This window comes from Acomys minous (genome assembly GCF_964271855.1).
Source record: "Acomys minous genome assembly, chromosome: 5".
NCBI classification, from domain to species: domain Eukaryota; kingdom Metazoa; phylum Chordata; class Mammalia; order Rodentia; family Muridae; genus Acomys; species Acomys minous.
In genome coordinates this window covers 38,199,519-38,336,195 of record NC_140494.1, presented here as the reverse complement: position 1 = coordinate 38,336,195, position 136,677 = coordinate 38,199,519, and the positions used below count along the sequence as shown (strand labels likewise).

Here is a 136,677-nt window from a genome sequence, read left to right as displayed (position 1 = left end):
GTTAAACTGATTTTCAGGATTCGGAACTTTAGGATTGGCAATCTCTAGAGCTCAGAAAGCATAACTCAGTGATACACTTGCCTGGGAGTTTCAAAGAGCCTAGAAAAAGACGGACCTTGACAACCTGGCTAAGGAGGATTCAGAAGGAAGGAAGGGTCTATCTAGTATTTGAGTAATGATCCCGAAACACATGGGAAAAGCATGCTTAAAAATGAAAAATATCAAAAGAAAGATGATCCTAGAATTTGAGTAATGTTCATGTGTGTGAGGCAGGAAAGGACCATGCCTTCGTTCTGTCTATGTTTTAAAAACTAAGTGAGGCTAAATTCAGAGGTAATGGACTGATAAGTTTGGCAGAGAAATTTCAGTGCAGAAAAATAGTAGTAGTCAGGCCATCAAATGCCTCTCACTTACTGCCGGCATAAGCATCTATAGTGAGAAATAGCAAAAAAAAAAAAAAAAAAAAAAAAATCTAAGAAGAAAAATATGAAGATGTGCTGGTGGGCAAGATAAATTTGAATGTGTTGTGTGGCGCTTCCGTTTGAAGTGAAACTTTAATTCACAGAAAGAGACTCTGTAGAGGAATTTTAATTCAGAACATGGCTGCTCTGACAAAAGGTCACATCCAAAGAACTTCTAGGTCTCTATGATCCAGATGGAATACAGGCATGCCTTTAATTCCAGTAGACAGAGCAAAGTGATCTCTGAGTTCAAAGCCAGCCTGGTAGAGAGCAAGTTTCAGGTAAAGAAAAGCTTAGGTACAGGCGTGATGGTGTACACCTTAATCCCAGCACTCAGGAGACAGAGGCATATGGATCTCTTAGTTCAAGTCAGTTCTGTTCAGGTAGTTCACTTGAGTGTGAGTTAAGAGGCAGTGCAGTGGAGCTCAGTTTGTGGTTTCAGAGGCAGTTTTTAACCTGGAGAGTTTTAGAGACAGGTTGAGGAGAGAACAAGCTAGACACAAGTGAAGACAGAACATGCCAGAATATGAGAAGGAGCCAGAAGATTAGAGCAGATTGCTGGAGTTAGTTTGAGGCCAAGCAGAGCAATTCATTCAGAAGCTGAGAGAAGTCAGATTGAATCAGTCAGTTTGGAGTGGAATTTGATCAGGATAGCTGAGTTGAACCCCGCTAGGCAGAGTTCAGAAAGAGAAAGGGTGACCTTATTCAGCGATAAGTCTCAGAAACTGAAAACATTCTAGGCCTAGAATAGATTGCATGGAGACTAGAAGCTTCCAGGACTAGGCCTAGGTTAACAGACAGAGGCAGCAAGCCTCCAAGGTGACAATTGTCACAAATAAATATAAGTTACTTTTATGGGGCTCATTAAGACAGAGGAAATGAGTAACTGATGATAGGCATCCAGAGTTAGTAGATATTTTCAAAATTCAGAGATGTGATCCCTGCCCAGGGTTGTTCATTCAGTAAGGCCTGTAGGAGAAGAGTTTCCTGCATCAGTGGAGCTACCTCCAAGTCTGCACTGCTGCAATGCAGCTATCCTGAGTTCTTACCTAAGTCAGGCATATTACAGCAGCTGCTACTGTGGGTTCCTCATATTCGAATTACAAACAAGACAATTTGAAATCCTAAGTAATTATTGAAAAGCTTGGATCCAAAATGGGAAGCCTAGTTCTCCATACCAAGGCAACAGGAAAGATGCCCTAAGCCTAGACCACATACTTGAAAGACTGTTCTGGCAACAGTGCAAATTCATCTGAAAGGAAAGTCCACATGGGAATACCATTTAAGGAATTCCTTGCTTAAAATCACCCTTCTGGGAAAAGTTTCATGGGGTCTGTTGGAGGATGGTGTGATGTATTTTGATGCTAATTACTGCTAGCTGTCTCTGTGACCCACCTATTGACCAATAAAAGTCCATCACCTGGGCAGGGCAAATGAGATAGGTGTAACTAAGTTTCCTAGCCTGAGAGAGACAGAGAGAATCTTGGGAAGAAGAAGAGAGATGAGAGGAGGAGAGAAAGGAGAAGAAAGCCTCATGGGATAGATGGAAGAGAAGCATGTGGCCGGTGTGCAAGGGAATTTGGCCCAGATGAAGAACATTAACAAATATATGGGATTATGGATGGGAGGTAGCTTGATAGACATTATTAGAAGCAGATGGCACGGGATTGAGGCAGGGGTTCCATACCTGCCCAAGCATGGGATGTAGTTTATGGGATTAATATCTGCCCTGACCCAGGTAAATAAGGCTATCTTAGAATGCAACAGGTCTTGATTGATTGCTAGTGGGTTTTACTGACATAATAGTAATAAGTATAGGCCTGATAATAAACATTATTAGGCGCTATTGATAATTAAAAACAACAAGTGGTGCTCGATGTGGGGCAGGTATCCACACTCTTAAAAATCATATTTTGTCATAGTCTGAAAGGGGGGAATGTCTCCCAGAGAGCGTACATGGGCCAGAGCATTTCACAGGCAGGGCTCCTAGATGCCTGTGGGGCTCAACTCTTATAGAGTAGGGATGGCAGCAGACACGTGGCAGGTTGGAGAGGTGGACCGAAGAGACTCGCAGTCTTCTAAACTGGCCTAGGGAATGGAGTTAACTGCCTAAATATAAAAATAAGAAAATAAAAACTGCTATGGTCCCTCCCAAGATGCCATGGCAGAAGGCTCTTTGATCTTTTTGGGGTTTGTTTTGGTGTTTATGAATTTGTTTGCAATGGGCTCAGTCATAGTCACACTTCTCCTTACCCTCTCTAAAAAGGTTCAGCGGAAAAAAGGCAGAGAGTGGAGAAATGTGAGGCTTAGTTTCTGGCAACTGAAAGGGAAGGAACCAAACTCTTCTCCTTAGAGTTAATAGCAGCTGAAATTCAGAGTTCCTTAGCTGCGAGGTGTTTGTCAGGGCTTTCTGGAAAAGGTCCCAGAGATATCAATAACTAAATTCCAAGGAATAACTGAAGCCTAAATTGGCACAACTGATTCAAGACTTAAAATTTTCTTGTTTCCCTGTTTGATTTTTGCTTGAGGTTTCTGAAGACTTTGACTAGAATTGAGAGGAAATATTTGAGCGGGGCCTTGCTAATACATGCTCTTACTCCCAACACGGTGGACACAAAGACAGGTGGAAGTCCTGAGTTCCAGCCTGGGCTACACAGGTATGACCCCTGCTGATAAGCTAAGTGACTTGCAGAGTCAGCCTAGGATTTAAACTGACAAAACTTTTCCTTAAATTTCCTATGTAAGTTCCTTTTTTCTTTACAATGAGTCATATGTGCTTACTTGTCTAAATGATGGATACATATGTCTTAGGTTTTTGTAAAGACAAGTGATGTAACTGCTCTAAAAAGGTCAGCCAAGCTCCTTAAAAGAGAAAGGCCAATGAGAGATATGGTGTTAAAGGGTAAATTGGCCTAAGAAACATATTTTGTTCGTCAATGTAAGGGCCAAGTTTGGGTGGGGAGGCAAACATGCAAGCTGAGTGCCTTCCATGTCTAGAAGGGGCGAGACAAAAACACCCACAAAGATGTGAAAAGTCAGGTACAAGTTACCTACGATATACATAAACATTAAAATAAAATGAGAGTTTATATAAAGTTTATTTAAAGCTTTTCCTTTGCTCAGGGCAACTGGCTTGTTTCTAAAATAGGAAACATTCTCTCGGGAAACAGGTAGTGGCCTGGCCTATACATCAGGCACCATAGAGCCTAGAAAAGGACATTTGAAACTATGCAATCTTGTTTTGATTTCAGTATGATGATAATTGTGTGTACATCGTTAATGGTGATGTTATATTTCATCTTTGAAAGAGGTCAAAATAAAACAGACCTGAATAAAAGAGAGACTATTAACTTAAGAAAGTCTATGTTTACATGAATTCAAACTACAGAACAACCTGTTAACTTATCTTGCTAATCCCACTACATGGGAATAGCTCTGAGACTGGCTGAGACATGAATGTATATCCATAGCTAAAGCTTCTTGTTGGCTACAGAATCCCCATGATTTATTATTAGATGTCATTCTTCGTATGGCATGAATAAAGATTTACAGGTGTCTTTCTTCTGCTCATACAAAGAACAGAGAACCTGCCTTAATTGTTCTGCGCATCCTGCACACCTAATACATTCATAATTTTAAGACTGTATAATGCTTGTGAGAAATTATATGTTTTCAGAATTAAAGAACTGGATACTGATGCTGGATCAGACCTGACAGGATTCATTCCTCCAACATGCTGAGACGCTGACATCCTGCATCGTTCCTGTTCCAGCCCCAAGTGCTTTGGCTGTGGTTCCTCATCAGAAAAGGACAGCTTCAAAGAAGGCTCCTGATTCCAGTTGGTCCAGCATTTCAGACTGTCCCACACAGGACTTATATTAAGCCTGGAATTTCTCAATATTTAGAGAATGTACCACAAATACTATTCCTAGCTTGTTTAACCATTTTCTTCCAATTTTTTTTGGGGGGGTGGGGCACTACATAGGTATTCTCTGCCCAAATCAGCTTGAGGAAACTTTAAGAGAAAGATGCCCTGTTTCCCTTAAGGGGGATTGGGTAGGTTTTTGGTTGCTTTCTTGGGCTGTAGATGTTTATTGTCATTGGGAGTTTGTTAAAAGTTATTATTGGTCGTATTCAACGAAAAAAATAAGGTTGGACTTAGAGATTCCTCTTTTCCTTTATCTTTCTTTCTTAGGTATACAGATAGGGTTAAGAAAAAAAGAAAAGGGAATATAGAAATATATAGGGATGGTAGGACAAAAGGTAGATTACTGAATCTACTCCTCAACTTAAGCCCTTAATTGATACTCACAAATAAGGTTAATTTTAATTCATTGATATAGAATTTTGTATATTGATACAAAATAAATTTAATTTTGATACCTTGAAACAGATTTCAAATTTAATATTATTCTTCACACATTATATTTCTACTCTAATATGAGGTACTGTACACATACAACTCAATTAATACATGGCTTACTTCCAATGCTCTGATAGTGTTCTTTTTTTTTTTTTTTTTTTTTTTTTTTTTTTTTTTTTTTGGTTTTTCCAGACAGGGTCTCTCTGTGTAGCCTTGGCTGTCCTAGACTCACTTTGTAGACCAGGCTGGCTTCGAACTCACAGCGATCCGCCTGCCTCTGCCTCCCAAGTGCTGGGATTAAAGGCGTGGGCCACCACCGCCCGGCCCTGATAGTGTTCTTGTAGGCTGTTTAGGATAATTAAATAATTCAAGCCAATTGTTGATCAATTCATGGTCATGTCAAGTATAAGAATATAAATGTTAGGTTTAACAGATATGATTCTATAGATAGATATGGTAAAATAGTTAGAAAAGGTCCTCAAAAACCTCAGAGACCTACAAAATATGACATTTTAAAATATTTTTATTATTTTAAGGATTCTTTGACAATAAGACAGGTTAACTCCTGGCAGCACCCAGCCTTCGAGAAAAAAGATGATAAGCATTGAAAAACCTCCTGGTGGAGATGGCTTTGAGTGTGGCAAAACAGTCGCTGGACAAAAATGTCATTTCTCCCACAGACAAAATTCTGCCTAAAATGGGCAGGCTTGGATGCATGCAGAGTTGATGGCCAGACTCTGCCAAGACAGGGTAAGCAAGTCCTCAGTGGTTCCTGCTTCACAAAGATGTCTTCAGTTATACTGGGCCAGAAGGCTGAAGATGATGCTCTAACATTATAGAGTTTTGGGTGATCGGTCAGACAATAAACTGTCTTTGTCATTTTTTCATTTTGGAACCTGTCAACTGCGGGCTCTGCTCCTTAACAATTAGGTTTTAATATGAATTTATTATCAAGAGTATCTTCCTTACAACCCGACTACTCTAAGCAAGAGGGAACGGAGGTTAAAAAGAACAAGAAAAAACCTTCCGGGTCTCAGATCCGCAGGATGAGTCCCTGGCATTTCCAGGCCTGTACCCAGATCCTCTCCCCAATCAAAGCAATCTGCCCCCATAGTCCAAGCCTGCAGTCTCCCCCCCACCCCCCACCCCCTTTCACTCTGCAACTCCTGGTCTCCTCTCTGGTTCTCTCCTCCCAGGGATGGCTGATTTGCAATACAATAGCCTGGCTGTAGTCCCTAGGCCTTTTTCTTATTTCTGGACACAGGACCCAGAATGGCTCCTCTCAGTCCATCACAGTGTATATCTCAGTGGGGTATCCGTGGTGCCTCAAAAAAGCCCTCCAAGACTGCTTTCACCTTGGGCCAAATCATATTCCTTCCACAGTCAACCTGCACTTCCGTTTACTTAAGTAGTTAAATTTAGTCCTTCTCAAGTCTTCTCAAGTTTAGGAGAAGATACTTTTAGCTCTAGATAGATAATTTTAGGTTGATAGATTTGAGCTTTGATAGATATTGTTTTATTTCGGAACTTTAGACTCACCAAGATAACCTCTTCAAGGTTGCCAAATACCTTTTGATTGGACATTATGCATGTAAGTCTTAACTATAGGTTTTTGTAATTTTTCATAATTGTACTTACTGTATATAAGAAGAAATGGCCTTTTTATTTAAACAGAAAAGGGGACCTGTTGGAGGATGGTCTGATGTATTTTTATGCTAATTACTGCTTGCTGTCTCTGTGATCCATCTTTTGACCAATAAAAGTCCATCACCTGGGCAGGGCAAATGAGATAGGTGTGGCTAAGGTTACTAGCCTGAGAGAGACAGAGAGGATCTTGGGAAGAAGAAGAGAGATGAGAGGAGAAGAAGGCCACAATGGGTTAGATGGAAGAGAAGCACATGACCAGTGTGGATGGGGTTTTGGCCCAGATGAAGAACATTAACATGTATATGGGATTGTGGATGGGAGGTAGCTTGACAGACATTATTAGAAGCAGATGGCATGGGATTGAGACATGGATCCCATACCTGCCCCACTATGGGAAGTAGTTTAGGGAATTAATGTCTGTCCTGACCCAGGTTAACTAAGGCTATTTTCAAATATAACAGGTGCCTGTGTCTTGATTGATTGCTAGTGGGTTTTACTGATATAATAGGAAGTATAGGCCTGATAATAAACATTATTAGACCATACAGATAAATAAAGCAACAGGAGTCTTCAAAGAGAAATGGAACTTTGGTCTAGAGGTCAAGCCACATCCAAAGATGGACAGCAGCATTATCCACATGCTGTTGGTTTTGTAGGCACTTAAAATGCAACCCTAAATGAGCCACTGATCTTTAGACCAGCGTTAGATCAAGCTGCTTGATCAAGCAATTTATGTGATATTCAGTGTCTCCCCCAAACTGTTCCTGTGTGGTCACTGCATGCAACAGTGAAGGTTGAATTAGAACCCCACCATGTTGGAAATGCCAGAACCATAGGCTGTCTATCGAGCTCGCCTGCATGTAAGGAAAGGAACTGACCCTAGAGAGAGACCATCTGTGCTCAAGCAAAAGCAATGGAAAGTTAGCATGGGCCGGGTCCTTTGGAGTCCAGACTATTTTATCAGGAAGTTCAGATATTATGCAAGTGAAGCTGTAGGATTTACTCGGCTCTACTGGGTTTCCATCTTAGTCCTAGCTGTCCTCATGCTACATGGCTATGGGCAATTGGCCTATTATCACAGTCCCATTGTATACTGAAGTAGTAATCTTATAAACACTGTAGGATAAGCAATTGTTTGAATTTCGAATTCAAGAGACTGGATTTTAAAAGGCTTGGGACTATTATAATCTATGAAAACATTTGGAGATAGATTATATGCCTTTCCTAGCAAGAGATAAAAATGAAACTGGAGGGTGCTGAGGTAGAAGGTTTTAGTGTAAAGTGAGGTATTTGGGTGTCAAGTTGATCAAAGGTGAAGCTATAATGATTTATCTAAATAGCCAGTTCTATAGTGTTCAGAAAAACTGTGGAAAACAACCTTAGGACCTGTTTCAGAAGAAGTTTCTAGATTGAGTTAAATAATGATGAGCTCGTTTACACATGGACACATCATCCCATTGGCTGAGACAGTAGACTGAACAACAACCACCAATAGGAACTTGAGCAAGCAGCAGTGTTCACCATTCAGCTACCTTGCATTGATGCACAGTCACCTCACACTCATATTTCCAGGCCTTTCCTTCCATTGTGGACATTAAACTGTTAAACAAAATAAACATCCATTCCTCACAGCTTGTCACATGCCTCAGCAAAGCAACAGGGAAGAAATATAGGTGTGGTGATGCTGGCCACTCTCAGGCCTTAGCAGCAGGAGGAGTAAGATGACAGACATGTCATGCCGCCCTGCACAGGGAGACTGACTCGCACTCGGTCTCAAAACAAAGATAGATTATAATTCTGGATAATTCTTCTGCATATGTTGGATTTATTTTCACCCAATCAGTATTTTGTACTGCAGTCTCATGCATTCTAGTTGTGTTCCAAAATGACCACTATTGCGTGTGAAACTATCTCCTGCACGTACTCCAAACTATTATGATGATTCTCTTAGGCGCCATCCCTTTGGTGATAGAAAGAGGTGTGAGGCTTATATTAATTCTGTCACTTTTAGAAGCTATACAAATTTGCCAAGTTACTACAAAACAAAAAACCACAGATACATAGTTTCCTGGCTCCATTTTATTTATTACTAAGGGCCTGTAGGAATGTTCTAATTACCCCTCTTTGTCAGAACACGTGCTCAGTCATTGCAAGGAGAAAAAAAAATAGGAAGGAGAACGTGAGTTTCTTACAGTTATAAAAATGAAACAAATCACCAGGCAGTGGTGCCAAACACCCTCAGTCCCAGCACTTAGGAGTCCAACCTGGTCTACAGGGCAAATTCCAGGACAGTCAGGGCAACACAAAGAAACCCTCTCAAAGGAAGAGAGAAAAAAAGGAAGGTAAGGAAGGAAGGAAGGAAATGTAATGGAAGTGTTGGTTTCTTTAAAAACTTGATTATGTTAGTAAATATGTCTTGTAATCTCAAGTGTGGGGTTTTAGTTTGGGCTTTAGTTTGTCCACAAATGATAATTGCCTCATCTGGTCATGAGCTATTCCAGATGTGGTTAAATTCTGAGGACTCTGAGGGGTCATGGTCTTCTGGGTGGAAGGGGGGAGAAAGAGAGAGACAGAGACAGACAAAGAGAAAGACAGGAGCAGGGGAAGGGGAGAGAGAGGGAAAGGGAGATCAACAGGCCCCAAGTCCCAAATAGCCAGGAGAAGTTGAGTGATCTATGACCCCTCTCCCCACTAACCTTTCTTTCATACTGAGTGTTGGGGTGTCGGAAGGGATTGGGGTGGAGAAGGAAGGTAGAGGTAGTCAATACCTCAAACAAAATAGTTTAAAAAAAACTAGTGTCAAGAAAGGAAGGAAGGAAAAAAGGAAGAAAGAAAAAGGGGCAGGGGGAAGGAACCCATCGAGCAAACGGAAACCCAGTAAGGTCCATCAGAAATCACTCCTTCTGAAATACTATTCTTCACCTGAACTTCTGCTCTAAGGCAATGACAAGTACGTGAGTAAACATTCCTGAGATGAGAGTGCAGGCCTCCTCACTCTACTGCACCAATCTGCCTTCTGTGTTCAATAAGCAAACCTCATATCCTCTTGTCGTATTTCTGATATGTGACTTTCAGAACTGCCACAGAGGAGCAATGTCAGGATCAGAGGATAGAAGAAAATGAACCAGAAAGCTCATGCCTAATGCAGAGAGAATTCTACAGCGGATGATGGGCCAGGAGTCGCTCCACACACTGCTGTTGTACTAGGAATTGTTTCCTGCTTGGGAGAGGAGAGGACGTACTCCCAGACCGAGAGAACACCTGCTGGCAAATGCTGCCCTGGGTTTGTGGTGAATGAGGGAGACGTGAATCAAGTTCTGGGACAGCTCTTATAAAAGTAAATTTCTTATGCAGATTAATGGATGAAAATATAAACAAGGGACCAATGGACAGAGGAAAGATCCTCTGATGGATTCTGGAAGGTCTTCACACGAAAATGTCAGAGGAGGATTTAACTTTGTTCTGCAGTTTTTAAATGTGTATGTCGCTGACCTACCTCCTGACTGTAAGGACTCCAACATTCACAGGAAACTGGTTTTCCAGTCTGATACATGTACGGCTCACAAGGTTTGTCAGCACAAGAGAACACGGAGTATTTATTTACAAGTGTTGTATTATTTACAAATGTTGGGTATGAAGCCAAAGCTCCTTTCATTCTAGGCATGTACTTTACTCCCAAGCAATCTCCCTAGTCTGTTTTGTACTTTTTGCTTGTTGCTTGTTTGTTTTTGAGACAAGGCCTCTATGAATTGCCCAGGCAGCCTTGGATTTGTAATCCTTTCATCTTAAACTGGATGAAAAGCGGGGACATCAACGTTGATTTTTTAAAAAATCATCTTAACATGACAGTGCTCACTTCCACTTTAGCCTCTTGCTTTGTTATTTTAAAAGTACAGTTAAGTGAATGTCAACTTTCCGTGCGGATATCAAGGACTTATAATTAGTGAAGGAGTTTTAAACGTCATTTTGACCAGATAGAACTAAAAAACTGTCCTACCAAAGCCTCAATTGACATTAAAACACGTCCTGTTTTCTTGGGACTTTAAAAGCAACCGAACTCCGAGTGCCGGCCCCAGCGTGATTGTTCCAATCCACCCTCCTCCGCAGACAGTTAGGACACGGAATTCTGGGAAATGTAGTCGCGCTCCATGTGACGTCACAGGCAGCGGTTCTCTGAACCGCACTTCCGCATCCCGTCTGCAGACATTTGTCTTCCCCTAAGTTCGGCGGTGTTGTGTCCTGCTCCTCGCTCTCTCGGATCTCTGACATGGAGGTTGGTCCAGGGAGCAGCGCAGCCTGAGTGACTGTGCGGGGTGGGTGGTCTGGCTTGAGGGGATCGGAGCTGCAGTGGACCAGAAGCCGGGAGAAGCCGACTTGGAGATGCCGTGCTGCTGACCTAAGCTGGGCCACTGAGCCTGGATGCAGATCTGGGGTGGGGAGAGCAGTATGGGGGTGGAGCTGTGAATGAAAGCTTTGTTAGGACGCGGCCGCGTAGGGTTCTGAGGTAGGATAGCTAACTCCGTAGACCAGAACTGTGGAATGGTGGAAGGTTCAATATTGCCCCAGCCAGGGTGGGCCGGCTCACTGCTTCAGCCTGAGGTGGTGTTAGGAGCCCAGGTCCCAGCTTGACTTGGGAAGCGTGTTGGCACTAGCTGACCCACTCGCACTTGGCCGAAGTCCGTTATCTCAAGACCTTTAGATCAAGCGGAGATCTGTACTCTTGGTTTGGGTTGATAGACGTTCCTAGTTTCCAGGGAGGTTGGTGTATGGGATGTTAGTCCCATTTCCTTTGAAATAGATTATTAGATTTCTGGATTGTTCTTTTGAGTGGGAATCCTTCGTAGCCACCTCTGTGATCTGAATCCTCAGCGTTAACATTCCCATGTAGTCAGCATTATGCCCTAAAGGAGAACGTGTGAGTTTTGCATCATTCAAGCAATTACTGACCCCACATTGCAGAGTAAAAGTTACTGGAAAATAATACCTTATCCAATTATGTCATAGATGTCAGAAGTTTGGACTCCTTTTCAGAAACAAGTGATGAGTTGCTGGGAGAGGAGGGGACTTGAATGTCCCCCAGGTACAAGTGACCCTGCACACCAACAAAGCCTTTACATTGCTCTTTAATCGTGAGTTTTTCTGCTATCTCAGGGCACACGACAGTGTCCAAACTCCTTGACAGCTACTCTGTCACTGCCCCTGGATGTGGATCCAGGTTCACTGATGCTCCCTGATCAGCCTTCTGGAAACATTTGCCCCAGTATTTCTACTGTGGCAGAATGTTTAAAGACTCCTCAGCCTGTCTTTTGTACGGTTTCATAGTTCACAATACTTCAGGTCAGATCAAATGTTTGTGTGGCATTAAAGTCTGTTCATAAGAAATGTGAGCTTTAAGCCGACCTCGGTCCAGATGTTTCTGTGGACTGTGTACACTGCCTTGCTCACCAAAAGTAATTTTCTACAATGTAGGCATGGTGCAGGGGTATGCTCTCCTATAATTTAGAGACCCTTCTGGTATGTATAATTCAACAACACACTGGTGATTGGGGAAAAAAAAATGTAGACCAAAACCTACGCCTGTTCTTGGAGCATCCTTGTCATCTCTGCATTGAGAAGGCAGGGAAATAGGAGTTCAAGGTCATCTTCATAGATTTCATAGATTATTCAAGATCAATTTATGCTAAATAAGATTCTGTGTAAAGCTGGACGTGGTGGCGCATACCTTTAATCCCAGCACTTGGGAGGCAGAGGCAGGTGGATTTCTATGAGTTCGAGGCCAGCCTGGTCTACAAGTGAGACCAGGACAATCAGGGCTACACAGAGAAACCCTGTCTCGAAAGACAAAACAGAAACAAAATAACAAAGATTCTATATTTTAAAAAAAAGATAAGTTTTTTTAAACATAGATTATGGATATACTAACTACTTCTGATAGCTTCTGTCATTTGGCTTAACACCAGCCTGACAGAAATCTGTCAAATTGACACTTGCTACTTTCAAAACATATACTTGAGAGAGTCTATTTACTGTATTTGACGTGTAATTTAAAAATCTCCCATGAGCATGCTTTTGTTAAAAGCATTTGGTTTTGGTGATTGCATAATTGTTTGCATTTACTGTGTGAGGTAGGATTTCACTCTTCGCCCTGCTCGACTCTTGCTCCGTATTTGCAGGGATTGTCCATTATTTGTGTGTACTGGTACTGTAGGACCTTGTGGGGTTTTCTTCTGACTTTCCCTGACTTCTTCCCACTTCGCTCCTTAAACATCTAATCCGAGACTTCAGTCGTTTCTCTGGACGCAGCCCCCATGGTTTACATTGCCGATCTGCGCTTAGCCCTTATGCTGCGGGCTCAGCCATGAGTGCGATGCTTCTCTACAATAGCCGGAACAGTTCCAGTTCTACATGTGGGTGACGACAGCCACTTCCTCCACTGGCATTCACATGTGGCACTGACACATCCAGCTGGGAAACCCAACCGCTAAAGTGAGATGTCTTCCTTCTCCTTAGGGAGGAGTCAGCTACTTCATGGTGTTCATTCCTGTCCTTCCCTCTTTAAAAAAAGAAATTATTTATTGTATATGAGCACTTTATCTGCAGAAGAAGGCATCAGATCACATTACAGATGGTTGCGAGCCACCATGTGGTTGCTGGGAATTGAACTCAGGACCTCTGGAAGAGCAGACACGTCTCTTAACCACTGAGCCATCTCTCCAACCCCCATCCTGTCCCTCTCTTTACGGACTTTTGTCAGTGATTTTGTGAGTGACCATCTGTATATAAGATCAGTGTACATAAAATAATATGCATACGAATTCAAGTCCCAACTGTTTACAGGATAGACTGCACTTGATATTTCATTAGGAACATTCAATAACAGTGTGCTGAATATTTTAAACATCAGTCGCACTTAGACATCTGTCATATAGAGTGCGGCATCTGCCATTGACATTAGAAGTAATAGTCTAAATAAATTTACAGTCTGTGTTTCTAATGAAAATGTGACAACGTGGTCTTCCATGTCCTTTTCTGAGTTCCAGTTCCATACTTTGAGTATTGCGAAATGTGTTGGCTAACAACAGAAATGGTTGCTGCACAACAAACTTATGTGGGTCAGTGTCAGTTGGAAGAGAGGCTTGAGAAGATGCTGCATGACACACGTATGTGGGTCAGCATAGGTTGGAAGAGAAACCTGAGGAGACACTGATGAGTGGATGCTCTGGTGGAGTTAGGAGGAGAAAGTTAATGGAACTGTGGCCCAGAACGGTGCCTATAGGTGACCCTAATCAGTGTATATTCCAGATGCCTGGAAAACAAGGTTTTGGATATTGTAAACAGAACAGAAAGTGTTTGACCAGATAAATGTATGAAATCGGTATGAAGACTATGCAGAGTATGTAGCAATTATTACAAAATAATTCATTAAAATGTACACTTCTCATATTTTTTATATTTAATCATAAGCAAACTGTTATCATTGCTCTCATAGACCATTTTGGGAATTCTGTGTGATAAGGAAAAAAAAAAACCCTAAAGAGTAGAAAGTATTGAAATAAAAGAAAATAGCAAGTAGCATCACAAATTGTAATTCTTGGTCTCTGGTTACCAAGGCATAGGTATCATGAGCTCAAAGCCTGTTATAAGATTAAAGCAAATGCACAGATTGTTGTTTTAAAAAACAATATCCCAGTTATTCAATTTTACCAGTGAAGATTCAGGAGCCAGATGCTGGGGTGAAAACCTGTTCGCTCTGAAAAGCAGAGAAAGCATCTAGCTGACATCTCAGAAGGAAAAAGCTCCTTCTCCTTCTCCTTCTCCACTCTGTCTTAAAACCCTTCACACTGAGTGTCCCTCCTTTCTACTTCCTGTGAGTCTCTCTATCCATCTTCCCAACTTCCTCTCACTCTCTATAGTTTTTTTGTTTTTGTTTTTTTTTTCTGTGTTCACTTCCTGTTCCCTGGTTGCTTGCTCCACCTCTTGACCTAGAGTTAACTTTATTTAGCTCTTGTTTACAGAAAGCTCTTGGGTTTAAAGGTTTGTGCTAGGGCTGAGCCATATCACAATAAGAAACAGGTTTTTCCAGTACACAATCTTGGGGTACACAGTGTGCTCAAATTTCATGCAACAACAGATTGTTCCCTGCAAAAAGAAAACATGCAAAAACCGGAAAAGGGAAGTGAGAAAACTTAGAGTGTTGTCTAGTGTATTTTAAATCTTCAAATACTGTTATTACTACACTTGGTAATTTATAATTTCTTAAAATACTTGCTATCCATTTTGTCTGTGAGTTCTTTCTTTACCGTTTACCTCTTGGCTGCTCTATTTCCTATTTCTTGCTGCAGTGGTATTAGCATCACTATTGAACTCTGTACAAATTCAGAAATCTGGATCTCTACCAGAGCTGCTGCATCAGGATCTACATTTTCATTGCATTTCACATTCATGATTGTGCACATTAAGTATTGATAAGTACCTTGTCCCTCACCATCACTTTCTCCTCTAAGAAACATATATATGTGTCATCTATAAAATAACCATAAGATAAATGCATATATTCCTGTGAATGCATTCGTTGCCTTTTAGTCTTTCTTAAAAGTCAAATATCCATATGAGATAATAGGATTCTCCATTCTCTTTCATGAAGATGGGTCAAGGGTGAGATCATGAGACTCTTCATCATCAGAAGACTCTTAGGAATGTTACTCACTGGTGTCTGAAGCATTCTAGCTCTCCTCTTATTATGTGTGAAACTTGGAATTTTATTCACAGCTGCATGCTGATGCTGTTTATTTATTATTGTGAGTTGTTTTTGGTTTGTTTTGGTTTTTGGTTTTGCAAGACAGGCTGTCCTTGACTCGCTTTGTAGACCAGGCTGGCCTCAAACTAACATCTATCCCTGCTTCTGCCTGGGATTAAAGGCATGTGCCACCATGCCCAGCTTATGATTGTGGCTTTAATTGACATGTATACTATTCGTTTATTTTTATTTCAGGAAATGCTGTCATTCAGGGATGTGGCCATTGATTTCTCTGCAGAGGAGTGGGAATGCCTGGACCGTGCTCAGTGGAATTTGTACAGAGATGTGATGCTGGAGAATTACAGCAACCTTGTGTTCCTGGGTGAGGATCACTTCCATAAATGAACTCTTTTTTCACCACCATGTAACTTGCTCCCTTTTTAGAACATCCCGTGGGAATTGGTGCTATCCAACAGTGACTTTTGTATACCTGCCTTTGCTGATATTCGAAGAAATAATTATGTTTCTTCTTATGTTTTCAAAATGGCTTTTATTTTTGCTTTTTGAAATTTGTATCCTTCAAGAGCTGGAGAGATAGCTCAGAGGTTAAGAGCACTGTCCGCTCTTCCAGAGGTCCTGTGTTCAATTCCCAGCAACCACATGGTGGCTCCCAACCATTTATAATGAGATCTGGTGCCCTCCTCTGACAGGCAGGCATACATGCAGGCAGAACACTGTATGTATAATAAATAAATCTTTAAAGAAAAAAAAATGCATCCTTCATTCTAGATATAATTCTATAAACTCAGTGGCATGAAGCATGGGGCACACATGTTAAAGAGAATGTTTGATCCTTCAGCTTTCATATTTACTTTGTAAATGAAGCTAAGGATCTTCACATTATGGATTCCTCCTACATATACTGTATGTGCGTCTCAGGAAACATTTAAGTAACGAGCTTTCTGCAGTTTTGTCTTTTCTTATAAGCTTAATAATGGGAGAGGATGTTCCTTCCCAGGAGAACACACAATCATTGTTGTTCCCTTTCCCCACAAACAGGTCTTGCATCCTGTAAGCCATACCTGGTCACATTTTTGGAGCAGAAACAAGGACCTTCAGATGTGACGAGACCGGCAGCTTCCACCACGCACCCAGGTGGGTAGGACTGAGGGGTCAGAGGACAGAGTGGGGTGTCGGAGAGCCAGCAGAACACCAGGCTTTATCCTGAGCAGTGAGACACAATGTTCTGGTGGAACTCATATTTAACAGCATCTTCTCTTAGGTCCTTTGCTGTCACAGAAGGACACCTGCCAGATGCCGATGATGCTTTGAGTCTCTAAGCTTTTTGCTTCCCCTCCAGTGAGCTCTGCTTGTGTTTACAGGGACTCAGAGTTCATTTTGTTGAGTCTACACTGTACCTGACTTTTTACTGTTTTCTACACCTCTGAAAATTCCCATGTATTTCTCAAGAGCTATAAGCGCAATAACTTTAACATGAATTTCTTCTATGTCACATACATACTTGTTAATTACACACTTCTCATCAAGATATGGGCAATTATGCTGTGTTCTAATTTTTTTTCTGCAACATACCCAGTATCAATTTAAAATGCATTCCCTTTGTGGGTATAACGTCCTACATTAAAAACATATCTAGAAATCATATTTTTAATAGATTATCAGTAGGTCTTCAGAATTTTGTGACCTCAGAATCTTTTTCTAATTTATAGTTCTATTTTCTATGGTACTGTCTTGAATTCTAGGTTACCTTAAATTATTTCTTCACATGCAACCTACATATTTCTGTGGTTAGAATGTCCAATGCTAAGCACTTCATGACAATTTAAGATTTATTTTAAAATGTATGAGTTTTAGTTCTGTGAGCATCATAACTATATTTTCTCTTCAGGGGAAAATAGGAGTCTCACATTTTCATATCTTATATATTTGTTATTCAATTGTCTTATCTAGTGAATGAGTATTCTTACAGATAGGCTAGCTTTATGTTATATTCATTGATAGAAATGTTGCCTTTAACAAAAATCTGTCATAAATGAACTTGAAAGTCTATACCTTTCAGGAACTTATTTCCTTGTTATGGAAATATAACATAAAATACTGTCTTTAGCGCTTGAAATCTATTGTTTATAGATAGTAAACTTGTTATGAAGGAAATCTTTTCAAACTTCCAAAACTTCCAAAATCCTGAGTGCTGGGATTAAAGGCGTGAAGCCACCATGCCTGTCTTAAAACTTAATTCTTAAAATTGTGTAGTCCTACGTCCATATAATTTAAGACAATCCGATATAAAACCCAGATATCCAAGCTTGGCTGTAATTAAATGAGAATGCCTCCCCTGTGGACTCCTGTATTTGAGTACTTGTTTCCCGGTTGATGGTGCAGCCTTCCCACAGGCAGTACATAACTGGGACCAGACCTGCAGAGTTAAATTCCTCCCTGCGCTGTGAGTTTGTTCTCTCTTCATGGTTTGGGTTCACAATGTGAGCCTCAGCATCTGCTCTAGCTGCTGTGCCTGTGTTGCCTTCATCCGATCCTCCATGGTGGACTCATGCTGTTCTGAAACCATAAGCCTAAGTTAACTCTTTCGTCTATAAGTTGCCTTGGTCATGGTGTTTTATCACAGTAACAGAAAAGCGCTCGGTTAGATACTTTATACGTTTGTGCATGTCTGATCAGTTTATCTTGTGGGCTTATTTAGCCTAATCCCTTAACATTTCCATTGTTATTGTTGGTGCTACTTCCTCAGCCACTTACCTTTGGATAATGGCTTCAAGATTTCTATATTCTTTGTTTTCATCTTTCAGTAGAAGTTTATATTGTTTTCATATAAAGTGTTTTGCGAATTTCACTAACGTGAATATCGGCATGGAAATGTATTGCAGTTTCTCATTTGTCTGTAGAAGTGTAAGCACGAGTAATAGTCTCCATATTAAAGATAAGCACTATAAATATATAACGAATGTCACTTGGTTTTATTCGTATCTCAACTTTTACTCACCAGGGGGAAAGCCCTATAAATGCCAAGAATTTGACAAGGCCTTTGATTGCAACTCACTCCTTATTCAACACCGGAGAGTCCATCCTGTGCGGAAACCCTACAAATGTGAAGAATGTGGTAAGGTCTTTAGTGCTCACTCGGCACTTTCTATACACCAGAGGATTCATACAGGAGAGAAGCCCTACAAGTGTGAGGAGTGTGGCAAGGCCTTTAGTACTCGCTCGGCACTCTATATACACAAGAAAATCCACTCTGGAGAGAAGCCCTACAAGTGTGAGGAATGCGCAAAAGCATTCTATTTCCCTTCACTACTTAAGCAACATCAAAGAACTCACTCTGCAGAAAACCTCTGCAAGTGTGAAGAATGTGGCAAAGCGTTTTATTTACCGTCGTTCCTTAAGCAACATCAAAGAATTCATTCTGCGGAAAATCCTTACAGGTGTGAAGAGTGCGGCAAAGCCTTTTCCTACCCGTCCACCCTAAAGCAACATCAAAGGATTCATTCTGGAGAGAAACCGTACCGTTGTGAGGAGTGCGGCAAGGCCTTCCGTAGGTCTACATACTTTCACCAACACCAAAGAATTCACACTGGAGAGAAGCCCTACCAGTGTGAGGAGTGCGGGAAAACATTCTACTATCGCTCAAACCTGAAGGGACATCAAATCATCCACTCTGGAGTGAAGCCCTACAAGTGTGAAGCGTGCGGCAGCACGTTCAGAACCAGCTCAGACCTTTCCAAGCACCAGAGAATCCACGCCGAGGTGAAACTGTACAGTTGCGAGGAGTGCGGGAAAGCCTTTTCCACTCACTCCTACCTCATTCGGCACAAGTTAGGCCACTCTAGAGAGAAACCGTACAAATGTGAAGAGTGTGGCAAAACGTTTTGTTACCCTTCAATCCTGAAGGAGCATCAAAGAATTCATTCTGGAGTGAAGCCCTACAGTTGTGAGATATGCGGCAGCATGTTCAGGACTCGCTCAGAACTTTCTAAGCACCAGAGAATCCACGCCGAAGTGAAACTCTACAATTGTGAGGAGTGCGGGAAAGCCTTTTCCACTCACTCCTACCTCATGCGGCACAGGCTGGGTCACTCTGGAGAGAAACCCTACAAATGTGAAGAGTGTGGAAAATCATATAGCTACCCTTCACTCCTTAAGGAACATCAAAGAATCCATTCTCAGAACCCCTACAAGTGTGAAGTGTGTGGGAAGGTCTTCTGTACCCGCTCAGGACGTTCTAAACACCAGAGGATTCACACCGGAGAGAAACCCTACAAGTGCGAAGAATGTGGCAAGGCTTTTTCTACCCATTCTTACCTTACTCTGCACAAGCTATTCCATACTGGAGAGAAACCGTACAAATGGGAAGAATGCGGCGAGGTATTTTATACTTGCTGAAGACTTACTCAACACCAGTAAATTCACACTGGAGAAAAACCCCACAAATGTAAAGAACGTGTTAAGACACCTCTGACTTTAAACAACAGCATTCATACTGAAGAGAGGCCGTAGTATCTTTATTAACCCGTAAGCCTTTATGAAACACAAGGGACCTCCTGCTGTAGAGAAATCATACAGATGTGAAGAATGTGGGAAAATGTTTTCCCAAACATCACAGTTTAAGAGCAAAGGGCTCATTCTCAAGAGAATTCTGTCAAGTGTGACATAAGTGACAAGGTATTGTGTGCTACCTTGAACTTGCTGTCTAACAGAGTATTTATCCATGAGAAAAACTCTGCAAGTGCGAAGAATTTGGAAACATCCTTTTTATCTCATTCATCCCAGATACTGGTCAGTCTTGACAAAGTTGAGGGGGGAGAGGGGGTGTTGTTTGTTTGTTTTAGGTTAATTGTGGTCAGATCTGTTGATTGAGGGCGGAAGCAAACTGTCTCTGTTGGACTAGGATCCTGGGTTGTATAAAGGAGAATGTGAACTGAGAACAGCCATCCATCCATCTTCCTCTGCTTCCTGACTGTCAAGAACACGTGAGCCGCTGCTTCAGCTCCCGCAGCCTTCGCGTTCACAGCAGGATTTGCAGTGTCATGCACTGAATGAGAAATGTCCCCTGTAGTCTTAGGCATTTAAACACTTGCTCCCTGAGTTGGAGGCACTGTTTGGGAAGTTCAGGAGTAGCTTACTAGAGGTGAACTTTGAGAATAAAAAGCTCCCTCTATGTCTAGTTTGCTCTCTCTGCCTCCTGTTTGCCACTGAGGATGTGAGCTCTCGGCTTCCTGCTTCAGCGGCCCCGCAGTGAGCTGCCATGCCCTCCCTCTGCCATGGACTCTGATCCCTTCTGTACCATAACGTGAAGTAAACTCATTCCTCTATAAGTTGCCTTGGTCATGGTGTTTCATCGCAGCAGAAAAGCAATTAATTAAAACATTGCCATGAACAGTATCAAACTGTTTCTTCTGACAATGCTCATGCGAGGGTATTTTATCACAGCAAGAGGGAAAATAAGGCTGCAAGCCAAAGAATAGTAAGAGTTTGTTATTTAGTGCCATACACTATGCTTTTTTGTTCATAGTTCTGTTCTCCCTTTTGTCCCTGTCTTACCTTATTCTTTTCCAAAACTAGTTCCTTTTCTTTAAATACACATGAACATCACAGATATAGTAACGATGAAAATGTACTTACTATGATATTTTCCTTTTTTCTGTAGAATTTTGTATATTCATTTTGGTACAAATGTAGTGGTAGTACTTATAACACTTTTTTTTTTTGCCGTTTTTTTTCAAAACAGGGTCTCTCTAACCCTGGCTATCCTAGAAGTTGCTCTGTAGACCAGGCTGGCCTCAAATTTATAGAGATGCACCTGCCTCTGCCTCCCAAGTTCTGGGATTAAAGGCATTCACTGCCACCACCCAGCACCTTTTTATAATTTTAATAATTTACTGTCTCTTATCCAGTTCAAATTGATTTTTCTGTAGGATGAAAGACACAGATCTAATTCCATCCTTTCACCCCTGCATATCTAGTTTTACCACCTCTAACTATAGAAAAACGCTATCAGTTCCACTGTGTGGTTTTAACATTTTTGTTTAAACATTTTTAATAGTTTGTTGCCATATTAGTTCAAGTCCCCCTCTTTACATCACATTGGACTCTCTGCCTTTTTTTTCTATGAGTACCTTGCAGCCCTTTTCACTGCGGTTCTGTAGTATAGTTTGAGGTGAATACGATACATCTGACTGTTCTTTCTGTTTACATTGTGTTGTCTGTGATCCTTATTTTATTTTTTCCTAGTTCTATGATGAACGCCATTGAAATTTTGCTATGGATTGCATTGAGTGTGTGGATTGCTATTATCAGTATTGCCATTTTTACAACATGAGCTCCAATCCATGAATATGTGGTATCTGTCTATCATCTACTGTCTTCCTTTGGAAACTCTTTTCAGTCTTTTAAGATTTTGCCAATAGGACTTTCAAACTTGCCAGAATTACATTGTGAGAACCTGTCTTAAAAACAGAGAAGCCGGGTGTGGTGGCGCACGCCTTTAATCCCAGCACTTGGGAGACAGAGGCAGGCAGATGGTTTTGAGTTCAAGGCCAGCCTGGTCTACAAAAGGGAGTCCAGGATAGCCAAGGACTGTTACACAGAGAGACCCTGTCTCAAAAAACCTAAAAAACAAAACAAAACAAAAACAAAAACAAAACCCTAAGCCAAACCAAACTAAAACAAAACAAAACAAAAAACCCTGGAAATCTTTCATCACCTTGGTTAGTGTTAGCGTTATATATATTTTCCTCCTCCTCTTCTTCCACTTCTTTTTTCTCCCATTATGAAGGGGCACTTTTTCCCGATTTAATTCTTAGAATTTCTGTTACTGGTGTATATAAGAGCTAATGACTTTTGCATGTTCATATTGTAAGCTGATATTTTACTCAAAGTATCAGATTCGTAAGTTTTTAGTGGTATAATTCAGGTCTTTTAAATAAAGAATCGTGTCATCTGGATCTAGGGATAGTTTAACTTCAGACTAGATTTTTGTACTTTTGTTTTCTCTATAGTGTAGTTTACACTTTTGTAGTTTACAATTAGAGCACAGGATTCAATAAGTATCAAGATAGGTAACCCTTGTCTCATTAAGATTTTATAAGAGGCCAGGAGCACTCAGGAGGCAGAGGCAGAAGGATCTCTGAGTTGCGAGGCCAACCTGGTCTATGAAGAGAGTTTTAGGACAGCCAGGGCTGTTAAACAAAGAAACCTTGGAGAGGAGGAGAAGATTATACAGGAAATGTTTTATTTAAATAATGAAAATTTTCTCTTCTTACTAAAGGTCGGCTCTCATTTTGTCATCCACTGACTTTAGTAGTAGTAGTAGTTGTTGTTGTTTTTTCCTCAAGGTGTTTTTCATTTCATCAGGTGCCTTTTCTACATCCACTAAAATGCTCATGTGACTTGTCTTTATGCTTATTAATATGCTGCATTATATATTGATTTGTATATGTTGAATCAACCATAGGAAATAAACCAAATTAGTTGTGATGTCTAATAAGTGAAAGTATATTTAAGAAGTTTTTAGGTTTGGGGGCTATTTTTTGCAGGGGTATCTAAACATTCATTATGAATAATATGGTATGATATTGGTGTGAGTGAATGTGAGTGTGTATGTGTGTGTGTGTATGTGTGTCTGATTTTGTTATGATTATACTGGCTCCTTGGAATTAGCTTAGTTGTGTCCTTCGGTTTCTAATTTGTGAAAGATTTTGAATAGTGTCATTAGATCTCGAAAGCTTGGTAGAATTTTTACAGTACCTGGCTCTGGACTTTACTTCACGATCAGACTTTTAATTACTGCTTCAGGCTTCTATTGTTACAGGACTGATTAGGATGTTTATATCTTCTGGCTTTTTGTTCACTCTGTTATAAATATTTAGAAGTGTATTCATTTCTTCTAACATTTTGAAGTTGTCTCCTACTTATTTAAGTCTCAGACCCCTACCTCCCTTTCCTTTCTTCCTTCTTTCCTTCCTTCCTTTCTCCCTTCATTCTTCCTTTCCCATCATCACCCCTCTGTCTCTCTGGTGGTTTCACTAGGAGTTGGTGAATCTTGTCTGTCTTATTAAATAACCCACTATTTATTTAGTTCTGTGTATTCAAGTCTCTGGTTCATGAATTTAGTCCTCATTTTTATTTTTTTAGTATAGATTGTTTATATTTCATGTCAACGTCTGTATTTTGGTTTGGCTTCCTTTCTCCAGCTTTGATGTGCATCATTAGATTATTTGAGACTTCTCTGATATTTCAGTTAAGAATCTTAGTATGGCTGGGCACAGTGGTATACTCTTGTAATCCCAGTATTCAGGGAGGCAGAGGCAGGCAGGTCTCTGTGAGTTCAAGGCCAGCCTGGTTTACAAAATGAATCCAAAACAACCAAGGCTACACATAGGAACCCTGTCTTGAAGAAAGAAAAATGTTAGTGTAACCTTTCTTTCTAGGGCTGCCTTCCTTTTGGGTTTATTCACTGAGTCACTGTTCATTTAGAGATATATAGTAACCAGTTAGCTGTCCCCTTTCTGAGGATAGTTTTTCTATTTCTACTTTTAGCACAATGTGCTCTGATAGAATATATAGGATTATTTTCTCTTTTCATAAATGCTTTGTGCCCTGTAATTTGGTTTGTTTTAGAGACAGTTCCTTGTGCCCCTAGCAGAATACATCTTCATTGTCTGTTCTATATAATGCTTTGTAGATATCTTTTAAGTCCAGCTGAAATTTTGAGCATGTGTCTTTGGAGCTTCTTACATATTATGGATTGGAGGCCTAAAAATCTAACTCAAAATAAATCTTGCTACATCTGTCTTTTAATAACTAGACATACTTCTTCCTCTATTGTTACTGTCTTTTAGGTGGCTCTCTCACTGTATGGGCATTATTTACATGTTGGCCTAAATCAATTAGTTCTGTCAAAGCCTTTCTGCTTTAGTATCTTGCCCAACCAAAGGGTTCAGCAAAGTACACTAAAGCTTTGTTTGAGTCTCCAGGTCCCTGGGAATCAACCTGTTTAAGTCCTCTACTAACTTAGTTCTATTTATGCTCTCAATGATCTAGGGTCCAAACGCAACGTTTGTTATTCCTGGGACTGTTCCTCTCTATTGTCATCTAGCCCCCGCAATTTCTGAGCGCCTCAGAGAGAGAAAAACAGGTGTTTCTCATTTCTGTGGTAAGCCAGATAATGATTTCCCTCAGGTTATATCAGCCTTTGAACCACATATTTGCCTTCAGGAGAGATGACTAGTTGTATGTTCTGTTTCTCTGCATCCATACCAGTCGGGCTGACCTCATCGGATGTACCACAGCCTCACTAGCCAGACTGAAACAAACTCTTCCATTTCTCATTTAAAAGTCTTCCTGATTCCATTCAACTGCTGAGTATTCCATAATTAGGCTGGTTTCTTTTATTGATCATTGCTACACCTCCACATCAACCAAATCTTTTTATTTGGGGTGATTTTGTTGTTGTTGTTGTTGTTGTTGTTGTTGTTGTTTGCTTTTTTTCTTTTTCTTTTTCTTTTCTTTTTTTTTTTTTTTTGGTTTTTTGAGACAGAGTTTCTCTGTGTAGCTTTGGCTGTCCTGGACTCAGTGTGTAGACCAGGCTGGCCTCGAATTCATAAAGATCCATCTGCCTCTGCCTCCCGAGTGCTGGGATTAAAGACATGTACCACCACGCTTGATTTCACTACCACTTTTACAATGGTCTCCTGAGAGAGGCCAACTGTGACTTTTACCACGTTCTTTTGGCCTCTGAGCTGTAAGAAAAAGCAAGCCAAGACTCCTCCCTCATCCTCTCTTCTGTCTAACTTACATTGATGATGTCCTTCAGGTCTACAGTGGATCGGAAGGGAGGGCTATTATCTTCTGTGAGACCAAGAAGAATGTTACAGAAATGGCCATGAATCCACACATAAAGCAGAACGCCCAGTGTCTTCATGGGGATATTGCACAGTTACAAAGAGAAATTACCTTGAAAGCCTTTCAGGGAAGGGAGTTTTAAAGTTTTGGTGACAACCAATGTGGCTGCTCGTGGTTTGGACATTCCAGAAGTTGACCTGGTGATTCAGAGTTCTCCACAGGGATGTGGAATCTTATAGCCATTGCTCTGGACACACAGGTAGAGCTGGCCGGACAGGAATTTGTGTATGTTTTTATCAACCAAGAGAAAGAGGTCAGCTGAGATATGTGGAACAGAAAGCCAAAATTACTTTTAAATGTGTAGGTGTTCCTTCTACAATGGATTTACTTAAATCTAATAGCATGGATGCCATCAGACCTCTGACTTCTGTTTCTTATGCTGCTGTTGATTTTTTCCAACCATCAGCTCAAAGACTGATAGAAAAGGGGAGATGTAGGGGAGCTAGGGATGGGGAAGAGACTTCTGAGAGAGCAAGTGATGTTTATCCACTTAGAAGTCAAACCACTTCGTGGGGGAGATTGGTTGTTGCTAGCTGAAAACCATCATAGAACAGACTCTGAGAGGATATATATACACCCAAAACTGGAGGCTGGGCTTTTTTGGGACTTGGTATTGCTTGGCTGTTCATCACTCCACTTCAAGATGCTCCTAGACAGAACCACTCCAGGGAAGGCTTCAAGGCTTTGGGCTCCAGCTGAGGCTCTGGGTTCTGGTTGCTCCAGGTTCCAGCAGCAACTTTGGTGGAATTGCTGGTCTGCTGAAACCCTGCTGACTACGCCAGGAGAATCATTCCTAGGAACTGATACCCAGAAGGTTTTGTTCTTGTTTTCTTTAATCTCCTTTCCTTCTTGTTTAGGCTAGTTGGGTTGTACGGGAGGTACACTTGCTTAATAAGTTCATAATAAAATATAATTGTTAAGGAAATTGAGCTTACAAGCTTACTTTCCAGGTCAGAGGCTAACATGGAGAGTGTTAGCCCCAACTTTTTCTTCTTGGAATTCCTTCTTTACACAAAGAATTTCTTGCTTGGCTGCCATCTACACAAAGAATTTCTTGCTTGACTGCCATCATAGCCGTGGATACATTTATTATTATACACAACAGTATCCAGGCAACCTCTGCAGCTGCTTGCCAAAATCTCAACCCTTGTATTTTACAAACAGGCTGCAACATTGTCTATAGACCTTTACCTGTTTTCATGACATCTCCATATTCAAATGGTGGAGGGCACTCATCAAGCAGGCACGCCACCCCATATCATATACACAAAGGTTGCCATTCTGGGATTCTTCCCATAGGTACACCTAATCCTGACTGCTCAGCCTTAGTTGCACATCTCACTTCTTATAGCAAGAACTGTTCAGTCACCGTCACCATGGGGAAGCATAGCTGTATTGGAATTTTGTCCTTAGGTGCTCCTCCCTCAACCTGATCAGCCTCAGTTATGTGTGCCTTGCTTCCCAAAGCCAGTACCATGCACATTTTTCTCCCCCAATTTTTGGTTCTGTTGTGTCCCTTCTCAGAAACTAATTATGTTATATGAAGACATTTCCTGGAGAGATGCAACAGGTACACACACATATACACACACACAAAGATGCAGAAGCACACATCTACAACACAACCTTCTTGCCTGAGGCTTAGTGTATACTAAGTGGTGGGGAAGAGATTGTAAGGACCGAAAGCACAGGAAGTGTGCAATTAGGTTGTGTCTCCTCAAAATGACAGGGAAGCAACACCATGGTACCACAACAGTATGGCTGCCTGAACAATGACACCAGCAATAGACATGCTAAAATGGAAGGAGGAAATTTCACTGACAAAGGCCTAGGAGCAATTAATGACTGTGAAAGAGGAAAAAGTATCCTCAGGTGCCTACTAAATAATCATCCAATACCAAGTGGTCAGTCATGGATTGATGAATATACAAGTGACACTGAATGGATTCTGAAGGTTGCAATAACATATTTATGCATTTAACAGATGTAAATATAAAGAGAACGTGAATCTGAGGTGGAGGATTAATATATGCCCTGCCCCAGATTAACTAAGGCTATTTTAAAATATAACAGGGGTCTGTGTCATGATTGATTGCTAGCAGATTAGAAAATATTACTGTAATAATAATTTAGGTATAATAATAAACATTATTAGGCCATACTGATAAATTAACCACAACAATTTAACCATAAATAATATTCTGTTGCTTTGTGTCTATTTAGTCTTCCTCTCCTTTCATTGGAAGTTTGGATTGTTTCCACTTGCTGCATTTTATAAATTATACTACAATGAAGATAGGTGTGAAAATTGCCTGTAGCTTCTCACTTATGTATAAAAATATAAAAGTGATTTTAAAATCTGCATACTAAAGACACACTAGAAAGAATGTCCCTCGGCTTTAATTCATATATCAATTTTTACTCACCAGGAACAAAAGCCTATGCATATAAAGAACGTGGTGAAGCCTATGATTGGAACTCACTCTTTATTAAACACCAGAGAATTCACACACTAGCGAATCCCTACAAATGTGAACTATGTTCTAAGGCCTTTAGTGTTCCATCAGGAAGTTTTTCCACTCAGTACTTTTTGAACACCAGCAATTTCATATAGAAGAGAATCCTTTCAAGTATGAAGAATGTGAGAAGCCTTTTCTAGTCATGCGCCCTTTACTCTGCAGAAAGTGGGTCATGCAGGACTGAAACGCATTCTGCAAACGTGACATGTGGCAAGAAAATTTTAATATCTTTCTTGCCATAGGGATCATCAAAGAATTCATTCTGACGAGAATCCCTATAAGTGAGAAGTATGTGGCAAGGTCTTTAAAACTCCATGGCAGCTTTCAAACCACCTGGGAATCCATTCATAAGTCTGTAAGAAAATTTACAAGTGTGAAACATGTGGGAAAGCCTTTTGTAATTTTACATATCTTACCTGGTACAAATTGCTTCATGCTGAGTAAAACCTTTCAAATATGACAAATTTGGGGAAATGTTTCACTTTACTTCAAGACTGTGGCAAAATGTTTTACTATCTTCCTCAACTTAAGAAACATCAAATAATTCATTAGGGAGAGAAACTGAAGTGTGGAAACCATGGCTAGGTATTTTATAGTCATTGCAGACTTTTTAGATAGTAGATAATTCATACTAGAGAGAAAGACCACAGCCTTGGAAAATGTGACTTCCAAACATAATGAGCCCATTTCTATCTTCAGTTTTTACAAATTTCTAGTCACAATGGATTCCACTGACAGCTACACATTGCATTGTTTATACAGATTGCATTTTGTAGCATTAACATCTCAATACTGCTAATTATTTCACTCCATGAGCATAAGATGTATTACCATCCATTCAAGTTTTTATTTTTTAAATTCATGGACATTTTATTTTCTTTGTACAAAGTTCTGACTTTGTTGGTTTAATTTAATCAAATATTAGAATGCTGACATGAATGAGATTATTTTTTTGAATTTTTTCCTAACAGATTGATGCTCTTTTAGGAAATACAAATATTCAATTTTTTTAACTTTGATTTTTAGACCCTGAAATGTATTGGCATTCACTAATTACTAATGTCTTTTGTTGGGTCATTAGGGTTTTCTGCCTGCAGGATGACATATGGAAAAGTGAGCACGATTGTGCCTCACCTCTTGATATAGCTCCATTTTGTTCCTTCTTATTTTTAGGAAAGTCTAGACAGTACTTTAGGATGATGTAGAAAGGTAGCAATGAGACAGGATGTGTGAGGGAAGGATTGCAGTTTTTTTCCTGGATGTGTGATGTGAATTCCAAGTTTTTTATTTGTTTTGTTGGATTGTGTGTGTGTGTGTGTGTGTGTGTGTGTGTGTGTGTGTGTGTGTGTGTGTATTTAGCTTGTTTTTCTTTTCTTTTCTCTTGATTTTAACTGGCAGATATTACCTGGAGTTTTTTCTTTCTATACTTGTTCTGAAGAGATCTTTTAACATGAAGGGAGTTGACATTTTAAATTTTCTTTTCTACATTTTTTGCTTGTTTATGTGCATCTTTTGTTCTGTTACTGTGTCACTGTTATTATTTTTGTTTTTTAAGGTTAAATTTGCTTTGCATTTGAAGGACTAGTCTATTTTTATTATGATACCTAAACTGTTGTTGTTGATGTTGTTGTTGATGCTGATGCTGATGCTGCTGATCTTTAACTTCATTTGCTAGGGCACTACTTCAGAATAAATGTCTGAATCAGTGGCTGGAGAAACATCTCAATGGTTAAGAGCAGTGACTGTCCTTCTAGAGGTCCCAGTGGCTCACAACTGTCTGGAATACCAGTTCCCTGGATGTGACACATGTGACACCCTCTTCTGACCACCATGAACAATTGCTTGCATGTGGTGCAGACACACATGCAGGAAAGACACACACACACACACACACACACACACACACACACACACACACACACACGTCATTTTTAGTTAAAGAAATCCTGAACCTAAAACCATAGATTTATTATTTCATAGTTGAATCAAATATGTTCCTGCATTGAAGGAAAGGCAAGTAGATAAGTGATATAGATGACTTACTGGTGTGATTAAACATGTTAAAAGAAACTGAAGGAAGTGTTTTTTTTTTCAGACCAGTGGCTTTAGACTACAGACCATCACAGTATGAAAATTATGTTGGCAGGAACTTGAAATAGCCTATCCCATTGATTTACACTCAAGAAACAATGCTTGTGCTTTCCCCATGTGTCTTAGTCTTCTGTTGATGTGTTAAAACACCACGAGCAAGGCAACTTACAAAGGAAAGTATTTAGTTTGGGGCTCACGGCTCCCGAGGGTCAGAGATGATGACTGCCATGGTAGGCAGCATGGAAGGAAGCAGAGAGTGTGGCACAAGGGATGCATAGTGCTTACATTTTGATCCACAAGCATGAGGCAGAGAGAGCCAACTGGGAATGCTGTGGGCTCTTTGAACCCGGTTATTCTACATCACCTCCCCTCTGAAACACCTCCACTAACAAGGCCATAGCTCCTGATCCTTCCAGAACAATTCTGTCAACTGAATTCAAATATATGAGATTGGGGTGGGGAGCACTCTCATTCAAAGCCCATACAGCTCTTCTCCTTTTATCAGCCCATGCACCTGTCCTGTGGAATAGTGACACCAACATACAGGGTGGCCCTTACAGGCCCCACAGTCTAGAACCATCTGTGCACATCACATTACTTGTACTTTAGGATCTATACAGCTAACAGGGCTATATTTTTATTAATGTATCAATCATTATAGGGAACTTTTCAACTTGCCAAAATAAAGTAATAAACCATCCATGTCATGGCTGCAAGGCTGCTTGAGGGAGAAAATAATGGAGCATCACCTCAAGGATAAAGACCTGATTATCACCTTTTTTATGCATGTTTGTTAAAGGTTCTTCCTCCCACAAAGGTATAGCTTCCATTCTCCAGCATCTGAAAGCTCATAGGGGCTATTTAAAGTGAGTAGTGTAGATTTTCAAATAGAAGAAAACGATGGTTAGATTCTGTCAATGTGACACAACTTAAGACTCCTCTAGGAAGATGAAGCTTTAATTATGGAATTACCTCTATCAGACTCACCTATAGTCTGTGGGGAAATTTCTTGATTGAGGACTGATATAGGAAGGCTCAGACCACTGTTGCTGTTGCTACCCATGGGCAGCTGGTACTGGGTTTATAATAAATCAAACAGCAAGTCAATGGGGCAGATCTGTAAGCAGCATATTTCTATGGTTTCTGCTTGTGACCTTACTTCCAAGTTCCTACCATTACCTTCTGCCCTGATTTTCTTCAGTGATGGTTTGTGTTCATTGGGGGCTTCTATTATTGGTATAAAACATGATACCGAAAATCAACTTAAGAAAAGGGTTTATTTTACCTTACATTTCTAGGTGACAGCCCATCACTCAGGGAAGTCCGTGCAGGAAACTGGTGTAGGGTCAGTTTCCTTAATAATTATATTTTATTATGAACTTACTAAAGGAACATACCTCCCTTACAACCCGACTACCCTAAACAGGGGGGAAAGGAAATTAAAGAAAACAAGAACGAAACCTTCTGGGTATCAGTTCCTAGGAATGATTCTCCTGGTGTAGTCAGCAGGATTTCAGCAGACCAGCAATTTCACCAAAGTTGCTGCTGGAACCTGGAGCAACCAGAACCCAGAGCCTCAGCTGGAGCCCAAAGCCTTGAAGCCTTCCCTGGAGTGGTTCTTTCTGTCTAGGAGCATCTTGAGGTGGAGTGATGAACAGCCAAACAACACCAAGTCCCCAAAAAGCCTAGCCTCCAGTTTGGGGTATGTATATGTATATACATACACTCAGTCTGTTCTAGGATGGTTTTCAGCTAGCAACAACCAATCTCCCCCACGAAGTGGTTTGACTTCTAAGTGGATAAACATCACCTGCTCTCTCACAAATCCCTTCCCCATCCCACACTTGAGACCAAAAGAAAAACATGTTTATCTCACCTACAAACTGGAGGCAGAAGCTGGGGAGGAATGCTATTTACTCTCTACTTCAGCCTCTTTTCTTACATTGCTTAGGACCACCTGCACCAGGGTGAAGCCTCACCCCTCAGGCACACCAAGAACAGAGCCCATATACTTCAACCAGAAAATGCCCCACAGATTTGCCTAAAGGAAAACTAGATGGAGCCACTTGCTCATTTGAGGTACCTCTTCCCAGATAACTACCCTTGACAAAACAGAATCAAAAGCACTTGAATGCAGTCCATGACCTGCAAGCCACATGACCACTTCCTACCATCAAGGTGCTTTTGGTGAGGATGTTCTATGACAGCAACAGGGAGGGGAACTAATGCAGAGGTGAAGGGAAGGTGAAGGAAGGCTTCTTCCTTTGCAAGGATGTAATATGATGAGCTGGCATATTGACAGTTTGTAATATAAGCAAGACAACAAGTGGTGAGTGATTAAATATATCTGTTATGAACCACTTAGTGACATCTGTAAAACAGCAAAGTAAGATGGCTCTCTTAGAAAGCCTGCTCTTATTGCTTTGAATTAGAATGTTCACAAGCTAGGCATGCTAATAAAAAACCTACTTTATCCTGTCCAGAAGAGAGGTTCAGTATTATCAACATGTGAAGCATAGACAGGTCTCTTGGAACCAAAAAAAGAATAACCACTGAAGCAGCCAGAAGGTGGACAGCCAAATGGCACATGTTCCATAAAGGTAAGTCTTTGTAGAGACGAACTAGGGAAATATCTGGATTAAATATAGGTTATATAATACAGTCCATTAATTAACCTCTTAAAGGAGTTACCCACCATTTGCCCTATCCCAAGGTAGCTCAGTGTGTCTTTAGGGAAAGTGCAAAACTATCTACACAGTCAGGCAATGTGCCTCCCTGTAAAGGATGCAGTAATGAAGGATCTTGCATATATCTGGGGATAGTGGTACAGGCTCAGGGTAGTGGGCAAAGGGAATCTTAAGAACTGCAGTTGCTAAGAGTCTATTTCACTGGATTCACTATAAAAGGAAATCACTTTCTACATAGCTACGAGCAGAAACTTAATAGTTTGTATTGCTTGCATACAATATACCTCAAGCACTGCTTCTTTTTGTAATATTCATGCATGAGATTACAAAAAAAATACTGTTTTGTCTCTGTGTATGCATGCCACATATGTGCATGAGCCAAACAGTGTCAAAGGAGGGCGCTGGATCTTCTGGAAGTGGAGGTACAGGGCCTGTGAACTGACAGGCTGTGTTGGCAAATGAACCCTCATCTTCTGCTAGAGCAGCGTGTGCTCTTCACCACACCCTGAGCCATCTCCTTAGCCCCCAATCCTGAGAGTTGAAAGTGATTCTTGCAAAGGATCACATTTTTCAGAATGCTGAAGTGGAGGAAATGAAAGATCTAGAAATTAGGGAAAAAAATTTCCTACTGCATAAAAATTCAGCTTTAGATAGAATTTTCTATCAGCATGCCTTGGCCCCTACTGTTGTGATGACGAGGGAGCCACTTAACACTCTGCATGCTCAGTTTTTACCTACACTTTCTTCCTAAATTGAACAGAGAACTCCACTATTGAGAAACGGAGACAGAGTTCTGATTATAGGCTGCAATTTCACCAGTCAGCACTTCTCATATGAATGAGCACTTTCTCAGTGAAGTTTCCAAACACACACACACACACACACACACACACACACACACATACACACACACACACACACACACACACACACACACACACACACACCCCTAGAGGTCTAGCCATGCTCAGAAATAATATCCTCATGAAGCCCTGTGCTATCTTTGCATTCATGGGAAGACTCTTTTCTGCATCCTAAGTTGTGGTAACTGAGGGAGGCTTGAGGCAGAAGCTCTTGGCTTTCAAGATATTGTTATAGAAGCTGTTTCAGGATCAGAAGAAAGAGGAAAATGAACAAGATGGATCAGAGCCCCGCAGAGGGAAGTCCAACAACGGGCGACAGGCCAGGGGTCATTACATGCAGCAGTGTGGTCCCCGGAGCTGTGTTCTTCCACTTGGGGGAGGAGCAAGGGAGGTGAGCAGGACTGGGAGTACACCTGGTGGTAAACACGCACTAGAGTACACGGGGGAAGCAGAGTGGGTGAAGCTCTGCTACCTCTCTTACAGAAACTAAACTTCTTACATGGATTAATGGATGCAAGTGTGGACAAGGGACTTGCATGTGGAAAGATGTTGAGATGGATTCTGGGAATTTTGTGCAAATAAACTCCAGAGAACTGGACTTTTAACTTTGTTCAATTACCATAACCATCTGTGTGTCCTTGGCCCACTTCCTAACACTGTATGGGTTCCAATGTTCACAGGAATACAGTGTTACCACTTGTAGAGTCTGATGCATATATGGCTCACACAGGGCATCAGTACACGAGAGCAAGGAGTATGTATGTGTATTGCTGAGTCAAATCCTCCATTACACCCAAGGCCTTTACCCTAAACCAGTTCCCTATCTAGTTTTTCTACTTTTTCTTGAGAAAGAACGTCTCTCTATATAAATTGTCCAGTCTAGCCTTGGATCTCGGGTCCTTCTGCAGTAAGCTGCCGAGCACCTAAGGGTTCAATTAAGCACACCAAGGCTGGTTTGAAAAATCATCTTTAGAAGATAATTTTTATTTCCACATTAGTGTATATTTCATTATTTAAAAGTAAAACTGAGCCAGGCGTGATGGCACACGCCTGTAATCCCCACACTCAGGGAGGTAGAGGCAGGCTGATCGCTGTGAGTTCGAGGCCAGCCTGGTCTACAAAGCAAGTCCAGGACAGCCAAAGCTACACAGAAAAACTAAAAAACAAAACAAAACACAACAACAAACAAAATCAGAACATATGGACTAGAAAGGAGTTGTCAGCCTTATATTTCTGTCACAGGCTCGACTCACATTCATATGTCTCCTGTTGTGGATCTGGAGGTGAAAACCAGCCTAGCTCCCTGTGGCTGCACAGTAGACTAGGCTTCTCCCTCCCATACTCTACTAGGGACAAATCCAAACAGTAGAAATTGCTCTACCTGAGTTCCGGGAATTTCGTCGCACAGACTTCTGGGAAATGTAGTCTGGCCTCTGTGTCGTCACAGGGACCTACTCCGGAAACAGTACTTGTTAATTCAGTCTCAAAGTGTGTTCTTTCCCCAAAGTTGGACGAGAGTCCTGTCCTGCTCAGCTCTCAAGTTGCATCTCTGACATGGAGGTCGGTCTACGCAGCAGCGCAGTCTGAGGCACTGTGCAAGTTCTTCTTGGAGGTAGCGGAGCTGCGGTGGGCGGGAGACCGGAAGAAGCTGACCCGTTGGTCCTGCGCTGACCTTACATGCTGGGCCTTAAGGTCTGGGCTGGAGAGAGGGCGTGTCTGGTGGTGGTTTTGTTAGATTTCTGAGCACAACCGAGTCTTCCCAGAGCTTCTGGGACAGGAGAGCAGGGTGGTTGCGCAGTAGTGGACTATGTGTAAGCATCAGGCTTGGTGGGTCAGCTGACTACCTGCACCTCAGGTGGTGCCGGGAGCTCACTTTCCCACCTGGCTGGGGAACCATTCTGTTACTAGCTGAACCACCATCAGATGAAGATTGACGATTCTCTCTGTATATCTAGAGCAGGTGGATTTTCTGTCTCTCGTGCTCCACGACAGAACTAGTTATGATCATGGGGGTATTAAATTGTCTTTGTTGTCGCCAGTTGATGAATGAAACGGGGGAAAAAAAAATCTGAGACACAACAGGTATCAGCTGGGAAACGCTGGGACCCTGTGGACAAGTCCACCAGAGTCACCTGGTAAAGCAAAGCTTTGACTAGGGGTGAGGGAACACAGGTGAAGCGGACGAACGGAGAGAGGGACCACCGCAGAGAGAGTGAGAACTGGGGAAGCCGATGCCCAGCTTCACCCTGAGGGCTGGAGAGATTTTAAAGCCTGTGAATGGTCTTCTAAGTTATTATATATAAAAACAAAGATAATGACAGAATACAAGGTAGCAGGCGGATGTTATGTTATACAGAGTTTATTAAATGAGCATGGGGGAAGAGGAAAAGGGGGAATGGGTACCCCAGAGAGAGAAAAGGAGAGAGAGAGAGAGAAACAGTGGAGAGGAGAGGAAGTAGAGAGGTAGAAGGGTGGGGAGAGCGCCAGATGGAGGGTCTGTCTTTTATATGGCCCTCGGCAGGGCCACGCCCCCGTGGCAGGTAAGCAGTGACATCACAGGTAGGCAGACTGAAGCAGAATCCTAACAGTTATGGTCAGTTATTTTCAAGAAAGACAGGATGACTGGCGCACAGTGCCTTGTTCTGCCTTCACCTGCTTGAGCCAGATGATCAGCAGGGGCCCCAGGAACAGGTGGGAAAGCTCGTTTTGTTTTAGGCTGCCAGGCTTTTGTGTCAGCTCAGCAGAGTGAGGAAGAACTCACAGATCGGTGTGTAGTCATGGAATTTAAAGTAAGCAGACCTCACTTCTGCTCTGGGATTCTCCTTGCCTGAGGCAGCCCACGGTGGTTTACATCCATGCCTGCTTCTCTGACTCCTGGATGCCCTCTTCTTCCTTATACCACAGGTGTGTGTGTGTGTGTGTGTGTGTGTGTGTGTGTGTGTAATGCTTCTCTACAGTTAGTCAAATGGAACCCCTGCTCTGCACTTAGGTAATGACAGCCACATCCTCTACTGTCGTTAACATGTGGTATTGTGTCATCCAACCAGCAAAATGAACTGTCATTCCTTGCTCTTTTGCGAGGAGGACTTTATTTATTGTAGGATCTTTTCCTTGTATGCTAATGTTTGTGTAAGTGATGACATGAGGGTGTTACTGGTTTTCACAGTACTTGCTGTGTTACACAAGCCATGTCTTGAAAAACCCTGAGGGGAAAGTGCTGGATAATGGATTCAGTTTCAGAGACCATTGAAAGAAATTGTAGGTGTTATTTGAACAGAACTGAGTAGAAACCAAACATGAATGTGTGGAATAAACTTGAGAAACATAGATTTTTTTTCATTACTTTGTCTTTGAGTATTAGAAAAGTTTCTGTCACTGAGTCCATCGAAAATTATTTTCAAATTCAGTGACATATTTTGAGTTGAAAAGTGTGTGTCAGTTTAGCTGTCCAACTCTTTAAATCCTGCACCCCATTGTTCTTCTCTCTGTGGTAGCTACATAAAAGTAGGTCAGTGGGTGACAACTGAGTCCCAACTGTGTACTGGATATATACCACTTACTAGTACATTAAGAAGATTCAGTAATGATATACTGATTTTTTAAAATCCAAATGTACCTAGACATCTGGCATACAGAGGAAAACGTGATATTTCTATTTAAGCTAAAATTCTAATTATTCATTTCATTTTTTTCAATAAATACATTGCATATGGTCTATCACGTCCTTTTTAGGGTTCCATTTCCAGTATCTGAATTAGCATTTTTTGCAAAAATGTGTTAACTTAAAGCAAAAGTTAATGATTGCTGTGTGCCGAGCGTGTGTGTGTGTGTGTGTGTGTGTGTGTGTGTCAAAGGTTGGGACAGGTCAATGCATTGTCACTTGATGATGCATTTGGTGTTTTGTTGTTTTTTCTTTTTTTAAAGCAATGTGTTGTTTAATTGGTATATATATATATCTCAGGAACACTGACATAGATACAGGAGTTCTTATGAATTCAGCTTTGTCCACTCTGTTGTGGTAGGCTTGTCTCTAGGACCAGCCTCCACTCAAGCGGAGGACAGACGACTGCAGTCCCAGTTCAGGGATTAGAATCAATTTGCAGCAGTTTGTAATGAATCAGTTTGTGGTCTCCCCACCGCCAACCCACCCCGGGCAAGAATTTATTTGCATTTCTTCTCCATCCAGCTTCCTTTAAAATTATTTGCTTTAATTATATTGGTTAAAATCCCAACTAAGTGAGATCCTGGTGGCCTTCTGCCCTCCCGTCACAGGAAGCCCACAGCGAGGAGAGTGGCCTGAGCACAGCAGACACTTCCCATATGGAACAGTGGTGGCCTGTGCTGGTGGTCAGCATTAAGCAGCGGTCCTTGCAGTACGTTCACCACTGGGGATCTGTTTGGTTCTCTCAGGATGTTTCCATCTTCACTCTGCCCTGAGTTCCTGCAGCTCTCCACGCCGAGCATTTTCCCTGCCTGTGAAGCTTTGCAAGCTTCCAAGGGAGAGACGCACTAAGTAGTCCCGTTTAGCTGTGATGCCAGTGAGCCACAGCAATGACTAATGTGGCCAGGCAGCCCTCAAGGTGGCGCAGTGCCACTGACACCTTGGCAAAAGCATCAGCTGTCTGATTAGACATAGGTCTGATCCAGAGGTCTAGAAGCCTAGGCAAATACCCACGGACAGTTTGTTCATAGATCTTGGAAGAGAATGTATGTCTGGAACATAAGGTCATGGAACTCACAAGGGACCATGATTGGAGTTAGGAGAGAGACTTGGAAATGTGGTAATTACATTTTAACTAAATATTTCAGAAGAAAAAGGATAAAGGCATGTAACTTATAAAGATATGGCTGAAACTGGAAATTAGTTCAGGCACAAAAAGACCTGTATCTTTTTGTATCACCTGATCTCATACATATGTTAAATGTATATATAGCGTTGTAACTCAGAGAAGTTGGAAATACAATGGTTTTTCTCAGGGCTTGTGGACGTACTAAATATGGATGCTCTGAAACAGTGCCATAGGAGGCAAAGCTCACAGTACTGTTGTCCTGAATGCCGGATGTATGTAAACATTATGTTGTGTACATTTCAGAAGCATTTAAGACAGCAATTTCGACATTTTAATAATAAAAAAATTAGAGGACATTAACATACTAAAACTGATGGAAAGACTATGCAAGGTTTATCCATAAAAGTATTGTAAAGTACTTCACTGATATAGAAATATCTTATTTATTCAGTAAAAAGGGGAGATAGAATATGATTTCTCTTACAAGTCATTTTGGAATCTTATTCAATAATATGAAGAAATAAAGTGAAATATTGTAAATTTAAAAATAAGAAAAAAATGTTACCACTGCTCTCTTAGTCACTGTTGTATTACTGTGAGGAAAGATTATGAACATGACTTATAAAACAGCATTTAATTTGAGGCCTGCATATGGTTTCAGATGGTCAGTTCATGATCAGCATGGTGGCAGTGGGCAGGCATGGTGCTGGAGCGGAAGGTGAGATCATACATGCTAATCCATAGTCAAGACGGTGGGTGGGGAACGGAGGGAGGGAGGAAGAGAGACAGACAGACAGACAGACACAGAGACAGACAGACTGATTTGGCTTTTGAAGCCTCAAAGCCCACCTCCATTAACACACCTCTTCCCAAAGGACCACACCTACTCTGAAAAGGCCACATCACCTAATCTCTCCCAACGAGTTCCACTTATGTGGACAAAGCATTCAAATACATGTGCCTATGGGGGCTATTTTCACTCAGTCCCCACAACCACCAGTTAGAATTCCTGGACACACCACAGTGAGGTGTCACATACTTTAGGAATATGTCAAACGTTTCTTTCTGGGAAAAAGTGGAAAGCAGAAATGACAAGAAGATCAAAATGATTTTCAGTATATTGGAAATACTAAAAAAAAAATTGTTATTCCTCTACCTGCTGGTTTTTAACTGCTTCTGACACCTACATTATAATTTGTCTGAGTTCTTCCTTTTCTTCTATCTGTTGGCCGCTCCATCTTGTGTCTCTTGGTGCACTCTCATTAGCATTGCTACTGAGCCCTGTCAAAGTAAAGAATACAGACCTCAGCCCAGAGCTGCTGCATCATAATCTACATGTTCGTTGCATTTCATATTCAGGATTGTGCATATAAAGTACTGAGCCGGTCCTTTTCCTTCACCTTGACGTTCTCCTGTGAGAAATGTCTATCTGGGTGGTACATAAAACCAGCATGCTGGTGCTAGACCCAGAATGTTTTCCTATAGAAGCATTCATTTTACCTTACAACTGACTTAAAAGTAGAGTATCCACATGGGCTTGTATGATCTGTCTTTTCCTTCCCTGAAGATGGGTCCAGTATGAGATCATGTGACCTCTCCTGAAGTGTCTAAAGAATATTCCTCACCTATGTTAGACGCATTCTAGCTCTCTTTTTATCCTGGGCAAAATATAGAACTGTGTAAACAAGTACAAGATGTGAATGTTAGTTAGAGCTTCTATTACAGTGATAAGCACTATGACCAAAGTAACTTGTTGAAGAATGGATGAATTTCAACATAAGTTCAACTTCAGGTAATAGCCTATCACTGAGGGAAGTCAGGGCAGGAACCTGCTTACTTGCTTGGTCTTCATGGCTTGCTCATCCTGCTTTCTTAAATGATCTAAGACCACCTGCCCAGGGGTTGCACCATTCACCATGAGCCCGGTTGTCTCATATCAGTGAATCCCAGCCTCCGATAGGGTTGCTTACAGGAATGTGGAATGCACATTCCAACTGAAGTTACCTCCTCTCAAATTACCCTAGCTGTCTGACAGTGACCAAGAACTAGACCCCCAATGCCTGTTATTAATGGTTTTAATTCATTAAAAGTGTGGTATAATTCATTGATTTTCATTACAGGAAATGCTGTCATTCTGGGATGTGGCCATTGATTTTTCTCCAGAAGAGAGGGAATGTCTGAACTCCGCTCAGTGGAATTTGTACAGGGATGTGATGTTGGAGAATTACAGCAACCTTGATTTCCTGGGTGAGGATCACTTCCACTGTGAATTCTTATTTACCTGTCAACATGTGGCTTCCTCACTCTATACATTATTTCACGGGAGCATGTGTTTCCCAACAGCAAGTTTCATATTCCTGGCTTTAAAAAAAAAATTAGGGAATATGTTTAGCTGAGAAACATTGCTCTCTCTTTTGTGTGTTTAGCTTGTCTGTGTTGGAAGAATGCATCCTTCACAGTACTGGGGATGTTAGAAACCCTGTTGTAATAGGAATGTACCTTATACATTGATGAAAGTGTTTCAGCCAGGGGTAATGGTGCACGCCTTTAATCCCAGCACTCAGGAGGTAGAAGCAGGTGGATTACTGTGAGTTCAAGGCCAGCCTGATCTACAAGGCCAGTCCAGGACAGCCAAGGCTACGCAGAGAAACCCTGTCTCAAAAAAACAAAAACAAAAATAAAAAACAGAAAGAAAGAAAGAAAGAAAGAAGAAGAAGAAGAAGAAGAAGAAGAAGAAGAAGAAGAAGAAAGAAGAAGAAGACAATATTTCACAATTCAGTTTTAATGCCTTTTCCTTTAAATTAAGCTCAGAATCTGGATATTGTAAATTTCTTCACATATTGTAATGATCCTGTCAGAAATCATTTAAGGAACTAATTGTCTGCAATCATGTGTTGCATCTTCTCTTTCCTTATAAACACTGTTTCTTGGAAGGGACATGTCAGTTCTCAGTAGAAGAGCACTCAAACAGTCTTGTTTTCTTTTCCTACAAACAGGTCTTTCTGTCTCTAAGCCACAGCTGGTGACATTTCTGGAGCAAAGACAAGGGCCTACTGCTGTGACGAGACCAGCTGCAACCCCTGTGCACCCAGGTGTGTAGGAAAGGGGCAGGGGGTCAGAGGACAGAGTTGAGGTCCAAAGATCCAACAGAGAGCCAGGCTTTACCGTATTCACGGAGACACAATGCTGTGGTGGAAATCATTCTTTAGGTCTCTTCTCTCATATCTTTGATTAAAGAAGCACATCTCTCAGTGATTATGGTAGTTTGTGTCTCTTAAGGTTAGTATTTCTCTGACAGTGAGATGTGCTTGCCTTTACAGTGACTTCCAAAGGTGGACGTCGTCATTGCTTCTTCTCCTCCTCCTTCTTCTCTACCTCCTCCCTTTCTCCTCCTCCTCCTCCTCTTCTTCCCTTTTTCTTTCTCTCTTTATTTTTTTGGTTTGATTTTTAGAGACAGGGATTCTCCGTAGCCTTGCTTGTTCTGAACTCATTTTGTAAACCAGACTAGCCTCAAACTCAAAAACATCTGCCCACCTCTGCCTCCCAGAGTGCTGGGATTACAGGTGTGCATTACTGCACCCAGCAAAATCTTCATTTTTTTTTTTTTTAGTTTACATTGTAACTGACTTTGCACTGTGTTCTAAACCTAAACATTTACATACATTTCTAAAGACCTAGGTGTAAATCCATCGTAAGACAGTAACTTTACACATAAATATATTTTTATCATTTATATTCACGTTGATTAAAATCACTTCATCAGAGTTCTTTTTGAATGATGAAAGTGCATTCTCATTTTTTTCCCTATCACACACTCACTACTAAAGATTTATAATGCACGTACTTTGTCACTATATACTCATAGATTTAAACTGCCCAACACTAGAAGAATTTTAACAGCTCATCAATAAGTTTTCAGAATACTATGGATTCAAGATTGTTTTTTTTGTGACTTGGCAATTTGACTGTGTGTTACTTGGCAGTGGCTAACCTGTAACCATTTGTCTGTATGTAACCTACATAATTTTATGGATGGTATATCCAATGATAAACACTTCAGGACAATGTAAGATAACGAAAAATACGAGCTCTCCTTATGTGACCATCAGAACTGTGTGTTTCCACTTCATGTGCAAACATGAGTCTCAGGTTTTAATGTCTTGCACATTGTCTCTTTTCATTGCTCAGCTATTGTTTTATCCAGAAGATTAATAATTCTTAGAAAGTGAGCGAATTTTAACACTGTTTTGTTGACAACATATTGTCTTTAGCAGAAGTTGATATTCATAGGTGAGCCTATAGAGTTTTTTCATAGTTTTGATATCATTGAGATGTTTGTCATCCAAATAAAAAATAAATGCTATGTGAAATCTGTGAGGTATAGTATTTAAGATTATTGTAGACATATTTGTTATGCATGTTTCTATTCATACCTAAAAATTCTAAAATTCATACTTAGAATATAAATGGTATTTCTATATTGCTTCAATCTCACGCAGCCACCAAGTTGATATCATGTGTGTCCATGTATATTACCTATGTTTGTTTAAAGAATGTATTTTCATTTGCATAATACCTTTTGTTATGCATCATAGATAATTACTACTTATTTAGATACTTAATTTGAATAATGCTCCATTCTTTCTTTTTGTGTTTTTTGGTTTAGTTTGTTTGCTTTTTTATGTATAATTTGTTTGTTTGTTTGTTTTGAGACAGGGTTTCTCTGTGTACATTTGGCTGTCCTAGAACTCACTATGTAGACCAGCCTGACCTCGAACTCATAGTTATCTCCCTGCCTTTGCCTCCAGAGTGCTGAGATTAAAGCTGTGCACCACTACCACCTGGCCTGCTATTATTTCTATGTTCAATTTGACCAGGCTTTTACTTCAGTAGAAGTTTAGATTGTTTCTACCTACTGTATTTTTAAAATTATGCTCAATGAATATAGGTGTAGAAATTTAGTGTTGTTTTTGGTTTATCAGTAACAATGTAAGTATGAGTAATATCTGCATTTAAAGATAAGCATAAATATAAAGAATGTGCTAAGCTTTTGTTGATATCTCAACTTTGGTCAACAGGAAAAACACTCAATAAATGGAAAGATTACAGCAAGGCCTTTTACTGTAATTCACTGCTTATTCAGTGCCAGAGAATCCATCCGGGGGAGAACCCCTACAAGTGTAAAGAATGTGGGAAGGCATTTCGTATTCGCTCTAGACTTTCTATACACCAGAGAGTTCATACTGGAGACAAACCCTACAAGTGTGAAGAATGTGGTAAGGCCTTTAATACTCATTCAAAGCTTGCTGAACACCAGAGAATACATACTGGAGAAAAACCCTACAAGTGTGAACAATGTGGTAAGGCCTTTAGTACTCGCTCAACCCATTATAGACACCAGAGAAATCATACTGGAGAAAAACCATACAAGTGTGAAGAATGTGCCAAAGTCTTTTCCTACCCTTCATTGCTTAAGGTACATCAAAGAGTTCATTCTGCAGAGAGACCCTACAAGTGTGAGGAATGTGGGAAGTTATTTTACTGCCCTTCATTGCTTAAGAAGCATCAAATAATTCATTCTGCAGAGAAGCCCTACAAGTGTGCAGACTGTGGCAAAGCATTTCACTATCCTTCATTGCTTAAGCGACATCAAAGAGTCCATGCTGGAAGGAAACCCTATAAGTGCAAAGACTGTGACAAGGCATTTTACTCTTCTGCATTCCTTAAGCGCCATCAAAGAATTCATTCTGAAGAGAATTCCTACAAGTGTGGAGAATGTGGCAAAAGGTTTTATTCCTTTCCACACCTTCAGGATCACCAAAGATTTCATTCTGGAGAGAAACCATACAAATGTGAACAGTGTGGGAAAAGATTTTCCACTCTCTCATACCTTCCTTGGCACAAATTGCGTCATTCTGGGGAGAAATCTTACAAATGTGAAATATGTGGCAAAATGTTTTACTCCACTTTAGACCTTAAGAAACACCAAAAAATCCATGCTTATAAGTGTGGGGAATGCCACTATGCCTTTCCTAATTACTCAGCCCTAACTGCACACCAGAGAATTCATACTGGAGAGAAACCCCACATATGCCAACAATGTGGAAAAGCCTTTTCTAGGCTTGATAGCCTCAATCAGCACCACATTGTTCATACTGGAGAGAAACCCTATAAATGTAATGAGTGTGGCAAACAGTTTTTCCGATCTTCATCCCTTAAAAGACATCAAGGAATTCATTCTTAATATAAACTTGACACGTGTGTGCAATGTGATAAATCTTGCTAAATATTCAGACCTTACCCAAGTCAAAGGAATCCATGGAAGTTGAGAAGCCATGCACGTGTGAAGGATGGTGCGTGCTTTAGCATGCAGTCATCACTTTCCACCATCGGGAAAGCTCAGTCTGCAGAGAAACTGTCCAAACGTGAAGGGAATCACAGGCTTATAGTGCTTCTTCATATCTTAAGTAACAGCGATCTTCATCCTGAACATCAGTGCTACCATGTGAAGGATGTGGTGAAGGTGTCAGTTATCTTTCAACCCTGGTTCACCCTCAGTAATTCACATAATATTGCTGTCCCTAAGCCTTAATGACACTTCAGTCTTCAGCAACCAAAGCATTGACAGAGGTGAGGAACCCTGAAGGTGCACGTGCCCTCCTTAGCTTCAGCTGTCAACCTCACACAGCCCATCATTACCTGAGTTCATGCATTACTGGACCACAGTGTCTTAGGGCATGAATGGGGGCATTTTCTTTATTGTTACATGATGTAGGAGCATCCATCCAGGCAGGCAGAACCTGGCTAGGTGTTCTTGGGTTACATAAAACTCATGGGTGAGCTGGGTGTGCCTTTAATCCCAGCACTGGGAGGGTCTGCAGAGGCAGTCAGATCTCTGTGAGTTTGAGGCCAGCCATTTGGAGTGAGTCCAGGGCAGCCAAGGCTACACAGAGAAACCCTGTCTCAAAAATTGAACAAACAAACAAAAAATCATGGGTGAGCAGGAGGCTGAGGAACATGTGAGGAAGCATGCTCTCTGTTTCACTTCCTGTCTAGCTTCCCTGGAAGAGGAACAGTGACCCTTATGTTGAAATAAAATATTCCCTTTCCAAAGTTGTTTTAGGTCATGCCATTCATGACTCCAACAGATCATTGTAGGAAAGCAAAGAACATGGGAGGCATTTCCTTCTCCATCCTTGCCTTGTACTAGAGACAATGTCACAAAGCCTTTAGATGTGTGCAGCCTCTCTTGGACACCAGCATTTTTATACTGCAAAAAAGTCCTATTGACACAAAGCATGCAACAAAGAATTTTATGTTTCCCTTATTTAACACCAAAAATGTCCTACCGTAGCTGTACTTTGTAAAAGCAAAGACAGTAGCTACATGTTGAACAATTGTTCCAAACTCAGTGTGAAGAACCTAGGCATGAATAAAGCTGTGTATTTTACTCTTCACACCTGAACATCAGAAAAATAAATTTAGGAAACCACACAAATTAAACAGTGTGACAAAGCCATAACTAAGTTCACACATTAGGGCCCATGAAGAGTTCATAGTGTAGAAAAATCTACTTACAATGAGTCTCACAGGATCCTTTTCAAGTATACACACCTCATAATAGCAAATGAACTACACTATTATCAATAGTGTAACAATGTCTTTCCTTATAACTTATATATTAATGGATATTATGGAAGTATAGTACACACAATACTATTCATACAGAGCTTGGATAAACATGAGGCAGTTTACACAAATATGATGCATTTGATATGATTGAAAGTCATTACAGACCTCAGCATCCTGCAGATTACTCAAGTCTGATATTATCAATCTGCAATATAACCAAATCAGTATATGGCAAAGGATATTGGAGATGCAGGAGTATGGGGCAAGGACAGGTCTGCTGAAGGAATGGCAAACAGAGGGAAAGACATAGGACAGAGGAAATGAATCCTGCCAGCAGAACCAGAGGTGGAGGGGCTCCATAAGCCATTTGGAGTCAACTGCATATCATCTGAGGCCCCACATATCAAAGTGGAGCTATGTGATTGAGTGTTTCCCATACTGGATTTTGGTCTTTGGCCTGGCCAGTCCTTGTGCTCGGATTATTCTGTTTTGGGTTGGGAGCATGTAGCTAGGTTTTTGTTTTGGAGGAGGTCAGAATGAAGAGAATGCCATGTGTCTTGGATGAAGTGTGGGTTATGGTCTTTTCAATTCATGAAATTGTTAAATACATTATGTACTTTGAAAGCTGGACTCTAGTTGACGAAGGAGATGAATATAAGGCTTAGTATTAGGAGGAAATGTTGCAATTAAAGTGATAGAGCTGGAGCCAGCAAGAGCCTCAGTGGATTAAATGTACTTTGCAACAATCCTGATGACTGGAAAATTTCCCCAGTATGCACATAATAAGAAAGAAGCCCACTCCAGAAAGTGGCCTTTGGACCTGCATGTATGGACCCACACTGACAGACATATGTGTATATACACATAATAAAATTAAAACATGTTTTAAAGTGTGTTTGAGTTCAAGTAACAGGGGGTGGAGAAATGATCTTTATCTCGGTCTCCAGTAGATGAAATCTAGAATCATACCATAGATAAGCCTGAGGCCATTTCTTGGAAGGGTTTATCTTGACTATTTAATTGAGATCAGAAGACCAGCTGATGGTGGGTGGACAGGTGGGTCTTTCTTGTTGGCTGGGATTCTTGATTGTATGAGGAGAGTCAGCGGAGAGCAACCTTTACCCATCTACCTCCATCTGCTTCCTAACTGTGGAGGCAACATGAGCAGCTGCTTCAAGTTGTGCTGCCTTAATTTTCTCACCATGCTAGACAGTAACTTCGAACCACAAACCAGATTAAACCCTTTTTCCTGTAAGTTGCCCTTGTCTGGTATTTTATGATAGCTACAGGGAAAGTTAGACTGCCTGCCAAGTAAAAGGATCACTTTGACATTAATACATAATGCACCAGTATTTTCTACCAGTTTCTCCTTTATTCTCAGTCTGCTCACTTCCCTTTAAATATATTACCTTTCTTCTTATACATGTAACGTGTGCACACGCACACGTCCACAGAGGTAGCATCATATAGGCATAAAGTTATTGTATAGTTCCAATGCTGATTTCTATGACCACCTCCCCCATGGCTGGTTGCAAATTTTGTTCTGAGAATCTCCTGTCTCAGTTGTGTAAACACTGTTTCCCAATTGTCTCCTCATATGCCAATAAAATAGCTTACAGCCAATCACCAAGCAGGGGAGAGAATAGGGCTGGACTTCCTGCCAGCCAGGGAATGGGGCATTAGAGGAGGAAATAGGGCATGAGCAGAGGTCCAGGAGACATCAGGAGAGAGGAGCTAGGGCTGGAAGCCCCAAAGTACAAGTATCTCTAGGATGTACACTTGGAAGAAGCCAGATTCGCTTAGAAGATTAATAATAGAGTAATAGCTGCTCAGGTACTGTGCTGTAAAGCTTGTTAAAATAATATAGTAGAGTCTCAATTATTCAAGTGATAGCTGAATTAAGAGAGAAACTGAGAGACAAACGCAATTTTATAAAAAATACCCTTAACACATCAGTATAATCTAGGTAAAAATGAATGTCATTTTTCAGTGAAAATTTGAATGCTGAATGTGGTTGAATGTGTGTGCATTTGTGTTTATGCTGTTAGTTAATATGATGACTCATCTTTGTGTCCACCATGACCTGATTTGGAATCAACTGAAATCTTAGCTTCTGCACACCCTTAAAAGGGGGATTTTCTTAATCATACTGTATTGAAAAGACCACCCTAAAGCTGGGCCTTACTTTTTAGTTGATAATACAAATAAAAGAATACTGAAGAAGAACATTTTGCCCTCTCACTGCTTGCCCTAACTCTCCATCCACTTGCTTCATCCTTTATTAAATCCAACACCTTCTGCATTCCAACATAGACTAAAACCCAGCAACTCTTCAAGCATCCAGACTTCCTCAGAGACATCAACCTCTTCTACTGAATAGCTGCTAGTTTCACTCACTTTTCCTTGCAAAACCACCACTGTTGGAATACCTAGACTACATCCTGGAAACCAGCTTAATAAATCCTCCTCACTACTTACATTCCACTCTCCTGTTGCTTTAGAGATCCTATACCATTGTTACATTGACACCCTTTGCCTTTTCAATGTTAATATCTATCATATAGTTTGGATATTTTGTGTGTGCAGGATGAGAGACATAGATCTAATTTCATTCATCTTCAGGAGCATATCCACATTTGACAATATTTGTTGAAAAGTCTGTCAGTTCCAATACCTAGTTTGTATACTTGTGTTAAAATTAGCATGTGCATTGCATTAGCATTTGTCCTTGGCTCTTACTTCACATTGTACTGTCTGTATGTTTGTTTTTCTTGAATCTCATTCTCAGTGTAGCTCTGTAGCAGAGTTTGAGATCAGCTAATAATATATATCTGACTGTCCTTTCTTCTAAGATTGCTTTTGTCGTCTCTGTTCTTTTATGTTCCATTATAATTTTCCTAGTTCTGTAGTGACTAATATTATGGAAAGTCAGAAACAAGAGTGAAACTACTGAACAGTATGACTAACAGATTTAACAATGTATAAAGTACACAGAGAAATGAAGATTGCAACCAAGATGTCCAGGGACAGTAAACAGGCCAAAGCTGCACAGAGAAACCCTGTCTTGAAAACAGTAACAACAAAAATTTGCTGGTCTCACAAGCCTTAAAACATGGTTTAAACAGCAGAATCCATGTAAGTGTGGAAGATGAGTAGAGGGCTGAGGAATGGTTAAGCAAACGAGTGTAGTCAGATCCTGTATACTTGCTAATGTTCTTCATCTGGGCTAAATCTATCCACACCAGCCATGTGCTTCTTCACCTAACCCATGGTGGCCTTCCTTCTTCCTCTCCTCCGGTCTCTCTCTCCCAAGATTCTGTGTCCGCTAGCCCTGGAACCTTAGCCACACCTATCCCATTTGCCCTGGCCAGGTATGATGACCTTTTATTGGTCTAACAGGTTAGGCTCTTAGGCAAGGTAGGTCACAGAGACAGCAAGCAGTAACTAACATCAAAATACATCAGACCAACCTCCAACACAGGGGTTATACATTGATTCACAAGTAGGAGGCAGAGAAAGTTAACATGGGATCTTGGAACTTCAGAGCCCACCTCCCCACCCCACCCCCCACCCCCAGTGACACACCTCTGGCAACAACGTCACATCTCCTAATCTTTCCGAAACAGTTCCAGCCATCTGTGGACCAATATTCAAATATATGAGCCTACTGTGGACATTCTCGTTTAAGAGCCAAGTGACTTTAAGGTTACAGACTAGACAACTTTGAAGTCTACTGTAATTTGTTAGAGAGATTAGCTTTGATAAAGGGAATCCTCGTACTCTACTGACAGCGTGAAAGGTACCCCGAGCCAAGACCACACACTCAAGAGTCTGTATTTTGTGAAAGTATTAATTTATTTGAAAGGAGAGAGCCTATTGGCTCTGTTTCTTAACAATTAAACTTTATTATACAACCCAACTAGCTTACACAAAAGGGAAAAAAGGTTAAAGGGAAACAAGAGTGAAACTTCCAGTATCTGTTCCATGGGACAGGTCCCTAGGTGTCTCTGGTCTGCGCGCTGGTCCCGGCCTGTTCGCTGATCCTCTTCCTGATCCACATGCGCTCAAGCCGAGTCTGAACCTGTTGCTCCTCTCTGTCCTCTCTGATTGCCTGTCTCTCACATGCAAGGGGCGGTCTCCCTCTCCCATTGAGGATCGGTTAGAAACACAATAGTTCATGTGGTGTCCCTAGGTCCCCTTCCTGAATTCCAGGCCCAGGATGGCTCCACCCAGTCTATCTCAAGGTTAATCTCCGGGAGTATCCGTGGTGTGTCCAAGGGCAAAGCCCGCCAAGACTGCTTTCACCTGTGACAAAGTTTACAATCCTTCCCACAAGAGCCGGACCTTAAAATGCCATTGAAGGTGTTCCATGCTCAAAAGTACTCTACTAGGAAAGAAGTCCCCAGGTTTAGCACCCAGAGACAAATGCAGCTGTGCTACTGGACCTGACCTCATCCCAAGATGGAAGCAGATCTACCAATACATGGTATTGGTTGTTGTGGGCATTTCTGATGTAACATGTAGATCATCATGGAGCTTTGGAACACTTACAGAGAACTGCTACACCAGGCAATTTGTGGAATGGTCATTGTCCCTCCTAACAGTCCCTATGTGATCACTGTATGGAACAGTTCAGGATAACACAGTTGCACTGAAACCCCACCATGCACCCATGTCAGAATCTGTGGAAGGTTGGGGTTGCCCAAATCTGTATAGTCTAGACCAGATTCCAGATATGTAATGCTATAAGATCTGAGTGTTTCCCCCTGAACTTATATCTTACTTTGTTCCTATATTTCCTTTCTAGATCACTCCTCCCCCCCTCCCCACCCCCCCACCCTCACCCACCCCCCCACCCCCACCCACCCCCCACCCCCCGTCCCTCACAATAGGCGCATTTCCTCCGCTACATTGCTCGTTGATGTATAAATCGATCTTGTAACCTATGACAGTGTTGGGTGTAGAGGAATTATAATCCAACAACATGGCTGCTTTGGCAAGGGATCTGTGTGATCCATCTGGGATGCAGACAGAACACACATCTTTAATCCCTCTGGCTGGAATACAGATACAACTTTAGTACAAACGTTCAAGGTAAAATTAGTTTGTAGAAGGAAGCATCCATATAGTCAGAGATAGGATATGCCCAGCTCTCCCAAGAACGGCACAGGAAAGAGAAGCTATTTAAGAGCAGTGCAGAGAGAGTGTGTCAGTTCTGTAAGTCGGGAGTTAGTACAGTGAGTGTAGTGCAGTAGAGTTGAGTTCATTCCTGAATTCATGCACCTTAGTGTATGTCACTGGAGGCAGTTGAAGCCAGAGAATTAGAAGGAGCCAGAAGATTAGAACAAATTCCCAGAGTTAGTTTGAGGCCAAGCAGAGCAGTTCAGTGAGCAGTCAAGAGAAACCAGATTGAATCGGTCTACTTGGAGAGGAGTTTGGACCAGAACACCTGAGTTCAACCAGCCATCCAGAGTTCAAAATGAATTAGAAAGGGTGAGGTGATTCAGCAGTAAGCCTCTGAGACAACAATTATATCTGGCAAATAAACGTTACATTTGCAGTTGGGACTAATAGTCTATGGAGACATTTAGAGATGGACTAAACGATATACCTAGTAAGAGATTTTTTTAAAAAGTGAAATTGGATGGTACAAGGGTAGAAGGTTATGGTTTAAAATGAGGTATTTAGTTACCAAATTCCAATGAGCTCATTTGATATTTCTATGAATATATTTCTGATGTCTTTGTATTGGAGGAAGCATCATTTCTATATCCTGGTCTAGGAGAATCAAGGGAGGTTCAAGGCAGATACTCTTGACTTTCAAAATATTGTCCCATATCTACAACTTCAGCATCAGAAAAGCCAAAGGAAGTTTCACAACACATACCAAAACACTGCATATGGAATTCTAACAGTGGGTGATGGGCCTGGAGACTGTGCGTCCTTTATCCTGGGAGATGGATGGGCCTGGAGTCAACTGTACACACCGGTGTGATCCCAGGGACTGGGCATCCTTTATCCTGGGTGACGGATGGGGCAGTAAGCACGAGCACACAGAACACCTGATGGTTAATACTTGCCTGAGTTGTAGAAACCCAGGGAAATGTTGCTGAAATTCTGGTAGAATTCTCACAAAAACTAAATCTCTTACATAGATTAATGGATGAAAATATGGACAAAGGACTTACAGACAGATGGAAAGATCCTGAGATGGATTCTGGGAGGTATTTGCTAGGAAACATCAGGGAGGTGGACTTGAACTTTGTTCGATGATTTAAAACATCTGCGTGTCTTGACCAACCTCCTACACTGTATGGGTTCCAACGTTCCCGTGGAAACTGTTTTTCCTCCTGTGGTGTCTGATCCCTGTGTGGCTTATAGAAGAGTTTTAGAAGAGCCGTTGTGCCTGGCATTTACTCCAGAGTGATGGCTCTTAGGCCTTGTAATCTCCTGTATGTAACCGATGATTGTTAGCTGCCTCTGCTTCAGTAGCTCTGGGGTTAAAGGCGAGTGCCACCACCACCACTGAGAATACTGAATTGTAAAAGTATCCTGACTCCCTGAATTGGCTCTCCATCCTCTGTGACAGCTAAGGAAAACTCTAAGTGGACAGCTAGGCATCCACTCTAAATCCCTAAAAGATAAGTTCCCACCAACCTTCCCTCCACCCCAATATTGTAGACATCTTGTGAAATGATTAATGCTTGCTCTGGTTTCTGTAAACTAGCTTATTGCTACTGAACTGGGAGTAAGGCAGTTCCTCAAATAGCTGTAAATTCCACAGAAATAAAGTAAATGTGACCTTGACTTTTAGCCCCTCCCCCCCTCCCTTTAAGCTGGGCCACTGGAACTAAGGAAAGCGGCTTCTTACATAAAAATTTGGCTCATTGCAACTGAATACAGCTTGTGGTCTCCATGTTTCCTAACTCTGTGACACTACAGTGCCAGCGTCAGTGTGGATATCTAGGACCAGTACAAATCGCACGCCCTGGCTTCGCACAGATTTGTGGGAAATGTTGTCTGTGCCAGGGTGACATCACAAGTCGGTACTTGGAAAACAGTGTTCGGCTTTTGGTAAGCATGTGCAGTTAGTCCCCAAAGTTGGGCGAGAGTCTGGTCCTGCTTGCCTCTACAGTTGGATCTCTGACATGGAGGTTGGTCCAGGTTCAGTACAGCCTGGGGGACTGACTGCACGAGGTGCATAGGTCGGGGTGGGGGAGCAGGCAAGGGTGGGATGGAGGCAGGAAGGAGCTGACTTGGAGAAGCTTTGCCAGGAGACGTCAGTCAGGATTCTGGTCAGTGCTGGGGAGAGGGAGCTGGGTTAGAATATATCAGTCTATCTGAATTCATCCTGTGCTTTTGGGACAGAGAAGCTGCCTCGGTACTTCAAACGGAGACGCTTGGAAGGACCAGGATTGCTGGCCAGTGGGGGTGGGGATGATGCTGGGCGCCCATATTTCACTTGCTTATTAGCGCGGCCACTCCCACAAGGCTGTTACACTATTTCTCAGTACATTTAGACGGGAGATCTGGTCCTTCCTGTACTTTACGGCCTGGCTATGTGACTGCTAGATTCCTGCTCATGCCCCATCCCTCCCACTTCTTAGGTATGCCGAGATTCATTAAATATGCGTGGGCTCCCTAGTCCTGAGCCCTGCCTGCTGAGGAGCAGAGTCAATCCCCTACAGGAAACAGTGCCTGGTGCTAGGCCTCCGGACCTCAGACACAGCTTTGCATTCTCTAAGACTATATCTTCTAATTCCTAAAAATAAAAATATCTCTAATTTATTTTCTACTCTCAAAAAATGGTATGATTGTTTATTGCATATGCAATTGTTGTTTTTGTTTTTTCAGACAGGGTTTTCTGTGTAGTCTTGGCAGTCCTAGACTTGCTTTGTAGACCAGGCTGGCCTCGAACTCCCAGCGATTCACCTGCCTCTGCCTCCCGAGTGCTGGGATTAAAGGCCACCACTCCCGGCTTTGGCTCTCTTTTTATCCTGGTTCAAATGTTTTGGTTCTAACCTATGCTTTTCCTAATTCATAGACAAGTAAATAAATGATGTTTTTCCTGTCATCAGCTAACCTAGATTCAACTACAGGCTTCCTGGCTAATGGGTTTGATATTTTTTTAAGTTATTCTATAATGTTCTACTGTATTAACATTCATATGTTTACAATATTAAATTTTATATCATCACCTTAAGCCATGTTTAGCCTAAAATTCTAAAGGTGATAGTATTGGTCATCCAAAAACTGTTCTGTTCTCTTTTATGGACTGTGGTTTTGGACTGTACTTGTGTTGTTCACATTCCAACTTAACAGAGATGAAACCTAAAGTCTTAGTCTTTAAATATTAAGATAAACTATGGACAAAGTTGTCTATTTAAATATTCTTAAGATAGTATCTGTTGCCTGGCATCTTATTATCTTCTCATCTTATTTGCTTTTTGTTAATCAGAACAATAAGTACAACAGAGGAAAGACGAGCAGTGGCCTCCTCACCCTCCTTGTCCTCCTTCTGTATACACAGTCGTCACCGCTGATTTGGTTCTTTCTTATCCATCATTATTAAAGTGAGGCAAGGTGTACACCAGCCAGATGAGCTAGGTGGGTACACAGGTACAACGATAACACGTGACATGCCTTCTAGAGCTGATTGATTTATAAAAAAAGTAGTTACTTAACAGTATATCTCATATACACATTGGAGGTAACGTGGAGAAATGAATAAACCTCTAGAATAGATTGCAAAGGAAGAGTCTGAGCTTCAGGCTTAAATCCCATCCTTATCAATAACAATGGCTGGTGTGTAGGAAGGCATTGTCTAAATGAAGTCGCTGTTATCTGACACCTGGAAGAAAGATCAGGTTTGCTCTATATTTGACTCAGTGTTTTCTTCCTGCTTAGAGTCTCTGGAGATGTAGATACCCTTTTATTCCTGGTACAGAAAGGGAGATTTCCTTACAATGGAAATATCCTTTATGGATAAACTTTTTTCTAGAAGGAACAATATTTTTTTTGGAGGAACAGCCTGTGTAGGAAGTGTTTCATGAGAACAGCTGAGACCGAACAGCATTCCACAGACATGTACTCTCAGGAGCAGGTGGTAGAGCAGAGACACACTCTCTCATTTCTCTTTCCTCCCTCTCTCTTCCCACACTCCCCACCCCACCCCCATCGCTCTTTTTTCCTTCAAGACAGAGTTTCTCTGTGCAATAGCCCTGACTTTGCTGGAACTTGCTCTGTAGACCAGGCTGGCCCCAAACTCAGAGATCCATGTACCTCTCTGTATACTGGTTAATCTAGAGCCACCATGTATTCAGATGTGAATTGCTTGTTCCCAGAGATTCCACCCCCCCCACTCCCCGAGACAGGCTTTCTCTGTGTAATAGCCCTGGCTGTCCTGGAACTTTCTTTGTAGACCGGGCTGGCCTCGAACTCACAGAGATCTGCTTGTCTCTGTCCCTGAATGGTGGGATTAAAGGCGAGCACAACCCCATGTTCTGCAAGCAAGTGCTCGTGTATACCAAGTGATGCTGTGTAACATTGCCTCCAAATTATCCCTGATTGGCTAAACAAATGCCTGCTCCTGGGCTGGGCAGAAGAGAGGTAGGTGGAGATAAGGCTCTTGGGCTTGAAGGATGACAGAAGGGTCACAGGAGGGGCACAAGGAGACAGGGATAAGAGAGGAGGAAGAAGAAAGAGGAGCACCATGGGTTAATGTAAAGAGGAACCACATAGCCAGGAGGAGCTTCCTCTGAGGATCAGATAAAGGAGAGAAGCAGCCCAGATGAAGAGTATGTGCAAGTATTTAGGGGATATTGGATGGGAAATAGCTCAGATAGGCGTACTTTTTAAAAAAAGACATGGGATGTTGGGCTGGGAGGTAAAAGGTAGCTTAGGTGGTTAGTGTGTACCTAGTTCCAGTGTATAGGCATATTAAAAATCTGTCAGGTGCTGTGTCTTTTGTTGGTGCATGGTCTAATGTATTTTGATTCTAATTACTACTTGCAATCTCTGTGATCCACCTTGTAGTTAATAAAAAGCCATCCCACTTGGGCAGGGCAGAGGAGCTAGAGGTGTGGCTAAGGTTCCAGAGAGAGGGAGAGGAATCCTGGGAAGAGGAGAAGAGAGACTGCCATGAGGAGGAAGGAGAGAGACCTGAAGGGAAGAGAGGAGGCCGCCATGGGTTAGATGGAGGAGAAGCACATGGCCAGCGTGGGTGGAGAATCCGGCCCAGATGAAGAACATTAGCAAGTATTTGGGATTATGGATGGGAGGTAGCTTGATAGAAGTTATTAGAAGCAGAAGACATGGGATTGAGGCAGGGATCCCATACCTGCCCCACTATGGAAAACAGTTTAGAGGATTAATGTCTTGCTTTGCCCCAAGTTAACTAAGGCTATTTTAAAATATAACAAGTGTCTGTGTCCTGATTGATTGCTATCCAGGCCTACTGATAATATTAATAATTTTAAAACAATGGTCTTTTATTGATATGGTAGCTGGTTAATTACCACTATAATAATTATTAATAGTAAATATTAATAATAGTTTTCTACAACACCTCTGTTTCTCAAGTACTGTGATTAAAGGCGCATGCCCACACCATCTGGCAATTTCTTTTTATTTTAAACCCTTTTATTTAAAATGTTTCAACAACAAAAATTTCCCATGTCAAAATTAATAAGAACCCCAAACTACGTAACTCATGAACTTCCGTACAGTTAGCACAGAGATACAGAAGTGAAGCTGAGAAATTCACAATGGATTTTATGCTGTCTCTTTTGAATATATATTTATGCACTTATACGCCATCAAAGCCCAACATTTATGACTGAGTTAGAAACAAAACCAATTGTCTGCTGTCCTCTGTCACAACCCACATTCCTTACCTTCGTCACTCCTTCCCCATCCCCTACTAGTTAGACTTGACTCTCTTCTACATGACACCATGGACCCATATGTAAATCTGTCCACACATGTACATTTACTACTGCTTAGGATACGCATCTGAGGGAAAGCAGTTTTCTCTTTCTGATACTGTGTGACCTCAGTTAAAATACATCCCAAGTCCATCAATACTCCTGCAAAACATTTGCGATTACATTTTTCTTTACCACTGTAAACCATTCATATTGCATTAGTCGGGATTCTTTAGAGTGGCAGAATTTATGGAATGAATCTCTTCATATAAAAGGAATTTATTGGAATAACTTACATGTTGCAGTCCAATTAATCCAACAATGGCTGTCTGTAAGTGGAAAGTCCAAGAATCCAGTAGTTGCTCAGTCCCACAAGGGTGGGTGTCTCGGCCGGCCTTCTGTCTAAGCTGGAATCTGGGGAATGGGCAAAGCAGGGCAAGCAAGCCAAGAACAAATAGGCCCTTCCTTCATCCAGTGTCCTTATCTAGGCTTCTAGCAGAAAGTAAGATGCAGATTAAAGGTGTTCCTCAAGATCTGGGTTGAAGGCATGCGACCATCCATATCAAAAGCCTGTGCCACCTCCTGATCCAGATCAAAAGCCTGTGTCTTCCAGTGTCAAGATCTGATCAAAGCTGTGCTGTCTTCCTGCCACAATGATCCAGATCACAAGTGTGCCCTCCATTTCTGGATTGTAGTTCATCCCAGATATAGTTAAGTTGACAAAGGAGAATAGCCATCTCTCTCTCTCTCTGTCTCTGTCTGTCTGTCTGTCTATCTGTCTGTCTGTCTGTCTCTCTCTCTCTCTCTCTCTCTCTCTCTCTCTCTCTCTCTCACACACACACACACACACATACATTTGCTCTCCTATAGATGTGTAGGTGGGCATTCTTTCTTAATCTTTTTGCCCTGTACTTGTTTTCACAGTAAACCTTAAGGCTTCATGCTGTTAGGTCTGAACTGAGTATTCCAAGCTTGAGGTCTGACTGGTTCTCTGGTGACGATCCAAGGAGCATGTCCACCTTTCCTTTCCTGAAGGCATATAAACATTGAGCAAGCCCAGCTGTGAACATTTGAATGGACACAGCTGGAATTTTGAAGATGGCAGTTGTTTTGCTGTGAAAATATTATAGAGCATTAACTTTATTTTTCTTTTTTCTTTTGGTTTTTTGGCATAGTGTTTCTCTGTGTAGCCTTGGCTGTCCTGGACTTGCTTTGTAGACCAGGCTGGCTTCGAACCCACAGCAATCTGCCTACCTTTGCCTCCCAAGTGCTGGGATTAAAGGTGTGTGTCACCACACCTAAAGAGCATTTTTGTAATAAAAGAGGTTAAATCTAAATTACACATGGAGGGTAATTAATAGGCTAGAATTCCCTCCCTGCATACTGCTAACCATCTTAACCTGTAAGACTCCTGGTTATTATACGAAACAAGGCAACTTTTATGATTTATAGTGCCTGTAGTGTTATTTGTCATAATCCTTATTAAATTTATGCTTACAACACCTAACAATTTTGCTGAGGTTTATGAGGGAGCCCTGATAAACCTATGATGCTGTAATTATTGCTGAGAGATTTAAGACAGAACTTCTCTCTGGTCCTCAATATGTATTACCAGCCTTTATTACAAACACATTTAGTCTAAGAGATTAAAAAAAAAATAGTGGTCTCTGTTCTACATAGACGCCTGTTAGCTGTTCTTAATTATAGTGTTTTGTCTTGTTTTTTCTTGGTTGATGGTTGATCTGTCTTCCCTGTCTCAGAGTCAGGGGCACTTACCTCAGGACAGAATATGTGAGGAACCCCTACCCTTGCAGTTTGCTTAAACAGTGTATGTTCATAGATGTGTACTGTCACCCAGACCCAAAAGATGACTGTTTTCTGTAATGAAAAAGTTGAAACAAACCCTAGAGTATCCAGGCTTGTTGGAGCAGAAACCAAGGCAGACCACATAAGGCTAAGGAATCTCAGGGACACAGGGAATGCCCTGTCAGCTAGGGGAAGCAGCCCAGAGACCTAGCAGGCATTAGGATGCAGCAAAGCTTCTCTAACATGAGAGGCAAACAGGTAGGGTGCCCTCTAGAAAGGAAAACAGGGCCCCACAACCCCTGGCCACTCTGAGGTTGAGCCCTGGCCTCCATGGCTGGTTAATTTTCTTGATGCCTGGGGTCTCAGAATGGCAAAGAAGTGCAGAGTGGAAGCTCCACCCTTGCCAACACTGACTCTCCTACTCAGGAGGCTCCTGCAGCCACTGTCCCTGCCATAGGTGCACAAGTCCTGCCTCTGTTACCTCAGGACGTGAGCACAAGAAAGCAGCACACTTCCACCCTCAGGTTGAGCCCTGGCCTCCATGGCTGGTTAGGTTTCCTTATGGCCCGGGTCTTGTAAGAAGTGCAGAGTCAAAGCTCCACCCTTGCCAACACTAACTCTCCTGCTCAGGGGGATCCTGAAGCCATTGTCCCCGCCATAGGTGCACAAGTCCTGCCTCTGTTACCTCAGGATGTGAGCACAAGAAAGCAGCACACTTCCGGCCTGCTCACCTTGCACTGGGTTCCTGTAAGGTAACAACACTTAGTGAACATCCAGCAAATCCCTGTGACCCCCTCAGTGGAAATGAGTGAGATTAACAATGACATAGGGACTGCATTTCAGCAATAGGTGACAGACACGTTGTTGGGATAAGGACAAGTATTGAGTAAAACAGTGTCAAGTGTGCAGAAATTGAAGGCCATTAGGTATCGTGCTGGACAAATATTTTGTTAAGTTTGTCAGAAGTTTGGTGCCATCACAAGCTGCATATTCTGAGTGAGCACAAGAACCAAAGAGGCAACAAGAGCCACTTGGAGTCAAAAGAAATTAATGAATTTTAAGGTTACTTTCATTCCCACGTTAATGTATTGCTTCCTTATTTTAAAATACGACTGAGTCAGCGAGGTTATTTTTTCAGGCTGACTTCAGGTAGTAAGATTAAAATTACAACATACGGACCAAAAATGACTTGTAAGCCTAATATTTCTGCCAAAGGCTCGACTCACATTCATAAGTCTCCTGTTGTGGATCTGTAGGTAAAAAGGAGCCTGACTTCCCCAGGGCTGCGCTGAGTGCTGATAAGGCTTCTCCCTCCCATAGTCTACTGCGGGTTGCCAAGGACAAATCACCCGACTCAGAAGACTGGACTCGGTCGCACAGACTTCTGGGAAATGTAGTCTGACTACAGTGACATCGCCGTGGTCCAGAATATCCCTATCTATTCCTTGGTTTACAGGCGTGCGCCTACCCAGAGTTGGAGTTCTGTCCTGCAGTGCTGCCCGGTCGTGTCTCTGACATGAAGGTCGGTGCAGGGAGCAAGGCTGCTTGAGGCCCTGTGCGGGGTGCAGGTGTCAGTCTTGGAGGAGCGGACTTGGGCTAGGTGGGAGGTGCAGTGCTGCAGTGCCTGGGACTAGTGAGAAGGCAAGTCAGGGCTGGGGGCAGGGAGAATGATATTGTGCCCCGGTGAGGGTTTCCTCAGAAGCTGCATGTAGCCCGAGTCCACTTTGGGCTTCTGGGAACCAGAGCTGCCTGGTAATGGGGGTCGGGGAGGGGCGGTGTAGATGACAGTGCAAGGTCCAGCATTGCCAGCCAATGGTGGTCTGCTGACAACCTGATCCTGAGGAGCTGCAGGGAGCTCACTGAACTGCTTTGCTGGGAAGCATGCTTCACTAGCTTCCCCATTCTCACATGGATGCTGTCAGATTCCTCGGTACCTTCAGAGCACATGGGCTTTCTGTCCCTCATATTCTGTAGCCAGAGTATTGTAACGTTTTTGAGGTCTGATTCTGTTTATTTTCTCTGTCTGTTAAAGAATTAAAAGAGGGAAAATCTGGGATGCAATAGGTCATAGATGAGAAATTCTCGAATACAGGAACCAGAATGTGCTGTTGTAGAAAAACTTTGACTAGCATGAGAGAGAACATATTTGGAAATACACAGCGAGGCCCCTTGCTGGGGAATCTGAACTCAGCTTCACCTTGAGGACTAAGGTTTCTTTCTTTCATTCTTTTTTTGGGGGGGTAGGTGGGTGGGGTTGGGTTTTTTTGAGACACGGTTTCTCTGTAGCCTGGCTGTCTTGGACTCACTTTGTAGACCAGGCTTGCCTCGAACTCACACCGATCTGTCTGCCTCTGCTTCCCGAGTGCTATTGTGAACGTGTCTGTCATAGTGTCCTCCTTAGTCATTCTCACATGCAGTCACATCTCAGTGACATATCTTGAGCTGAAAGGTGTCTGGTTGCCCTGACAATTCTCTTAAAGTCTGCACAGCATTCCGCTGTTCTCTTCTTTCCAGGACCTATGTAAGAGTAAGTCAGCTGTAGAGAGCACAGGTCCCCACTCTTACTGGGCACCCTCCACGCACTGGTGCTTTAAGACTCAGGAAAACATATGGGCTCTTTAAACGTCACAAATTCATCTAGACATCTACTGTACAGAGAAAAGCATGGGACGGTGGCATCTGGAGCAGGGGCAGATTGATCATGACAGCCAGTGGTCCAGGAAGTCTGCCCTAAGCTTGTGCCTCCCAGAAAGGGCAGGAAACTGCACCCTCGCTAGCCCAGCATTATGAGTGCCTGAACAACGGCTGTGGCACATGATGCTCTGCAGGGAGGAACCTGGCTAGACACAGGAGTACAGGCACCTAGGAATGCTGCGAGAGGGAGGATCCGTCTTCCGCAGGAGTGAGCCCACTTGCTATTCATCCAGTAAAACCCACTTACACCAACACTGAAGACAGTCAGCTGCTCATATTTACATATGTGTAGATGCATATATATTTACATGTGTATAACAATAATAATTAGAGAAAAATGAAGAATATGTCCTATATTTGAGATGCAGTGCTGGGGAACAGGAGAGAAGTTGAAATAAGGAGATAGAGGGGAAAATGACATACTTATTATCTTAATTCAGTAATTTTTCAGAAAAAATATATAGTATTGTCAGTTGTGACAGTCTGGGCAGAAGTGGAGATTATTTCAGCCAGGCAAAGATAAGTACCACGTGATCTTATCGGCCTGTTAAATGTAACGAACTGTAATGCACTGAAATTGGAGATGTAATGGCATTTCCAGTTGACATCATGAAGCCAAGGCTTGGGGACTTCCGGAACGATGCAATAGCTCTGGGACAGTGGTTTAGGGGAGAGAGGCTCCCAGCACTGTTGCCCTGAATGTTGGGTGTGTGTACAGATTGTGTTGGGTACACTTAAGAATCCTACAAGATAATGTTTAAGTTGAGCCTAGCAAAACTGAGAAAACCGTTGCAAAGCTTACCCATGCAATTTCCATTACAAAATGCCCCACTAATATCTAAATTTCTGATATTGTCATGAATTTGTAAAAAGGAAAAATAATATATGACAATTCTCATAGGTCATTCTTGGACTTTATTCAATAAGTTCTGAAAATCAGGAATTTGAAATTAGAGAAATTTGAAATAATAAAATAGCCTCAGCAAATATATTTCTCAACCACAACACACTGGTCCACAGGTGTCATGTGTCAGACCATGTTCTAGGTCTGTCGCAAACACATCAGTCAACACCTGTCAGAGTAAAGGTGGAAAGAGAAAATGACTGAAGGTCTGAGTGTTGTCTGCTCTGTTTTGAACTCTCAGTGGTGTTAGCCCTGCACTTGCTGATTTTCTCATATGTTCAGATGGTTAAATAGGATTTAGTCTGTGAGTTCTTGATTATTGCTCTACTCCTTGCCTGCTCCTTGTATCACTACTGAACTCTGTACAAATCCATAAATCCAGAAGACAGCCAAAGCCACTGCATCAGAATCTGTATTTTAATTAAATGCCAGACTTATGATTACGCATATTAAATGCTGACAAGTACCTTTTCTTTCATGACGACTGTCTCCTGTGAGAAGTGTACATATGCTTGGTGTATAGTCCAAGCATGTGGCACAGAATTCATGTCCTTCTGGGATGCTGTCTTTTACATTTTACGGTCTACATATGTGACATCAACATGGTCTCATACCATCTTTTTACCTTGTCTTTCCTCGAAGATGGATCCAATGTGAGATCAGGTGAGCACCTTTGATATGTCTGAGGAATATTACTCACCAATGTAGGAAGCACTTCTTCCTCCCTTTCATGCTGGACAAAAATCTAGATTTGTGTCCACAAGCACATGGCATATGTTTGGGTTTCTATTGCTGTGATAAAGACTATCAGGAAAGGTACCTTGGAAAATAAAGGGTTAATTTCAGCTTACAACTTCTGGTACCAGAAGTTTCACTGAGGAAAGCCAAGGCAGGAACCTGGAGGCAGGAACCTGGAGGCAGGAACTGGAGCAGAGGCCACAGAGGAACACTGCTTACTGGCTTGCCCAGCCTGCTTTCCTATACCGCACAGAAGCACTTGCCTAGTGCAGACACCACCCACAGTGGGCTGTGGTGTCTCATGATCATCACTAAGTAATGAAATGCCACAAGCTTCCCTACAGGACAGTCTCATGGAGGCATTTTCTCAATTATGCTTCTCTCTTTTCTGATGACGCTAGCTAGGGTCAAGTACAGGAAAGCCCAGTGCATCTTAATATTTATATTATTAGTGGTTTTAATTACTTAAAAGTGTGGTATCATTCTTGATCTTTGTTTCAGAAAATGCTGTCCTTCGGCGATGTGGCCATTGAGTTCTCTCCAGAAGAGAGGGAATGCTTGGAGCCTGCTCAGTGGAATCTGTACAGGGATGTGATGTTGGAGACGTACAGCAACCTTGTGTTCCTGGGTGAGGAGTGTGCATCTACAGTGAACTGGCATCTCACCATCAACGTGTAGCTTCCTGGCTTTGCACAATATGTCATGGGAGACTGTGCTTTTCAACAGCGAGTTCCATATCATTCATTTTAAGAAAAATTGGAGAGGTTGCTCCATAGCTAAGAAAGATTTCATTGTTTTTCTCTCTGTCTAACCTGCTGTGTCAGAAGCATGCATCCTTGATTTTACTGGGACCCTTAGAAATCACTGGAATGGGACATGGAACACACTTGTTAAATGAAGTGTTTCACAACTCAGTTTTAATGTCTTTCCCATTAAATGAAACTCTGGACATCGTACATTCTTTTATGTATAGTAGTACACCTGTCAGAAGCCACTTAAGGAACTAATTGTCTGCAATCATTTGTTGCCTCATCTCTTCCCTTATAAACACTGTCCTGGAAGGGTCGTGACAGTTCCCAGTAGAAGAACACTCAAACAGTCTTGTTCTTCTTTCCTAAAACAGGTCTTGCTGTGTCTAAGCCACAGCTGGTGACATTTCTGGAGCAAAGACAAGGACCCACAGGTGTGCAGAGACGAGCAGCAGCCACTGTGCCTCCAGGTGTGTAGAATGAGGGGGACAGGATCAGAGTTGGGGTGCATGCTTTCCCACGTGTCTTGAACCATGATAAGGGAGTAATTCTTTAGGTCTCCCCCTCCTGTCTTTGTGGTCACAGAAGCACGTCTCTCAAGCACTTATGATGGTTCAAGTCTTAGGCTTTGTGTTTCCCTAACAGTGAGCTGTACTTGTGTTAACAGTGACCACTGAGTCTTTTCTCTGTGTTGGGTCTCCATTGTAATGTAAGACTCAGGGCAATCCACTCAGTGCTGGTCAGACTGAGAGTCCTTTATTTGGTGGAGTTGAGAGCAGGCTCATGGCAGAAAGATCTTTATACCGAGTGAGCATGACTGGGTTCATACAACCAAACCCACAATTCCATCGCACAGAGGAAGACAGGCACAGAAGGCTCAGCAGTTTCTGTTCTGTTGATTAGAACAATTGGGGTGGAGAGCACTTGCATGAAAGTCAGACAAACTAGAGTCCTTCCCCACTGATCTTCAGGGAGACTCAAAGCATTGACTTATTATTGTATAAGGGCTTGTAGTGGGCCATTTGGCACACTAATTCAACAGAGGCTGTTTCTTTTTCAACAAAGTTTTACAGCCAGCTGATTTGCAGGGCCATGCCATTAGACCCAGGACAGAAGGATGAGAGGTCTCTCAAATAAATCCTTTAGGTGTTCACCCCTGGATCCCCATCAAACCAGTTATGGAGCCAGCGATTGTGGGCCTCTGTTTCATGTCAGTAGGTGTAGGCCTTCTACTGAGTTGTAATGCTCCTTTTTGTTTTATTTAAAGGGAAATCTTTACATCATATACAAGGTCTAACTGCTATTCAGATATTCACAGTCATAAGTCATTAAAAATACATCAGAAAATTGTATTTCTAATTCTGATGTTCCCCAAAATGTCATAGCTAGTAAAGTGTTTGGTTCCAGGGTCCAGTCATTGATAGCCATTGTGGTTGGCCCTATAGGAAGCATTGTGGCTAATATCACCATGAGTCCAGTGGGAGGAAGAGAGCTCATGATCTCTCTCTCTCTCTCTCTCTCTCTCTCTCTCTCTCTCTCTTTTTAATGATCTCTTCTTCTCAAAGTCTCCTGCTCTGGGTGGCCTTTCACAGTTTACATCTCTTCTTCCTCAGGCCTTATTGCTCTCTTTACCTAGCTGAGGTGTGTTCACAGGTGGTACCTGTAACTTAATTGAAATGAATGCCCATAGTTCAGCCTGCTGTGCTTCCTGGCGCTATGGCAGAGCCTCTGTTCTGTAGTGTCTCACACTTTGCAGAGACTGCTTACAGAATCAGGCACTGACTTTTCAGCTCAGGGCTTAGCTTTGTTTAGAGGAGGAGTGTTGTGGTTAAATTTAGAGGTAGTGTCTAATGAATGTTTATTTTTAGCCCTATAATTACAATGACAGTATTTTCTAACCTGCTTGAAATCAATGAAGACAGAGACACCTGTTATATTTTAAAATAGCCTTGGTTCACCTGGGGCAGGGAAGATATTAATCTCCTAAACTACCTCCTATATTTGGACAGCTTTCCCATACCTGCCCCAATTTCATGCCATCTGCTTTAAATAACTTTTATCAAGCTACCTCCCATCCATAATCCCAAATACTGGCTAATGTTTTTCATCTGGGCCGAATCCTCCACCTAACCCATGACCGCCTCCTTCCTCTTTCTCTTCCCGTGTGTCTCCTTCCTATCCCAAGATCTTTATCCTGTCTCCAACTGCTTCCTTTCCCAAGAACCTCTCTGTCCCCAAAGCCTGTGAACCATAGCCACGCCTATCCCATTTGCCTACTCAGGTGTGTCGGCTTTTCATTGGTCAAACAGGAATAAGTTTGTAGGCATGGTTACACAGCAATATTTGGGGCACATTAAAAGACAGCAAGCAGTAATTAGCATCAAAATACATCAGAACAACCTCCAATAGAAGAGATGTCAAAGGCAGGGGGCCAGAGCCCACTCTGGCAATATCAACCAGTACCTGGATATGGAGCATGAGGCTGAGGAAATAACAAGATATAGGAAAAGATAGAAAAGATACAGCAAAAGGGATAAGAAAGAAAAGGCAAGTATGCGGGAGGACTAACAGTAAATACTGTAGCCCTGAGTTTATTTCTCTCAGAGCTTTTATACAGGTGTGAACACATAGGTGTGAACCAAAGGATGCTTAGAACAGAAACAAAAGCTGCCAATTACTTTAGTTATCTATATGCTTAAGACTTCTTTCAAATTTTAGGTCAAAGAGTTACATCACGCTCCACATCCTGACCTGGAATTAATAATAAACTTTCTTAACCAACACAAGTATCTTGCCAAGTCCTCAAGGCTATGTGAGAGTTTGCAAGCCAAGGTCAAAAGTCCTCTGGCCTGCTTCTGTTAAGCACCTCAAAAACTGGCTCCTGACAGCAGGGACAGGACATGGCCTTTTGAGCTAGCTTGTAGTTCACACACCTTTTGAGTCCCAGGCTCAGGTACAAGCTCCCCTGCGCCCAGTCTCCTCAGCTATCAGTTCAGGAGACACTGAGTGCATGGTGGCTGCAATGAGTGACTCCATTGCTTGGGACATTCGGGCTGTGGGTGCAGAGGCTAAGGTCATCTCAGCTGACAGAATCCATCTCCCTGTCTTGGGAGACATGAGGAGTAAGTCATCTTCCCTGCAGATAAGGACTAGGAGTTCTGGTCTGGCTTACAGGCTACAGGGAGACAGGAGCAGCAGATGTTGGCAAGTCCTATCCCCCCTGCATCCTTATCCTGTGATGAGTAGCTGCCAGTTACTCTGGTAGGTCTGTGTCCCATTGGAGGGTCACTGTGCCAGTCTACCCTGGGTGTGTCCTGCTGTGCAAGTGTAGGGTAGATTTACTGCTCTTAACACATGCACTCAACTCAATAACCATTTTTTTTTAAGTACACCTGATTGTTGAGGTTAATTTAAAAGTATGGCCTAATAAATGTTTATTATTAGCAACATACATTTTATTATGGTGGTATTTTCTAACCCGCTAGAGCAATCACTGAAACACAGACACCTGCTATATTTTAAAACCGCCTTGGTTTACCTGGGGTGGGGCAGATATTAATCCCCTAAACTATCTCCCACATTGGGGCAGGTATCCCATAACCTTCTAATAATTTCTTTCAAGCTACCTCCCATCCATTATCCCAAATACTTGCTAATGGTCATCATCTGGGCTGAACCCTCCATCCATGCTGGCCATGTGCTTCTCCACCTCACACATGGCGGCGGGGAGGGGACGGGACTTCCTTCTCTTCCTGTCTTATTTCCTCTCCTCTTCTGGTTTATCTTCCCAAAGCCCAGGCACCTTAGCCACGCCTATCCCATTTGCCCTAACTGAGTGTGTTGGCTTTTTATTCAAACAGGAACAAGGTTTTAGGCAAGGTTACAAACATTTTGGGGTGAGTCTGCTCATTTGGGCAGCAAGCAGTCCAAACCCTAATACTTGATTTTGAATATTATCTATTGAGCAGACATTAAGTTGACTTAACATTTGTTGGAGGTGCCTGCTTTAGTCTTAACTTTGATGAAATGTACAGAGGACTGTATAATGGAAGGTAGATATTAGTCTTAGTCCAGTATCATCTCAGTAAATGAAGTGCATTGTGTTTAGCATGATACAAATATAATTTTGGGCCCATTGATTATATTTAATCATGCATTATGTGACTCAGCAGTACTCTATTGTGTCTGAAGTACATTTACTGTAACAGTGTACAGTGAATTAGTGACTCTAATCAGAATAGGATTTAATAAATGAACGTTATTGCTATTAAAATTTCAGCCTGAAAAATTATAATTATTTATCAGAACCCCCTTTCCTGAAGTAACTGTAAAATAAATACAGTCCCCTGGAGGAACTGGGAACTTCACTCTCCTGATGCCTGTGTGCTTCAGCATTACAGAACTGAAGTCAGTCTCACAGATCTCCTATGTTTCGTATCTGCTTCATCAGAAAGTCCACCATCAGGGGGAACAGCAGTAGAGCTGACCTTTTCATGAGATACATGTAAGAATAAGAAGGTGTACAGTGACTTGTCAGTTCATACCATGGCTCCATTCTCCAAATGGCTAAATTTTAAGAAAATTAACAAACACATAAGTAACTAGATGGACATTGTTAAGTCAGTGGTTCTTTTAGAACATTATAGCCTTAGGAATGTTAATAAATGTTGACGATTTAAGTAAGTTATCTTTAAGTCCCCTCCTCCATAATGCCTTTTTACGTAGTCAGACCTAGTGTAAATTGGCTGCAAGATTCCGTGCTTCATGCCCTTTCTTCATTTATATAATTTGTATTACCTTAAATAATTTAACCCTTTTATTGGAGAGGCATCTCAAATATATATCTTCCATATCTTTCTAAAATCACTTCACTGGTCCATATAGAAAACATTTACATGTCAGGAAGAAGCTTAGAGATGTCAATAGCTCCGTATAGAACAAGAGCCCAATCTGTGACTGACTGAAGAGTCAGTTGAGATGCCCCCTCCCTTGGGTCTAGGCCTCTGCTCCTTTGACCCTTTCCCCCCTTCATTAAGCAATTTCACTTGATACATAAGAAGTTTAACAAGTAAACTCAATATGTGGTGTAATAAAAATGTCCGCAGCGTATGGGCGTTAGGCAGTATTTATTTATTTATTTTTTCTGGGCCCTTAGCCAGAGCATATAACAGTTTCCCCAGGATTTCTGAGAATCAGTCCTGCAACCCAGTTTTAGTTTTTCTGGCCTGTGTACCCTAGTGTCTCCAGGAAGCCTTGAACCTCCATGCAACTGGTGCTTTATATCATGCAACTGTCTGGGAGGAGTGATTGGATGCTCAGGTGAGGGCTCAGCGGCCTTGCCTATGTCCTCCTTTTTTGAAGGAATGCTAACTTTGAACGAGCTCAGCTGTAATTATCTGTAGCAAGCACAGCTAGAGTTTTGAAGGTGCTAGTTGTTCAGCTGAGAAGATCCTATGCAATATCATCTTTAAAAAAAGATTTATTTATTCATTATGTATACAATGTTTTGCCAGAATGTACAACTGTAGTCCAGAAGAGAGCACCAGGTCTCATTAAAGATGGTTGTGAGGCACCATGTGGTTGCTGGGAATTGAACTCAGGACCTTTGGAAGAGCAGGCAGTGCTCTTACCTGCTGAGCCATCTCTCTAGCCTCCAACATCATCTTAATAAAGGAAGGTTGAATGCCAACTACACAGGAAGGGTAATGTGAAGAATGCATATAACCTGTGCACATTCTCTTTAACCACTGTGCTCTGAATATGTCCAGGTAAACCTTATAGAAAACGCAAGACAGTCTTTATGATGTAGACAGCTTATAGCATCTACCAGAATTTAGCTGACTATGGTTTTGCAGTTACTACTGAGAGATTTTAGTCAGAATATGTCTTTTATCCTTTTAAGGATGAGCATTCCATAAGTCCTTATTCTTCATATCTTTCTTCCATGAGGTAAACAATAGTAGCCTCTACTGGAAGTAGCTCACCTCTTAGGTGTTCTCAAGCTCATGGTGTCAATCTCGTTCCCCCCACACACCCCCCACAGCTGTCCTGTTCCGCGTCTGCCTGTAATGGGGTCAGGGAGCCAGCATGACCTAGGACTAGGGCTTTGGAAGACTGTCTTAGTTATGCTTGCTTTTGAAGTGGGTGGGGCATATCTGTCAATGCCGCTCCCGTCCAGCAGGAAAGACACCAACACCGGGAATTCTTCTTGCAGCAGTTTTTTATTCAGGATCCTTGACTACCAGAGTGACCCTGGGAAAAGCTCCCACAGAACCTTTATAGTGCGCCTGTCCTATCAGAAACTGCCACATCGTCACTCCTGGTTGCTACATTCGGATCACGCCACCTCACGCTATGTCTTGTTCGAATCACGCCACCTTACGTCATGCCTTCAGGCATGCACATAAGGGGCTTGCTCACTGCATGCGCATACGGTTTACTCACTACGCATGCGCAAAAGGGTGCGCATTGCGCCGGGGAAGCTGCTATCTGTGGCTCTCCACACATATTCTATCTCCAGCCCAACTTTTCAGTGAGCTAAAACAGCATATGACAACTTGAAAAAAAAATACTATGTATTCAAAAGGCATTTGTTTCTCTGTAAGTTTGAACCGAGTCACTCATATATCTATAACTGGTTTCTGTGTTTTCAGATGTGCACACACAACTTGAAAGGCTTCATATGTATTTTTCCTCTTTTTTGCTCTTGTTGGTTTTGTTTGTTTGTTTGTTTAGTTAGTTGGTTTGTTTTGTTTTGGGGGATGTTGTTTGGTTGTTTGGATTTTTTTTTTTTTTGAAGCAGGGTTTCTCTGTGTAGCCTTGGCTGTCCTGTACTGGCTTTGTAGGCCAGGCTGACCTCTAACTCACAGAGATCTGCCTGCCTCTACCTCCGCGAGGGCTGGGACTAAAGGTGTGCGCCACCACGCCTGGCTGTATTTTTCCTCTTTTAAAGTTGTTTAAGATAATATATTGATTCTATGAGACAGGGATATATTGGCTCTGTGATGGATCAAGGTCTAGGCTTTAAGTTCATAAATACCTGTGGCCTAGAAAAGAGACATTTAAGCAAACAAACAAACAGGAAAAAATCCATAAAAACTAGACATCTAAACAACTCAGAAAGTTCTAGAAATAAAAGGCTTGGTGGAGCAGAAACCAAGGCTAACCTCAGCCACAGGGCAAAGGAGTCCCAGAAAACAAAGTATCTCACAGGAATAAAGCATACAGACCCACCATGGCTTTGGTCTCCAGTTTCTCACACAAACAGTGGGGCTCAAGGACTCTCCCCACAGAGAAAGAAGCTTCAACCCATTGTCCACAGTGAGCGTAAGTCCTGGACCTACAAGCTGCCTAGTCCCTTGTGATGCCTGTGGCTCTATCCCTGCCCACTCTGCAATCCCTGATCTGGTGGCACCACAGCAACCTGTGTTGTACAGTAGAGGAGGTCTTGGCACCACTCTGGCCTTATTGTGTGAGCATCAGTGAGATTCTATAGCCAAGGAGCCCTTGGGGAGTGTGCTTGGGAGTTGACTAGATTTAGGTTCCTGACAAGACAGTACAGGAGGCTTCCCTGCTGAGCATGAGTGAGTTGAAGAGGAACAGACATGGCTTTTCCAAAGACCACTATTACAACCCCAGAAGGAAGGTCGGCAGCACTAATGGAGCACGGACTGGAGATAGAGCAACACCACAGCTTCTAGTCCCCTTAAGTCCAAAGTGAGTGCTCAGACAGTCACCTGACTCCCTGTTCCACAATGAGGTGTCAGGGAAAGGTGCAAAAAGTAAAGCACAGTATAGATGAGACAGCACACATTAGGTGGTTTATGCAGCCAGTCATTCAGCATCCACAGAAATGACAGAAGACATGGACTTAACTGGAAATTGTTATCCATTCCTTCAGTCACCTTCTTTATTGTTAGAAGGAGAACCAGGCCAACAGTCCCTGTCAGGAATTTTTCCATTTACTAGAATCTTGATCAGACAAAAGTATCTTCCCCTACCTCCATGGAGGGCCAGAAGTACTAGTTGGCTTTTGGTGGCAGGAACTACTGTGGGCATCACTGGACCCTCTGGCCCTGATTTGATTGGGTTCATAAAGACAAACCCACAACTACTCATACCAGAGGTGGCCTGAACTCTCAAAAGTTTCTCTTCCACTGCGTGGAACAATCCAAACAGTGGCTCTTCCAGACGCTGCAGCTGAAGCTGCATGACAGCATTGTCTCAGCACAATGGGCTAGCTTGGGGAGCACAGGAGAAATCTCAGGACAGTTCAGTAACAGACCTCGCACTCTTGTGCGCATCTGGACGTTTGTATACTTTTCAACAGACCTAGGCATGAAGTCATTGTACAAGTCTAGCCTCACAGGTTTCCTTCATGTCACTTATGCCCATGTTAATGAAAGTCATCTTAAGAGTTCTTTTGTGAATGATAGAAGTTTTCTAAAATGTTTTCCTATCACATACTCAGCAATAAGGATTTTAAACACATGCCCTTTGAATGCATTTTAGGTTAAAACTGTCTGCAACTAGGACTACGTAGCAGAAATTATTTGGAGGGTGTTTGCTACACTCCGTTTGCTTCATAATAACTCTTTGGGGTTTCTACCCCACTTCAGACCATTCAGCCCCCAAATAAAAGACACAGAGACCTTTTAGATATATATAATAAACTGAAAGCGCTAGAGCTGGGCAGATATAAAACTTCTACACTATTTTGCTATTTCCCAGCTACACACCCCAATTTACTTGTCATAATTGTCCCTGCCTGGGCTGCTTCTGTTCCCTCAGGCCAGCCCTTGTGGCCATGTGTTCACAGTCCTTACTGCCCCATGGTGACTGCCTTCTCCCCAGCTTCCTCTCTTCTCCTCTCCTGGCCTCCAGGTCACTACCTTCAACCCCCCCCCTCAAGTCCTTCAACTGAAGCCCCTCCTACCTCTATTCTGCTCAGTATGGCTGACAGAAACTTTTTTTTTTAGGCAGTCAGAGAATACTGTTGAGCAAAGTTTACACAGAATCACTTGGTGTATGTGAGAATGTGTTCTTCTGAATCCAATCGAGATTTGGTGTGTGTGTGTGTGTGTGTGCTATTTAGTATCTGAATGCATGGCAGCACCAGACCATCCTCCAACAGGAGTATGTGCTTAATACCTCATCAGTAAGCTTTCCGGATTTTATGGATTCGAGATTTTTTTTAAACTTTGTCAGTTGATATTCTGTATTGTTATTTGTAAGTGTGCATTGACTCATTTTTCATACATACTCTATATATTTTGATGGGTGGATAAAACACATTGATAAGCATAAGGAGTGGGTAAGATAAAAATATCGATAAGTTCTGCTTCCTTGAATTTTCTCTTCATGGGTGAGCATGAGTGTTCTGTTTTCCTACCTTGTTTTTTTTTTTTAAATTGTATTAATTTATTCAGATTACAACACAATTGTTATCCCGTCACTTGTATCCATTTTCCTATCTTGTTCATGGTCTCTCTCCATTCAGTGCTCAATGGTTATTTAATCTTGTAAGTGAATGAGTCTTAGAAATAAGTAATTTTATTGCCAGGCCTGGGGGCCCACTGCATTCATACTAGCACTTGAGAGGCAGAGGTGGTAGATCTCTGAGTTCCAGGCCAGCCTCAGAGATATAGCAATTTCTAGGACACTGAGAGCTACCCAGAGAAACCCTGTCTCAAAAAACCAGTACCAAACAAGCAAAAGAAGAAATAGGTAATTTTAATATCTGTTCCTTTTTATATTTATTTATTTATTTAACCAATTTGCAGCCTGATCCCAGTCCCCAAACCAAAAAAGAAAAATGAAATTTTGATATCTATTCATTGGCACATATGTTGCTTCAGCAAACTTCTGTTATTCATAAGTGAACCTGAATTTTATTATTATAACTTAATATCTTTTGGGTATATATTTTCTAGTCATTAATATAAGACATAAAATACTGTCCCAAATCCTTAGGCTATATTATTTAATATTGGTGTGGGCAGTCAACTTGTTATGCAACATATCTTTAGTATTTCCAAAATATACTTGGGATAAAAATTGCATGTTTTGATGTTTGTTCTACTCACACAATCACAGTTAAAGTTCTCTTTTCCACGCGTGGCTACTTTATAATTTCCTGACTCTCTGGCCATATAACATCTATATTGCTTGGTGAGCTTATCTAGTAAAATGCTCTTACAACTTCCTTAGCTGTTTAGCTTTGAATAATATGCCATCTCTTCTGTGTTCTGTTTGGTTAGGCTCTGACCCCAGCAGAAGGATGGATTGTTTCCACCTGTTCTACTTGTGAATTATGCTTGGTGCATGTTGGTGTTGAAATATACAGTAGTTTCTCATTGATGCTTCAATATGTATGGGTAAATGTCTCCATTTTTAAAGATAAGCCTTATAAGTATAAAGATGTTACTTAACTTTTGTTCATATCTCAACTTTGCCTCAACAGCAACAACACCCAGCAAGGCCAGTGATTGTCAAGCAGTCCTTGTTCAACAACAAAGCACTCATACAGGACAGAAACCCTACAAGTGTGGACAATGTGGTAAGCCCCTTAGTTCTCGTAGAACCCTCTCTATACACCAGAGACTTCATACTGGAGAAAAACTCTACAAGTGTAAAGAGTGTCACAAGGCCTTTACTACTCGCTCATCACTTTTAATACACCAGAAGAATCATACTGGGGAAAAGACTTACAGATGTGAAGAATGTGGCAAATCATTTTACTACCCTTCGATGCTGAAGCAACATCAAAGAACTCATTCTGGAGAGAGACCCTACAAGTGTGAAAAATGTGGAAAATCCTTTTGCTATTCCTCATTCCTTAAGCAACATCAAAGAATTCATCATACAGAAAATCCCCACAACTATGAAGAATGGGGCAAAAAATTTTCTTGTACTCCACACCTTCAGGAGCATGAACAAATTCATCCTGGAGAGAAACCATACAGGTGTGAAGAGTGTCACAAAGCCTTCCGTTATTACTCAGCCCTTAGAATACACAAGACAATTCATACTGGAGAGAAACCCTACAAGTGTGAACAGTGTGGCAGATGTTTTTCATTTTCTTCATGCCTCAGAAGACATCAAAAAATTCACTCTGAAGACAATCCCTACAAGTGTACAGAGTGTGGCAAAAGGTTTTCCTGTTCTGCATACCTTCAAGAACATCAACCAGTTCATACTGGGCAGAAACTACACAAGTGTGCAGAGTGTGGCAGGTGTTTTGGCTCATCTTCGTCCCTTAGACGACATCAAACAACCCATTCTGAAGACAATCCCTACAAGTGTGCAGAGTGTGGCAAAAGGTTTTCCTATTCTTCTTACCTTCAAGAACATCAAAGAGTTCATGCTGGGAAAAAACCATACAAGTGTGAAGAGTGTGGCAGATGTTTTTGTTCATCTTCCTCCCTTCGACGACATCAAAGAAATCACTCAGAAGGCAGCGTCTACAAGTGTGCAGAATGTGCCATATGCTTTCCCACTTCTTTTAAACTTAGACGGCACCAAGCCATCCATTCTAAAGGCAAGCCCTACAAGTGTGAGGAATGTGGTAAAAGCTTTTCCCGTTCTTCAAAGCTTCGGCAACATCAAACGGTTCATACTGGAGAGAAACTATTCAAGTGTGAAGAGTGTCAAAAAGCCTTTCGCTATTGTTCATCCCTTTGGAGACACAAGACCATTCATACAAAATAGAAATCCTACCAGTGTGAACACTGTAGTAGATGCTGGAAGTGTGACAAAACCTAGTTAATCTCTATAGCTTTACGCAGCACATGACAGTTCATACTGGAGTGAAGGCCTGTGAAGTTTGTGAAATACTTCTTCAGCTCTTAAAACACATCTGTGCTGCCTAGTCTTTTTTTTGTTTTGTTTTGTTTTGTTTTGTTTTTTGAGACAGGGTTTCTCTGTGTGGTCTTGGCTGTCCTGGATTCACTTTGTTGACCAGGCTGGCCTCAAACTCACAGCGATCCTCCTGCCTCTGCCTCCCAAGTGCTGGGATTAAAGGCGTGAGCCACCACCGCCCAGCTGTGCTGCCTAGTCTTCTGCCAGCTTGACACCCAAACTAGAACTATCTAAAGGAGGGAGTTTCAGTTGAGAAAAAGCCTCAACAAGATCCAGCTCTAAAGCATTTTCTTAATTAGTGACTGATGGGAAGGCCCAGTCCACTGTGGCTGAGGCCATCCCTGGGCTTGTGGTCCTGGGTTGTGTAAGAAGGCAAGGTGAGCAAGCCATGGGGAGCAAGCATCCCTCCATGGCCTCTGCATCCTGCCTCCATTTTCCTGACCTGTATGAGCTCCTGTCCTGCCTTCCTTCAATGATGGATTACAATGTGGTAGTGGAAGCCAAACCCTTCCCTCCCCAACTTGTTTTGGTCTTAGTGTTTCTTAAAAGCAATAGGAACTTTACTTAATGTCAAATAATTCATTTTGACTACTAACTCCATGAATGTGTAGAGTAGGCTAAAACCTTTGCTAACAATTCAGACTTTATCCAATGCAAATGAATCCATATTGAAGCCTATTAAATTAATTGCTTTGGCATGTCAGCACAAACATAACTCCATTCTGACAAACGCTAAGAATGTCATCAAAGAACAGTAGAGACTTCCCTTTGCTGTAACTTCCCCACCAGAGTCTTCAAGTTGTGTGTTTGAATCTTGCATGGATTGGTGAGCTTCCTTCCTCTGTAACTATAAATTTCCTGGAACTGTTACCATGTTGTAACTTGTTCCTTTGGGTGCCCTGAAAATGAGCTTTGGAATGTGGTATTCTGTTGATTTTCCCAGTGGGATCACCCACGCTCCTGTAATAATTTATTCCGTGGGTGTGGAAAAATAGTTTAATAAACTCAAGTTTCTTTCCTAGTGTCATGGTCCACAATGGTTCTAACCCAGGCTGAATGGGCATTACTGTATGTCTCCCAGGAAAAGCTAACAGAACACACTTCCAGTCTTATTTGGTTCCAGAATAAAGATTCTCTTATTTCCTTTAAGTTTAGAACAGTGTTTCATTTCAGGATATTTGATCCCATTGTGAACCTCGAGATTGTGAACTATAAAAACTTATTTCTAGTTGTGGATTGGCTCAGCCCTAATACACACCTTTAATCCAAATATTTTGTTTATTGTAAATAGGTCATGGTGTGGCTCACCCCTAGCATACACTTTTAACCCAAGAGCTTTCTGTAAAGAGGAATAAATAAAGTTAATCCTAGGTTCAGACTTGGAGCACGTAACCAACTGATAGGGATTAAAGAGAAAGGAGGGACTTTGAGTTGAAGGGTATTGAAGAAGAAGAAGAAGAAGAAGAAGAAGAAGAAGAAGAAGAAGAAGAAGAAGAAGAAGAAGAAGAGGAGGAGGAGGAGGAGGAGGAGGAGGATGAAGAAGGCAAAGAAGAAGAAGAAGAAGAAGAAGAAGAAGAAGAAGAAGAAGAAGAAGAAGAAGATGAAGAAGAAGAAGATGAAGAAGAGGAGAAGCTTTAGGCTTTTCCCTCTGCCATGTGACTTGAGTAGGAAGGCTTTATTTTTTCTGGCACATTGGTTGAGCAGGAGGTTCAGCTGGGTGCTTTCTCTGCCCCTCTGAGCTAGCAGGCTTTCTTTAATCACAACATTGGAGTTTGCAGTGGGATCAAATCTCCTGCAACAATGCTTCTCCTACAACTTCAACTGTCCTGTCATAGAAACATGGCAGAATATTGAAATAAGGGCCCAAGCCACATGAGGTCACTCAGCAGAAGGATGTGTTTGATTCGTGCATACGTGATTGGCAATCGTGAACCATTGTAGGTGCAGTTCTTACTTTTCTATTGATATGGATCCTACAAAATCATTTGGAACTTGAGTTTTCTAATTTATGTAAACTGTCAATACAAGGATAATTAAAACCTAAAAGTTAACAGTAATTTATAAATGATTAAACATCTCTAAAGTACCCAAAGTGTGTTTCTTAGCCACGCAAAGTATTAATGAAATTTATTTAAAGGGACAAGATGGGAAGGAGAGGACAATATATATCTCTCCTTTTATAGTGTTCTGGATATGCTATGTAAGTACGTTCTAAAACATATACCTCAAAACAAGTTTGCCCTTTATTCATTTAATATCATAAAATTAAAAATACATTTAAAAAATCTGGCTTGAAAAAAAAACCTCAGGAATAAAATGGGCAAACATCACAATATTCTTAGATGGCAGGACATCCCTACCATTTCCCTTGGATTTAAACAGACCATATCAGAGTAAATCACATGCTAGTCACAGTACAGGATAAGGATGCCGGGGGAAAGAAGACCTGTTGATGCCTGCTGCTCCCGTCTCCCTCCAGCTTGCAGGCCAGATCTTTATGGAAGATGAATTACCCCTCATGTCTCACATGACAGTGGGATGATTCCCTTGCTGCACGGAGGAGTCTGGACCCACATCTTGATGTTCTCAAACCTCAACTTTTCTCCCTATAGCAAAGCCAGTTCCAGGACGACAGGTCAATGATGATAGTGTTTAGAGCCCCCAAGAAAAGTTTTAAGTAACATAAGACAGAGTTGGCCAAGAGGCCAGTCAGCCCAGCAGGCTGAGCTAGGGGCACTCATTTAAACACCAAGCTGCAGGTGCCATCCAGCGGACTGACCACACACAGGCAAGAAAACAGCACCTGCCTGAGGAGAAAGAACCCCGGTCTGTGAAAGTCCATCCAGGCCAGCCTGTCAGAGTCACCTTCCAGAAAGCGTTCCTATTGTACTCGTCAGAGTTCTTAGAGTCACAGGATCTACTGAATGAATCTCTCTGTATAAAGAAAGGTATTGGAATCTTTGACAGGCTGCAGTCCAGCTAATCCAGCAATGGCTGCCTGTGAATGGAAAGTCCGAGAATCTAGTAGTTGCTCAGTGACACAGGGCTGGGTGTTTCCGCTGGTGTTCTGTAAAAGCTGGAATCCGGGGAATGGATGTGCTGGCAAAGTGAGGGCAAGAGGTCCAAGAGTGAAGAAGCCCTTCCTTCTTCAGTGTCCTTGTATAGGCTTCCAGCAGAAGGTATGGCCCAGATTAAAGGCGTGCCTCAAGATCTGGGTTAAAGGCATATGGCCATCCAGATCAAAAGCGCCTGTCATTCCCACCCTAAGATCTGGATCAAAATTCTGTATCTTCAGCCTCAGGATCTGGATCAAAGCCATGTTTTCTTCCTGCCTCAAGATGCAGATCACAGGTCACAGGTGTGCTCTCCGTTTCTGTACTGTAGTGCATCCCAGATATAGTCAAATTGATAATGGAGAATCGCATCCCAGATATAGTCAAGTCGCTAATGAAGAATCTCTGTCTCTGTCTCTGTCTCTGTCTCTGTCTCCCTCCCTCCCTCCCTCCCTCCCTCCCTCTCTCTCTGTCTCTCTGTCTCTCTCTGTCTCTGCCCCTCCCTCCCTCCCTCCCTCCCCCCCTCCTCTCTCTCTCTCTCTCTCTCTCTCTCTCTCTCTCTCTCTCTCTCTCTCTCTCTCTCTCTCTCTCTCTCTCTCTCTCTCTCTCTCTCTTCTCTGGGCCAGTTTCCTAGCAACATTATGGACTGTGGGTGGAAAGGCTGGCTCCTCTCTGCAGCTCTCCTGTAGGCCTATTTCTTAACCTTTGCCCTGGGTGACCCTGAACTCTAATTTTAGTTCTTTTGCTATCTCAGCATCGTGATTTTACAGTACAACTGAGTCAACGAAATTTCCCCCCAGGGGTAACTGAGATTAAAATCAGAACATATGGAACAGAAAGGTGTTGTATGCCTACTATTTCTGTCACAGGCTCAATCGCATTCATAAGTCTTCTGTTGTGGATCTGTAGGTAAAAAGGAGCCTGACTGCCCCTAGCTGCACTGCGGACTAGGCTTCCCCCTCCCATACTCTACTGAGGGTCGTCAGGGACAAATCCAGGAACAATAAAACTCGCCCATCCTGGGTTCCCGGAATTCTTTCGCACAGACTTCTGGGAAATGTAGTCTTGCCACTGTGCGTCCACGAGGACTCTTCCAGGAAATCACTATCAGACTTCTTCCTCAAAGTTGGGCTGGAGTCCTGTCCTGCTGTGCTTTCCTGTCGCGTCTCTGACATGGAGGTCGGTTCAGGGAGCAGCTCAGCCTGTTGCACTGTGCGGGGTGCGGGGTGCAGGGTGAGGTGTGCGGGTTAGGTCAAGAAGGGCTGGGCTGGGCGGGAGGGCGGAAAAAACTGCTTGGAGGTGCTGTGCTGTAGTGGCTGGGACACGTGAGATGGCAGGTCAGGGCTGTGGGCAGGGGCAATATGATTGTGCCTTAATGAGGGTTTCCTCAGAAGCTCCATGCAGCCCGAGTCCACCTTGGGCTTCTGGGAACCAGAACTGCCTGGTAGTGGGGGACAGATGACAGTGCAAGGTCCAGCATTGCTAGCGAATGGTGGTCAGCTGACTACCTGATCCTGAGGAGGTGCAGGGAGTTCACTGAACTGCTTTGCTGGGAAGCATGCTTCAGTAGCTGCCCCATTCTCACATGGATGCTGTCAGATTCCTCAGTACCTTCAGGGCACATGGGCTTTCTGTCCCTCCCGTGTTCTGTAGCTGGATTTTTATAACGGCCTTGTCCCGTTGATTGTGTTAATTTTCTCTGCTAGTTGAGAATTTTCAGAGGAAATATCTGAGGGACAACAGGTCGCATGTGGGAAACTCTGGAACTCAGCAGACAGAGCTGCCAGAATCAGCATCTATAGAAAATCCTTGCCTGAGGGAGAGAGCGCCCCTGCAGTGGACACAGGTGGACCCTGTACAAAGCCCAGCGGGAAGTGGGGAAGCTGATACCCAGCTTCACTTTGAAGGCTGGATTTTCTTAAACCTTTGAAAGGTCCCCCACCTCGAACTTAGGGCTGAGTAAGTGTTTAAAAAAAATAAATAAACCGTCAGGATGTCTGCTTGACCCACAACGCTTTTGGGTCTTGATCTGGCCTTGAAATTGTTAAGCTGGACCATGATGAGGGGCCCTAGAAGCAGGTGAACAGCTCACATGGCCTTTAATCTGGGCCGTACCTTCTGCTGGAGGTCTGTGTAAGAAAACCGGAAGAAGGAAGGGTTCCTTCACCTGCCTGCTCTTCCTTAGCCAGCATCTCATCGGTGCCTACTTCTTTGGGATTTCAGCTTACACAGTGGACCAGCTGAAACACTCAGCCTCATAGGATTGAGTAACTACTAGATTCTTGGACTTTCCATTTAGACCTGCCCATTGCTGGGTTAGTTGGATTGCAGCCTGTAAGTCATTCAAACAGTATAGATATTCATTCAATAAGTTCTACGACTCTAGGGACCCCTGACTAATACAGATGGGTCAGACAGAGTGCCAGTCTCTACTTTTTATTGGATACACTCCAGTTACCGGTGCTTTACAAAGACTCAGAAACACTATATTGACTATTAAAATCCAGAAATACACCTGGACATCTAATGTACATAGCTAAGTATGTGGTGTTTATTTGAAAACTAAAATTCTCATATAATCTATTTTCCAAAAAAATACATTACATTTGGTTTTTCATGTTTTTCACATTTTATTCCATTTTCTGAGTCACATAGTTGCAAGACATGGTGGCTTAAGGCAAAAATTAATGATTGTTTCATGCCAGTATTATGTGAGTAAAGCCCTAGGACAAAGACGTAGAAGTTGCTGCTTCGTGGTGTGTGGTGTGAGTATTTTAGGCACTATGTTATGCAATCTTCAGATAGGCTGGTTTTGAGTGGAGGGTCACTGTTGTTTGGAAGCTGATCAGGAATCCATTCCTCTCTTTGCATCTCGTGTTGACTTCCCACCAGTGTCCTGCCAGTCTTCACTTTTGTCTGCCTTCTCTGAAAAGATGTCTCTGAGGGGCAATGACAATGAAAGACCCTCCTCACGGAGTGTCCTTCGTCAGGGAGACCCTCCCCAAGAACCAGCGAAACCAAAGTCCGGTTGCAAACGCAAGAGGCTTTATTGAATACACGGGTACCCGGGCGACTCAGTCTATCGGATGACTGGCGCGCCGAGTGAAGGGGAGGAGACCCTTTTATAGGGTGGAAAGCAGGAAGCAGAGTTACAGAGGCGAGAGGCATAGTTACAGGGTCTTGATTGGCTAATTTAATGCGGCTAGATTTAGCTCTGGTTAGGGCTTTGGAATCAGGAAATGGTTGGGCTATTTTTACCAGTAGCCTACTCACAGATCATACATCCTGTTTTCCTTCCCTGAACCGTTTGTGCAGGCCTTGTGAAATGGTGGGTGACCACGAGTCTTGTGACATCTGCGAGCCTTGTGACATGGTGGTATTTTTCCAGTCTGACTAGGCCTTTCAGGTGACCTCCCTGAACCATTGTACAAGCCTTACAAAATAGCAACCATTGTACAAGCCTTACAAAATAGCATTACACAAGCCTTAAACTATTTGACTAAACAACATTTAGAAATGGGGTCTTTCAACAGGAGATGCAAGAGTTTTTGTTTTTTGGGTTTGTTTGTTTGTTTTGGTTTTTCAAGGCAGGATTTCTTTGTTTAGCCTTGGTTGGTTTGGACTTGCTTTGTAAACCAGGCTGGCCTCCAGCTCACAGAGATCTGCTTACCTCTGCCTGTCGAGTGCTGGGATTAAAGGAGTGTGCTACCATGCAGGGCTGCAAGAGTTCTTAATGCATCCACTCTGTCCGTTCTGTTACTTTAGGCTTGCCTCTGGGTCCAGCCTCCATTCAAGTAAAGTACAGATATCCACCTCCCAATTATAGTCAGAATATGCAGGAATTTTTAATGAATGACAGTGTGCCTGCCTCAGGGCAAACATTTGCATTTCTTCCCCATAAGAAGTGATATTTGCTAGTCTCTAATTCCTTTGAAACGTTTTGCAGCTAATTGTATTGGCTAAAAGCCCCACTAAATGATATCTGGTTTACAGGCCCCCTGCCCTCCACACACACACACAGGGTCTCACAGGAGATACGCCTCAAGACAGCAGACACTTGCACCATGGTGGTAGCCAGTGCTGGACAACATAGGGAGTGATCCTTGCAGCTGTTTCTCCAGTGAGGACCTGCTATACTTCCCTCACAGAAAAATGAGCCTCTTTGCTCGGGCTCATGGCATTCCATATGGTGATGCATTTCCCCTGTTCCTGGGGATTGTGTACTTTCACTTTGTAAAGGCAGAAATGTGCTCAACAACCTACAAAGAAGCTTTCAACACAGTCCAGTTGCTTTCTCTTGAAAATCTACTGGGTTTGCTATTTACCGATTTTCTCCAGGTTAGCTTCTGACTTGCAGATGCCCCAGTCTCCTCACTGCTGCTCAACTCTGCTCCTTATATAAGGTCATTTTGTCTGTAGTGATTCTTTACAGAGTATATGTTTCTGCTGTACCAAAGGTCTTGTGACAATAGTCACTCCCTCCTCCCATTGCTGACAGAGCTGACTCAGGGGATTGCAGCTGGGTCTGACATGAAGGGTCCCTGCCTCAGGAGGGCTTGTCACAGTGATGGAGGATGCTTTGTCAGCTTCCAAGGGAGAGAAGCAATAAACAGTCCTGCTTAGCTGTTCCACCTGTTGATCATGGTCTCATGTGGCATGATGTCCCTAAAGGTGCCTCAGTGCCTCTCACATCTTGACATTAGCAGCAGCTGTCTAATGGGACTTAAGCCTTATCAATAGGACAGAGGCCATGCTGGGAAGTTGCCACTGCTGGCTTGTTAGGTCTTCAGTCTTAGAGAACATACTAATGCCACTTTACTAAACCATCCTAAGTTCTAATTGCATCCTGTGTACACACGAGTCACTGTCACCGCTCCTCAAGGTGCTTCTCGCTGCAGCACAAGAGTGCATTACAGGAAGCCCAAACTGAAGAAAAGGCAGAGGACTATGATCCTGTGTCCTGACCCAGTAGATGCATCTACACCACAATTCCTATGCATACTAATCAGGGACGGTGGCGTCCGGAGCAGGGGCAGATTGATCATGACACCCAGTGGTCCAGGAAGTCTGCCCTAAGCTTGAGCCTCCTAGAAAGGGCAGGAAACTGCACCCTCGCTAGCCCAGCATTATGAGTGCCTGAACAACGGCTGTGGCACATGGTGCTCTGCAGGGAGGAACCTGGCTAGACACAGGAGTACAGGCACCTAGGAATGCTGTGAGAGGGAGGATCCGTCTTCCGCAGGAGTGAGCCCACTTGCTATTCATCCAGTAAAACCCACTTACACCAACTGTCTTCAGACAGTCAGCCGCTCATATTTATATATGTGTAGGTGCATATATATTTACATGTGTGTAACAATAATAATTAGAGAAGAGTGAAGAATATATTCCTATATTTGAGATGCAGTGCTAGGGGACAGGAGAGAAGTTGCAACAAAGGGATAGAGGGGGAAATGACGTACTTAATCTTAGTTTAGTCATTTTTCAGAGAAAGAAAATAAAGTTTTGTCAATTGTGACAACATGGGTGAAATGGGAAGTTGTTTCAGGGAAATCAAGGTAAATAACACATGATCTCTTCAATGTGTTCAATGAGAAGAGTGCTAAGGGCACAGAAATTGGAGATGTAATGGTTTTTCCATTGGCCAGTGACATCGTGAAGTCAAAGCTTGGGGACTTCCTGAACAGTGGATGCTGTGGAACAGAGGGATAGGAGACTCTCCCAGCGCTATTGCCTCAAGTGATGGGTGTGTGTAAGGATTATGTGGGGTACACTTCACAAGCCTGGAAGATGGTGTTTGGGGAGATGAGCAGAGCAAAACTGAGAAGGATGGTTCAAAGCTTACCTATGACATTATTACAGAGTACCCCACTAATACATAAACTGCTGATAATTTCATGTGTAAGTAAAAAAAAATTATGTGTGACTATCCTCATATTTCTGGGATATACTCAATAAGATATGAAAACCAGAAATTCTGAAATTAGAAAAATTTAAAATAATAAAACAGCATTACCAAATGTATTTCTCAGCCACAGCATAGCCATATACACAGGTGTCATGTTTGCAGACCATGCTCCAGGACTATCAGAGCACATCAGTCAATATCTGCCAGAGAGAATGCCTGGCGATCAAAGTCATGTCTGTTCTATTTTAAATTCTCAGTGTTGTTAGTCCTGTATTTGCTGATTTTTTTCCAAGTTCACATATTTATATGTTTTTCTGAGTTCTTCCTGTATTGTTCTTACCCCTTGCCTGCCCCATCTCTTGTCTCTTGTCACTGTCATTTGCATCACCACTGCAATCTGTACAAATTCAGAAACTCAGACATCAGGGGAGCCACTGCATCAGATCTGTATATTGTTTCTATTTTACATTTGTGATTGTACATATTAAGTGATGCACCATGACTTTCTTCTGTGAGAAATGTGTGTATATATGTAAGTATGCATACATGTATGTGTGTGTGTATGTATATATATATTGTTTGTATGTATGTAATACAAGCATATGGCACTAATACACATTCTTCAGCTTTCCTATACCAGCTAGAACCACCTGCCCAGGGTGGGCAGCACTCGTAGTGGGCTGTGCTACCTCATATCAGTCACTAGTTAAGGAAATGCCACAGGATTACCCACAGGACAGTCCCATGGAGACATGTTCTCAATTATGCTTCTTTCCTCTCAAATGACCCTAGCTAGTGTCACGTTGGCAGGAGATGTAGCCAGCCCACTGCATTTTGGTATTTGTATGATTATTAGTGGTTATAATTAAATGCCAAGAACCATCCTGTTAAAGGAGCTCATTAGGCATGTGGGCTTTGTAGGAGGGGATCTGGCATTTGAAAGGTCTGTACTGTGACGCACCCCAGAATTGCTTCCAACCTCTGACAACCCGTGCCAATTATGCGCTGCTGCATCTCTCTAAAACCTGGCATTGGAGCCAGACATGGTTGCACACACCTTTAATCTCAGCACTAGGGAGGCAGAGGCAGGTGGATCACTGTGAGTTTGAGGCCAGTCTGGTCTACGAAGCAAGTTCAGGATAGCCAGCACTATACAGAGAAACCCTGTCTAGAAAAAAAAAAAAGAAAGAAAGAAAGAAAGAAAAACATCTGGCATTGATGTGAACTGTCACTTTCTGAGTATTGACCAGCTCTGATTGAGCAAACTTCCTACAGGATCTTATTGAAGATGTACTGCTGTTAAAATGAATTAATCCCTGATTATGGAATTCCTGATTTGATTAAAATAGTTTTAAAAGTGAAGTTGTTTTAGACTTTCTAAAACAATTTTAGAAAGTTTATAGCTGCAATAAATACCTTTATGGGCCTCCAGATGCCTCACTAGGGGACAGCCTTGAAGCAGATTTGTGGCCTCAGATAAGCCTTCACTCCAGATGGCACCACAAACCCTGGTATACACCACAAATATAGGCAAGTTGTTTTAAACTTCCCATGAACTCAAGAAAAAATGGGGCTACCTAGAAATGTCTAAATTAAGCACAAGCCTTAGTGTCTAAATATACAAACTGTTCTGTTATAATTCCTTATACCTTGTTACATATGGCATCATATGCTGTCATTCTAATTTACATTGTTTTTTAGGATGAAAGGCAGATAAAATTATTGTCTTACTATGAACTAATAGATAGCTGGAAAAAGTGTAGCCAGGTCAGCCCTAACTGAAAAGACATACATTCTTGTAACTTGTAAACCCTGTTAACCTTTAGGCCTTGTCAACCTTTGTCTCTTTGAACTACCTATGAACTCATGTAATGGAGACACAGATAGAAATGTTTAGTTTTTAAAACATGTAACCTGATGTAATTCATCAGTTTTTGTGATTAATTGCTTTTTTTTTCTTTTTTTACTATGAGGTAATTCCCTTTTCTCAGAAGTGTTAAGGACAGTGCTCAACAATAATGGGGTTGAAGTTAAGGTGCTTTTAACATCATGCACCCTTATTCTTGAACGTATGTGTGAGAATGGTTTATTTTATCTCTCTCTCTCTTATTTCTTATTCCCTGGAGATTCACAGATAAACTAACAGACTCAGCACTTTACCATCACCTCTAGGGCTAACAGGTCTAAATTTACATTAGCCTGCGGAGCTCTCCAAGGAGGCCTCCTCCTGCCCAGGAGCTGATCTCAGTTCAAAAAGTCTCCTTTTCCTACCCACCTGCAGTTCCTGGCTAGAAGCCTTTTTTTTTTACAACCCTGGCTGTAGGAAAATTGTAGTCACTTTAAGTTTTCCTCCATGGCTGCAGTACAGCCAGTCTCTAGAGAAGGAACGCTGGGCTCCCTCCCCTCTTTCTTCATTTAATCCAGATCACTTTCCTGAGCCATCAGCTTGGTCGACCCAAGAGATGAAGTGAACTGGAGGGAAATCCAAATCCGGCCCTAGAGATGCTGCCCTGGACCTTCCCAGAGCCCAGACAAACATTAACAATGTAAGCTGTGATATCACTCATTGGTCTTTGTTTCAGGAAATGCTGTCCTTCTGGGATGTGGCCATTGATTTCTCTCCGGAAGAGTGGGAATGCCTGGAGCCTGCTCAGTGGAGACTGTACAGGGGCGTGATGCTGGAGACGTACAGCCACCTTGCGTACCTGGGTGAGGAGCGCATCTACAGTGAATATGTATCTCACCATCAGCACGTAGCTTCCTCACTTATGCAATAGCTCATGAGAATATTTGGTTTTCAACAGTGAGTTTCATAATCTTTTAAAGAACTAGGGCAGCGTGCTGTGTAGCTAGGAACCATTTCATTGTTTTTCTCTCTGTGTTTAACCTGTCTGTGTTGGAAGTGTGCATCCTTCACTGCTAGGAATTCAAGGGAATGAGGCATGGAGCACCCTTGTTAAATAAAGTGTTTTATAATTCCGTTTTAATGTCTTTCCCTTTAAATGAAACTCACAACCTGGGCATTGTAAATTCCCTCACATATTGTAATGGTCCCAACAGAAACCATGTAATGAACTAACTGTCTGCGATCATTGCATCATCTCCTCCCTTATAAACACTGTCCTGGAAGGGTCGTGTCAATTCCCAGCAGAAGAGCACTCAAACAGTCTTGTTCTCTTTCCCACAAACAGGTCTTGCTGTGTCTAAGCCACAGCTGGTGACATTTCTGGAGCAGAGACAAGGACCTTGGGATGTGAGGACACGAGCAGCAGCCACTGTGCCTCCAGGTGTGTAGAACGAGGGGGGCAGAGGACAGAGAGAATGAGAGACAGAGAAAGAAGAAGAGAGAGGAAGAATAGGCCAAGCTTTTTTTTTAAAGTACATCTGATTTTGAATGTTATTACATATTAAGGAAGCCTTGAGTTGACCTGAAATTTGAGTTTTCTGCTTTATGCCTAAATTTAATAACATGAACAGAGACCTATATTATTGAAAGTATAAGTGTTTCTCTCTAACATTGTCTCTGTAAATGAATTACATTTGTATTTAGCATTATTACAAACACAATTTTGGGCACCTTAGGCATATTTCATCATTAAAATTTTGACTCATTAACTATCTTAATTACTTTTGGTCAACAGCTGACAATAAATTAGTAACTCAAAAGTGTATGACTTAATAAATGAAAACAATTCATGAATGTTAAAAGTTTCAGTCTTTGAACTGAAGCTCTTTCATCCCAACATAAACGTTAGATATAAACACAGTCCATGCATGGGCTGGGGCCTCACTTTCCTCCTTTCTCCACAGTGTGTTAACAAAATCTTGGTCAGTCCTACAGGGCTGCTACAGTAAGTAGCTTGTTTCATCACAAAGAATACAACCAGAGGAGAAAATAGTAAGGCTGTCCTTTAAAGAGACACCCATAAGAACAAAAACATGTACAGTTAATTACCACACATCTTGTCGTGACTCAGTTTCTCCAAATGCCCAAAGTGTAACAATGTTCACAAAGACATAAGTGACTAGATAGACATATTTGTAGGTTTTTTTTAAAAAAACATGAGTAGACCTTCAGAGCCTCAGGAACTTTACAGCTGTGACTGTTAAGTACATGACCTTTAAGTCCCATCCTCCATAAGGCCTGTATACGACAGTAAGAATTCCTATCACCTGCCTTTAAGATTTTAAGGTTTTGCCTGCCTCTTTAGTTATAGAATTTATCTATCTTAAATAATCAAATCCTTTTATTAGAGATATTGTCAAATATATCCTTTTAAAATGGATTCACTGATCCATACAGAGAAAATGTACATGTCAGCAAGAAGCTTAGAAATGTCAGTAAAGTTGGATGAGAGAACAATTTTTTGTGAAGCACCAAGAGTGGGAAGTATTGACCAGGGGAGTTCAGTCTGTAACTGACTGAGGAATCAATTGAGTTACCTCATTTCCTGTGAGCCAGGCAGCAGAACCTTTACATATTTCTCTCTTCATAAAGCAATTTCAAGTGAGACATGATAATATTAAGAAGTAAATTCATTGTAAGACTATTTCCTAAATGGGAGGTGCTTTAGCCATACCTATTTCAGTGAACTCAGGACCTTTAGAAGAGTAGAAAGTGCTCTTAACCTCTGAGACATCTCTCCATCCTGTTTACACTGTTTCTATACCTCAGAAAATTGCTCAAGTTTTATAGATCAAGGTATAAAACCACTGTAAGACAGTAACTTCACACATAAACTTCTTACATATCATTTATACTCATGTTAATGAAAGTCATCCCATCAAGCTTGTTTAGGAATGATTAAGATGTCTTCTATTTTTTTTTTCCTTAACACACACTCAGTAATGAGGATTTAACATACATGCCTTTTTGGAATATGTATTAAAAGATTAAAACTGTTCACAACTAGGAAAATGTGTTCAGTAGCTCATCAATAAGCTCTCAGAATTTTATAGATTCAAGATTTTGTTTATTTTGCAGCCTCATATTCTGCATAGTTATCTGAAAGTATGCATTGCCAATACTCATTTTTTATACATACTCAGTGTATTTCCGTGGATGGATAAAACACATAAGGACAGTGTAAGATAAAAATATTCATGAGCTGTGCCTCCGTGATTTTTCCTTAATGAACAAAGAGGAGTCTCCCGTTCTGGTGCTTTATTCATTGTCTCCATTCAGTGCTCAATAGTGTTTAATCTTGTAAATGAATAAATCTTAGAAATATGCCATTTTTCACCTGGGCATGGCAGTTCACACCATTAATCCCAGCACTTGGGAAGCAGAGGCGGGCAGATCATTGAGTCAAGTCCAGACTGCTATACATTGTGAGTTCTAGGATTATAACGGCTAAAAAAAGAGAAACTGTATCTGAAGAAAACAAAACCAACCCAACAAATAAATAAATAATAAAAAAGAAAAGAAGAAAAAGAATAGGTAATTTGTCATCTATTCATTGACAAATATGTTGCATCAGAAGTGAAGGCCATAAAACAATGAAATCAGACCAGAGGTATTGAAGTTTCCCAGGATCCGTTGTTAGGTAAAGGTCAATATGCTCATTTATGACCACACTTTGGGACAATGTCACATGCCTAGCAGCGTTAAGTGTTTGGGATAAGGTTGAAAGATGAGGAAAGAGGTCTGACTTGTTTACTAAAATCATACAAGGTCCAAAAGAAGCCTTCCCTGATTTTTTGCAAAGATTGACTTCACCTGTAAATAGACTAGTATCAAATTCAGAAGTAAAAAAAGGTACTAAGTGAAACTTTTGGTTTTGAAAATTCTAATTCAGAATGTTTCCCATAAGAACACTTTTTGTTTTAGAGACAGGCCAGATGCCCTGAGCAAAAGAAAAGGCATTATTTAAGCATTAAATAAACTATATAAACTTCTATTTTATTTTAGAGTTTATGTAGAGCCTAATAATCTTTATTTTTAGGCTTATACCTATTATTATTACAGCAGTATTTTCTAACCTGCTAGCAATCAATCAAGACACAGACACTTGTTTTATTTTAAAATAGCCTTAGTTAACCTGGGGCAGGGCAGGTATTAATCCCCGAAATTACTTCCCATAGTGCCATCTTGTTCTAATAATTCCTATCAAACTGCTTAACATCCATAGTCCCAAATACTTACTAATTATCATCACCTGGGCCAAGTCTCCATCCATGCCAGCCATGCGCTTCTCCTCCACTTAACGCATGATGGCCTCCTTCTTCCTCTTCTCCTCCAGTCTCTCCTGTTTCCAATGTTCTCTCCATCTCCCCAAGCCTGGAAGCCTTAGCCACGCCTACCCCATTTGCCCTGCCCACGTGTGAAGGACTTTTATTGGTCAAACAGGTTAACCTCTCAGGCAAAGTGGATCACAAAGGCAGCAAGCATCAAAATATATCAGAGTAGCCTCCAACACAATTGAGAACTATTTCTTTTTCTTTTCTTCTTTTTTCAAAAATTTAATTAATTTATCCAGATTATATCTCAATTGTTGTCCCATCCCTTGTATCCTCCCGTTTCTCCCTCCCTCCCGCTTTCCCCCATATTCCCCTGCCCTATGTCTGTGACAGAGGGGGACCTCCTCCCCCACTAAATGGTCATAGGCTATCAAGTCTCGTCTTGGTAGCCTGCTTATTCTTTCTCTGAGTGCCACCAGGCCTCCCCACCACGGGGAAGTGTTCAAATATGGGGCACCAGTGTTCACATCTGAGTCAGTCCCTGCTCTCCACTCAGCTGTGGAGAATGTCTTATCCATTGGCTAGATCTGAGAAGAGGTTCAATGTTTACTGCAAGTATTGTCCTTGCTTGGTGCAGTAGTTTAAGCAGAACCGGTGGGCCCAGATCCGCCCATCCTGATGTTCTTCTTGTAGGTTTCTAGGACCCTCTGGATCCTTCGGTTTCCCCATTCTTCTACTGAGGGACACAAGGAATTCCCTAAATTTGAGGAGGGACACTTAGGTTGTTTCCATGTTCTGGCTATTATGAATAAGGACGCTATGAACATGGTTGAGCATATGTCCCTGTTGTGTGGTGGAGCATCTCTGGGTATATTCCAAGGAGTGGAATGGCTGGGTCTTGAGGAAGCCTTATTCCCATTTTTCTGAGATAGCGCCAGATAGATTTCTAAAGTGGTTGTACAAGTTTGCACTCCCACCAACAATAAAGGAGTGTTCCTCTTTCTCCATATCCTCGCCAGCATGTGCTGTCACTTGAGTTTTTGATCTTAGCCATTCTGATGGGTGTAAGATAGAATCTCAGAGTTGTTTTGGTTTGCATTACTCTGATGACTAAAGACATTGAGCATTTCTTTAAGTGTTTCTCAGCCATCTGATAATCCTCTGTTAAGAATTCTCTGTTTAGTTCTGAGCCCCACTTCTTTCTTAATTGGGTGATTGGGTTTGGTGGTGTTTAATCTCTTAAGTTCTTTATATATTTTGGATATTAGACCTTTGTCAGATGTAGGGTTGGTGAAGATCTTTTCCCAGTCTGTGGCCTGTCGCTTTGTTCTTTTGACTGTGTCTTCTGCCTTACAGAAGTTTCTCAGCCTCATGAGGTCCCATTTATTGATTGTTGATGTTAGCTCGCTGTTAGGCCTGTTTCCTATTTCTTTTTCTATTGCCAAAGAACATTTTGCCCTAGGAAAGATATAACACACACACATACACACACACACACACACACACACACACACACACACACACACAACCAAAATCCTAAGTTAGGGATGGGAAAGGGATTTGTTTTTATCTTTCCAGGAGAATAAAAACATCTAACTAAGGAACCCAGAGACCACTGGGCAAATGAAGCATCTGAAGAAAAAGGACAGATTATCAAGATAAAATACGACAAGAAAATAAGTAAATTGTCCAAGTGGTATTACCCACCTCCATCTTGTCTCTTTGCCCTCTACAGACATAAGAGACAAATGGTCTTTATGTAGTCCCTATTCAATTAAAACATTAAAGCTGGCTTTGAGGTTGGAGCATGGCTCTTTCCTCCTAACCCATGCATACTTGTCAAAGTTAAATCCAAAATGTCTAGAGCCACCTGGTGTGGGACAGAGGAAAACAAGAAATAAGCAGTTGTTCTATTTGCACTGACCTCATAATCTTTTTATTTTCATTTTCCTCTCTAATTTTTAAGGGATATTATCTCAAAATCTATAAGATTATTATGCATATACAGCCTTTCTTTTGTGATACTAATAGTTGTACAGAGTATTAACTAGTTTAAGTATCAGCTTCATCTAGCTTCCTTTGTATGTTTCCAGGTTTGAGTCCGAAGCAAGTAACTAGAAACAGTTTGTATACCGTGGATGTACTTAATAGAATATGGTCCTCAAACCTTTCTGAGATCTGCTGAATATGGCATTTAAAATGTTTAGATTTTCTATAACTCCTAACACTATCCTTTTAGATTTTCAAGAAGATAATGGGGCCCCCAACTACAAATCCATCTAGACTGTGTAACAACAGCCACTGGGGGGGGGGGGGGGAGCTGGGAAGCTGCACCATGTTTCTTCTGCTGTCTGGTTCTGTGTAAATAGTGGACACCCTTGAGTTGACTGTTATGCTCTGCCTAGCCAGGATTGCCACTAAGCTGACAAACACCACCTAAAGATCAACTTTGTACTGCAGACTGCTTAGGACGTTCAAATTGCTGAGCTCATGCAATGAACATTTTTCAGAACTTTGAAATAAACAATATTTAATCCTAAGACTATCGAATACAACCAAGCTGGGCCTTGTGGAAAAGTTAGCAAAGATTACTTCATTTTTGTAAATAGTTTTACTGTATTCGCGTTAAAACCTTCCTTTTTATTAAGACAAAAATGGGGCATATAGAAATAATATAGGAACGATAGCAAAAAAGGATATATTATTAAATTTACTTTTATAAATATTTGTATATTAATACAAGTTAAGGTTGTAAGTGGTTACATTCGTATAGATAGTTGGCTTCTTGACACAAAATTATGGCTGTATTTTGGTTATGAAATATTATATATCAACTCTTTTTAAGGTATTGTACCTATGTAATTCTTAAAAATGCAACGTGAAGTTCTAGCCCTTTCTAAAGCTACTATCACAAAGTGTAGGATAATTAAGAAATGAAATGAAGAGTCAATTAAACTTAAGGTTTGGGCAGGTACTAGTTTAATCACAGGTGCTTTCTAAGTTAGTCAGGATATAGCTAGAAGCAAGCAATTCGGATATACTAGAGGTAAATAGATGGGCTTCAGAAACCTCAGAGATCTATAGAACATGGTATTCAAAGATGTTTATTAATTTGAGAACCTTTTGACAATGAGACATGTCAGCTCCTGGAAGCACCCACTTTCAACTTTGAAGATGATGATCAGCACCAAAAAATTCTCCTTTAGGATATGATTGCATTGTGGCAAGCTAGCCACCAGGCAAGTATTGACAGTGCTTCTACTGTAGACAGAATATTGGACAAACTGGATGCAGAAATATCGACTGCCAAGCTTTGCAAGGATGAGGTAGACAAGTCCTTCAAAGCACCTGCTTCACAGAAACGCTGGTCAGATATTCTGAGTCGGAAGGCTGAAGATGATGCTCTGATGTTACAGAGATGTCTTGGTTGACTGTCCAGTTAGCAAGCTGTATTTTTTTCATTTCTGTAGTTTTGGAGGCTGCTTGCTCTGCAGTTCCTATTTGTTTAGATAATATTTATCCTTATCGCTACTCTGATGTGTTTGAAGACTAAATAGTTATAGTCTCACAATTAAAGCTTAAATTTTTTTAGATTTAAAAAGGTGTTTTAGGTCTAAAAAGATGTTGTTTTTTTGATTGGTAATACTAGTTATTGATGCAAAGTAATTTAGGTATAGAACTTTGGACTCACCAAGATAGGATAGTAGAAAACTTTCTTTAAGGTTGCTAATACATGTGGACTAGATATTGTGAATGTTTTTTGTCTTTTTTACCAGATGGTACATAATTTATTGTTGCTAAAGAAAAAGTCTTTTATTTAGACAAAAAAAGAAATGTTGCAGGATATTCAATCCCTTATTGAGCCCTGAGATTGTGAACTGTAAAAACCTGTTTCTTCTTTGGCATGCTTGAGCCCTGACACACACCTTTACTCTAAGAACTTTCTGTAAACAGGATTTAATAAAGTTAACCATAGGTCAAGAGGCAGAGCACGAAACCAGCTGACAGGAATTAAAGAGTAACAAGTAGTTTGAGTTAAAGGGCATTTAAGACAATGTGTAGAAGTAGAAGGAGGCTTCTGGGCTCTTGAGCGATGAGCTAGCAAGCCTTTGACCTTGGGTTGTTTGGCCTTTTCCTCTTGGGATGTCATCTTTTGGGGCTTTTTCCATCGTGACATGAGGTGAGTAGAAAGGCCAGCTGGGTGCTTTCTCTGCCTGTCTAAGCTAGCAGGTTTTCACCCCCGCAACTGGCATCTGAGCCTTTATTGGTTAAATAGAACAGTTGGGATTTTCATTCTTTGAAACAACAGTATAGATTGTGTCTACCTACTCTGTTTTGTAAATTATGGTTACTTTATATAGTGTTAAAATACCCTGTACTTTCTGATTTATGGTAAAGTATGCCTGAGTGAGTGACTCCATCTTAAGAATAAGCATTCGAAATATGAGAACACTGCTTAGTTTTTTATCATATCTCAACTTTCGTTGAACAGGAACAAGACATAATAATTGTAGTGAATACAGCAAGGATATTCATCATAACTCACGCCAGAGAATTCATAAAGGGGAGAAACCCTACAAGTGTGAAGAATGCGGTAAGGCCCTTAGTTCTCATAAAACACTTTCTATACACCGGAGACTTCATACTGGAGAAAAACCCTACAAGTGTGAAGAATGCGGTAAGGCCCTCAGGTCTCATAAAACGCTTTTTATACACCGGAGACTTCATAGTGGAGAAAAACCCTACAAGTGTAAAGTGTGTTATAAAGCATTCATAACTCGCTCATCACTTTTTATACACCAGAAAAATCATACTGATGAAAAAACCTACAGGTGTGAAGAATGTGGCAGATCATTTTACTACCCTTCAATGCTGAAGCAACACCAAAGAATTCATTCTAGAGAGAGACCCTACAAGTGTGAAAAATGTGGCAGAGCTTTTTATGACCCTTCCTTCCTTAAGAAACATCAAAGAGTTTATTGTAGAGCGAACCCCTACAAGTGTGAAGAACATGGCAAAGCAATTTCTCCTGCTGAAAGCTGTAACAAACACAACCAAGTTCACTCTGGAGAGAAACCCTTCAAGTGTGAGGTGTGTGGCAGATGTTTTTCTTCTTCTTTAGCCCATAGGAGACACCAATTAATTCACTCTGAAGACAATCCCTACAAGTGTGGGGAATGTGGCAAAGCCTTTTCTAGGCTTTATTCTCTTACTCAGCACAAGCTTGTTCATTCTGGAGAGAAACCATACAAGTGTGCAGAATGTGGGAAAGCCTTTACTTGCAATGCTTCCTTGGTTGAGCACAAACTGAGTCATACTGGAGTGAAATCTTATCAGTGCGAAGAATGTGGGAAGATGTTTTATTCTGCTTCAAAACTGAAGAAACATAGAAGACTTCATTATCAAGAGAAACTGTACAAGTGTGAAGTCTGTGGAAAAGCCTTTCCTACAAATTCTTCCCTGATTCGCCACAAAATAGTTCATGGTGGAGAGAAATGCCACAAGTGTGAAGAGTGTGGCAAAATGTTTGCCTCTACCTCAAAACTGAATAGACACAAAAGAATTAATTGTCAAGAGAAAACCTTTAAATGTGAAGAATGTGGCAAGGATTTTTGTACTCGCCGAGCACTTTCTATACACAAGAGAACTCACACCAATAAGAAACCACACAGATGTGAGGAATGTGGAAAAATCTTTTCTACTCTCTCCTACCTTTCTGTGCACAAATTACGTCATACCGGGGAGAAATCCTGTAAATGTGATGAATGTGGAAAAATGTTTTACTCTATTTTAGACCTTAAAAGACACCAAAGAATTCATACTGGAGAGAAACCATACAAGTGTGAGGAATGTCACAAATCCTTTAGTAGAAATACAACCCTTAAGATACACAGGACAGTCCACACTGGAGAGAAACCCTACAAGTGTGACCTGTGTGGGAAGGGTTTTATTAAGCCCTCTGTTCTTACTGAGCACAAGATAGCTCACACTGGAGAGAAACCGTACAAGTGTGACACGTGTGCCAAAAGATTTTCCTCTTCTTCAGTCCTTAGAAAACATCAAAGAATTCATTCTGAATTCAACTCCTACAAGTGTGGGGAATGTGGCAAAGCTTTTACTAAGCTGTATACACTTAAACGGCACAAGTTTGTTCACACTGGAGAGAAGCCATACAAGTGTGAGGAGTGTGGCAAAGGATTTGCATGCTCCTCATACCTTAAGACACATAAAACAATTCATTCTAAAGAGAAGGCCTAGCAGTGTGGGAAATGTGGCAACGCCTTTGTTAATCATCCATTCTCATCACGAGACAGTTCATTTTCTAGAGAAATCTTGTAAAGGTCGTAAAAAAAAAGTTTATACTTAAAAGACACCAAATAGTTCATTCTGGATAGCAACTCCAAGTGTGCAGAATGTGGTAACGCCTATGCTGGTCACTGAGATCTCACAGAGCACACATAAATGCACTGAGTAGAGAAGCCACACATGTGAAGAAGGGCAAGTGTGTCACCAGCCAGTCAAACATGAAGGGACTGACCAGCTTCTAGTGTTTCTTTGTATCTTAAATAACAACGATCTTTACCTGACCATCAACATTGTAATGTGAAAGATGTGGTGAAGGTTTCAGTTATCAGTCAGTCCTGGTTCAACCTCAGTACTATGCACTTGAGAGAAACCCTACCCATACAGAAAAGAACCAGGGTTGAGCTATTCCCCATGCCGGGATAAGCATCAGATAATACACTCTTATGAGGAAGCCTACAGAAGCAATCAATGTGGCATGTTCTCTACCTGTTCTTCACACCTTAACTATCCCCAGAGACTTGACACTGCAGAGACACTCTCCGCATACGGACACTGTCCCTAAGCCTTGAATAGTACATCAAGTCTTCATCAACGCCAAAGAACTGCTGCAGGTGACAAACCCTGCAGGTGCAGATGACCTTGTTAGCTGTCTATATCCCCCAGGGAGCCCAGCATTATCTGACTCAATTTGTTACTCGCTTATAAACTTGTGTTGGGGCATTTTTTATTTTATTTTTGCATGCAGTAGGAGAAGCCAGCCAGGATAACCAGCACCGCCCTAACAGGTGTTCTTGATTGCAGTATTCCCTGCATGGTTTCCACATCGCTTCCTGTCCTGGCTTTCCTGGATGAGGAACAGTAACTCAAAATTTGAAATTAACTGATTCTTTCCCCCACATTGTTTTTAGGCCTGCCATTTAATCAGTCCAACAGAAATCAATCTAGGACAGCAATGAATATGGGAGGCTTATCAGTCTTCTTCATGCCTCAGCTGTCACCATCAGGTGGCCTATAAAAGTCACTGTCACAAGGCCTTTTTCACGTCCAGCTCCACTCCTGAACACTGCAGGCAAGCCCTGCAGACACAAAGAATATGACAAATAATTTTTATAACTTTTCCCTAATTTAACCAGATTTTTCCATACTGGAGAGGAACCTGTGAAATTAGAGAGCAGCTATGTGTTGAGCGATTGTTCCAAACTCAACAGGAGAAACGTAGGCTTGAATGAAAATAGCAAACTCAGGTGACAGGAGAAATTGATTATTCTTCACACCTTAGTATCAGAACATTTGTTTGATTTAGAAGCCTTACAGATTAATAGCGTGAAAAAGCCTTAAGATCAACCCTATGAGTGATTCATATTGTAGAATTTCCTTCTGCATATAATGACACCGGAAGGATCTTTTCTTGTGTTTAAACATCATAGAAGCAAATTAGCTATCATTTAGTTTAAAGTGCTGTGTACACGGAAATAGTTTTGCAGAGTATTTCCATATAACTTAGGTAGTAGTGGATCTATTGCAGTATAGTAGACACACACTATTAATACAGAATATACATAAACATGGGGCATTGCTTGCGGTTAACATGGTATGTTTGATGTGGTTGAAAGACGTCATTGTAGACACCACAATCCTGCCAATCACTCAGGTGTAGCCAGGAGAAGAGGATGTGTGTCCAGCAAGCACAGCAGGATGTGTGGCTCTCCCTAAGGTCTTTGGAGTCAACGACATTTCATCAGAAGCCCCTCAGGTTCAACTGGAGCTGTAGGATTAGGTGTTTACCATCGAGTCTTCTCAATAGTATTTGTTGAAAGGGCTGTCAATTCTAGTTCCTGGTTTTGACACTTTTGACCAAAATTACATGTCCATTGCTTTAGTGTTTATCTCTTGTTCTTAGATTGCATTATGTTGGCCTATATGTTTGTCTTTATACATGTCCCATGCAGTCCTTTTCACTATGGGCCTGTGGTGCAATTTTGATGTTAGGAACTATACATCAATGATTATTTCTGGTCTTTTGTGTTCCCATGTATTTTCCCCATGTTCTATGATGGTTTCATTAGAATTTTTATGTGGATTGCATTGAGTATACAGTTTTAGTAATGTAGCCCTTTCTACAATATGAGATCTGTAATCTAAGAACATGTTTGTCTCTGTAATCTATTGCCTTTCTTAGGTAATGTTTTCGGTATTTTAAATTTTTATTAGTATAAATATTTTATGTCCCAGCATAGGTGTATTTCTAGATATTTCTACTTTTTTGGTTTTTATTTCTTAGACTCTTCTGAATGTGCTCTGTCTCCTGATTACTTTCTCAGAAGTAGATGATAGTGCAATTAAAGTTAATGGTCTTTATAAATTGGTTTTACAAACTATGGCAACTATCAGACTCAGAAGTGTTGGTAAGAGCTTATGGGCTCTTTTAAGTACAGATTCTTGATATTTGCAATTAAGAATGTTTGTCTTCTTCCTTTCCAACTTCTGTCCCTTTCATATCCTTTTATTTTCTTCTTTCTCTATGGAGGAATTTTAGTACAGCCAGGTGTGCTAGTGCGTACTCTTATTGCAGTGTTCTTAAAGTAGAGGCAGGCAGGTCCCTGTGTGTTTGTGTTTATCCTGGTCTACATAGTGAGTTCCAGGACAGCCAGGGCTATGTAGAGATACCCTGTCTTAAACCTCAATAGAGAAACAAAGAATTCGAGTACAGTTTTGAAAATTAGTACAGATAACAACCTTGTCACATGGCAAGTGTTTGCATGAATTTTTTTCCATCTCCATTTATTGACGGTTGTCCATGGGATTTGCGTTTTATGCACAACCTTTATTATATATTACATATGCTCCATCTATTTCTAGTTTCATTCAGACTTATAACAAATGTGTTTTGAAATTTTCTGATTTGTAAAAAAGATTTATTTATTTATTTATTTAAATTATGCTCTGCCTACATGTACACCTGCATGGTAGAAGAGGGCATCAGATCACATTATAGATGCTTGTGTGCCACCATATGGTTGCTGGGAATTGAACTCAGGACCTCTGGAAGAGTACGAGAGTGCTCTTAACCTCTGAGCCATCTCTCTAGCCCTTAAATTTTCTGTTTTAATGTCTAGGATATACATACATACATACATACATACATACATACATACATACATATACATTCATACATACATAAAATATGTATGGTTTTGCATATGGCAATTCAGCCTTACATCTCAAGGAAGGCAACACCTTGGACTTGATGTGTGTGGTGGTTTGAGTAAGTATGGGCCCCTTAAATGCACTTGTTTGAATATATGACCTATGGGAGTGGCATTGTTAAGAGGAGTGGCCTCGTAGGAGAATGTGTGTTACCTGGGGGTGGGCTTTGAGGTCTTAGATACTCAAGCTATGCCCAGTGTGTCACAGAGTCGCTGCCTGTACATCAAGATGTAGAAGTTGTGGCCTCTTCAGCACTATGGCTGCCTGCATGCTGCCATGCTTCCTGCCATGAGGATAAGGGACTAAACCTCTGAAACTGTAAACCAGCCCTAATTAAATGCTTCCTTTATAAGAGTTGATGTGGTCATGGTGTCTCTTCACAGCAGTAAAACCTTAACTAAGACAATGTATAATTGTGAATTTAGATGTGTGTCTAGTCTTTTAATCGCCACTCGTTCACAATATGGGTTGGGTATGTGGATGTGGATGCATTTCTCTAGTTTTAATATGAGGGTTATACAGGCTACATGGATGGAGTTTGGTGCCGGTTTTCACTTTCTATCTTCTGGAAGAATTAGAGAAGTGTTGGTGTTAGATCTTCCTTGAATGTTTCCAAGAATTTAGCAGTAATTCCATCTGGGCCCAGACTTTACTTTGTGCTTTAATTACTGATTCAATCTCCTTATTGTTATAGGTCTGTCCAGTTTTGGTTGTTGTTTTGTTTTGTTTTATATTTTGCTTTTTTCATTGTCATGTATATTTCTAGAAATATATCTGTTTTCGTGTAAAGTTTCTAATTTCTTGGAATATATAAGTTTACAAAAAATATTTCCTTAAGAAGTTCTGGAATCCTTGGAGTCAACTGGAACAAGTTCGTGTGCCCCTCACTGTGGTTGTAGGTTCTCTCCATGGTTTGTCTTGGTACTTTGTCTCTCTCACACTCACACTCACACTCACACTCACACTCTCTGTCTCTCTATCTTTGGGTAGTATGACTAGTTGAAGAAATATCTTTTTAAATTGTTTACTTACTTTACATCCTGTAAAGAAATCTTTTAACCATATTAAAGAACCAAATGGATAATTCTATATGTTGTACTTCAATTCTCTAGGTCATGAATTCTTTCCTGATTTTTTTTATATTATTTCCCTTTTAATTTTTATTATTTACTGTTCATTATGTTTTCTCAGTCTCTGACAATCTAGGGTGAATGGGCATTAGTGTTTGTCTCCCGAGGAAACAGAACACACTGTCAGTCATATTTGGTTCCAGAATAAAGAGTCTTTAATTCCCTTCAAGTTCAGAAAAAAAAAAAAAAATATATATATATAAAACACAACATTGTTGTAATAAAAACAATAATCCACACTGCAAAGAGGAGAAAACCACATGCACCCACTGAGCATACAGGATGGATTTGGTTATCAGATAACTAATCGACCTGTACAAATCAGTGTATATGCAGTTCTTACTTTACTATTTTTGCATATTTCCAAAAGACATCTCAAACTTGAGTTTCCTAACTTACTGTAAGCTGTTAAAAGAAGGGCAATTAAAACACTTTTAAATGATCAGTTACCTTATAAATGACTAAATGTCTCTAATGTGCTTCAAAAATATATTTATAGTTATTCTAAGTACAAATGAAAGTTATTTACAGAGACAATATTGGAAGGAGTGACCAATTTATATCTCCTTCTACAGTCTTCTGAATATGTTTTTAAAGTACATCGTAAACATGCACCTTAAAACAAGTTTAAAGTAAACTGCTTAATATGAATAATATTCAGAATCATGTCTGTATTGAAAAAAACTGGTTTGGGAAATAGAGTGCTAGAGATCAATGTGTTAAATTCTCACAGGAAAAGACCACCTACTGGTCACCTGCTGCTTGTCTCAGTCAGCTTGTTGGCCTGCTCAGGAAAACTTCCTCCTTACCCCTAGGGAAGAGGAAGTACTCCATGTTTACATGACACTGGGATGGATTCACTTGCTCAGTGCAGGAGTCTGTGCACTCAGCCTAAACCTCTCAAGTAACAGACGTGCACATGCCAATTTTTCTGCTTGGAATGGCTGGCGCTGTGAAATATTAGGATGCTGTGAGCAGCGCATCTTTGTCTCCAACCACCACACGACTGGGACAGGGCCTGCAGCACAGTTGCATTGGCCATGCCCTCCCCTGAGGTTCAGTTTTCCTCCTCCTCGCAAAGCCAGGTCCAGGATGAGAGACCAATGTGTGATACTGCATGGAGACCCAGGAAAGATTTTTACTATCAGAGAGAGGCTCACCTGCACAAGGCCAGTCAGCCCAGCAGGTTGAGCTCTGGGCACTCATTTAAACACCAAGCTGCAGGTGCCATCCAGCGGAGTGAACACACAGCTAAGAAAACAGCACAGCCTGAGGAGAAAGAACCCTGGCCGGTAAATGTCTAACCAGACCTTCTCTCCAGAGAAGATGGAACCTGCTTTTCAGCCCTGTTCCCATTGAAACCCTGGACACTAACATGTGCACATGGCAGAAGCTGGAGCAATTTATTTGGGGACATTGGAGATAGGGGTCATTCTGTCCTAATTCCGGTTGTTCTCAGGGCAGTGTTGAGGAAGAAGCTTCCTACAGGGCTCATCAAAGCAGTTCCTCAGGACTGGGCTCTGAATTGAGAGTTTATAAACTCTGCTCCATCTGGTCCAGTGGTCAGGCCCCGATTAATTTTTTTCATGGGGTGGGAGTGGGGAGTTTGAGACAGAATTTCTCTGTGTAACAGTCCTGGCTGTCCTGGACTCACTTTATAGACTAGGCTGACCTCCAGCCCACAGAGATCCTCCTGCTTTTGCCTCCTGAGTCTTGCTATTAAAGGTCTGCGCCCCCAGGCCTGGTGGGAACTGGTGTTTAACCTTTTTCAATTGAGGCCAGGCGCAGTGCTGCACACCTATGAGCGCAGCACTTTGGGAGGGAGTGGCAGGCAGATCTCTGTGAGTTCGAAGCCAGCCTGGTCTACAAACTGAGTCCAGGGCAGCGATAGCTACACAGAAAAATTGAGTCTGAAAAACTTTTGTTGGCACACTGGCATACCATGCCCGGGCGCACACGGAGCAGCCCCGTGAGGCGGCAGCCTAGGACCCATGGACCTGCAGCAGCGCCCTTTCCCTCTCCCCGCCCCCCTCCGACGCCAATGCGTGCCCCCCATTTTGCTGAAAGAACTAAGTAATTTGCAGTGTGATTTACTTGCTCGTTGCTCTTCAGGACCAGCGGGAGATGACTTGTTTCACTGGCAAGCGACCACATGCCTGCCCTTCACAGTGCGTACCAAGGAGAAGTCCATATCCACAAAATCGCTCCTGAGAAATGTCTTGTATAACATTTCACAGACTGAAGGGTCCTTACTTCCTTTCTATGAAAAAGTGCAGTGAAAAATAGATCTCAAAACACCAACGTTAAGCTGTGTAGCTTTTTGACTTTGAAATCTCTACCTTCCCTTGCCTCCTTACTAAATGCCATAGTGAGAATGGAGCTCACACTTGGCCAGATACACTCTTAATTAACATAATAATCATGGTGACTTGTGACTTTCCGCCTGGTTATTTCATTTACCAATTCTGAACCTTCCTCTCTACTGGAGGGCATTGGCAGTTGTGGCACATACTACATATGGTACCATGGCGTAAAGTAATACACAGACTGACAATGGATCCAAGTGCAGAGAATAACAGCCTCTGGAGGACACTGATCTAAATGGGACACCTGGGTTGTAACTAGTAGCCCCGTGGGTCACAGATGGAGACAGCGTAGAAAGATTGCAAAATCAAGATGTAGTGGATGTCTGGTGAAATGCTGTTTGCTGGGGATGTCAGGACTGTTGCCTGCAGAAACACACTGACTGCCAACTATTGGAAAAGACTTGCACAAGCTAAAGCCAGCCATTCCACATGCATGACTGTGTGAGGGTCTCAGCATGCCTTACCCTGGTGCCTCACAACTGATGGTTCTTGGAGAAGATAGCCACTCTGAGCAGCTTTCACATCCCAGCAAATGGTTCTACAACTAAAAGAGGCAGTAAGTGCATTTGGTGCCATAGAAAGAGAAGAAAACACCCACAAAATAGGAAGAGACAAGTGAGGTGGTGAGGGCGTGCAGCAACAGAGTTGAAAATGGGGAAGGTTAGAACAGAACAGAGTAGAGCTACCACACTGTATTGTGTTCCAGAAATATCCGCTAACATATGCTGCCTGCTTGGGACCTATCCAAACTTGACCTGTTTTAGCAGTGATTACAGCACATGCCTCTGGCTGTCATGAAGTTTACAGAGGGACCCCATCTTACCAGGGAGTCATCACGAGGGAGCGAGAGGAGATCCCCAGAAGGGCTCGGATGCTGAGCATATGGAGTCCTGCATCAGTGGAACATTGAGGTAGAGAAATAAGATGCTCCCCAGAGATGAGCTGCAGCCAGACTCCTGTGTATCTTCCACTCCGCTTTGCCATAAGTACAACAGAGGAAAGACGAGCAGTGGCCTCCTCACTCTCCTTGTCCTCCCTTCTGTATACACAGTTGTCACCGCTGATTTGGTTCCTTCTTATCCATTGTTATTAAAGTGAGGCAAGGTGTACACCAGCCAGATGAGCTAGGTGGGTACAAATGTACAACGATAACACGTGACATGCCTTCTAGAGCTGATTGATTTATAAAAACAAGTAGTTACTTAACATGTATACCTCATATACACATTGGAGGTAACGTGGGGGAAATGAATAAACCTCTAGAGTAGATTGCAAAGGAAGAGTCTGAGCTTCAGGCTCAAATCTCATCCTTATCAATAACAATGGCTGGTGTGTAGAAAGGCGTTCTCTAAATGAAGTCGCTGATATATGGCACCCGGAAGTAAGATCAGGTTTGCTCTATATTTGAGTCAGTGTTTTTTGTCATAATCCTTATTAAAGTTATGCTTACAACACCTTACAGTTTTGCTGAGGTTTATGAGGGAGTCCTGATAAACCTAGGATGCTGTAAGTATTGCTGAGAGATTTAAGACAGAACTTCTATCTTGTCCTCAATATGTATCACCAGCCTTTATTCCAAACACCTTTAGTCCAAGAGATTAAAAAAAAAAAATTGTGGTCTCTGTTCTACATAGACGTCTGTTAGCTGTACATAATCATAGTGTTTTGTCTTGTTTTTTCTTCGTTGATGGTTGATCTATCTTCCCTGTCTCAGAGTCAGGGCCACTGACCTCAGGACAGAATATGTGGGGAACCATAACCCTCACAGTTTGCTGAAACAGTGCATGTTCATAGATGTGTACTGTCACCCAGACCCAAAAGACAACTGTTTTCCGTAATGGAAAAGTTGAAACAAACCCCAGAGTATCCAGGCTTGTTGGAGCAGAAACCAAGGCAGACCACATAAGGCTAAGGAATCTTGGGGATACAGGGAATACCCTGTCAGCTAGGGAAAGCAGCCCAGAGACCTAGCAGGCATTAGGATGCAGCAAAGCTTCTCTAACTTGAGAGGCAAACAGGTAGGGTGCCCTCTAGAAAGGAAAACAGGGCCCCCAACCCCTGTCCACCCTGAGGTTGAGCCCTGACCTCCATGGCTGGTTAGTTTTCTTGATGCCTGGGGTCTCAGAATGGCAAAGAAGTGCAGAGTGGAAGCTCCGCCCTTGCCAACACTGACTCTCCTACTCAGGAGGCTCCTGCAGCCACTGTCCCTGCCATAGGTGCACAAGTCCTGCCTCTGTTACCTCAGGACATGAGCACAAGAAAGCAGCACACTTCTGGCCTGCTCACCTTGCACTGGGTTCCTGTAAGGTAACAACCCTTAGTGACATCCAGCAACATCCAGCAAATTCCTGTGACCCACTGAGTGTGAGTGAGATTAACAATGACATAGGGACTGTATTTCAGCAATAGGTGACAGACACGATGTTGAGATAAGGACAAGTATTGAGTAAAACAGTGTCAAGTGTGCAGAAATTGAAGGCCATTAGGTATTGTACTGGACAAATATTTTGTATTTTGTCAGAGGTTTGGTGCCATCTCAAGCAGGACATTCTGAGTGAGCACGAGAACCAAAGAGGCAACAAGAGCCACTTGGAGTTAAAAGAAATTAATGAATTTTAAGATAATTTTCTTTCCCATATTAGTGTATTGCTTCCTTATTTTAACATGCGACTGAGTCAGCACGATATTTTTTCCATATTCATAAGTCACTTGTTGTAAAATGGGAGTAAAAAGGATCCTGACTCCTCATAACTGCACTGAAGACTAGGCTTTTTCCTCTCATACTATACTGAGGGTTTCCAGGACAAATTTAAACGGTAGAAATTGCCCTACCTGGGTTCCGGGAATTCTTTCGCACAGACTTCTGGGAAATGTAGTCCGGATATTATGACATCACAGCCGTCCAGGCAATCCCTACCTCGCTTCCTCAAAGTTGGTGTTCTTTTATGCCATGCTTTCCTGTCGAGTCTCTGGCATGGAGGTTGGTCCAGGGACGAGCGCAGCCTGTTGCACTGTGCGGGGTGCGGGGTGTGGGTGTCAGTCTTCGAGGGAGGCTGGCCCCTCGGCTGGGTGGGAGGGCAGAAGAAGCTGCTGGGAGGTGCTGTGCTGCAGTGGCTGGGACACATGAGATGGCAGGTCGGGGTTGGGGGCAGGGGGATGGGAGTGTGCCCTTAATGAGGGTTTCCTCAGAAGCTGTATGCAGCCCGAGTCCGCCTTGAGGCTTCTGGGAACCAGAGCTGCCTGGTTGTGGGGGGTAGATAAATGACAGTGCTAGTCCAGGATTGCCAGCCAGTGGTGGTCAGCTGACTACCTGATCCTGAGGAGGTCCTGGGAGCTCACTGAACTGCTTGGCTAGGGGAAAACACACACACAGCTGAGAGGCCCTCTGCTGGGGAATCTGAACTCAGCTTCACCTTAGAAAAGGCCTCCATCCCTATTTTGGTTTGAATTATTGTGTCAGAATGTCGTTTTGTTTTTGTTTTTGTTTTTTGAAACAGTATTTCTCTTAACTGTACAACTCACTTTGTAGACTTAGACTGACCAGGAGTTCACAAGAGATCTTCCTGCCTCTGCCTCCCTAGTGCTGGGGTTGAAGGCTAGCAACACCTCAACCAGGGAGTGTCAGTATGCTCTGATCTGGCATTGAAATTCTTGAGCTGGTCTAGGAGCAGGTGATAAGCTCACCATGGCCTTGTTTGGGGGTGCCAGGCTTTGTGTCAGGTCAGTAGGATGGGTAAGAACACACAGATCTGTGTGTAATCACGTGATAGAAAAGAAACTGCAGCCTTACTCTGAGGTGCATCCCTGTCATCTGCATCTGTGAGATGGGGCAGAACTCTGGTCCTTCCTTGCTACAAAGCAAATTCAACGCCAGCCTAGGCTGCCTGAGTGTGTGTCACAAAACATTTAAACATGTTTGGTAGACATGAGAAATGCTTGCTATGGTTCATTTCAGTCTTAGAATGATCAGAAGACAGATCTATGCAATCAACACTTTGCTGACTTACAAACTATCTGTCCTTAATTTGTCTCACTCCATGTGTAGTATAAACTTTTTTCACTAACATACTTTTGTTAAAGACATTACATTCTGACGATTACATACTTGATTGAATAAACAGTGTGAGGAAGAATTCTCTTTCCCTTGAATTACTTAAGTGAACATTCATTCCTTTTGGATAATAATCTGGATTAGCTACTGTCATGACCTGGCGATGCTTTCCTTTGGTCTCACCGATTTCTTCCAGTTTGCTGCTTTCATATCTCCCCCGAGACTCCATTATTCTTCAGCTCCTTTCTGCAGTTCCTGATGAATGCAGGCCACGGTGGTTTGCATTCCTGTCTTCTGCTGCAGCTGCAGCTGGGATGCCTTCCCTGTCCCTGTCCAGCCGTGTGCAGATGCTTCTTACAGTCAGCACAAAACTACTTCCTCCCTGTCCCTCCCGTGGGTACCGCCATCTCCAGCCAGTGAAGCCAACTGCTAATGTGGGGTTCCATCCTCTTCCACGGTGTGAGTCCAGCTCCCCTTGGTGTGTGGTCCTCTCGCTGCTCCCAGGCTTCTTTCGTTGTGTTCTAGTGTGAGCATGAGGGAAGCAGTTACTTGTTACATTGCAGGCATGAGCCCTGCTGTGTCAGACATGTCAGATCTGGAGAACTGTGGAGAGGAGGTGTGCCAGGTGACGACATTCAGACCCTGCCGGTGTGTGTGTTTACGTCAGAGGCCATGGAGAGAAATTACAACAGATTTGATCAGGAGTCAAACGCGTATGCAAGGAGTAAACCTGAGCAGCACAGGGTTTCATTGTGTTGTCATTTTCTGTTGTGAACGTGTCTGTCATAGTGTCCTCCTTAGTCATTCTCACATGCAGTCACATCTCAGTGACATATCTTGAGCTGAAAGGTGTCTGGTGGCCCTGACAATTCTCTTCAAGTCTGCACAGCATTCCGCTGTTCTCTTCTTTGCTGTATCTATATAAAAATTAAGTCAGATGGATGACAGTGCAAGTACCACGTCTTTATGGCATACCCTTCACTTGCTGGTGCTCTGATTTCCAATCTTCCAATTTTCAATTTTGTCTGACTTCTTTGAAAAGCTATCTCTGAGAGACACTGACATGGAGACGCAAGATGCCTTATAACTTCTACTCTGTCTCTTCTGTTACTCTGGGCTTGCTTCTGGGACCAGCCTCCACTCAAGTGAAGTACAGATGTCCACCTCCCAATTATAGTCAGAATATGTAGCAAGTATTAATGAGTGGCACTTTGCCTGCCTTATACTGACCTTATTTGCATTTCTCCTCCATAGAAAAGGAATTTTGCCAGTATCAAGTTCTCTTAAAATGTTGGCCATTAATTGTATTGGCTAATGTCCTTACCAGATACTATTCTGTTCACAGATGTACCACCCACCACCCACAGCATCCCCAGGAGATTGGGGACCTGCTCTAGTTCTCTCAGAGGGTAATGTTTCCATCTCCACTCTGCTCTGGACTCCTGTCATTTCCCACCTTCTCCCTGCTGTTGACAATCTCATAGGTAAAAAACAGTGAATCAGAGTTTTTGCTGTTGTTTTTCTATTTCCTGGTAAAACTGGAATATGCTCTACGGGGTACAAATAAGCTTTTGGGCCAGTATGATTGCTTTTCTGTTCAGAAATTACTGGGTGTTCTCTTTGCCACTTTTCTTCACTCTACCTGTGACAGGGAGATCCGTTGGCTTCCTCATTGCTGCTTAACTTTGTTCTTTATAAAGAGTCATTGTTTTTGTTTGGTTGTCCTGTTGGGTTTATTTTGTTTTGTTTTGGGGGTTGTTGTTGTTGTTGTTGTTTTGTATGTTATTGTTTTTGGTAGACCAGGCTGGCTTTAAACTGACAGAGATCCACCTATATCTGTCTCTCTGAGTGTGGGGATGCTAGGTGTGAGCCACTGCACTGCGCCTGGCTTATAAAGAGTCATTCTTTATAGAGGATGTATTTCATTTGCACCAAAAATCTTGTAAAGACACCTCCTCCCAGTGCTGAAAAGACTATGCACCTGAGACAAAAGCCTCGGGGAAGTGGAGTCAGATCTGTCATGAAGGTCTCCTGCCTAGTGATGAGTTGTCATAGTAGTGGAAGGTGCTCCTTTCCAAGGGAGAGAAGCAACAAATACTCCTGTTTTACTGTTCCACTAGTGACCCACAGCAATGGATAGTGTGGCATGCTATCTCTAAACATGCAGCAGTGACACTCACATCTTGACATTAGCAGCAGCTGTATAATTGGACTTAAAAGTGGCCCAAGAGGACATCCGTCATAGTTGGACACATAGATCACATGCTAGATCTTGAATCTTAGAGAACATCCTAATGCCACTTGACTAAACCATCCCAACTATAGTTCCGTAAAGCTGTGTGTGTGTATCCTCCTGGAAGTGCAAAGTGCTTCTCGCTGTAGCACAGAGAACGTTACAGAAAACCAAAACTGACGAAAACGCAAAGAACTATGACCTTGTGTCTTGATCCAATGGATGCATCGACACCACAATTCCTGCACGTTGTGGACCGCTTCTGGAGTGTATGTTCGTATGTCACATATGTGACACTATTAAGGAAGAACACCACCTATATTTGGGATGGAATGCTGGGGTACATGAAAGGCCTTGGAATAAGGAGAGGAGGAAATGATGTAATTACACTTAAGTGGGACAACTTTTCATAAAAACAATCACAGTATTGTAACTTGTGAGTATATATGACAAAATGCAATGTGACAACAGAATTCACTACCTGCACACAGAGAAAATACCACATGGTTTCCTTGATATGTTAGAGGACAGACTTGTGACTTTTAAAAAAAAACACGGAGGTATAATAGGTCTAGAGACAACAGGAAGCAAAGGCTTGCGGACTCCCTGGGCAGTGAATGTGCTGGGACGGTGGACTAGAAGGATGAGGTTCCCGGTACTGTTGTCCGGAATGCTGAATGTGTGCAAGGACCAAGTGGGGTACATGTCAGAAGCCTGGAAGATAGTGTTTGGGGAGGTGAGCATAGCAAAACAGAGAAAGCCAGTCCAAAGCTTACTCAAGCAATTATTACAGAAATACCACAGTAATACATACATTGTTAGTATTTTCATGTATTACTAAAAGGAAATAATGTATGGCTGTTTTGTCATTCTGAGACTTTACTCAATGAGATACAAAAAAACAAAACAAAACAAAACAACAAATCCTTAAGTTAGAAAGTTTTGAAATAAGAAAGTGGTAGCATCAGCCATTATGTTTTTTCACATATACAGCACACCAATGCACACGTGTCATTCGTGCAAACCACACTTTACAGATATGACAAATATCAATACCTGTCAGTGAACTCATGGAAATGGAAATGATAAAAACATCAGAGTAAGGTCTGTTGTGTTTTAAATCAAACAGTGCTGTTAGTCCTTTACTTGCTGATTTTTAAATTGGTCTAGATACTCACATGATATTTTTTCTGTGAGTTCTTCCATACTTGTTCTACCCTGTGCCTGATCCATCTTCTGTCCCTTGTCAACTCTGTAAAAACCCAGAAACGCAGACAACAGCCAGAAGCACAATATCAGAATCTGTATTTTAGTTTCACTTCACACTTATGATTGTGTATATTAAGTGTCGACAGGTACCTTCTCTCTCACCGTAAGTTTCTCCTGTGAGAATGTACATGTGTGGCATGTAACACAAGCATGTGACACTGAATGCATGTTCTTCTGTAGATGTGTTTACTCACATTTCATCTGTCTTAAAGGAATAGTATCCACACGGCTGTGTAGGAGCTTTTTACTTTGTCTTTCCTTGAAGATGGGTCCAGTGTGGCTCATGTGAGTTCCTTTGTTGTGTCTGAGGACTATTACTCACCAGTGTAAGAAACACTTCTTGCTCTCTTTCATGCTGGGCAGAATTTAGATTTGTGTCCTCAAGCGCATGATGCCCATGTTAGGGTTTCTATTGCTATGATACAGACCACGAGGAAAGGCAACTTGGAGACGAGAGGGTTCATTTCAGCTGACAGCTTCAGGTTACAGTTCATTTCTTAGTGAAGTCAAGGCAGGAACCTGGAGGCAGGAAGTGGAGCACAGTCCAGAGAGGAACAGTGCTTCCTGGCTTGCTTCCCATGGCTTGTTCAGTATGCTTCCCTGTACATAGCGACCCACCTGCCTAGGGCCGGCATTACCCATAGTGTGCTGCGCTGTATCATATCAGTCACTGATTATGAAAATGTCCCATAGACTTCCCTATAGGGCAGTTTAGGGAAACATTTTCTCAATGATGCTTCTCTCTTCTCTAATGGCCCTAGATAGTGTCAACTTGACAGGCGAACTAGCCAGCCCAATGCATCTTGGTATTGATATTGCTGTTAACTGTTTTAATAACTCAAAAGTGTGGTACCATTTATTGGTCTTTGTTTCAGGAAATGCTGTCCTTCTGGGATGTGGCCATTGATTTCTCTCCGGAAGAGTGGGAATGCCTGGAGCCTGCTCAGTGGAGTCTGTACAGGGATGTGATGCTGGAGACTTACAGCCACCTTGTGTTCCTGGGTGAGGAGCGCATCTACAGTGAATCTTTATTTCTCCCTCAACGTGTACTTTCCTCGCTACTTACATTATCTCATGGGAGGCTGTGCTTTTCACCAGCGAGCTTCACATTGTTTATTTTAAGAAAAGTGAGGCAGGTTGCTGTATAGCTTAGAACCATTTCGTTGTTTTTCCGCTTGTGTGTTTAGCCTGTCTGTTGGAAGCATGCATCTTTCACACTAGTGGAACTGTTAGTTGTTCAATGGCATGAGGCATGGAGCACTCGTGTTAATGAAAAATGTTCACAATTCAGTCTTAATGTTTTTCCTTCAAATGAAACTCAAAACCTGGGCATTGTAAATTCCCTCACATATTATAATGGTCCCAACAGAAACCATGTAAGGAACTAATTGTCTGCAATCATTGCATCATCTCTTCCCTTATAAACACTGTCCTGGAAGGGTTGTTGGCTCTGTTTATTAACAATTAAACTTTATTATACAACCCAACTAGCATATACAAGAAGGAAAAAAAAAGGTTAAAGGGACAGAAGATTAAAACCTCCTGGAATCCGTTCGGCAGGACGGGTCCTTAGGTGTCTCAGTCCCACGAGCTGGTCCGGTCCCTTCCTCTCTCTCCGCGCTCTCTCCTCCTTCTCTCAACCTGTTGTTTTTCTCTCACCCTCTTCCCAGTCACATGCAAAGGGCGGTCTCCTCCTCCCTTCGAGGGTCAATTAGGAAAACAATAGCCACGGTGGGGTTCCCAGGTAGGCTTCCTGAATTTCAAGCCCAGGAAGGCTCCAAACAGTCTCTCACAAGGTATTCATGGTGTGCCCCAAGGGTAAAGCCCGCCAAGACTGTTTTCACCTGTGACAAAGTTTAATCTTTCCCACAAAGGGTCGTGTCAATTCCCAGTAGAAGAGCACTCAAACAGTTTTGTTCTCTTTCCTAAAACAGGTCTTGCTGTATCTAAGCCACAGCTGGTCACATTTCTGGAGCAAAGTCAAGGGCCTTGGGACGGGACGAGACAAGCAGCCTCCACTGTGCCTCCAGGTGTGTAGAATGAGGGGGTCAGAGGACAGAGTTGCAATGAAAGACCCCCACATAAAGCCAGGCTTTCCCATGTGCCTTGAACCATGATAAGGGAGTAATTCTTTAGGTCTCTCCTTCCTGTCTTTGTGGTCACAGAAGCACATCTCTCAAGCACTTATGGTGGTTTAAGTCTTAGGCTTTGTGTTTCCCCAACAGTGAGCTGTGCTTGTGTTAACAGTGACCTCCAAGTCTTTTCTCTGTGTTGGGTCTCCATTGTAATGTAAGACTCAGGGCAATCCACTCAGTGCTGGTCAGACTGAGAGTCCTTTATTTGGTGGAGTTGAGAGCAGGCTCATGCCAGAAAGATCGCTACACTGAGGTGAGCGTGACTGGGTTTTGTTATGGTTAAATTTACCAATGGGCCTAAGAATTGCCCCATGTTGAGCGCCACTTGTTGTTGTTCATTTACCCGTACGGCCTAATAATGTTTATTATCAGACCTAAATTATTATTATGACAGTATTTTCTAACCCACTAGCAATCAATCAAGACACAGACACCTGTTATATTTTAAAATAGCCTTATCCCATGCCATCTGCTTCTAATAATTTCTATCAAGCTACCTCTCATTCATAATTCCATATTCTTGCTAATGTTCTTCATCTGGGCCAAATTCTCCATCCATGCCAGCCATGTGCTTCTTCTCCACCTAACCCATGATGGCACGAACTTCTTCCAACTCTTCTCCAGTCTCCCTTCTTCCCAAGATTCTCTCTGTCTCTCCATGCCTGGTAACCTGTAGGAGGTTGGTCTGATGTATTTTGATGCTAATTAATAAAAGGCCATCACCTGGGCAAGGGAAATGGGCAGGTGTGGCTAAGGTTCCTCCTCTTCTGCCTCCTGAGTGCTGGAATTAAAGACATGTGCCACCATGCCCAGCTCAAAATATGCAAATTTTATCCTAAATGTAGAATTTTATTTTGGAAGGTACAAAAGATATGTTGTATAACAAGTAGACTGTCCACACCAAGATTAAATAATATAGCCTAAGGATTTGGGACAATATTTTATGTTTTATATTGATGACTAAAAAATATATACCTGAAAGATATTAAGTCATAATAGTAAAATTCAGGTTCACCCATGATTAACAGAAATTATCTTGAGGCAACATATCATAGATATCAAAATTTCCTTCTGTCCTGTCCCAGGTCTAATGGCATGGCCCTGAAAATCAGCTGGTTATAAAACTTTGCTGAAATCTTTGTTGGATCTCTGTGAGTTCAAGGCCAGCCTGGTCTACAGAGAGAGTTCCAGGACAGACAGGGCTGCACAGAGAAACCCTGTCTCAAAAAAAAAAAAAAAATAAAACAACCGTGTCTCAAATAAATAAATAAATAAATAAATAAATAAATAAATAAAACCACCACCACAACAAAACCCCAAACAACTACAAAAAATTTGAATATTTTGATGTTCATCCTACCTCACACAATCACAATTAATTTTCATTTCCAGGTTTGGCTACTTTATAATTTCCTGACTCTCTGGCCATATAACATCTATATTGCTTGGTGGGCTTATCTAGTAAAATGCCCTTGCAACTTCTTTAGCTGTTTAGCTTTGAATAATATGCCATCTCTTCTGTGTTCTGTTTGGTTGTGCTCTGACTCCAGTAGAAGGATGGATTGTTTCCACATATTCTACTTCTGAATTATGCTCAGTGCATTTTGGTATTGAAGTATACAGTAGTTTCTCATTGATGCTTCAATGTGTATGGGTAAATGTCTCCATTTTTGAAGACAAGCCTTATAAGTATAGAGATATTGCTTAACTTTTGTTCATATCTCAACTTTGCCTCAACAGCAACAACACCCAGTGATCATAACTATTACATCAAGGCCACTGATTGTAAATCATTCCTTGTTCAACGCCAAAGAACTCTTACAGGGCAGAAACCCTACAAGTGTGAAGAGTGTGGCAAGGCCCTTAGTTCTCATAAAACCTTTTCTATACACCAGAGACTTCATACTGGAGAAAAACCCTACAAGTGTAAAGAGTGCCACAAGGCGTTCAGTACGCGCTCATCACTTTTTATACACCAGAAAAATCATACTGATGAAAAAACCTACAAGTGTGAAGAATGTGGCAGATCATTTTACTACCCTTCCATGCTGAAGCAACATCAAAGAATTCATTCTGGAGAGAGACCCTACAAGTGTGAAAAATGCGGAAAATCCTTTTCTGAGCCTTCATTCCTTAAGCAACATCAAAGAGTTCATTATACAGAAAATCCCTACAACCATGAAAAATGTGGCAAAAGATTTTCCTGTTCTCCACACCTTCAGGAACATGAACAAATTCATATTGGAAAGAAACTATACAAGTGTGAGGAATGCACAAAAGCCTTCCGTTATTACTCAGCCCTTAGACTACACAAGACGGCCCATACTGGAGAAAAACCCTACAAGTGTGAACAGTGTTGCAGATGTTTTTCCTTATTTTCCAGTCTTTTAAGGCATCAAAAAATTCACTCTGAAGACAATCCCTACAAGTGTGCAGAGTGCGGCAGGTGTTTTTGCTCATCTTCATCCCTTAGACGACATCAGACGAACCATTCCGAGGACAATCCCTACAAGTGTGCAAAATGTGACAGAAGGTTTTCTTGTTCTGCAAGCCTTCAGGAACATCAAACAATTCACCCTGGAGAGGAACCATACAGGTGCGACAAATGTCGCAGAACCTTTCATTATTACTCATCCCTTAAGAGACATAAGATAATTCACACTAGAGACAAGTCCTACAACTGTGAAAACTGTGGCAAGTGTTTTTCCTCCGTTAAATGCCTTAGACGGCATCAAAAAATTCACTTAGAAGACAATCCGCACAAGTGTGGGGAATGCAGCAAAGCCTTTGTTAACGGTTATAACCTAAGTCGACACATGACAGTCCATACTGCAGAAAAATGCTACCACGGTCTTAAACAGTTCACACCTCTTCAGCCCTTAAAAGACGTCAAATGATTCATTCCCAATACAAACGCCGTAAATGTGTGCAGTGTGGTAAATTCTTTCCTAACAATTCGGACCTTGTCTAACTCAAATGAATCCACAGCGCATACTACCGTAACCTCCTCACCAGTGTCTTCAACCAGTGTATTTGAATCTTGCATTGATGGATGAGTTTCTTTTCTCTGTAACTATAAATGTTCTGTGAAACTGTTACCATGTTGTAACTTGGTCCTTTGGGTGGCCTGAATCGGAGGTCTGGGCTGTGGTATAGTTACTGTTGTTTTCCCTGTTGTGTCACCCAAGCTCCTGTCGTTGTTGCCTCTGAGTAGGTCAGAAGCTCCATTAAACTCATTTCTCTACAGGTGGGATTTAGTAAAATGGTCCACATTGGTGCTAACCCGGGTTGAATAGACATTAGTGTTTGTCTCCCAGGAAAAGCTAACAAAATACATTGTCAGTCAGTCATATTTGGTTCCAGAATAAAGACTGTATTGTTTCCTTTAAGTTCATAACAGTGCTTCTCGGATGATTCTAACTGTCATGTCACAGAAACTCATTCAGTCATTCAGCTGAGGGATGGACACGTGATTGCCTATAATGAACCATTGTATATGCAGTTCTTACTTTGTTATTGATACGGATCCTAAAAAGTAACCTCAAACTTGAGATTACTAGCTTATGTAAACAGCTAAAACAATGGCAACTAAAGCCTAAAATTTAACAGTCAGTAACTTATAAATGACTAAATGTCTCTAATGTACCAAAGATTGTGGTTTTAGTCATGCTAAGTACAAATGAAATTTATTTACAGAAATAAAATGGGAAGGAGAGGCTAATAAATACTCTTATTCTATAATCTTCTATATATGCTAAGTATGCTAAAATACATACTTCAAACAAGTTTAAAATAAACTTAGCATGTTTAATATATAATATAAATTTTTTAAAAAATCAGCTGTAATTATATTTAATAGAATGCTAGAACTAAAGGTGTTAAATTTACCATACCCTAAGAGGCAGGACATCCACAGGCTCACTCACTAGCATTTCCCTTGGATGTGTCACAGACCTTATCAGATTAAATTGCATCCTAGCCATATAACACACAACGTAAAAAGGACGTAAGGGGAAAGAAAGGCTTTGTGAAAGTCTACTGCTCCTGTCTCCCCTGCTACATCTGATCTAACAATCTGGCCCTGGTTAATTAACTGGTTGTTAAACTTTTTCAAATGATAGGTCACCTTGGGAAAAATTATTTCACAGGCCTATATAAAAATCAAGGGTTTGGAAATAACTCAAAGAAGTGGGGAATGAAGTGACTAGGCAAGGTCAGCTTACATAGAGGTTATACCTCCTCCTCTTGGAAGCCTTTTCAGGCAAGTAAAACTTGTATCTTCCATCTTCTGGGAAAGGATTCCTTCCCTGCTGGGACAGGATCTGGATGCATATTTTTTAAAAATCTTAAAAGTGGCCATTATACTGTGGGTCTTTTTTTTTAAAGATTTATTTATTACTTACATAGTATTCTGCCCACATGTGTGCCTGAATGCCAGAAGAGGGCACCAGATCTCATTATAGATGGCTTGTGAGCCACCATGTGATTGCTAGGGATTGAACTCAGGACCTTTGGAAGAACACATAGTGTTCTCAACGTCTGAGCCATCTCTCTAGCCCCTATACTGTGTTTTATAGATGGAAGGGTCCCCATTTCACTGCTGTGGAAGAGTATAGTCAAACAAACAAACAAACATAACACGACACCTCAGTGTACATCTCACGTAATATGAGTGTAGTTTGTTTTACTTTTAAAGCCTGGCCATCATTTCCTTCCTCATTATGAGCCCCTTTGAGGTTGGAGACCAAGTTTGCTCACCTATACTCTTAAATAGCTTAATAATTGGGGAAATTTGTAACTTTCTCACATAGATAAAATTCTTGCATGTTATGAACATTGGCTATAAAATCAGGTGGTACCAACTTAAATACTTCCTTTCTACTGGCTAGCTTTCTTAGTGGAGGCACAATTTAGGTATGTCCCCATGGGAGTAACATCACGGACAGTCCTACGCAGCTGTGAACCCAAGAAGTAGAATGAATGGCCCGGCAACATGTGGACATGGAGCAAGAGTGGCAGCAAAGCTATGGGAGTTGCCAATCATTTTCTGGTTGAATTTAAAGCTCATGCCACCGACTGTAACTAGGGGTTGGTGATGCTAATCAGATCTCCCTCGGGAGAACCTAATGCTGTTATTCTTATGAGTGGTAACTAAGCGAACCCAAGTCCTTATCTTTATATCCACAGAGTCAGGCACTTCCTAACAACCTACAGAAAATTTAATTGTGTGGTAGATGGAGACTAATACATAGACTCACAATTTGTTGAAGTGTGGAGAATCATACCCTATAGAGAGCACGGATCTGAATGGCACACCTACGTCACACTGCGAATGCCACACTCAGGGATTTCTGAGGGAGAAGAGGGAGAACGGTGGTCAGAGCAGGATGTAGTGGGTGGTGACAGTGAAACAGCATTTGCTAGAAATGTCAGGACCATTTCATTCATAATCACACTGTGATTAGTACTATGTGGACAACATCTGCACAAACCAAAACCAGCCATGCAAAGCCGTGGATGCCTAAGGGCCTCGTTATGTCTCATCCCGAGTGGAAAAACTATGGCTCTTGATGGAGACAGTCAACCTGAGAGACTTACAGTTCTAGTCAATTGTCCCACACCCCTACACATACCGGGAGCACTAAGTGGAATGAATAAATTAAAAAAAGAAAAAGCTCAAGACATTGGAGTGGAAATTGTTATTAAAGTAACAAAGTAATTTAAGGTGAAGAAATGTGGAGTAGATTCAAATAAAACACACAATATACATGTATATTCTCCCAAAAATAAATACCATTTTAAACCCTATTGGTTTTGGACATATCCAAATTTGACTTGTTTTAGCAGTGACTATAGCATATGACTGGCTGCCATAAAATCTACTGAGGGACAATATCTTCCTGGGAAATTATTATGAGGGTACAAGAGACAAGATTACCAGAAAGGCTCAGATACTTAGGACTAAGGAGTCCTGCCTCAGTGTGACATCAGGAGAGAGACAGGGATGGTGCCAAGAGATGAGCTGCTGCCAGACCCCTGTGCATCTTCCACTTGGCTTTGCCATAAGTACAACCGAGGAAAGATGAGCAGTGGCCTCCTCACCCTCCTTGTCCTCCCTTCTGTATACACAGTTGTCACCTCTGATTTGGTCCCTTGGTATCCATCATTATTAAAGTTAGGCAAGGAGATGAGCTTGGTGAGTAAAAGTTAAAACAAAATGTAACACATCATATATTTTCTATAATTGATTTGATAGAAAGAATAGTTTATTTACATGTAAATGTCATAGATTCTATAGAATACAGAGAACTGAATAAATCTCTAGAGTAGATGGAAAAGAAAGGGTCTAAGCTTTAAATCCTACCCTTGTAAATGCATGCTTTTTTCCCTGCACCCCAGTGTAGAAGGTATATCTTGTGTATTGTATGGATGCATCACCTATCAATAAAAGAATCCATGACCTATAGAGAAGGGGAGAATAGAAGGTGGGACATTTGCTAGGCAGAAAGGATTCTGGGATAGAGCTAGGCATGGGAAATTTGCCCAGGAAAATATAAAAGAGGGCAGATGCATGGTACCTGAGCAGAGGTCACCAGCCACATGGCAGAACTTAGATAAGAATAAATAGGCTAGGGCTGGAGAGATGGCTCAGAGGTGAAGAGCACTGTCTGTTCTTCCAAAGGTCCTGAGTTCAATTCCCAGTGACCACATGGTGGCTCATGGACATCGATAATGAGATCTGGTGCCCTCTTCTGGCGTGTGGGCAGAAGACTGTATAAATAAAAATTAAATGTTTTTTAAAAAAGAATAAATAGGCTATTAAGTTATGAGCTATCCAGGGAATGAGCCTAGCTGTAAGACCTAGGTATTTGTAAATATATGCTCAAAACTACACCTCTAGGAAAATCTATCCAGGGTCAGCATCCAGAGACAAATGAAACTCCTATAGGGTCCGGCCCTATCCCAAGTATGAAGCAGGACTTGACAGCAATCACCTCACGGTCCTGGCTTTGGAGCCACCAAAGTGCAACGTGTAGGTCATCAAGGAGCTTTGCAGCATGATTAAAGAGAACTACTTCACCACGCAATTGGTGGGATATCCAGTGTCCCTCCTAACAGTCCTTGCGGGGGTCACACTGCATGAGCCCCCACTATATATACTCATGGTAGAGCCTTAGCAAACACCACCCGGGGGGCCATCTGTGCTTCAGACCGCAGAGATGGAAGCTTGTATTGACACTTCTTTGGAAGCCAGATTTTTTTTTTTTTCAGCAACGTCAGATGCAATGCATGTGATGTAGGATTTGGGTTTTCCCACTACATTTCTGTCTACCTTGTCCTTGTCTTTCCTTGTTAGATGGCCATTCCTCTCCTCTGGAGTAGGCGGGTTTCTACTGCTCCGTGGCGTGTTGAAGCAGGAACCTTGTAAGCACTATGGAAGACGCAAATGTTTAAATCACAAGGTGAAGAGACTCTATGCGTTGACTCTCTTTTGACAAGCAAAGCCTACGGAGATGTAGAAAAATGGACTGCCTTTCCTAGTAACTCTCAGAGGCTTCCAAGGTAGAGGGTATGGCGTATTTTAAGGTATTTGATTGTCAAATTAAATAAACTCATTTGAGGATTCTGGTATCTTTTTATTTTAGAAACAACCATTTCCGTGACCTGATTTTTGAAGAACTGAGGTAAGTTCAAGGCAATTGCCACGACTTTTAAAATTTACTGTCACATTGGAACAATTTCAGTATCAGAGAAGACAGAGGAAATTGAACTAGACAGGTAAGACCTCTGCAGGGCCAATCCCAGCATTGGATAATGGGTGAGTGGGCATTACCAGAGCTGTGTCCTTCCGTTTGGAATACAAACAGAGGAAAATAACAAAAATACCATGCCTAGTGGTATATATATGTACCTGAGTTTGTAAACAGTCAGGTGGAGACTGGTAAAATTCTAATAGAGCTCACACTAAAACTCACATATATTAACATTTGAAAATTTTCAAGGGACTTAAGGACAGGTGGGAAAAAAAAATCCTGAGATGGATTATGGGAGTTCTTTGCAAGTAAATGTCAGAGAGCTGGGCTTTTAACTTTGTTCAGTGATTTAAATAAACACTGCGTCCCTGACCAACTTACCACAGTATATGGACACAAAAAACGGTTTTTTGAGCAGTGGAGTCTGATCCATGTATGGCTCACAAAGTATCAGTACAGAAGAAGAAGTTTTATGTATTTGTTATTTATTTGTAGTACTGAGTATTCGGAGTCTACATTAGAGTCCAGTGTTTTAACCTAGGCTAAATAGCAAGTGAAGATAACACCGAGAAGGACACAGCATGTATTTCCGGAAATATTCTCGCACAGATAACTGGGATATGTAGTCCACGAGACTAACGTTGGTGGTAACGGGGAGGGGGGCGGGGGGCGGAGGGGAGCCGTCCAGGAAATCCTAATTTAGCTTTCGTTTTGTGTAAGTGTGTCTTCCTCAAAGTTGGCTGAGTCCTGCCCTGCTGTGCTTTCCTGTCGCGTCTCTGACATGGAGGTCGGTCCAGGGAGCAGCTCAGACTGAGGCACTGTGCGGGGTGCGGGGTGCAGGGTGCACGGTGTGGGGTACGGGGTGGGTCTTGGAAAGAGCGGACCTGGGCTGGGTGGGAGGGCAGAAGAAGCTGCTCGGAAGTGCTGTGCTGCAGTGGCTGGGACACACGAGATGGCTGGGGGAAGGGGGATGGGATTGTGCCCTTAGTGAGGGTTTCCTCAGAAGCTCCATGCAGCCCGAGTAGTCCACCTTGGGCTTCTGGGAACCAACGCTGCCTGGTAGTGGGGGACAGATGCCAGTGCAAGGTCCAGGATTGCCAGCGAATGGTGGTCAGCTGACTACCTGATCCTGAGGAGGTGCAGGGAGCTCACTGAACTGCTTTGCTGGGAAGCATGCTTCAGTAGCTGCCCCATTCTCACATGGATGCTGTCAGATTCCTCAGTACCTTCAGAGCACATGGGCTTTCTGTCCCTCCCGTGTTCTGTAGCTGGATTTTTAGAACGACCTTGTCCCGTTGATTGTGTTAATTTTCTCTGCTAGTTGAGAATTTACAGAGGAAAATCTGAGGCACAACAGGTCTCATGTTGGAAACTCTGAAACTTAGCAGACAGAGCTGCCAGAATCAGCATCTATAGAAAAGCTTTGCCTACACACATACCAAGGGAAAGACCCACAGCAAAGAGGAATAGGGACCAGGAAAGCTGAACCCAGCTTCACCTTGAGGGCTGGGTTCTCCATCCCCAATTTAGGGCTGAGTAATTGTTAAAAAAAAAAAAAAAAAAAAAGTCAGGATGTCTGCTTGGCCCACAACGCTTTTGTCAGTATGTCTTGTTCTGGCCTTGAAATTGTTGAACAGGGTTCACATGTCCTTGTTTTAGGCTGCCAGGCTTCGTCTCAGATCAGCAGGGTGACGAAGAACTCATAGACCTGTGTGTGTAGTCACCACATTTAAAATAACCAGACCTGTGATAGGAAAGAAACTGCAGCCTTACTGTGAGGAGCATCCCTGTCATCTGCATCTGTGAGGCAGGATCCTCTGGTCCTTCCTTGCTTCACAGAAAATCCAAGGCCAGCCTAGGCTTCTTGAGCCTGCATCAGCAAACACTTAACCTTACAGGATGGACATGAGAAATAGTTTTTATGGGTCCTCTCATATCTTACAATGAGATCCATGACAAATCCATGTAATCAACACTGCTGACTTAAGGCCATGTGTGCTTAACTCATTCCAAATGTAATTTAAACTTTTCACTAACTTGTTTTTGTTTTTAAAAAATTACATTCTGGTGATTACATACTTGTTTGCATTCACTATGTGCAGAAGAAATCTCCTCTTTCCCTTGCTTGAATCTTCCTCCTATTTGTAGCAAATGTTCATTCCTTCTGGACAGTAATTTGTGTTATATTTAGTCATGACTTGGCGATGCTTTCCTCTGGTCTCACTGAATTCTTCCAGTTTGCTGCTTTCATATCTCCCCCGAGACTCCATTATTCTTCAGCTCCTTTCTGCAGTTCCTGACTGATGTAGGCCATGGTGGTTTGCATTCCTATCTTCTGCTGCAGCTGCAGTTGGGATGCCTTCCCTGTCCCTGTCCAGCTGTGTGCAGATGCTTCTTACAGTCAGCACAAACCACTTCCTCCCTGTCCTTCCCGTGGGTACCGCCATCTCCAGCCAGTGAAGCCAACTGCTAATGTGGGATCCCTTCCTGTTGTTTTTATGTATCAGTAATGGCCTAACAATCATTTATTATCAGGCCTATAATTATTATTACGCCAATAAAACCCACTAGCAATCAATCAAAACACAAACACCAGCTATATTTTAAAATAGCCTTAGTTAACCTGGGACAGGGCAGACATTAATCCCCTAAACTGCTTCCCACAGTGGGGCAGGTATCACATACCTGCCCCCCAATCCTATGCCATCTGTTTCTAATAATTCCTACCAAGCCACCTCCTGTCTGTAATCCCAAATACTTTCTAGTGTTCTTTATCTGGGGCAAGTCTCCATCCATGCCGGCCACGTGCTTCTCTTCCATCTAACCCGTGGTGGCCTTCCTCTCTTCCCTTCTCCTCTGGTCTCTCTTTTTCTTCTCCCAGGATCCTCTCTGTCTCTCTGAGCCCAGGAACCTTAGCCACACCTATTTCACCTGCCCTGCCCAGGTGGGATGGCTTTTTATTAATTAACATAAAAATACATCAGACCAACCTCCAACACCTTCCTCTTCTCCAGGTGTGAGTCCAGCTCCCCTCGGTGTGTGGTCCTCTCGCTGCTCCCAGGTTTCTTTCGTTGTGTTCTAGTGTGAGCATGAGGGAAGCAGTTACTTGTTACAGCGCAGGCATGAGCCCTGCTGTGTCAGACATGTCAGATCTGGAGAACTGTGGAGAGGAGGTGTGCCAGGTGACGACATTCAGACCCTGCCGGTGTGTGTGTTTACATCAGAGGCCATGGAGAGAAATTACAACAGATTTGATCAGGAGTCAAAAGCGAATGCAAGGAGTAAACCTGAGCAGCACAGGGTTTCATTGTGTTGTCATTTACTGTTGTGAATGTGTCTGTCCTCCTTAGTCATTCTCACATGCAGTCACATCTCAGTGACATATCTTGAGTTGAAAGGTGTCTGGTTGCCCTGACAATTCTCTTCAAGTCTGCACAGCATTCCGCTGTTCTTGTCTTTCTAGCACCTATGTAATAGTAGGTCAGCTGTAGAGAGTGCAGGCCCCCACTCTGTACTGGACACCCTCTATGTACTGGTGCTTTAAGACTCAGGAAAATATATGGACACTTTAAAAGTCACAAGTTCATCTAAGCATCTAATGTACAGAGAAAATCATGAGGTTTTTATTTTGAAATGAGAATTCTAATTATATAATTCATGTTTTCCAAAAAGGATATTACATTTGGTCTCCCATATTTTTTCATGTTTCAACTTCCATTCTCTGGACCATAGTATTTCAAAATGTGGTGACTTAAAGCAAAAATTAGTGATTATTGCATGCTTCGTGTATGTAAGTATAGAGCTAGGACAAAGACGTAGAAGTTGCTGCTTTGAGGTGTGTGTTGAGTATTCTAGGCACTATGTTATGTAATCTTCGGATAGGCTGGTTTTGAGTAGAGGGGTCACTGTTGTTTGGAACCTGATCAGGAATCCATTCCTCTCTGCACCTCATGTTGACTTCCCACCAATGTCCTACCTGTCTTGATTTTTGTCTGCCTTCTCTGAAAAGATGTCTCTGAGGGGCACTGACAGGAGATGCAAAAGTTCTTAATGTGTCTACTCTGTCCATTTTATTACTCTAGGCTTGCCCCTGGGACCGGTCTGCATTCAAGTGGAGTACAGATATACACTCCCAATTATAGTCATAATATGCAGCAATTTAATGAATAACAGTGTGCCTGCCTCAGGTCAAACATTATTTACATTTATTCCCCCCATAAAAAGTGAATTTTGCAAGTCTCTAATGACCCTGAATATTTTTACCTAAAATCCCTCCTGATATTTTTGTTCACAGGTCTATTGTCCACCACCCATAGCATCTTACAGGAGAATGGCTCCAAGACTGCAGCAGATATGTTTCCACATGAATAGTGTCCCCTTGGGAGGCACTATTAGGGAGTGATACTTGCCGTTCTCCGTTGGGAACTTGCTCTAGTTCTCTAAGTGAACAATGTTTTCCATCTTCACTCTGCTCTGGGCTCTTACTGTTCTCTGTGGTGATCAATTTTCCCTCCTCTTGGCCTTCTCATTGTATTTTGTCTTTTAAAGTGGAACCTGTGGGGGTTTTTCCCCCCTACTAGCTACAGAGATGCTTTCACCACAGTTCAGCTGCTATGCCCTTGAGAAATGAGAGGGTGTTTCACTCACCAAATTTCTCCAGTCTGCCTGTGTCTTGAAAATGTGTTGGTCCTCTCATCGCTGCTTACCTCTGCCCTGTATTAAGACATTTTCTGTCATCATTCTCATAGAGATGCTGCACCGAAGTCTGTGAGCATCACTCCTCCCTTCTGGTGCTGAACACTCCATGCACCTCAGACACAATCATCTGACTCTGACCTGGCAGCCTCCTGCTAAGGATGAGTAGTCGTAGCACTAGAAGACGCATTGCAAGTGATACCCCAACATAGGAATGCCTGAATAATACCATTAATAGACACGATGCCATGGATAGGAATCTCACGTGACGTCATTCATAAAGACCTCATTCTTAAGTGGCATGCACCTAAGCCCTGCTAAGAGGGAGAATTAGTCTACTCCCAGGAAGAACCCACTCACTGTTCATCCAGTGCAAAGGGGTCAGTCCTCAAACCATATGTACAAGCAACGCTGAAGAGGATCAGTCATTCATATTTATATAGTTATATGTATATACATAGGTAACAATAATAATTAGAAAATATGCATACATTTGAGATGGAGTACTGGGGGCCATAAAGGCCATTGAGATGAGGAGGGGAGACAGTGCAATTATGCAACAGTTTTTCAGAAAGACAAGCCAGTCTTGTCAGTTGTGAAAATATGAGTGAAACTGGAAATCATTTCAGGCAATGATAGATAAGTCCCATGATGTCATTGATATGTTCAATATAAAGAGTTGTGATCCTCATTAGCCAGCACCATCGGGAAGCTGCAGCTGGAGTCACACAGAGCAATAGGTGCTCAGGAACAGTGTGATAAGAGGGCAACCAATTTCACAGTCCTGGTCCGAATGCTGACTGTGTGTAAGCGATATGTAGTGTACATTTCAGAAGCATGGAACATAATGTTTTAAGGAGATGAGTGTACCAAAACTGAGAAAGACGATCCAAAGCTTACCCATGACATTACAAAATACTCCATTAATACTTAAGTAGGTGATAATTTTCATGTAATAATAAAATAATGCAGGACCATGCTCATAGGTCATCCAGGGACCTTATTCAATAAAATATGAAAAACATTAAATTCTTAAATTAGAAAATCATGAAATAAGAAAGTGGTAGCATCAGAAGTTATATTTCTTAGCCACTGCACACTGATATCCAGGTGTCATGTATGCAAAACATGTTCTATGAATATCACAAACACATCAATCAATACCCGTCAGAGAAAAAGATGGGAAGGGAAAATGACTGAAGATCGGGGTGATATCTGTTCTATTTTAAATTCTCAAATAGTGGGGTTAGTCCTATACTTGCTGATTTTCTCAAAAATATATTTTTTTCTGTGAGTTCTTCCTGTATTGTTCTCCTCGTTGCCTCCTTCATCTCCTGTCTCTTGTCACTGTTATTTGCATAACCACTGCGTTCTGTACAAATTCAGAAACTAAGACTTTAGCGAGAGCCATTGCATCAGAATCTGTATTTTCTTTATTTTATTTCACATTCATGATTGTGCATATTAAGTGTTGAGAAATTCTTTTGCCGGCACCATGACTTTTTCCTGTGAGAAATGTGTGTGTATGTATGTGCATGCATGTATGTGTATGTATGTAGTGTGCATGTATAATACAAGCATATGGCACTAATACAGATTCTTCAGCATTCCTATACCACCTAGAACCACCTGCCCATATCAGTCACTAGTTAAGGAAATGCCACAGGATTCCCCATGGGACAGTCTCATGGAGACAGTTTCTCGATGATGCTTCTCTTCTCACATGACCCTAGCTAGTGTCACGTTGACAGGAGATGTAGCCAGACCAGTACATGTTGGTATTTGTATGGTTATTAGTGGTTTTAATTAATTAAAAGTGTGATATCACTCATTGGTCTTTGTTTCAGGAAATGCTGTCCTTCTGGGATGTGGCCATTGATTTCTCTCCGGAAGAGTGGGAATGCCTGGAGCCTGCTCAGTGGAGTCTGTACAGGGACGTGATGCTGGAGACTTACAGCCACCTTGCGTACCTGGGTGAGGAGCGCATCTACAGTATATCCTTTTTTCACTCTCAACTTGTAGCTTCCTCACTTTCTATAATATCTCATGGAAGATTGTGCTTTCCAACAGCGAGTTTCACGTCTGTTGTGGTTAATTTAGAAGTATGGCCTAATAAATACTTATTATTAGGCTATAGTTATGATGGGTGGTATTTTCTAACCCACTAACAATCAATGAAAATGCAGATACCTGATGTATTTAAGAATAAGCCTTGGGCTGGAGAGATGGCTCAGAGGATAAGAGCACTGGCTGTTCTTCCAAAGGTCCTGATAAGAGCACTGGCTGTTCTTCCAAAGGTCCTGAGTTCAATTCCCAGCCACCACATGGTGGCTCACCACCATCTATAATGTGATCTGGTGTGCAGGTGTGCAGGAAGAACACTGTATACATAATAAATAAATAAATCTTAAAAAAAAAAAAGAATAAGCCTTTACCCAGGCCAAGGCAGTTATTACCTCCTATGCTAACCTGCAATAGCTCCCGTTCTCCATCCCATTCCATCTGCTTCTAATAATTTCTATTCGGGCTACCTCCATCCACATTCCCAAAACACTTGCTAATGTTCTCCCTCTCTTTCTATGAGGAACTCCAGAGTTCCTCCTCTGAGCGCACGTGGCTCTTTTCCTACCCCTTGGTGATGCTCCTCCTCCTTCCTCTGTCCCATCTCTCTCAAGATCCTCTCTGTGGTCAAAACCCTTGAACCTTAGCCATATCTAAGATTTGGTGGGCCAAACTGTAATTGTTTTATCCAACCTATTGAAAAGAACACCTGGGTAATCTCTAGGTGTTTACTGTTTAGCCTTTGCTAGCGATGATGGTTGAATGTTGCCAGACGTTGGTGGCCAGCAGTTGTTGAGTGGAACATCTGGGCCATGTGTAATCTCCAGGTATTTGCTAATTAATCATTATCACAGGTGAGTAGTTGAAGCACATTTTTGTGGGTATTTTTTTTTTTTGAAACTGGAGTAAATGCCCAGGTCATTTCCCCTTGAAATGGAGTTCCTTTTCAGAAATGTTGTTCCACAGGCCTCACAAAACCATTTAAGCCACTATTTGTCTGCAATCATTTATTATATCATCTCTTTCCTTATAAACCCTGTACTGGAAGGGACATGCCAATCTCCAGAAGGAGAACATTTAAACAATCTTATTCCCTTTTTCTCCAAACAGGTCTTACTGTCTCTAAGCCATACCTGGTGACATTTCTGGAGCAAAAACAAGGCCCTACAGGTGTGAGGAGACGAGAGGCAGCCACTGTGCATTCAGGTCTGTAGGCACAAGAGGGTCAGCAACAGAGTTGAGGTGCAGAGATCCAACACAAAGGCAGGCTTTCCCATGTGCCTTGAAACGATGCCAACAGGGAGTAATTCTTTAGGTCTCTCCTTCCTGTCTTTGATGTTAAGGAAGCACATCTCTCAGACATTTATGGTGGGTTAAATCTCTTAAGCCTTGTGTTCCCTCAACAGCGAGCTGTGCTTGTATTAACAGTGACTCCCAAGGTTTTTTTTTTTGTTTTTGTTTTTTTTTTTTTTTGGGTTGGGTCTCCAGTGTAGTGTTAAAACTCAGGGAAATGCCACTCAATGGAGGTCGGATTATGTCATTTATTTGCTAGGGTTGAGAGCAAGCTCATGCCAGAAAGATCTCTTTACCAAGGTGAGCATAACAAGGTTTGTCGGCCAAACCCACAATTCCATCACACAGAGGCAGGCAGGGGCAGAACGGTCAATAGTTTAAGTTCTGTTGATTAAAATGGTTTGGGGGTGAAGAGCAGTTGGATTAAATTCAGACAAACTGGAGTCACTTTGGACCATTCATTCTCCATTGATCTTAAGAAAGGGTCAAAGAATTGATCTCTTTTAGGAGATGTTGTATTGGCCCTAAGTCCATTGACTAAGCAGAGGATGTTTTCTTTTTCAATGAAGTTATACACCCAGGTAATCATGTATAGCCACACCATTGGGATGAAAGGTCCTGTGACGCCTGTAAGATGTTCAACCTTGGATCCCTACCAAACCAGCTACGATAACAGAAATTGTTGACATCTCTTTAATGGCAGTTAGTAGATTTTGGTCTTTTACAGAATTTTAAGACTAGTTTTTTCGTTTGGTTTTTATTTTGTTTTTCAAAACAATAATTCATCTATAAGAACTAACTGTTCTTTGGATATTCCCTGGAATAAGTTATTTTTTTAAAAAAAAAGAGATAATTTTATTGACAAACTTGATATTCCTAGATATAACAGAACTAGAATAGTGTTTTGTTTCAAAATACAGTCCTTGGTTACCATCATGGCTGGCCCTGAAGGAAAGATTATGGGAGTCCAAAGGGAGGAAGGGACCTCATGGTCCCTTCTAAGTGTCTCCTGTTGGCTTCTTTAAACTTCTTCCAAGTGTGTATATATCCACTGGCTTCCTGTTTTATAATAGGAGCAGGGTTGAGGGGCTGGTCCAGTTGTCTCTGGAAGGTGAATTAAAGAGACTTGACTGCTCTGGGTGACCTTTCACAGTCCCCATCTCCTCCTCCTCCTCAGACTGTATTGCTCTCTTTACCTGGCTATGGTGGCTCCATAGGCCACTTAGTTGAAATGAGCCCATAGTTCAGCCTGCTGTGCTGGCTGGCGCTGTGGCAGAGCCGCTGTTGGATAGTGTCTCATGCTTTGCTGAGATGCTTACAGAATCAGCCACTGACCTCTCCGCTCAGGGATTAGCTTTGTTAAGAGGAGAAGTCAAAGGCAGGGACAGGGTACGGCCGTTATGGGTAGCTTGTACTTCCCGTAGCTGTTGAGTGCCAGGCTCAGGTACAAGTTCCCCTGTGCCCAGTCTCCTCAGCTATCAGTTCAGGAGACACTGAGTGCAGGGTGACTGCAGTGAGTGGCTCCATTGCTTGGGACATTCAAGCTGTGGGTGCTGAGGCAAAGGTCATCTCAGTTGACAGAATCCATCCCCCTGTCTTGGGAGACATGAGGAGTAAGTCATCCTCCCTGCAGATAAGGACTAGGAGTTCTGGTCTGGCTTACAGGCTACAGGGAGACAGGAGCAGCAGATGCTGGCAAGTCCTATTCCCCTGCATCCTTATCCTGTGATGAGTAGCGTGCCAGTTACTCTGGTAGGTCTGTGTCCCATTGGAGGGTAAGTGTGCTATCTGATCCTGAGTATGTCCTGTCATGCAAGTGTAGTGTAGCATAGATTTAACACTTTCTATTTGAGCATTCAATTTCAATTACTAACTTGACTTAAATTTTTTTGTTACCTGGTTTAGGCTTAACTTGAATAACTAGTACATAGCCCATATAATGGAAGGTATAAATTGGGGTTTCCCTCCAATATTGTATCTTCAAATGAATTGCATTTGTATTTGGCATGGTTACAGATATTTGGTCACGTTAAGGATATTTATTTATTTATTTATTTATTTATTTAATGTATACATTTATTTTATTACACATGAATAAAACAAACTACCTACATCAGGGAGACAATCATGAGTTATAACATTTAGGATATTTAATCAGTCATTAACTATTGCATCTTAATTATCCTTTTTTCTAACAGTTTACAGTAAATTAGTGAGTCTTCTAAGATTAGGCACTTATAAATGAACATAATTTATCCCTGTTAAAAATTTGAATCCTACAGATATTTGATCTGAAGGTGTTTTATAAAAAATAACTTTTAAACATAAATGCAGTCCATGGAGAAACTGGTAACCTCACTCTCGTCACCCCTTTGTGGCAAACCTTACAAAATCTGAATTAAGCAAACAGATCATCTTCATTAAGTACAATCAGTGGAGAGAAGAGTAATATTGACCTTTATTTGAAGACATGTGTAAAAATAAAAAAGGTGTCTAATTAATTATCAACATAGTTCTTTTCATGACTCAATTTCTCCAACTGGCTAAAGTTTAACAAAGTTAGCAAAGACATCAGTGACTAGACAGACATATTTAGGTCAGTTTTTGTTAACATGAATAGATCTTCATAACCTTAGGAATTTTTACCTGTTAAGTATATTATCTTTATGTGTCATCCACTATAAGCCCCATATAACATAGTCAGACCTCCTGTCACATGACTTAAAGATTTTCTGGTTTTGATGTTTGTAGTCATTGATTTGGAGCTACTGTGTACTCAAGTGTTAATTGCTTCCCCCACCCCGCCACCCCCGGGCTCTTTACTGTCTTATGAGCAAATTCACAAGTATCCAAAACGACTTTTGTGAACCTTGCCTCCCAAATTATTCCTGATTGGATAACAAACTTGCCTACAGCCTGAACTGGGCAGAGGTAAGCGGAGCTAAGGTTCTTAGGCTTGCAGGTCAGAGAAGGACCACAAGGGGGGGGGATCATGTCACCAGGGGTGAGCGTGAACCAGAAGCATGTGGCCGAGAGTGGCTTGCTCTGAGGACTGGCCTGATGAAGCAGAAGCCACCCAAGAAGAACACGTGAAGTATTTATGGGGATTTTCTAATGGGAAGCACTCAGGTAGGAGTGATTAAAACAAGTGGCAAGGGATGTGGAGCTGGGACACAGCAAAGCATCTTGGGGGCTTTTATCTGCCCAGCTCCCGTGTATTAAGGATAATTAAAAATCTAACAGGTTTCTGTGTTCTTTATTCATATAATAGTGGGTTAACGGATAACTGCCACTGTCTGAGTTACCTTGAAGCCAAAGTGAGCTCAGACAGTGGCCTGATTCTCTGGTCTGCAAGGAGGGTCAGGGATAGGGACAAAAAGTAAGGCAACACAACTGCTGGGACAGCATAGATGAAGTGGGCTATGCAGTCACTCATTCAGCATCCATGGAAATGACACAAGGCTGGGCTTTATTTATTTGTTTGTTTGTTTTTATTTGTTTTGGTTTTTGTTGTTGGTTTTTCGAGACAAGCTTTCCCTGTGTACACTTGGCTGTCCTGGACTCACTTTGTAGACCAGGATGGCCATGAACTCACAGCGATCCGCCTGCCTGCCTCTGCCTCCCAAATGCTGAGATTAAAGGTGTGCCCCACCACCGCCCGGCTTAAGACTGGGGTTTAACAGAAACATTTTATCCAGTACTTCTTCAATCAACATCTTGATTCTTAGAGGAAGCTTTTTGGGGAGAGAAGCCCCTATCAGGCTTCACCCTCATCACCAGAAACTAGACTAGACACAGGAATAAACAGAAGACAAACATTTCACCAAAAGTCTCTGAGGAGGACTTCAGCCATCATTGTCTTCACTCTTAGTGGGAGAGTCCAAGAAGGAGACCTCATCAGGATTCATATCCCCCACCAGAAACTACACCCGACAGAAACATCTAAACCCACCTCCTGGGAAGAACATGTTCCTTGTTAGCAAACACTGTAGTCACTCTGGCCATCGGCCCTGGTGTGATGTCTTGGAACATCTCAGGAGGTGCCTCTGCTGTGCTAATCCACCAGGCCTGGGAGCCCCAGACAGTGTCTGAGTCCCTTGATTGGCAGAAACTTGCAGATGCCTGCAAGTGTTGCACCTGTAGGAGATGCCATGTGAAAAGAAAGGTCACACCAGGAAGAAGTCTCTTCCCTGAAGGGAGGCATGACTGGATTATAAAGCCATATCCCAAACTACATCCCACCAGAGGAAGGCCAGAGGGCTGGCTGGCACTTCTGTTTCTCTTCCACTGATTCAAACAGTGTTTTATGTTGTAAAGCAGTGATTCTTCCAAAGGTGCAGGTGACACTGTAGGGTAGCATTTTCTCAGCAGGATTGGTTAGCTGGGGCAGCAGTTGGATAAAACTCAGCCAAAAATGAAGTCACACTGGGCAGTTCAGTAACAGCCTTCACACTGTGCACTTCAGAAAATTGCGCACATTTCTAAAGACCAAGATGTGACACCAGTGTAAGACAGTATCGTCACACATACGGTCTTTTCATGTCATGCACATTCATGCTAATGAAAGTCACCTCATCAGTTCTTTATGAATGATGAACATATCTTCTCAACTTTTCTATCATATACTCAGTAATAATGGTTTAAAATGCATGTACTCTGGGGACATGTAGTCAAAAGAAAAACTGTTCCCAACCAGGAGAATGTGTTTAACAGCTCAGCAATAGCCTCTCAGAATTCTGCAGATTCAAGATTCTTTCTCTTTACTTTATAGCTTTATATTCTGTGTTAAAATTTGACAGGGTGCAATGGCACTTGCCTACATGTAATCTATATACTTATGTAGGTAGAAAATCCAATTTTAAAATACATCTGGACAGTGTAAGATAAAAATGCCTATGAAGTCTAGTTCTGTGAACACGAAAACTGTGTGTTTCCACTTCATGTATAACTAGAAGTTTCACATGTTTGTGCCTTGTATACTGTCTCGCTCATTCATTTCCCAGTGGTTGTTTAATATTATAAATGAATAGGGGCTGATGTGACGGCTCTCAGTGGTTAAGAGCATTGGTTGCTCTTCCAGAGGATCCACATGGCAGCTCACAACTGTCTGTAACTCCAACTCCAGCAGATCTGACAGCCTCATGTAGATATATGCATGCAGATAAAACACCAGTGCACATAAAATAAAAATATATAAGAATAAATAAATGAATAATTCTTAGAAATTAAGTTAATGTTATCAACAGATAAGTTGCATTCAGTTGAAATCCTGTTATTCACAGGTAAATGCCCTGGCCCGCCGGGGTTCGGCTAACCCTCAGGAGGAGAATTTTCCTGTATAGGGACAGAACACAAGACATGAAGAAGGGGGCAAGTCTGGATTCTGATCAAACCCCGTTTATTGAAAACTTTCACAGAGTTTTTATAGGCACAGAGGCATGGGTATTTGCATAAGCAAGGGTTGCTATGGATACCTAACTCTGGAATGCTCCAGCAGGTGTCTACCTTTACAGCTGCTATAATTGCAGAAGAGAGAAATTCCAGAGAGAAAAAGAAGTTGTGAAAATCTGGTTAGTCAGGAAAAAGTTCCCGGAACTGCTGCTCACAGGCAGCTGGCCTTTAATCTGATCTTACCAGTAGTCTTACCGGAAAAGCTAGTTTATTGCCAGAAAGGAGTAGCTCAGGGGTCTTAGAATGACAAGCCCCCACAATAAACCGCAACAGGTATCTAACTGCCGAACCACAACAAGGTCAGCTGGTTTCTGGTAAATGGCAGACTGCTGGAGAAATAGGAACCTAGGCTCTGGCAAGATGGCTGAACATTGGCCATATAGCCCGTCCCCTACAGGTAAACATGAAGCTTTTTCAGAACTTTATAACCTTCAGGTATATATTTTCATGTCATCAAAAAAAAATGTAAAATACTATCCTAAATCCTTAAGATACATTATTTAATGTTTGTGGACAGTCTACTTGTTTTGCAGCATATGCTTTTTGCCTTCCAAAATAAAGCTCTCTATTTAGGATAAAAATTGTGTATTTCTCCTGGTCTTTTTTTTTCTCCTGGTCTTATCTTCTTTGCAAGTATGGTTACTTTATTATTTTTTTTAAAAGACATTTATTGTGCAATTTTACCCCTAACAGAACATGTAGCATTCTAGAGGTATAAAGTGTGGTTACTTTATAATCTCATTTATCCAGCCATATAATGCCTATATTATTTAATGGGCTCATTTCTGTTAGCAAAATGCTCTTAAGAGTTTCCATAGTTTTAAGTGTTACAACTTATTTAGCGATATAACTGAATAATATGCCATTGTCCGTTCTTTCTATGTTCTGTTCGGTTGTGCTCTCATTACAAATGTTTCCACTTACTCTGTTTTCTGAATTATACTCACTGCCTATGGGTGTTGAAATATATTGAAATATCTCATTTAAGTTAATTATGTAAGAGTAGGCATCCCCACTTTAAAGATAAGAATTATATGTATGAAGGATGTTGCTAAGCTTTTGATTATATCTCAGCTTTCGCTCAACAGGAACAACACCCAATGATTGTAACGATTATACCAAAGTCTTTGATGGTACCTCACTAGGTATTCAAAGCCAGAGAAGCCGTCCAGGGGAGAAACCCTACAAGTGTGAAGAGTGTGGTAAGGTCTTTAGTTCTCGATCAACCCTTTCTACACACCAGAGACTTCACACTGGAGAAAAACCCTACAAGTGTGAAGAATGTCACAAGGCTTTTACTACTCGTTCAACGCTTTCTGTCCATCAAAAAAACCATACTGGAGAAAAACCCTTCAGGTGTGAAAAATGTGGCAGATCGTTTTACTACCCTTCAATGCTGAAGCAACATCAAAGAATTCATTCTGGAGAGAGACCCTACAAGTGTGAAGAATGCGGCAGAGCTTTTTATGACCCTTCCTTCCTTAAGAAACATCAAAGAGTTCACAGTGGAGAGAAACCTTACAAGTGTGAAGAATGTGGCAAACTTTTCTCCTATTCCTCAGACCTTAAAATACACAGAAGAATTCACTCTGAAAACAATCCCTTTAAGTGTGGGGAGTGTGGCAGAGCGTTTTCTAAGCTCTCCACCATTACAAAGCACAGGTCTGTTCATTCTAGAGAGAAACCACACAAGTGTGAAGAGTGCGGGAAAGTCTTTTCTACTAATTCTTCCCTGACTCAGCACAAAATAGTTCATGGTGGAGAGAACCAACACAAATGTGAAGAGTGTGGCAAAAAGTTTGCCTTTCCTTCAAAATTGAAGAGACATGAGAGAATCCATACTGGAGAGAGATCCTATATATGTGGACTATGTGGCAAGATCTTTTGCACTCATGCAGAACTTTCTGCACACAAGAGATCTTACATGACAGAGAAACCACATAAATGTGAAGAATGTGGAAAAACCTTTTGTTTGTCCTCATATCTTCCTCTGCACAAACTGCGTCACACTGGGGAGAAATCTTACAAGTGCGAAGAATGTGGGAAAATGTTTTACTCTACTTTAGACCTTAAGAAGCACCAAATAATTCACACTGGAGATAAGCCATACACGTGTCACGAATGTCATAAAGCCTTTCGTGACCAATCAGCCCTTAATAGACACAAGGCAGTTCACACAGGAGA

At 41.9% G+C, this 136,677-nt stretch overlaps 5 protein-coding genes across 12 annotated transcripts in view; all 5 read left to right on the top strand.

Annotated features, from left to right (window-relative positions):
• The first annotated feature begins 10,627 nt into the window (after window positions 1–10,627).
• Window positions 10,628–21,933, top strand: LOC311598061 (uncharacterized protein). The gene is made up of 4 exons (XM_084782862.1): window positions 10,628–10,744; window positions 15,464–15,590; window positions 16,268–16,363; window positions 18,231–21,933. Exons 1-4 carry the CDS (start codon window positions 10,739–10,741, stop codon window positions 19,622–19,624), a joined length of 1,623 nt encoding a protein of 540 aa, XP_084638988.1. The 5' UTR covers window positions 10,628–10,738; the 3' UTR covers window positions 19,625–21,933.
• Window positions 21,934–34,728: 12,795 nt separating this feature from the next.
• LOC311598067 (uncharacterized protein) lies at window positions 34,729–45,207 on the top strand. 8 transcript variants are annotated; one of them, XM_084782874.1, is made up of 5 exons: window positions 34,730–34,916; window positions 38,756–38,812; window positions 40,215–40,341; window positions 41,091–41,186; window positions 43,173–45,207. In XM_084782874.1, the coding sequence occupies exons 2-5, from the start codon at window positions 38,795–38,797 to the stop codon at window positions 44,336–44,338; spliced, it is 1,407 nt and encodes a 468-aa protein (XP_084639000.1). In that variant the 5' UTR covers window positions 34,730–34,916; window positions 38,756–38,794; the 3' UTR covers window positions 44,339–45,207. The 8 variants fall into 8 exon arrangements, with proteins under 8 accessions (XP_084639007.1, XP_084639000.1, XP_084639004.1 ...); XM_084782875.1 differs by lacking the exon at window positions 34,730–34,916 and adding an exon at window positions 35,008–35,995; XM_084782876.1 differs by lacking the exon at window positions 34,730–34,916 and adding an exon at window positions 36,035–36,208.
• An 18,739-nt stretch (window positions 45,208–63,946) lies between these two features.
• LOC311598056 (uncharacterized protein) lies at window positions 63,947–103,367 on the top strand. Its single transcript, XM_084782855.1, has 6 exons — window positions 63,947–64,012; window positions 73,802–73,918; window positions 74,005–74,100; window positions 86,945–87,071; window positions 87,554–87,649; window positions 95,035–103,367. The coding sequence occupies exons 2-6, from the start codon at window positions 73,901–73,903 to the stop codon at window positions 96,798–96,800; spliced, it is 2,103 nt and encodes a 700-aa protein (XP_084638981.1). The 5' UTR covers window positions 63,947–64,012; window positions 73,802–73,900; the 3' UTR covers window positions 96,801–103,367.
• Window positions 103,368–106,409: 3,042 nt separating this feature from the next.
• On the top strand, window positions 106,410–116,636 carry LOC311598066 (uncharacterized protein). Its single transcript, XM_084782873.1, has 4 exons — window positions 106,410–106,531; window positions 111,980–112,106; window positions 113,039–113,134; window positions 114,980–116,636. Exons 1-4 carry the CDS (start codon window positions 106,502–106,504, stop codon window positions 116,134–116,136), a joined length of 1,410 nt encoding a protein of 469 aa, XP_084638999.1. The 5' UTR covers window positions 106,410–106,501; the 3' UTR covers window positions 116,137–116,636.
• A 5,036-nt stretch (window positions 116,637–121,672) lies between these two features.
• LOC311598064 (uncharacterized protein) overlaps window positions 121,673–136,677 on the top strand; it is a 15,823-nt gene continuing 818 nt past the window's right edge. Inside the window, exons 1-4 of the mRNA XM_084782870.1 lie at window positions 121,673–121,780; window positions 127,536–127,662; window positions 128,860–128,955; window positions 135,582–136,677. The exon at window positions 135,582–136,677 is cut by the window's right edge and continues 818 nt beyond it. Of these exons, the coding sequence (XP_084638996.1) occupies window positions 121,775–121,780; window positions 127,536–127,662; window positions 128,860–128,955; window positions 135,582–136,677 (1,325 nt within the window). The 5' untranslated portion in view covers window positions 121,673–121,774. The remainder of the gene's footprint in view (window positions 121,781–127,535; window positions 127,663–128,859; window positions 128,956–135,581) is intronic.

Bases quoted from the DNA above. Each gene is read 5' to 3' on its own strand.
- LOC311598061 (XM_084782862.1), top strand. The intron at 15,591-16,267 runs GTGAGGATCACT...CCCCACAAACAG, and splicing joins CAGCAACCTTGTGTTCCTGG to GTCTTGCATCCTGTAAGCCA. The intron at 16,364-18,230 runs GTGGGTAGGACT...TTTACTCACCAG, and splicing joins AGCTTCCACCACGCACCCAG to GGGGAAAGCCCTATAAATGC.
- LOC311598067 (XM_084782874.1), top strand. The intron at 40,342-41,090 runs GTGAGGATCACT...TCCTACAAACAG, and splicing joins CAGCAACCTTGATTTCCTGG to GTCTTTCTGTCTCTAAGCCA. The intron at 41,187-43,172 runs GTGTGTAGGAAA...TTTGGTCAACAG, and splicing joins TGCAACCCCTGTGCACCCAG to GAAAAACACTCAATAAATGG.
- LOC311598056 (XM_084782855.1), top strand. The intron at 74,101-86,944 runs GTAAGCCCCTTA...TCTTTGTTTCAG, and splicing joins CTACAAGTGTGGACAATGTG to GAAATGCTGTCCTTCTGGGA. The intron at 87,072-87,553 runs GTGAGGAGCGCA...TCCCACAAACAG, and splicing joins CAGCCACCTTGCGTACCTGG to GTCTTGCTGTGTCTAAGCCA.
- LOC311598066 (XM_084782873.1), top strand. From the start codon at position 106,502: ATGCTTTCCTGTCGAGTCTCTGGCATGGAG. The intron at 106,532-111,979 runs GTTGGTCCAGGG...TCTTTGTTTCAG, and splicing joins GTCGAGTCTCTGGCATGGAG to GAAATGCTGTCCTTCTGGGA. The intron at 113,135-114,979 runs GTGTGTAGAATG...TTGCCTCAACAG, and splicing joins AGCCTCCACTGTGCCTCCAG to CAACAACACCCAGTGATCAT.